Raw genomic sequence first — 144,179 nt, 5'->3', positions numbered from 1 at the left:
ACAGAGGAGCTTTGAGAGGTCTTTATGTGTGCTTTTCTACAAACTTATACCTTTGCAAGACTAAGAGGCTACTGCCATGCTTGTTAAAAATCTGTGATAGCACGCCTGTCACAATTAGAGCTGGGCAATATATCAACATTAAATCAAATTTCCTGTTATGAGACGATTGAGACTATTGATTTTGGATGAGTGATGTCTTCTGCTGGTTTTAAAGGCTGCAATACAGTAAAGTGAAATCATTTTGTGAACTCACCCACTTGTTCTAGCTGTTGCCTTTACCTATTAAATCATTATATTTATTAGGAATGCATGATAATATGAGCATGTCATCAGCCAACATGCTGATTTCTGGTGATATTATAAACAGATTTCTTTTAATTTAATGACTAAGTGAACAGGTCCGAAACATAAACCCTAAGGCGAAGTATTTTTCGTATTTTGCACAATGAATTAATATTATATAAACCGAAAAACATTGTATTTTATCCATCTGCATGCATCTACATGTAAGCACAACAGAAAATATTGAGGTCAGCAACATGATGACGGTCGTGTCCATATATTGTTCACTAAGTCGATAACTTAATTATCCTTAAACGCCTATCCGCCTGTATAAAATTCTAGTTAGCTGACATTTTTGCACACCAAAATTGCACAGTGCAATCCATTCAGTAAAACATCACAGTGCAAGTGATGTCGAAACAAGCCATGAAATTATCAAATAGAGCTGGCAAAGAAAGAAACCAACTGCATCTAACAGATCTCCCATTGTTCTCATTGAAGGAATGGCAGAACATGACAGCGTGTCCCATGAGCTCACCCTGCATCTGCCTCTTTCTCTTACTGTGTCTCCATTTAGTCTGTCCTCATGTCACCTCCGAATGGCTTATTAATGACAGATGACTGTCAGCACCATATCATTTCAGGCCATTATAATCTTGATGAAGGTCATTCCCTTATGGTCTGCAGCTCAACAGATTAAGGTCGCCCCTTCTCACTTTGTCCTGCCCTCTTTTCTTTGCTGTATCTTTTTACGATGACAAAAGCAACAGAAATGGATTCATGGAAAAGGCACTTCCTCTAACTACTGAAATGTGTCCAAAGTAAAGAGAAGCAAAACTGTCTCCCGGCAGCTCCCCTCTCTCTTCCCTCTGGACGTCTAAAATGTGGCCTCCTTCTCCCTGCTTTGATATAGGCTCAGAGTACGGGGGAGGCCCCTCAGGTAACCAGAGCTGGCTCTTTGGACTGCAGGGCCAGGCTCTGAGAGAGAGACAGATGTGTCATTGAAGACAGCCAACCATGACCTGCGGGCAGGCCAGACAGCCTGGGAGGGTCTGACAAACAACTACCAGATCTCTGCATGAGAACTCAAACAGCCACCTGTTTTTATGCTCTTACAATAATCCTGTTGAGAGAAGTTTCATTTTCAGCCTGGGAACTTTGAGGGGGGACTAATTTTCTCTTTTCATTTGCTGATTTCAATCTTCATCCTCCTGAAATGAGGCGTGAAATGTTTTCATGAGAAAAAAAATGATTGGTGTTAAAAAGCACTGAAAACATATTTTCTTTCTCATTCAACTTCAAACTATGAGCTATCGGGTCCTACATGAACACAAGATTTCCAAACGTTTTGCCATAATCAACTGTTATTTTACATGGGAACATGTGTTTTTGTCATGACTGTACAGACTGGACTGCCAATAGAAATGTAGCAACATTTGACTCAAAATCTGCTGAAGATGCAGCGACTGGCTTAGTTGTTGATAGCTTTGGTTCTTGTCTTTACTTTGGTGCTGTAAAACAAATGCCAGTTTCACTTTATGTTAAAGTGGCCATTAATAGTAGCTAAATAGTAGTTGGGCAGACTGAGAGCATGCATGGCTAAACCAAAAGTGCAGACTTCTGATCGTGATGAAAACAAATTGGGTTTAAGGAAAATTATAGTTTCTGGGTAAACTTAACTTCAGTGCACCATTTGGAGGGGCTGATTACAGCACACACTGTTTTAATTTAAACTACTGAACCAAGACAGAAATCAAAGTAGTAATTTGTTATTGAGGAAAATTAAATAATAATGTTATATTTTTTTTCCCACTATCTAACAGCAATTAGTCCTTATGAGAGTAATGAAACCCCCTGCTGCACTACAGAGGATCAGAATGTGAACTACTTTTTCAGTCATTACCATCATCACACTAAAGCTCAATCCCAATACACTTATTGAGCCTACCACTAAGCCATAAGCCCATTTTGCACGTTAACGTCTATGAGAAGATCGTCTCGATTTTTGTTGGGATAGAGCGGTAGAATAAAGGAATAGGGCCCTGACACACCAAGCTGATAGTCAGCCATTGTCAATGTTGGCCCACCTGTGACCGTCTGTCACTTTGTTTTTGCACTGTGACAACCACTGTTTTGCCTAATCAGCCCTTGTCGGGGTTTTTTCGGCAGATTCAGCATGCTGAATCGGCGTCAGAGACTGTCGGTGACTGAAATCCCTGTCACTGGCAGTTCAGCTCGTATGAGAACAGAAACAGAAGTGAAGAAAGTAAACAAACATACAAAGTCAAGGGGGAGTGAGATCGAAACAAACTTGTTCTAGTAGTAAAGCTTATGTTTTATATCCACAGAGCTCTGTATCAGAAATGATTTGTAACTGTTTTATTGTTTGCTAGCACATGGTAGATATGCTTTATTCTTTCAACACCAGCTTGTGTTATTAATGCACTAACTTGCGTCTTGAATCTGTCCCTTTCAGTCTTCTGGTTTCTTTTTTTTGAAAGACAAATACAGACTTCCACTGCCTACTGGTAGGAGTAATATCCTTTCATGCAGGTGCAGAATGTATGTATGAGTTGGCTGTAATTTTTTGGTATGTTCCAGTGCAACCTTCAAACAGGTTTTTTCAGGAGCAGACTCTAAACTGAGTGTCTGGAGAAATAATCGGCAAGATGACTGCAAAAGCAAAAAAGAAACCCAAGAATGTATTTTCTACATAAATTAGGATATAACTATTATGATAACCATCATACTATCTTAGTTTAATGTTTCAATCTATTATGGTCCTTTTCATTATAACAAGCAAAGAAAGCATTGCTAGTAGTGCTGATGCTGATGTCTCGGAAGCTAACTAGCTAGGTCGCTAATGAGACATTATTAGTGCCGAATTGTGCATATCAGTCAAAGATGCCTACTACTGCCTACGTTGCTTGTTTGAACAACTAAGAAACTTAAGTTGTGCACGAATCATGAGCATCCATGCCTCTATCTCCATCAGGTAAATGGCAAATGCCATTGTTGTAATACCATTATTGCCATAGTTGTGTCTACTTGCCTAAACACCATCTATAACTACTGATGAATTTTCAAGGTCTTGAAAGATAGTCCCATTTCATCGAGAAAGATTTTAACCACTTCCCCTTGCAACTCTGTTCCTAGGGGCAAAGGTGTACTCAAAAACCAGGGGTAGGGGTAAAACAAAGAAATGGGATTAGGCCGAGACCTTGGTGTCAGACACAAGCTATTATATTTGCAGGACAGTTTGGCATACTGACTTGTGTGTGGAAGGCTGATTCAATAACTGGGGCTTTACACATTATAGTTAAATGGGGTCATATGGCAGCCTGTGTCTGCTCTCCTGCTGTGCATCTCTGACAGAAATCAATGGGACTCATTCTATTCCATTGACTTTCAATCACGTTTCTCCTAGTTCCCCTGTTCCCCACCAGCCAGCAAGCACTCATTACAGGGCTGGGTAACGGTAACCAGGCCTCTGCAGCCAATGCATTATAAGGGCCGAATGCCCGCGGGCGAAACGATCTCATCCTGTTCATGGTGCTGTAATGACAGGGCGCTGGTGTTTATGCAGTAAATTTGCCTGCCTCACTCTCAGCAGTAACTTTTTCTTGTCAGACAATATTGACTCACTGGAATCATTCAGAGCTCTCTGCTGAGGTCACACTCTGTGGCAACTGGTGAAGTTTCTAAAGCAATTATGTGCTCATAATGGTAATAATTGGCAAAATCCAATAAGAGGGCTCCCTTAAGAGGTAGGAATTCTATTTATGGCTTGTAAATGCCAAATGATCTAATTGCAGAGATGCTGTTCATTAGACTGAGATCAGAATTATTTCAAAAGTTATACATCCGATACAGTGGTGATGATTTACAACAATATCAGGCAGCTGTAGTACATTAGCTCTCGGACATTCCTTCTACCTTAACTAAGTATTTCACAGATATAAAGAGAGTTGTCATATAAACTAAGCCAACTATGCAGTGAAAAGACGCAAATACTTTTGAAATTGGTGCTATGAAAAAGAAAGAAAAAAGAGAAAAAGGACCGTGGCATTGGCTTTTGCTCAAAAGCTTGAAAACCTACATCTACCTGAATGCAACACACTACCGGTGGTGGGTAATGCAACCTATATAGTTTGACACTATGGTGGCCGTCCGTGCCTTGTGTAACAGTTAAACAGCAAGCTAAAACATGTTTCTGAAAGTACTGGAGGCAAGAAATATGCAGTAACAGAATCTTGTAATCAGAATCTCTCTTAGGTTCACCGCTTGGAGTCGATACGTTTTTGAATATATTTTAGGTGAGAGATAGGCAGTGCAGTAACACAAGGTTGAGTCATATTCAATCAGCACTTCTTCATTTTACCGATTAATAGAATTTTGGTGTGAGTTTAATTAACAGAAAGAGGGGCGGGTGTGTCCCTTGATCAGCTGTATACTCGGCAGGGTTGGCTTGCAATACTAAAATGTGCAAGTACAGCCTGTAGTTCCAGTATTAAAGAGTGGGGGGAGGGTTTCGGCGGGGGGGGGGGGTAGAAGGGATATCTTGACACTGGTTAGATGGAAGTAATCTTACCACACTTCTTTTACACATACTACCCACATTATTTTGATGCAAAGCTGGTTGAAAGTCGGCAAAATGTCCTTTTAACTTCAGAAAACAAGAAGTAAAAATCCTGCTGTTTCATCAAACTAGACCACAGAAAGGGGCTGCAGCCCTGTGATGTTGCAGATTCACCCCACAGTGGGTGATTTAAATACATTCTGATGTCTGTACAGTCATTACAAGGAAATCCTTTGGAGCACAGTAAGAGACAAATTGAAACTTAATAGAAAAACACTGAAAAATCTTTCTAACAGCAGTAAGCAAACCTCCCAATAAAGCTGATCTCAACAACAATTGCTGAACTTCAATTAAGACTTTTATCATGTTGTCCTAACAAAGTGCAAGTTTTATTTTCATAGGTTTAACTTCTTTTTTATGAACCCGAGGATACGCTCATAATCGAAAGGCTGTCCACACACCTGTCCCCTCCCATCAGTCCTGCGAGGCCAACTAGCTGATACCACTTTCCAGTAAGGGAGAGGAGAGCAAACCTGCTGTTCAGAGCCAGCAAACAACACACATATCCCATCTGTTCCATTAGTTCAGCAAAAAAAAAGAAAGGGTTTGAGGTCCATCTGAGCAACCGCAAAAAGAAAAACAGATTCATCTCCTTTGGAAAATATTATTAGGCCTTCATAGCGGTGTGTACACAAAGTCTGCCCGCTGCCAAGCACACAAACACAGATGACTTTTTACTGTCTCTTTGGCTTCAAGTGAGAGGTCAGCTGGGACCACTTCCTCCTCCTCCTCCTCCTTCTCCTCCTCCTCCTCGCTTGTTCTCTCACTGTCTGTTGCACTGCAAAAAGTAACCACCTTAATATCATCTCCATCAGAGTAGTTTAATCAAGGTTGAACTAATTTGTTCAAATTCATTTATTCAGTGGACCTCACACAATCCTGAACTGCAAACAGAGTTACCTTAGATGCAGCTTCAACATTTATGTCGTATTTCAAAATGCTTCCACACGTTACCTCTAAAACGGTGCTGTTTTCATGATTATGTGTTCAACATAACCTCAGGATAGTTTCGTGTTGGCAAAGATCACCAATGCAACAGGAAATGCAGTGGATATCCTTTCCAGGATGCAGTAAACTTACCATCAACACATCAGAGGTCACAGTATGTTGTTTCGTTAATAATGTGAAAGATGAATCCATGTTTGACTCAGCGGGAGGAGAGCTAGTTAGCGTTATCTCTAAGCAGCCAGTGGCCAGAGCTAACAGCTCACAGAGGTTGCGCTTAGTTAAAATATGATGCACCCTAGCTCTATTCAGTAAAAATGAGTGCAAGGCGAAGGTAAATTATAATGTTGTCATGATGTGTTCATATGTAAAAAAAAAAAAAAAAAAAAAAAAAGTAATGTAGTTTTTGGTGAGAAACTTAATAAATGCAGTTGTTTGAAGGAGAAATTTGCTGTTGTTTTCACAGCAACATAAAACAGATATCTGAGATGGAATCACAATATATATTATGTATATAAAAGGCTTATAAAGCAGGTTTTTAAGGACGTTTTTCATGTGAAAGTTTATTTTAAAGGTTGTTGAGATTTGTACAATTAAATTTGTGCTCATGCAAAAGCGTAATGATAGAGTGAAGTACTTTAAAACAGTTTAGTTGTTTTTCTGTAGTGTACAGTGTAGTTTATATCAACAAACACAAAATAAACAACAATACAACAACAACAGCATCTGTATAACAGCAAATAACAACACTGGTACTGGCTAACTGCCATATTGTTATTTTAAACATTAGCATCAGCCCAGTATTTGGTACATTTCTAGTGCGGGGAGAATAACAACTAGCTGATCAGCACCACAGGCGGAAGTAATGCCATTCTCAAGCTGTTCACAAGCAGTTTTGTGGAACTATGAAGTGCAACAACAACAGCGGAGGGCGCTGCAGACAACATAGAGGTTGGTATCATGGCTGTTCTGAATGCTTTCTCAATATTGTCAGACATCGTAGTTTGTTCACTTTGCTCGACACCATTCTTAAAACCATCACTAAACAGGTATGTCAGCATGACTACACATCAGAATGGACTTAAAAATTAAATTAAATAAAATGCAGGCGGATTCTTTGGTCTCTGGTGAGAATCTATTAAAAATCAAATCCATTTCAATCAGAAATTGGTTGAAGAGGAGGCAATATGAGACTGAAGATGGTAGCAGAGTTGACTATTCTGTCTAATATCAGTGCATTTAAGTTTGAATTTCAAATGCTAAAAACAAAAATGAGATCATTTTTACTTAATTGTGTCCATTTCCAAGGCTAGGGTTGATCTGAAGGGCTGTCTAAACCATCTTTTCCTTTATCCTGGTGAGAGGGCTTGTTTCAAGGTCCTGGCACTTGGACACAAATTAATTTGTTTTATTTTCATGGGTATCACATTTTTTACTCAATGGCAAATTTAGTATTATTCATTTTCACTGTGTGAGATTTTCCAACGCATTTATTAGTTGCTGAGATTTTTGTACCGAATCTTGACTTGGGTGTTTTTAAAGTACATTTTTGTCAAATAAATGCAGTCTAAACATTATGCACTGGTAATAATGAAGGCCGTTATACTGTCAGCATGTAGCTTTGGAGCATTGGCGGTTATTGCTGACAGAGATCAGACTGTAACGACCAAACTGGACCACATCTGGTAACTGATTTTGGACTAGGCTGTCTCTTGTCTTCCAAATGCACGCAGTTAAAGAAATCTGGAACTTTTTAGAAAATGTAAAAGTTTATTGCCTGATTTAAGTGCTCTGATGCAATGTTGCAACATGTCACTGACTGTTTATTACCCACAGAGACGGATGCCCTTTAACAATTCAAAAAAGATACTGCAAGCTGTTTCCTATTTAAAGTAGATTAGCGCTATGATATGGAAAAACTGATTAAAAAGTCTTCAGTTCTTGCATGTCAAAACTGCCAATATTCATTTAAAAGGGATAAATGTAAATCATGAGCATTTTTTTGCAGTGCTCTCTCTCAGCCCTCTGTCCCAACATTTGTTGTTCTATGACATCTTTCCTTCCACGTTTCTTTTGGAAAGCAGGATGAACAAGGGGAGAGACATTTATTAAGGCGGCCTTGGCATCAAATGATGGTGTGGAACAAAAGTGGACAAGAAGAAAAAGAGAAGGGAGCAGCACGGACGAGCTGAAGAATCAAGGCCAGTTGAGAGGGAGGAGGAAGGAAGAGGGGACGTGGGAATCTCGGCATATGGACGAGACAATAATTGTGAGCGTGCGCGTCTTGGCACACATGCCTGTGCATGTTCTGCTCATGAAGTTGATGGAGATTGAGCCATTAAAGGCATTATCACCGTTCTGCTCAGGGGGACAATTGATGCCGACGCAAACAAAGACAAAAGCATCTCAACCTGTCTCTTTGCCATTTATCATTGTTAGGACGACAGCTGCAGCACTCCCAGTATCCCCACAAAGTCCCCCAAGTGTGTGTGTGTGTGTGTGTGTATTTCTAAGGATCCCTCTGTCTCACACTGTATATTTCACAAAGGAGGCAATTTACGATGATGGGAGGGAGATAAAGCTCAGGGAGAGAGAGGCAAACACGAGACACTGTTGGAAGCAAGCAAATTTTATCTTGGCAGAGAACGGGTGGCCAGAGGGTCGATGGTGTTTTTGTATTCCAGATGCTCGCTGGAAAATGGGCTGTCGTCTGGATTTCTATGTGAACATAAGAGGAGACAGTGGAGGGACCGGGGATGTCCCACTGCTTGGCTGACTCTCTCTGTATATATTTGTGTGCGTGTATATATTCCTCAACATAGAGGAATCTTCAGACATCTATGCAAACAAACTTCCATTGTGCACTTGTTTATGCACGCACACACTCATGTGTCTGCAGACTTGATTTCCTGTGTGTGTTTGTGTGTCTGTGTGTGTGTGTGTGCATGTTTGTATGTGTGTCCAGACCCCTCAAGGGCCTGTCCAGGCCACAGTGTTGAGCACTGAGCGCTGAGTCAGTGCATTACTGTCATGGCAGATGTATCCTCCGGCCTATCCCCTGGCTCTCACTGCTAGCCCATAGAGATGCATTCAGCTGCAGCCAGCGGCACTTTGCGTGATGAGCCTGGGCAATGGCCTCAATAAGGACTGATGGCACCATTTAGAGAAAAAGAGGGAAGGAAGAGGAGGAAGGTAGGACGAGAGGAAAAGCAGGAGGAGGGATTGCAGAAAGGAGGAGATACAGATGTAAGGATGGAGTGATGCTGAGGAGAGATGAGTAAAAGAGGGGTAATACTGGTATAAACTGAGCTGAGCGCGCACTCAAATGGCCAAACTGCTGGCCATTAGAGATAAACAGTCATGTTGTCTGACTACAGCCAGCTCAGACACCTATCATTACCCTGGTGAATTTATTATGAGACACTGAGAAAAAAAAAATGCATCCATTTCACAGTCACATTGAATCAATGACTGGAGCCTCGTTGGCAGCTGAGTCCGCCGCACGTGTCAGCCCATGGCACGCTTTTAAAACCCTCACTAAGGCCTGGCGCTGCTGATGAAGGGAGGGGGGCCAAAGCAGGGGGTGCTATCTCATTAGCACTTCAGATCCATATAGCTGTGACTTATAAATAATTAGCAAAAAGGCACTCTAGGGTGCCGGGCATGCTGCCATCTCAAAAGTTAATCAGCAGAAAAGGTGATTTATTTACATGGAGATCATTGATGTGTCACATGGTTCAGTCAACACGTGTTGGTTGGCCAGATAATGTTTTACTCCAAAGTTGTTCAGATACTGACTCCAGCTAACCCTAACCCACCAATCAGAAGCCTGAAGTCATTACCCAAAAACGCTTAACAATGGTGCATCACAGGGGAGACTGAAGTGAAGTTACGCACACTCTGCCTGTGTGAGCAGCGCTGGTCAGCGGCAGCACATCGAGAGAAACGGAGGCTTGCCGATTTGTTCCTCATGCAACAGTAAAACTGCTGTTTTGATAGACATATTGACTCTATGCCACCTTTTATTAGAGTTGCAATGTCTTTTTCCCTGTCACAGAGATGAGGAAATACAAATACGTCTGCTGCACTCAAACATCCCTGCTTTCATTTCAAAATCAAAGTCCTCTGTGGACAGAATCCAATCAGTTGTAGACACAAGACACATTTATTTTGAAATATTTGCAGGACCGTGTTGTTGACAATGCAGGAGCTGCACGACTTCATAAATGAGTGGAATATGGACATGTAAATGTGAAAATACTGTATGCATAGCAACAGGCAGCCCTGCGGAAGCGTCACAGTAACAACGCTGCAGTTCGGTGAGGTTGTCGTCACAGCTGCTCAGGCATGCAGTGTGTGTCAGGCGAAGATAACGGCACACATTCTGACGTCAAATAAAGGAGGCAAGAAACTCTACACATTCCTGTCTACACATAAACACTGAAAAAGCATTTCTGTATCTTCACCCCTGGAAGGAGTTTCCAGAATGTCCGTTTTCGTTGACCTAAACATATGTTTGTGGAAAAAAGGCCAAAACGTGCAGAAAAAGCTAAGTTATTAGAAAACATAATATCACAGCACTATCATTGTATGGTTTTTTATTTGCACCCCTACTACACTGAAACCCAATGAAAGATCCAACCCTACAATAACCCTAATAAACAATCCACTGCCATCTTTATTTAGCGACTTTTGTCTGTAAATGAGTGTTAACCCATACACGCTTGTGACACAAGTGTTTCCAAAACGCATTTAAGATGGATCATTTCTGATGTTGCAATTTGTTCAAGACTCCTTCTATCAACAAAGAGACTCATTTCTGAATATTACTGAAGTCTGATAATGAGTTCTTCCGCTGAGGGTCGACGTTAAAAAGCCTCCTAATCAGGAGCTGATCGCCCGCCGACCCGCTGCATCCACCTCCATTGAGCTTGATTATGTTGCTGCTGATTTCTGGCAGCGTAGCAACACTGCATGACTTCTCCATAATGCGATATCCCTGCTGACGCCTTTGACTGCTGATTAAGATGGAAAGGAAGCAGAGAGGAATGACTTGCAGAATAACAAAACCCGTGCACTGAAAAAAACTGACCGAATTTACACTAAATTATGACATATGATAACTTGGTGAACATTTTATATGTGATGATGGGTGGTAAAATTTGAAAAAAATCATTAAGAGGTCAGTAAACCAACATTTTACAAACTATCTGAAGTTGGCTACAATGGTTGCGGATGGTTGGACAGTCTCCACCAGTCCTGGGTCGTACATTCATTCCAAACCGGAGCTGAAGAGCGGAGGGTTGTGATGAATCGACCAAAACAGGAGCTCAATCACTGGGTATAGCGATGTTGACATTGGCCACTTATTCCACTATTGGCTTTTAATTACTATTATTAGTTTCCAAACCATCAATATCATATAAGCATTTTAAAATCTGGTTAACCTCTAAAATTATTCAAACTTTTTGGATAGTATCATGATATCTGCATGACACTTCCAGCTCTCAAAAAAAAAAGAATGTGAAGAATTAAATATTTTGAGTTTTAAAAAGTTGCATGGAAAACCTTTTCAGAAAATGACAAAATTGATCAGGTTGTTCATGTGATATGTATTAATAATTATGATTGGTAACCTGATGGAACTGGAGGTAAACAACAATGAAGTATACAAACAAGAACAGTCTAACAGTTCATTTGTTTTGTTGGTTTGTTCTAATAATATAATCAATAAAGTCTAATGAACTATCTCAATAAACTCATGCCACTGGGGGAAACTGTGCCTGCTGTTTGGAGAAAGATGACTTAATGGAGGATTACATGGCTGCCAGCATAAAAGTTTCATTGTATGAAGCCGCACGTTGTATCAGTTGTATAGTAAACTTTCTCTTCTTTTTACAAAGCATCCTCCCAGCAAACAGACCCACCGTCATTATGCCCCCATTAGCTCTTGCCAACGCCGCTGCTCCAAACACTATCACGCCTAGACGCTAATGTTATGACTAAGATTATCATTATGTTTTCTTGGTGCTTACAACACACACACACACACACACACAAAGCTGGAGATCTCATTCCATTTCCTTCCCTGCCGTGAAACAAATCAAAAACTAGTTACGGCGACGTCTCTGAAATGCCATCTCTGCTACCTCACTGCGACATTAATATCAACTATCGATAGGAACCGGCCGGGAAACTGTCGACTGGGGCCCACTTCTACGCTGGAGTCAATTAGTGGAGAGGACGACCTCTTCAGATCTCCGATTATTATCCTCTCACTAAAAACCCTCTGGTTGATGCTAGTCTGTCCTAATAGCATCGTAGCTGCGCTGCTAAGTAGAACTAATTCACATTTATGAAACAGCCTGAATGCGTGCGTGTGAGTGTGTGTGTACACATGTTGTGAAGTTCTTCAGTTGCTCAGCGGGGATTTTATATCACAGTACACACACTGGGATAAAACAGTTTGTTTTCACAGATTGTTTTTCACCTGTTGAAATGTTTTCTTGACAGATTCCGATTTCATAAACCAAAGACAATGTAACCGCACTGCAATCTGCTCCTGCTGCTGTGCTAACAGCACAGCATTAACAAACACGTGTTAATGATTATTCTTATGCCAAACACAATTTTTCATACTTTTTTTCCAGCAGAGACATGAAGAAAAAGAAATCAGAACATCAACAAATGCCAGAGCTTCTTCTGCCGCCCTAATGGACAGATTTGTTTTCTTCTCATAGACCTATAAATACACTGATCAATGTTTATATTTTGTATTTTCTGTAACCTTGGCTTCCATATCACATTACTGTTTACATCTAAGGTCTTGATCCTGCACACTATTGACTGTTTGCTCACCTTTCCAAAACTAAAAATTAAGATATTAAACAATTAGAACCAAGGTTTTGTCTGCCTGTCTGAAATCAAGGACCCATTTAAAAAAATATATGGGTTTAACATGAAATATTGAAATAGGCCAACATTCTGGTGAATGCCACTATCACAAACCTTTTTTTTTATTGACAAAGTGAACATGAATGAAATATCAATCCTAAACTGAAGTATTTTTCTTATTTTACACAATTAATAAATATTACATACACTGACAAGCGTCGTATTTTCTGTCTCCATCTGCTGGTGGGCCATCATGATAAGAGACGGCATCATGATATGCATAATATGATGTTAATTCTACTACAGAGAAGACTTGATGATATGATCACTAAAATCGGGTGGAGAAAAAAAAAAGATATATTGATATTGGCATCGCTTATCGGCCGAATGAGGTGTTACATATTGTCATGAAGGATACTGGCCAAAAAATCCAATATCGTGCATCCCTTAAAAAACCATGAGGACAACTCACTATATAACAGATAAGTAACATTTTTTAGAAAAAAACATTTTTGGAAAATTGTTGAAAATCTTAATAAAATGTGTCTGATTATTATGACAGCATTTTAAATGAGTGAATGCCAGTTGCATAAAATAATAGTTTAAAAATTACATTTACCGACTAGTATTTCTGTTGTCTAGTTTAATCAACCAGCAGAAACTCAATAGGAAGTATCCAGAAGATACTTCAAACTACTGTATAACCACGACCCGTCATTTTTAACTCCCCTCTCAGTATCTCCTCGATCCCTCCATAACCTCACATCTTGTTCTTTTCCCTCTTTAATCTAACACTGATCTGATCCGAGCCCTTATTTTGTTAACAGTAATTGGAGAGGCATGATGTAAGTAAAATGCAGCTGGACCCAATCTGTAATACAAGCTCAAATTTGATTTCCTTAGGTACACGGTGCACCTCCTGCTCTTGGCATCAAATCTGTCTCCTCTTATTCATTTCCAAGCAGTCAATGAATACAAGCTTAACAGCGTGATTTCTTTCAAAAAAGCAAAGCTAGGTCAGTGGGTCAAGGATCACCAGTTCAACCCAATGAACCCTCACGTAAACTTTATCGATGTGTCAAACTTCTACTCTCAGTCAATTTGTTCTCAGATCAGTCCTTCAACTGGAGCCGCTGAAGTGTAGTTTTTATGCCGTTAAAGTTTAAATGTTAAACGGTTGCAGAAAGAGGCTTCACTTTTCCCTGTTTTCTTTCTTCAACTCATTAAATCCTCCCTCAGACTTCAGGCTTTGCAATGAAGCACAAATTGCATGCCGCAGCCCATGAACAACATGGAAAACAAATAATTAAAAAAAAAAAAACATCTCCAAAACCTGCCCCGTCCCTCTCCGCATTCTCAATCTTCTCTTCACCTTCAGCTTTCTAATAACAGTCTTAAGTTGACATTCAGTTTTTCCCGGGGCGAAACACTTCTGCTGCTGCTGTCTGCTTTCTAATTGTAATAATAATTGTGGTTCCGCCTAATCTCAGCCAGGGCTGTGACCCTGGCCCGCTGTGAGCGGATTTCAGATAATGAAATAATTGCCCCAAATGCTTTTTTCCCGAGCAGCCGCTGAAACCTGAACCCTTAGACGAAGAGGCATCAACATTCATTCGCTCTCTATCAGCGGCATTTTCCACTTTAATTGAAATTTAGATTGTTGTTGACCCCCTGGGTGATGTTTGGTGGGCCAAGCCGAGGAGAAGAAGGATAGCATGCAGCTCTAATGGGGTGGGTTGGCCGGAGAATGCAATCTATCTATCATAGTATGTGTGTGCATGTATGTGTGTGAGTGTGTGTTCATGTTTTCATAAAAACAGGAAGTCGGGATCATCTATCTTACCCGCCGCTGCAGCCGTTTTCTGCATATGTATGTGTTTGTGATGATTAGCAGTGAACTTTACACACACGCACACAAAGGACATGTATTCCTTTCGTCTCAGTAGCCGGCTGGATATCACCGTGCATCATTCATCATGCAGGAGGCTGGCCCGGGCTCTGATGCGAGTAAATCTGAAGATAATTCCTGACTCATTTGTAAATGTCCAACATGACAGTGCAGCACGGTGTGTTTAGGACTCTGTGGGTTTATATGTCTGTCAACTCTGGCTTAAGAGAACCGGAGAGATATCAGTGAAGCTGCAGGGACCAGCACCAACTTTTATTCTGCTGTTATATGATTTCCATTTCAGTTCAGCCTCCGCTCTCTGTATCTGCCTCACTAAAAGATGAGCAGCAATAAATGCATAAAATCACTTACAACTCAACATATGTCTCTTTAAGCAGACAGCTTAAGATTTCGAGTTAGCGATCACAGTAGAAATGTATGCTAATGCTTTCATAATTTAAAACGGGTGTTTTAAAGACGTCTACAGTGGGACTGAAATAGACATTCTAGGCTGTTGTATATATCAGCTGTTTGGCACTTTAGAAAACAAGCCTGAACATGTAAACTGAAGAGAGTCAATCCAGGTAAAGGATGACGCTGTGCTATAAACAATAACAAAGTCATATGAGGTGTTTTCAGCCGTTGGAGAAGGTTTGATTCTCTGTAGTAAATTATGCATAAGGATGCAACTAAATCTTGTTAAATCATCCAGCATGGCTGCATGTGTTATCATGTATTGAGTTAATAGGCTCCCTAAAGGCACATAATGGAGGTTTGCCCCCCCTGAAAGAAAGAAACTAAATATTTTACTTAGATTATTTCCATAAGTTATGTGCACTTTCATTTCAGCTCGGTGTGAGTTTTTACTCGGGCTGTATCCGACTAAGTGTCAGCTGAATTGGATTTAGCTGCTCAATATGAATATTTTACCGTTAGTTCTTTTTCCATAAAGAGTTTGAGAGTCTGAATGAAGCTCAGCAGGACATTCGGGGCACCAGTGACTGCGCGTGATATAGTTAATGAGCTGAGTTAGGCCTCTGAGCTAATGCGGGCTAATTACATTTGATGACGGATGGAAATAACATTTTATTATGACACTAGATTTTAAACAAAAGCCAGAGACTCTATTAAATTAGGTTTCTGTGAGCTGTAAATTCACCACTTTATAAGCAAAAGGAAAAAGACAAAGTTATCTCAGAGGCTGACTCGGCAAAGCCTCTCTTCCTCTGGACAGCTGCCTCCGTCTCACACACACGCACCCTGAGTCAACAGCTACTTTCACCAGAGACCAGCTTAAAAGCGATAATGCGAAATATGCATGACTTCAGGCCTTAATAAAACATATAATGGTGAAAAAAAATAAAGTCACCCACCACACAGTTGTTATGAATGTCGAAATTATTAGAGACCAAAACATTTTTTTTGTACTCGGCAATAAACATGTTTATTTCTGCCATAAAATTGGGAATTTTAATAAGGTGGTCTATGAAGATTTACTGTGTCTCAGAACCAGCCTCAAAAGGTCATTCGATGAACTGCAATTTTTGGCATTTCTGCTCCGGCTTAATTTTTCAGCCTAGAAGGTTTCTGTTTCTGGTAATGAATGGGGTCAGAAGCACATGGCTGCAACTGAAGCCTTCACCACTGATGAGTGAAAAAAAACACCATGTTTACATTATGTTTGGTGACACTGCATAAGAAGATCAGATATCGATGATGGGAATCGCTGAAACATGTAGAGGATTCCTCAGAATTTGACCCATTATCAGCGTTTATAATACGGAAACCACCCCAATGGTTGGACTGGGATCAATATTTCTAGAGAAACAAGTAAATGAGATGTATTTCAATTGCTCTTTTTCAGTGGAAAACACAAACACACACACACAGATGCATTCACCGCTCGGCCCATTGTGCCACAATTGTGGTTACAAAAGCCATGATACAACAGCATGAATAGTCACCGTTATGAGTCCACTTCAGGGCCACAGTGAGCCCAACCTCAGGATAAGTGAGTCTGAATTATTCAGGCCATGGAGAGATGAGACTGTGGGACTGAGCATGCTGTTCAGGGATAAGAGGCATACAGGGGGGACATAACCTCAGACTGAAATATTACTGTATAATTGCTGCAAGACAAGTAGATTTTGTTGTCTATATCTTAAGCCCCAAACCAATGAGACGATCTCACAAGGCCTTTCAGGGCTGCTTGTACATTACCGCTTTCACCACGGTGCCTCAGCAGAGTTTTACCAAAGAGCCGTCTGCAGTGTTCGAAATAAAGGACAAAGACAAAGTGTTTTTCTCAAACTGCACAAAACACACTTTGTCCGATGAGTTCTGTGCTGAATGGCGTTTAGATCCTGGTTCTTACACTATTCATCAAACTAATTAAACTGGCTGGGGAACAAAAGAACAACTTAGCCCATCCAGTTTCCTTAATTGCTTTTGACGCAATGCACAGATCGTCAAAGATAAGATCCATAGCCAGTGTTAGAATTAGTACAATTTTTAATTAGCCTCTTTTATTGAAGTCATTTTCATGAAGGCAATAAAGGAGAGACGGGGACTTTTTTATGACCACTGAGAGAAATTTCACTGAGCGAGTGTAGCAATGACCTGATTCTGATAAAGGTAATTTTTTGATTACGATGCTCAACAATATTGCAAAAGCGTAACAGACAATAGTATGGCTAAAGGCATTTACAATGAAGGGGCCGTTTTTGTTTTTCTGCGGTTAATTTGCAAGTCAATATATTTTTATAAATGTTGTTATTGTCATGAATAGGCACATTAACACATTTTATCAGAACAAGGTTGATTTTTCTGAGCTTTGGCACCATGGAAGAAGTCGTCAACCCAAAATGTTGCACTTAACAGACATCCCGCCACAACAGTGATGGACCTCTTGTAACTGTCGCAAATCCACACTGCTGCTAATACGAATAGATGCAGGCAAGTGTTAGCATGGCCTTGTTTTGTAAAGGCCTAAAAACATAAAAAGATGCGAGTGCAATAGTGCAAGCTAAACAACACAATGACCATCGGACCATCAGACGAGCTTTTCTGGAATCTTTTTACAACTTAGATTTACCCTAATCTAATCTAAAGAAGAACATTTATCTCATTTGTGACTATATACAGTTGGACACCTTTCACATTTGAACCCATAACGGTGCCGGTACCTGGAATCCTGCACTGGTCCCAAACAGTACCTTTTTCGGTACGTAACTCATTAGGCTCATAAAATAATGGATTTTTTTTTAACAAGCTGCATTTAACAAAGGGTCAGTGAAAAATCAAGGAGGCCATTCATATCTAACAACAGAGACCATCCAGAGAAACAGGGGTTACCATCTCCTCCCAATATACAACTACCTGTTATCATGTGACCAAATACCACACTTTCCTAGGTCGATATCAGCTAAACCTTCATCTCAGTTGTCAAATCTCCATGACAACTGAGCAACTCCATTCACTGAGGAAGGTCAAAAAACTAATTAAATACCTAGTAAGGGAACCACGGCTATTGTTTCGATCTCAGTTGAGACGAAGAAGGCAGCAATGTAGGGCTTTATGTTTTCACAATTTATATAAGCTAAAATGACTTCAGATATTGATCTTTGTGGCAACTTTTGGTGAAACCAGGTAGTCATGGATAGATAACTCTTTTGAGTTTTTCAAAAGTCAAATAGCGTCTGAAAAGATAAGAGTGGATGTGCACTAGAGAGGCAATGGTTGTCAATTATGCGATAAGTCAATCAACAGAAATAAGTTCGCAATTATTATGATAGTTGAAAGAAATGTTTCAGTCATTATTTCAAAGTTAAAACATTTGATGGCCGCGTGATTCTTTAATGTGAAAATGATATGCTTTGATTTGTCATACATTAAGTAGATGTCACCTTGAGCTGTTTTTTTCACTGTTTTCTTGCAATTTATTGACAAAACGATTCATCAATTAATCAAGAAAATAATGGGCGGATTAAGCAAAAACGATAATCATTAGTAGCAGCCCTGATGTGCAAGTGTTGGAGCTGAAATGATTAGATATCTACATCTTTTTGATAATCAACTAATTGTTGGCGAACAAACAAAAATGCCCCAAATTTACTGGTTCTAGAGTCTCAAATGAGAGGCTTTGTTTTTGTTTGTTTTTTCTCTGTTTGGCATTATTGTAAACTGAATATTTCTGGGTTTTGGACTGTTGGTCGGAAAAAACAAGACATTTTTTATGAGACCACTTTGGGCTTTGGAAAATTATGTTTAGGAATTTTTCTATTTTATCACATGTGCAGACCACATGGGTAATCAAAAACACAAATAGATACCAGATTATATTTTTTAGTTGGACCCTGATTGATTGTTAGATGAGCTGCAGTGCTGTAGTATCATCTGTTGTCAAATTCGTTGCTCCAATTTTGGTTCTTTTTATGTCTGACCGTCTTCTTTTCAAATCTTTTCACAATGCACTGGGTCAATTAAAAAATGAGGTCAAGCTTAAGACATTTAGCATGTCAAAGAAAGGACATTTTTGGGGTTTCATTACAGAATAATCACTTTTATTTCATTGGAAGTCAAGGGCAACCCTTAGTTTATCTACTGATATCCAATATATTATAATAATCCTGTGACAGTAATGTCTCACATACAAACATAAATATCATCTTATCACATTTAAACTGTGTTTGAATACAGTGTTTGTAATCCACTTTCTTGACATCACTGAAGCCTTAATTCCCAAGCTGAGGAGAAATGAGGAAATGAGACGGTTGGATAATCACCTCATAAATTTGGGAGGTCAAAGTGTCTGTGTGCGGCGGGATTAGAAGAGAGATTAAATCAGATCGGGATCCGAGATGCCTTCATTTATCAAACAAGGAGTATAAGGTCTGAGGCTTTAGCTCACAGTCCACGGTGAATTAAGAGTTGAGTGTGTCCACTGACTAACACATCTTACTTATTGACAAGTACACATCTCCGAGTTAAAAATGTAACTGTATAGAGCATTTTAGATTGAGTGAAAATTTATGTTTCATATTTGGAATAAGCTTTGCCCGAGAATTTTAATCCAAACGTTTCAGCCTGCGTTCCTGAGAGGTTTGGAAATGAGATTCTGCTGTCGTGTATAATCCACTTCTATAATGACTTCCCTGTAAAAAGGATAGATAGTCTGAGCCCACAGGGGTTTGCTAAGTAAGTCTGTCAGAGAGCGACGGCCACTCACCGCTAACACAGGCGCTAACTATAAATACACACCTACTGCTGAGCAACTCTTTTTTCCACAGCTCTGGTTTGTACTGTAAATAAACATCTTTTTGTGTCTTCACTGCACAGGTGACAGCTCTGAGCAGCAGCCAGCTTACAGTGGAGGCTCTATGAACGACTGCTTTGTGGCACTTTAACGTGTCCCCCCACAAAGGGCCATCTGCGGCGCTCTGCCACAGTTTTATCATGCCTGCCACTGAATCATTAATAATGAAAATTCCATTATGAAGTCTTAATCGATTCATAAAGTCTTGCCAAGTGGGGCACAAGTTGAGAGTTTGATAGTGCAGAAGGGGTTCATCTATTGAAACTGGTATATTACCACTGATAACGCCACACTGAGTCCATTCCAAAGAGATTTAACAAGTGTAGTTAATGAGCGGCATCAGAGCGAAGATCCTCATTAACTCTCCTCCTGTTCCATATATATTTCATCCAGATCAAAATTTCACCAGGTGGTTTGTCATACATGGTGCAGCCAGTTCTCCAGAATACCAGCTCACACTTGGAATCAGGTACACAGAGAAACAGCCAGGCTGCAAGGTGACATTTAAACATGACAGAAGTGACAATGAATGCAACAAAAGTGCAAACCCAAGAACAAACGCTAAACAGTTCACATAAAATATGTAGAATAGTAGAAGAAGCAAACACAGAAACCCACAGCTTTGAGCTTAAATAGTCCAAAGCTTATCTGAATATAAAGTATGAGGAGAAAATGTTGTTTTGCCAACTAATCTGAATTGGTAAATAAAAAGCCATAGCCTACATGCTTCCCAATTAAGCCACTATAACAGGGAAACTGGGCTATATGTAATGTGTGCAAGACAACATGTTTACATCCTCTCAGTGGCTAAAGCTTAGCCAATATTCCCTCTGTTAGTTTACACTGAGCTACAACAACAACAACAACAACTGTAACTGTACACAGCAATATCACACTGCAATAATCCAACATAAAAGCAGCAACAACAAGCAAAACAACAAGCATTCACAATGTGGCTAATGCAAACATTAAACACTACAAAATACATAGCATATGACGGATGTAGCATACATGCAGAAATTAAGCTAAAGCCATGACAGCGGCCTCAGCAACAACGTGGTACAACAACAGCATCAACAGCCACATTAAGCAAACCAGCAGCTTTTTTTAAAACAAACGAAAATAAGTCAACACAAGCAGCAAATACCTTTGTTGAAGTCCAGCAGCGGGTCCTGGTGTCCCTGTTGAGAGTAATCCCACACTGACAGGTCAGGCGTGCAGAGATTCCCGGTGCCAATAAAGTGTCCTTCAAAAACGAAAAACTCTTTACGCGACGTTATCGCACTTTTAGCGCACAAACCTGGTTACAAAACGCGGTTACGGTGTTGAAAAACAAAAAATGACAGGTGAATCAGCTTCCTTGTGAGCAGTGCTGCTGCGGCCCACAGAGTAAAACGCCGTTTCAATGGGTGCGTTAGATTTACGTCTCCACAGGTCCACCAAGTCACCTGTGAGGGTGGCAGCTCACTTCAGTGACTGGGGCAGCTGGCAGGCTTGCTATGTCTATATTTTCGCCTTTAAATATGTATTACAGTGGCATTTTATTTGGATGTAGCCTATGAAATATATTGATCCTGTATTTTAGTTAGCTTTACATGTAAAAGCATGTTTTATTGGCTTTACTGCATGAAATGTGTAAATGTGTATAAGTAAAAAAGCACATTCACTTGACCCCATTGATCTTATAATATTACTTACAAATTCTGATAAGTAATACAGAATGTAATCCAGTAATAAATCATTATCATTCATTCATTTATTTAAATTTGCCCCAACTTTACCATCTGCGACAATAAAGTGATGTACGCATTAATTCATCAATAATTCTGATCAAATAATATAATATAGGCCTTATTTTTCTGATATGGGACATTCTGCATTAATGTACCTTGTTTTTGGTTCTTTAGGAATACTCTGATGCTAAAACTTTTAGATAAGTATTATGTACTTTAAATTCATCAATTGTATTATTTATTTAGCTATTGTATCTATTTCTAGTTGTTTTGTGTCTCTTTATGGTCTTTTTGTGTCTATTTGTGGTTCCTTTATGCTTCTTTGTGGTCATTTTGAGTCTCCCTCTGGTACATGTTAATATGTGTGAAATTTGGCAGGTGAAAGCTAGGGGGGGTCCTGACACTTTGGGCCCCTGTGCCTGTGCCCAGAAAGCTAATTCATGTCTCACACTACTAGCATATGTATGAGCAAACCTTTGTTGCCTGATCAAAATACTAAAAATAGCATCCAGTTACATAAATCTGTCATAAATCTTCTTTTCCCAGTTTCATACACCATGCAACCCTCAAGTGTTTGCTGGTAAAAACATGGATCGGCTGTCTGTAAGTTGACCTGATGAACTCTATGGTCCATATATCTTAAATATATATACAGCCTAAAGGCCATGAGTAATGAATGTGGGTGACCCAGCAATGGAGGCCAAACACTCATAAACACATACACCAGAACACACGAGTCATACTGAAGCACATCCATGCACAGACTTAACACAGACACACACATGCCACACACACACTGAAACATATTTCAGGCTGTTCAGGCCACTGACCATACATCCTGTAAGTAGGACATCGTGCAGCTATACCCTTCATCACCCGAAGTCAGTTCCTTTGTGATCAGACAGAGCAGCGTACATAACATGCACTTTACGTTACAAGGCCACAGCCCACATTTCCTCCGCAAAGAGCCATTTACATCAGGTTGACTGCTTCATGGAGCTCCCTGTTTTTCCCACAGTCATTTGTCTCATGCAGCCTGCTGTCATCTCACTTTAACCCTTGCTTCCTTGCCCTTACATATTCCTCAGAGACCTTATCCATGTTTACTTATGAGAGAAAGATGTTTATGTTTGATATTAAAGATGTAGATGTGTTTGACTGAGGCTAATAAAGTCCCACAGATCTTATCCTAATTGCCTGAGATTTGAGTGAAATTCTGCTGAGCACAGAAAAAGAAAATTGTCTCTGGAAACCACCAAGGGTCCATCATGGCTATAGTACCAAAATAAAGTCCAGAGCAAGCCCTTCACATTATCTTCACATCGAGGCTTGAGACAAAGCAAAGGGAAAGCAAATATACGGAGTGCCAGCGGGTAGCCACTCAGCCGGCCTCTCTGGACTGTTTGAAATGCGTAACACTTCCTGAGCCCGAATTTCCACTCACTGAAAATAATCACCAAAGAATAAAAAAAAGGGGGGGAAAAATGTCTAGGGTGTGTTGATTTAGCAGATTTGTTGCTGAGGTCCTCAGAAATAGTAGTTCTCAACATGAAGAGATTGTATCCCGTGTCTCCTGCTGATAAAACGTTATCACTGTCACAGGAAGCTGTGAAATCAGCGCAGGAAAAAATAAAGTGATATTTTTTGCTCTTCTGATGTTCTCACGCTCGCGTATCCACTTCTGCAAAGGTCAAAATGCAGACTCTTAGCAGGCAAAGCCACAGTGCAACTTCTGTAAAGGGGGACTCCACCTCGTTCAATCTACTCATTATGACTACAGGGCTAATTAGTCGGAGAAAGCAGTTGTGTGATGTCGTCTGTGGCTCTGGAGGGAGTTTTCTAAAGTCATATCCCAGCTTGGGCTCAAGCATTAAAATTTATAACGAGATGCCTGCGTTACTAACTGGGGCATGGAGTTTTTATAGACATGAACGTTCACCAGGTCAGGCAAGTGTAATGAAAGACCCATCATGGAGGATGTAAGTGCAGAGATGAACATTAACCCTTTCAAACTTGGATCGGCATCAGTTGTCTTGTGCTGCATTTAGACGCCCTTCACAAGTTATTTAACCCTTTGAAACTGAGATGATGGGTTCGATTTTTTTCTAAAATATGAGGAAAAAACAAAAGACCAACTTGGCAAGAAATATCCCACAAATTGCAAGAAATTAGTTGTTAGTTAGTAAGGTGACAAGAAAATGATCTAAAATTAATTTTGAAAAAGAAGGGAGGGGGCGCCCGCTAGCTCCCCTGGTAGAGCGCCAACACATTCTGTCCTTGCTGCAGCAGCCGTGGGTTCGATTTTAACCTTGGGCCCTTTGCTGCATGTCATCTTGTCTTTTTCTCGCCTTTCATGCTGATGCTGTCCTCTGTAGTAAAGGTAAAAAAAAAAAAAAAGCTGAAAAAAAATCTTAAAAATAAATAAATAAATAAAAAAGAGGGGAGGATTATTAGACATTTATTCAAAAAGAGAGAAAATTGTCCAGAAAACTATATATATAATAAAAATTTAAAATGTAAAATTATGTTACAGAAAAAAATGTGTATATATTTTTTCTTTAGTCTATAATTGCACTGTACGTGTTATGTAAAGAAAATATCATAGAGGCAGAAAGAAAATTGTGTTAGTTAAATAAAACAGACCTACAGCTGGGCCATTGTATTTGTGCAGTGAAGAGGCAGCGATCCGTCACAGGTTTGGAAAATAACAATAATGTTTCCTTTAGGTTTGCAGGTGTTTGGCGGTTGATGCATAGTAATGGCCTCACTAACCTCTCCATTGTGAAATCTCATACATCTTTGTGAAAGGTGGATATCAATCAGACAGAAAGCTCTCTCACTCCCGCTCTGGAATCTGGCCTCTAAAAAATGAAAACAGTTCATAATGTCTGGGTCAAGAAGCCGGCAGAAAATCTATCCGAGGGAGGAGGCAGAGAGGACAAAGGTGGTGATGCAGAAAGTGAGATTTAAAAGTTTTCTAGCAAATCGCTGTTGAGTCTCAGTTCTTTGAATGAGCACGGGAAGTTTTCAAGCGCAATTCTTCTTAATCTACAAGAAGACAGGTATCGACTGTTCCACTGAAGACTGAAAAACACAAACAGCGCAAGAAAAGAGCCTCCAGATAAACAAAGACATTTCAAAGAAAGACTATTCCTCCACAGTCAAAACATATTATTTATCGCTGACCATAGACCCAGTCTCGGGAGCTCATAACTGCTTCTTGTGAAAGAGACGGGGACGAGGGCATTGCATTCTGCAGCTGACCAATCAATGCTGTGATTAATGGTGCTAATTTTACCTGGACACTGCGGATCATTACTTCCTGCTCTCCATCTCCTCCTTCCTCCTGTCTATATGGAAGTCAGTGTGGATAATGTGTTTGCTTCACTAATGAGAGTCCCGCAGAGAGACAGAGGACAGTGGAGGGTAAAGCCACGGACGACAAGTCTTCTGGGACTGCAGCCTGGCACGTACAGATGCTATCTGCAGCAGCCGCTGAAAGCAGCGCTGCGGCTCACACAGTTGTGACCTTCTCCACAGTGTCCACCCCTGACAATGTGTTGACTTGAAATGCATACCTGTCTCACACCAATATTTCATTAGAAGATGGAGAGTTTAAGCATCTGAAAATGTCGTTTTGGTGACTTTTTCAGCTTTACAGGAATAAAATTGTAGTAAAAACACTAAATCAAATGTAAACAGTGAACAACTTTACTTCCAGCAATTTGTATTGACCTTAAAATATGAATATAAATGTAAAAGCACATTCATTGAATGGTTACAAAAGTAAGGAAGCATATTTTTGAAACAGTGTGTCCTCGATTTCAGACATTTAGCAAATGGTAATTTTGAAACTAGTTGATTTTAGCAGCTGTAGCTAACATTAGCCCTGTGAGTTTTGCTTCTTTTCAACCTGTAGGCCCACAAAAGTAAGTACACTGAACCAAAACGAAAAAAAAATCTGTGTTCACAGTTCTCCTTTTCTAAGAAACCTCATTCTGAGGTCGTCATATTCTGCCACTTTTGCAGTGATTTCGACGTAAGATCTTGAAGGCAAAAGCCATCTTTCGCGTCTGTATAATAAGTCGCTGGACGGTGTCAGCTGAGCATGTGGCTGGACAGAATCGTGTTATATTACGGCCACACAGTTGAATGGCACGTATCAAGTCTGCATGATACGCCTCTGGACCGCGACAGGTTAAAACACTGCCAGTAACGTAATATTAGGTGCACAAAGGTGCCTATAGGGCTGAGGGGAGAGGTGGTGGATTGACTGAACAAACCTTGAACTTGGTTTCCATGAGCTGATGTTGCCTAAATATAACCACATGCAGAATAATCCCCCCATGTGCTTTTGTTTGACATAATGGTAGCAAACGTAAACAGCAGACACAGAGGGATACCTGAAGCATAATATGTAGATGCAGGAGTCAACTGCAAAGTGGCAACATCTGATGACTTGGGATACAAAAAAACACATTGAATTACTACACAAGTGTGCCTTGGGTTGGTCACAGTGAAAAGCCACTCTTAAATGTGCAATTTTAATACACAACACTTGTGAGGGAGCGTGCCACTGGCATGCTGACTGCAGAAATGTCCACCAGAGCTTTTGCCCAGTAACTGAATTTGGCAGAATATCCAACCAGACACACAACTGCAGACCATCTGTTAGCACACCAGCTCAGGACCTACACATCCACCATCTTCATCGTTCAGATCATCTGAGTCCAGCCAGTTTTTACTATTCTGGGACAGTTTTTGTAATATACCTGAATTGGCCCTACTTCTTTTTTTTGGGCTGGTAAAGCCCTTTTAAAACAAAAAAATGCAATGTAAGGTCAACATAAGGTCGAGGCTGTTTTTTCCTGAGCACTTGCAAAGCTGACATTTTGGACCTTTCCATCCAACAGCAACAATAAGTAAAGCACCTCTTGTTGACCTTAACCTTGAGCTCAGTTTCAGGGTCATACGTGTGATGCCCTTCTCTGTGAATTTAGGTTTCATGGCTGCAAATGCCACCTGAGACTACTGTTTAAAATACGCCTGAAAACAAGGAACCTCCTGGGGCTGCTTTTCTCAGGACGACCCCTACAAAATATGAACTTGTGACCCGTGCAGGAGAAGAGAGAAAAAATAGGCCCAGAGGGGCTCATACAATAGATGTGTGAGGCTGACAACATGAGTCAGCTAAGCTCTGTGACTCCATTAACTGTTGAAATACTGGACTGTCCCTTCCTGAGGAGTAACACTATATTTTGTCCTTCATCTAAATCACTATTTAAAGGGTCAGTACATCAGGTTGGAAGGCATCCATCTTCCAACAAAACTGGCCCAATCTGGGTATGTCATCACCCTTTACCAAAATATATCATTATTGCTACTTGATCATTAACTGCACTGTTTTTGGTAGAAGATATGGGGCCAAGTCAGTGATTTGCAAATGACACTTGAGTTTCAAGTCCTAAACAAGTCAAAACAGTCTCTTCACCAAGTGTAATGCCACTCTAACAGTAATAATAATATTACAAAAATCAGGAATGCTTTTAAAATGTATATTTATTACTTAAAACGAGTTTGCTGGAAGTTGTTGGGTCTCTGTCTATAATTTTCCACTAGCACATTTTGCACACTGTTAGTCCTTTTGTTGTTGTTGTTGTTGTTGTTGTTGTTGTTGTTGTTGTTGTTGTTGTTGTTGTTGTTGTCGTCGTTGTTGTTGTTGTTGTTGTTGTCATTGTTGTTGTTGTTGTTGACCATTACCATTTTTTTTCCAGCTGGTGCTCAGTAGTTTAAATTCACGGTTGTCTCCTACAACACAGCTGGATGCAATCAGATTTGGTTCAAACAGGTGGATCTAGAAATTAATGTAGTTTTTAATCATTGGGCTTGGGGAAAGGTATCAAATATTTTAAAGTTAAAAAGCTCAAATTGAAATGAAGTCATAAGTCATTGGTGTTACAGTCCAAGTCGAGTTGGCAGTAGTTTTTTCATTTTGTAAAGCCAAGTCTAAAATCATCAAATTTGTGACTTGACTCTTAATTGAGTCCAAGTCATATGACTCGAGTCCACACCTCTGGTTTGTAGTCAGACACTTCAGACGTTTGGGGTAATGAAGGGGTGCTTAAAGTTGGTGGAGCTTTTATGAGTGAAATCAGTATCAGTATTTAATGGAGCAGATGGTTCTTGACTCTTAGCCTGAGTCTATATTACCTTAATCTACATAGTGAGATAATGCCTGCAGCTCCAATCTCATCAGCCTAATTATGGTTTGTGCCATATTGTGCCCTCAGTACCATTAAAGCAAGTGTTTAGGGAGGGATAGCAAATGGACGCTACAGGGAGCAAGCGAAAGTACAGGAAAGAACTGTTTCTTTACTTCATTTAGGTCTGTTCTGTATTAAACCTATTTTCCTTTGTGTCTCAGTCCATCGGCCCCATACCATTGAAGTTAATGATGTGAACACAGCACACAGCACAGCAGTGCCGGAGACAGCTGGAGAATCAGAAACTAGAAAGCTCTCAGTCAAAACATGGTGGGAAACCTAAACAAAGTGTCAGCAATTAGAAAAAGAAAAAGAATCTAATATTGTTACAACAGGGCAGAAATACTTTCCACAAAAGCATAATGTGTCTCATTTGAGTGTCTGGAATGTACAATATGCCCTGGGTATGTTTTCATATGCATGTAGGTGTTATTCCAAGCAGATTTCAGGGAGAAGGTGCACGGCCGAAAAACCATTTGGAACCAATGATGGGAATGATAGAAATTGGAAACAGATTACGAGGCCGTCTGGTCCGAGCAGCTCGTTCAAAGCCAGCAGGCACAGAAATGGGTATTTCTTTGTAGATGCAGAGCTTGTTGTATTGCAGCAGAGAGGTGTCATTGATTTGTACATTCAATATCATTCTACATGGTGCTGTGTTAGAGACTTTAGTGTTTCATCCTCCATCGAAATTCTCCTGTCCTTACAGAGGTGGTTTATTGCTGCAGAAATACGAAGATGGTTTATTCTGTGGTATGAGCAGAAAGGCTCTCTGCATCTGAATGGACCTGAGGGAGATTGGAAGATGGCTTTCATCCGTAACACTCCACATAGTGACAGTAGCCATTCTATTTCTCCACCAAAAAAGGAATAAAAAAATCATGGCACGGCTCAGCTCACCTCTTTGAAGGAATGATAGAGCAGATCTGAATGGATGTGGGAGGAATGACATGAAAGGCTGACACATGATCAAACTGTGAATAAAAAAAAACATTGGAAAGTTGACAAAAAATAAATTTTAGATCCCAGGTATTCATATTCAAATAGATAAGTTGAAGTGTGTCACAAAAAAGAAATCCATTTTTTGATCATGTGTAACTTTTTTCACGTCAAACCGTCATGTCACGACTGAGCGAGCTTGAGTGTCTTTCCTGCTGGGAATGGCGGTGGGTCACGACCACGCATGCATGAACACGGGCATGAACAAGACAAAGATGCACGGCGACATCTTTTTAAATCGGTTTATTGATCGACACAGTGGAGCTTCCAAAGACAACAGAAGAATGATGCAGAGAGACATTCAGTGGAAAAATGGTTTAAAAAAAATATGACATTTGTTTGAAATGGGTGTCATCAGAGTGCCTCCCCGAGCATGATGACATGACTGGACAAGTCAATTGACCATTCGCTGAGCCCTGTCTCACAGAGTTGCTGTGCCTGTCAAGCTGTCTGTCCTCGCACAGGGCAGTTTGTAAGGATAATGGTGGCAGGTTTTCCTCCCAAAATTCGTAATTCCTGAAGCAATGGGTCCTTGATGTCAGACAGGAGTTAAGAAAAAAAAAGTCGGTGACTGTTCATTTTGTATTTTGACTTGACAACAGTTGCTAGCAGATCTGAGAAGCTAGCTGATTAAGAAAATGGTAGTGCCATGGATGTATAATAAGATCTGGAACCTGGACCCCAAGATGGCATCACAGAATCTTAAAGTGCTTTTCTTGGTTCGAAGAAAATTTTACAAATTTTTTTGTAATCACTCAAGTTCTGAGCCAATGACAGCAGGGCAAGGAGGAGGAGGAGGAGGAGGAGGAGGAGAAGGAGCAGTAGGAGGGCTGACAAAAATAGCACCATAGAAAAACAGCCCTGGTCAGCGTAGGTCAGTTTAGCACCAATATTTTAGCCTGGCAGTCGCAAAAGAGGCTGCTGGGCCCACAGGAATTGTCCAAGCTCCAGTTGTGAGTTAGGCATGCTTGCAAAAACACACACACACACACACACACACACACACACACACAGTTCAGTAAGCATGCACAGGATCAAGATGCAAAGGGAGAATCACTTATTGTAAGCCAGACAGAGACCGAGACACAGATCCACAGTCTTGAAAAGACAACGTATTACTTCTTTAACACCCACACTGCACTCTGCTCAGAGCATGCTCACACATATACACAAACAGAAATAAAAGAAAGAATGCTGACTGACATTTTAACACTGAACTGCTTGTTTTTACCGCTTCAGAACGGGTAGAACACAAATAGGCACATGGACACACTCAAAGTCTGTATTTACAGGGATGGAGTGAGAATAGACAATGAGTAAAAGCCTCAGGAAAAAGCACCGATCTAAACATAGCTGAGCATATAATGCCTTTGTCTAAAAGCAGAGAGGCAATTTCACCACTGAACAGTCCTGTGATGAGAACCGATGAAGTGTTATCCCTAAGAGTGTAATTTCATCACACGCACACAAACACACACACACACATATACACACAGACTCAGTGACCACAGTCAGTAAACTTGCTTGACCTCACTTTCTTTGTTGTAAGCAACTGTATGTCAAATGTGTCCTAGCGAAGCTAGAATAAACACTAGCGGGCCGTAGACGGCTCCTGTTTCACATTCAATCTGCAATAAATGCCAGCACGGCACCGCTGGGATCGTACATCTAAAGCACTGATTTTTATCATGCCACCCAAAAATACAGCAGCCCACAAAAGGACCGCTGAGCTCTTCGGTCCCAGATCAACACACATACAGTTTTCTCTGAATCAGATGCTACTTTAGTATTTTTCTTTCCTGCTGCTGGCTCAGTTTATCTGTGGAGTTCAGAGGTCACTGTAGTTTGAGCCAATATCTGTACGCACTGTAGGTCGGCCCTCAGGCTGCACTGTCTGCACTACACTGGTTCAAGCCAAGTTTAAAGTTGCTTAAAGTCCAACTAAACACATATTCTTTTTTTTTTGGAGTAAAAAGTGGTGTCAATATTTTTTTTAAGTTTTTCTTGTATTGTTCCATTTTTTTATCAATAGAAGGAAGAAAAAAAAAGTCCTTCTGTGTCTGTTTGACTGATGGCAGCTGGCAGGCGAGACACAAACTTAACAGAATGGCGCTGTAGCCTACCTGTCAGTTTTTAAACAGACCTTTATGATATTTGCAGGCATGCTTACGTGCTGTTTAATGTGCTGCAGCTGGGAGGCTCATTAGCTACAACCTCGCCGTTAAACCGAAGATAGCAGTGCACTCTTCTGTGGTTAATGTTGGTTTTGTGGCCCATTCAACAAACAAAGCAAATGTCAAGAAAATGTGTGTTCATGATTGCCAGTTAGAAAAGAAGAAGACAAGCAGAACTGCTAATATAGTGATGGCAATATAAACATCAGTGGTGGCTATTTGCATTGAAGTGTAGAGCTGTTGCTTGTTAGGCGGTCCATCACTTTCAGACTAAAATATCTCAACAACAAGGATGGAATGCAATGAAACATTTTAAAACTATCCATTGTGCCCAGGTGATAAGAAATGACAACCTTGGTAATCCCCTAACTTAAATTCTGTTGGTCAATTTAATCAAGACTTCAACTTCAGCTCAGGCAAACTTTGTGTTTAGTACCAATTAGCAAAGATTAGCATGATAACGCGATAAACTAAGATGGTAAAATATGGAAAACATAACACTTACCAAACATCAGTGTGTCAGAATTGTCCTTGAGCCACTGCTCTCTGCCTTACTCTGCCTCTGATTGGCTTATCCCTTACCCTAACCTATGTCAGTCCTCTAACCAAAACTGAACCAATCCAACCAACAAAGTCAATGAGTATTCACCAATCACAGTGAAAGTAGGGCGGGCCATCCTGTTGTAAGCTTTTAGATTAGCCATTGTACAGCAGAGCGGCTTGCATGGCTGTACACTATAAAGGATATTTGCATTTTTACATTATTTTGCAGTGTCACTGATGTTCAATAAATACAAATCTTTCTTGGCTTCTTCCAGTAAATCATCATAAGATGAAGTGGCTGGTAGAGTAAGTGCTTGACACTAACATGGGATCATCAAGTGCCCTCTTTTATCAAAGTTTCATGTCAAACCACTGCTGTCAAGTGCACGCCATCCAAGAGTAACAGAAACTCAGGCAAAAATCAAATCAGATGTGATTAACAGATAAACACAGACAACAATGACAGCGCTGAAAACACATACAATTCAAAGATGAGCAGACATTTGGAAGGCAGCTCTTAATCATATATTGATCAATTTATTCATTCTGTCAGGACACGTTTCCCCGTTGTCCTAAAGTCTTACACAAACAAGTCATTGTGAGATGTCCAATTTGTTTTGACCAGAAAACAGGAAAGAAAAAAAGAAACCAGTATGTGATCATGAAAACAGACACATTCAGAGACTGCTTGCCATGACGGCGAGAACACAAACTTTGCTAACAGTTTCTGTTGAAGCCAATTCGATCAGCCAATAACCCATCAGATCTCCCAAAGATTTCCCAAATGTACCACTTGAATCTTTTGAAGTTTTTTTTTCTTAGATTTAATTGTACCTGGAGGTAAGGGGAGAGGGGGGAGTTGGGGTACACTTAAAATGTACAAAAATAAATGCAAACAGTATTTTCAAGAGAAAACTTCCTCCTCAGCTTTTTTTTTGAGGGGTTTCCAAAGCCACGTTGAGCAGAACCGGTTGGATGTACAGTAAATGCTTGCATGCACGTTGACACAGGCACTGATCTTGACTTGGTGTCTCACTTTGTGGGTCCTCAGTCAGGAGACAAGAGCATTCTGGGAACTGTGAGCTCTCTCAAACAAGGCAGTCAACAGGATTCTTAAAAAAAAAAAAAAAAAGGTCTGTCCGTTCACAAATAACCATACAGAATGACCATTTTGGATGCACACTTTAAAATGAGGGGAATATGGGCCAAGGACAAAAAAATAACATCAGCAAATCCAATAACAAGCTCTCAAGCTCACAATAAGCCTGATTTCTGTTGTATGGAAATGATAGAAGTAACAATAACAAATATCTTAACACACAAAAATAGTGGCTTTACTCCAGAACCTTTCGACATCTTTTTTTTTTTTCTTACGATACAATACATTACTCTCAATACAGGCTGAACCTACTGTATATTCTGTCCAGAAAGGCTCAGCAAGCCAGTGCTGAGAATTCTGGGTAACGTAATAAAAAACATAAAATACCAATCACAAGAAGCTCTCAATTCGCTTCTATTACAAACAAATGAACAAAAAGAAAAGCAGTATACAAATAAAAAAAACAACAAAAAAAAACCAAAAACTCCAAGAACAGCAAAATCAAGCACAAGTTGTATGATCTATAATTAAGGCGAGTTAAAATATTGCAGAATAATTTGGCCCCTGTGTCTCAAACAGACTGCCACAACAGTCAGAGCTCCCCGACTCTTAATCGCTGCAAGGATCCAGAGAAGGGAAGAAAGGATGAACTGAAGAAAAAAAAGGAAGAAGAGAAAAAAAGTGATCCTCTTTGGAGAGAAATTGATTTTATTTGGTTTAGTTTGGTCTCTTCCTCAGGAGCGTGTTAAAGGGAACAGTGAGGACCTGCTTTCTCAAAAGAATTTAAGAAAAGAAAGAAATAAAAAAGATAAAACGAAAAAAAAGGGATTGGTAGCAGATTGGTGATGTAATTAACTGGAGTTTATCTGAGACTGTGTATCTTTTGAGCGCAGTATGAAGCAGAGGGGGGCACCAAGATCAGAAAATATAAAACTGTTGTTTCATCAACAACCTGATATGACAGATGACAATGCAGTGCCCTGTGGTAAAAGTGTGTGTCCCCCTGAAAGTCCTCCTTCTGATTAAGAGCAGTCGGGCAGAGAAATGAAAGAGGAATGGGATAGGAAGTCAAGTTTCTGAGATACAAAGTGATACCGACCCTCTTGTTTTTTTACTGGGACTGAATGTCGTATCAGGCGAAGATCCCCCACAGTCCGTCCCTCTGCTCCCCTGTTTGTTAAAAAGGCTGAGGGTTAGCGGAGTCAACTTTAAGTCGTGGGGTCACCTTTTGCGTGAGGGATCGCCGACAGGTTGTTTCTGCGGGTCTGAACGAAGCTATCAGATCACCCAACAGGAGGAAGCGTGGCTGTGTGTTCTCACTAAAGATGTCCAAAGTCCACTGTCCTCCTCTGTGAAAGTGGGGGGTGTTCTCCTGTTTCCACCTGTCTCTCCTGCCGCCCTCGCCCCACCGTCTCACGTCTTTCCGATGTTTCAGACCCATTCCTGCATGGAGCGTTTGCAGTAAAGTATGTGGCGTGGCGTACCCTTCCTCTTGAACTGCACCACAGTGTAGACCAGCACCAGCAGGCACAGCGCGAGCACGCAGGGGATGACGATGGCGATGGCCTTCACCGTGTTCGCCTCGTTGTCAAGCTCGATCACCACGTCCGAGTTGCCGTCATCGGCGGGCGGCCGGGCGGGGTCGATGGGCGTCAGCTCGCAGCCCATGAAGTCCTTGAGGATGGAACGCGGGTAGCCCGGCTCCACTCGAAGGAACTGGTTGTTGAACTTCCAGTACTCCTTCCCCTTGTAGAAGTAGGTGAAACCTGAGGGAAGGAAACACGGAAGAAACAGAAACCTGTGAGTTGATTTAACAACAGGCTGAAAAACAACGTTTCACTGCAGACTCTGATTTGTGCCACCTCTGACCACACCCAGCAGTGATGTTATGGTGTACTACCACAACCTGGAGTGTACTTCTATATCCCTGCAGCAAGTTAGACCTCTGCAGGTCAGCAAAAACAAGAGTTTCAGGGCAGAATACAAAAATATCTTCAGATTCTATTCTTTAGCAAAAGTGCTACTATCACAGGTTAATAATAGTCCATTAGAAATAAACATCCTGCTTACTAAGCCATACTTTAGTATAAGTGTAAGTATAAGTGTATAAGCTGTATTAGCAAAAATGTACTTTCAGTATCAATATAAAAAGTACTTATTGTGGGGCAGATTGGTTCTTTAAAGTAGGGATGCACGATAACATCGGCACATCATCAGCATCGACAGATATTGGTTTTAAAATGAAATATCATAATCAGCCACCACACTGACAAACATGTAGGAAACATCAACTGTAAGTTGAAGTATTTTTTCTCATTTTGCACAGTGAATGTATATAACAAACATTGAAAAGCATTGTATTTTCTACTATTTTCTTTTTTCTGTAAACTGTAAGACACACTTTTTTAAAACTCAAACAAACAAAATCTAACTCACCCAAACTGCCTCAGTAAGTCTTGCTAGTTGTTAGATTGATGATTTGATGTTTTGGACACGATTAAGTCTATCTTTTTCAATAAATTTTGACTTTTAAACTTAACAAAGCTATGGATAATTGGAAATGTTCGTACTGCACAAGTCGGCAACAATCCTACGCAACCACCACTGGAACCAAATTCTACCAATACTATAATACTAAAAATATTAATGTAGTCTAATCTTCACTCCAACTGTGCAGACACACCAGGTTAAAACAAAATGAAAAAACGTTCATACATTACTATCACAAAAAAAGAAAAGAAAAGAAAAAACCTGATTGAACTGAGATCCAATAGACGATAAACTGCCAGGGCGGTAAAACAAGCAAACCTCAAACAACTGTGTCTGCTGCTCTGCTTTTGAGCCATTGTTTCCGTTTCGTCTCTATTGTTCAGCTGAGATGTCTCTGACTGTCCCGCAGGACTAATTATATCTGGTCATAAAAGAGGAAACACACCCAACCAGGAGCCAAACCCCCACAGCTAATATCACACAACAGCACAACAAATGTCATGGAGAGCCAAGCTGCTGCGGAGGACCTTCTCAAATCACAAGAGTGGCAGGTCGTTTTTTTAAGGGGGATGTGGGCGCAATTGTCCCGATGTCACACACATACAGAAGTCTACTTACACAGAGCTCTTTTTTTTTAATGCCCTTCGCAATAGGAAAAAACACTCCCCTCTGTGTTTGGGTCGAGAGCCGTAAAAATGGTGACGGAAGCGAAAAAATATTCTATTCACAAACACTCATTCCAGCAAACATTTTGACTCTGAATAAATTGTAATATAACAATATGAAGGTTAAAAAAAATTGATTTAAATAGATTATTTTTTTCCCCTGCGTCTTAACATTAACGGAATATGAAAATGTAGTGCCTGTCTGGGTTGGTACTAATTTTACTTCCCTCATGCAAGTCATTGTCCCTAAAAGTGTTTGTTTGGAAAATATATTCCATGTAAAACTGAGCATGACAGCTTGGCTGAATTCTCCAGTTCTCCTCTTCCTCGCTGGCGCCCTTAACACGCGATTTATTATTCATGCACACTCTTCTCGGGGAAAATAGGGGAGGAAATGCTCTGAATTTGCAGCCAGATGGCGAGATGGCTATTGTAAAAGCCAGGGCGTCTTATTCCACTTGTTAGGTGAAGATGTTTCTGGTGAGGAAGTGAAGAAGCTCAGTAAGAAGCTTTAAAAGATTCATTTTGAGGGGGAGGACATGATCCACAAAGGAAAAGGAAGAACTCAAAAACTATCTGAATCTGTGTAGTGCCTTTGTATTCTTGTAGGAGTTTGTGAGAGGAAATCTGATGGGAGTGTTTATAGGATGTCGCTGTAATTATAACCAAGTTAATCTCTGATTTTTATCCAATACATTTTCTATAACTGTGAACAAAAAACCTCAAAAACATTAAGTGCTTATTTTTTGGCAAAATCCAGGGTCATCTGATAGCAGCAAACCCAATTAAAATTTCTAACTGTGCAATAAACTTCATTTTTTTGGTGTTTTGATGCCCAGCAGACTGTGTGCCTTTACAACGGACATCTTACAATGAATTTATGAGCAGTGGAAAATGACAGAGGATCATTTTAAGAAAACCCGCTGTCTTGCTGAGATTGAAGAAGTGATTAGCTAAGCCAAATACTTTGTTGAGTATAAAGACTGGAAGCAGAAGGAAATAGCTAGTTTGGCTCTGTCCATCGGAAGCTCACAGTCAACTCAATATATCTCTTACCTTGTGTTTATGGTGAGTTGTGTGATTTAATTATTGAATTATCATATTCAACTATTCAAACAGCCACTCCTTTTCCCTAAAAAAGTCACAATTATTTGCTGTTTTGTTTTTGTACAGATTAAACAAATTAAACAAACAAACAAAACAAGATATTAATTATGAGGAATAAGCCAGGCTCTGTGTTTTCCCCTGCTTCTGGTCTTTACAATTTGCCTCAGTGGGCTTTATAACATTTGACATCCCTCTGTCCTCGGACCCTCACAGCGGATAAGGAAAAAAACCTCCCCTAAAAAAACCCTTAAACGGGAAAAAAAAACAGCAGACACTTTGGAAGAGCAACTTTGGATGGATCCCTCTCTGAGGATGGACAGACATGTAATTGATGTCGTAAGGAGCAATAAAATTACAGTAATATATGACAAAATGATAAAAAAAAAGAGAGAGAGAGGGGAGAGATGCACAACAACAATAGTAACAACAATAACATTTGACAGTAGAAATATTAATATTTATAAATGTAGTTTATGATTGTACGTGTGTACTATTTCGTACTCATTATGGTGTGCTGCTGTATTAATGCTCTGGATACAGAACATTCAAAAAGAAACACACAGGTCTTCCTTTTCATGAAAAGTCACAGCTTGCCTCTCAAAACCAGACCAGTTACAGTCTGAGCAACATGTGGTTGTGTAGCAGGCAATGTAACACGAGCCAAACTACACACAACACCCTTCAAACTCTCATTTAGAGTTCAGCTGAGTATTGTGATTAGCTGAAGAAATGTAACCGCTCTTGGGATTTTTTTTCTTTCCAGTCTGGCAGCAGCTTCTGCCACACTTTTCTCCTACATTTAACACAAATGAATCGAAAAAGAAGTTATTTAGAGACCTAGAGATCTAGATGAAGCAACAGATAGATGGGTTTGGGAGCACAAACACACAGTGAGGGGCATGGTTAGTAAGAGAGGGAGAGAGAGGGGGGGGGGGGGATGAGAGGTGAGACAGCCTGAGCTATTGTGGGTTAGAGCCAGGTCAACATCACCCTGGGGCCCCTGCTCTGAAACGTGTTGCCTCACACACACTATCATCAGCAGCAGCAGCAGCAGACTCAATTATGCCCGGTTATCTGGGTCAATGTTATGAGCGTGCCACTTGACACACTGTCTGCAAACAGCTTCCCTGCCAAATAATCGGAGGCCCACACATATACTGGCGGAATTACATGTGATGCACCTATCGTCCCTTTGGATATCAATCCACCCTTCATGCCTCGATTGATGCCCGCTCCACCTGGCCTCACCAGCAGACACGCCCGGCTACAGATCTGGCAGCAGATCCGTGGGACAGATGGCGGGAGCGTTCGGCACCACCTGCCCTGCTTTTTCCAGCCCCGGAGATGCCAAGACCAGGCCCAAACCCACCTGGCATGATACAGCCAATGGGAAAAGCTTTGCTCTTCTTCAGGCTATTTGAATAGCCTATGAGTAAGCACTTTGAGAATAACAGATCCCGCCTTTCCACCCTTGGCGAGGGCCAACTGGCTTAAACCGGAATGGGCGCCCAGCGGTGGTCTTGTCCTTTCTGCTTTCCACAATCCTGCTCCAACTGGGTCTTATGGCACACTGAGCAGGATGGTCTGATTATGGAACATTCAGCTTGTGAAACAATTCAAAACTGACCTCTTTTCATCTTTCATTTGCTGTGCACAAACACTCTATCAGTCTGTTTCCCCTGATATTGCATGTATGGATGCAAGCCACCCACTAAAACTCAGTATAATAACTGGGGCAAATTTCAATCAATGCTACCCTGGTTTACCTCCCGCGCTGCGTGTGCCAGTGACCAGCTGAAATCAATGCCGCTTGGCACATGAAGCGTGCTGTTATTGCCAAATCAGAGTATCGGGCAGGACAACTCGTACCATTGGCTTTGTCAACGAAGGCCCCCTGTGGCGAATCAGGCACACCTCTCCACACTGTGACGGGCTTGGGATAGCCGGGGTCCATGGTTCTCATTTCCTCATTGTAACGCCAGTACCTAAACAGGAACAAATGATGAGCCACATGAAAACAAAATAGACTGGACAGCTAGGAATGAATGGGTTGATTAACAACAGATGGTTCTTTATCCCTTATCTTGTCTCTTAACACCACATGTCAGCAAATCTTAGTCTCTCACAAGTCCCCTAACTTAATGGAAGTGCAATTCTACATTGTTAGTTATATGCAGTGACCTTCAAGTCACCAGAATTGTTGTTGGACAGAGCTCTCCACTACAAAAAAAATACAGTAAAAACTGCTAGAATTATCGCCTAGCAGTTTTATGCTGCCGGGAACCAGTCAAGCTGCAATTACAGTTTACAATGTATGTGAAAACATACACACGTCACTTCAGCAGCAAGGAAGATCTATACAATCGCTACATTTTCAAGATTTATGTCACCATTTCAGTATCTCACCAAATTTCTCCCCCTCTATTCCAGAGTCATGATGTTGTTTGAAGTCTTTCTTTTTTCTTTCCCAAAGGTTATGATGAAACTGTGAAGTTGAACTTTTGGATAATTAATACTATCATTTTATATTTATTATTTAGTAATTCATGTTAAATTTTGTCATTGTTTGTGTATGATTTCTTGAGTAATGGCCAAAAACATGTTTTGTGAGGTCACAATAACCTTGACCTTTAACCTTTGACCACTAAGTTCTAATCAGTTTATTCTTTTGTGTGAGTAGATGTTTGTGCTACATTGAAGAAATTCCCTCTAGGTCTTTTCGAGATATTGTGTTCAAAAAATTAGATAGATGGAAGTCACAGTAGTCTTGACCTGTGACCAACCAAATCGAATCAGTTCATTATTGAGTCCAACTGGACGTCTGTTCCAAATTTCAAGAAATTCCCTTGAGGTGTTCTTCAGATACTGCCTTCATGATAATAAAAAAGAAGAGGTCACAGTGACCTTGATTTTTCACCTATGCCCACCAAAATCAAATTAATTTATTCTCAAGTCTAAGTGGACATTTGTGCCAAATTTGAGGAAATTCCCTCTAGGTATTCTTGAGATTTGGTCTTGACGAGAATGAAATGTATAGACATACAGATGACCTGAAATCATACTGCCTCCAGCTATGGCTATCAATGGCATAGAGACATAAAAAACAACTGGGGAAATATCTTTTGGAATAATGAGTTTCATCCTTTCACTATAGCTGCAGTTTCTCAGGGCTTGAAGCTGCTTAATTTCTGAATTCTTGGAGTTTTTGATGTTTTGTTTTCTGATGTTCGTGAAAACAGAGTCCTTCTTTCATTTGCACTCACCTGTCCCCTTTAAAGAAGTAGGTCTTGGCCACATCCTCCCACCACACAGCGGTCTCTATGCTCTGGGCCGGCATACCATGGCCGAACTGGGCGATGTCCTTGGGGTATCCAGACTGCAACACCGTGTCCTTAAACACCCAGAACTGCTTCCCTGCACATCAAGAAAAAGAGAGGGAAAAATAAATTAGAAGAAGAAGGACAAGTAACAGCTGGGATTACCCTCCAGGAGCAAGCGCACAAGAAGGGCAGATTTACAAGGACACATACAAGCCTAGTAACAAATGGTGGGCAATAACCTGTTGCCTTGTATTACTGCATTTGATGTTGATGTTTCCCTAATTTAAAATAGGACACAGACATGGTGACAAGTTTGCCCTTGCTTAGAGGTACTCTGGGAACATTTCAGGGCGGCAAACTGAGCCAGTTACTGCTTAGCTGAGATAAAAAGAAACAGCAATGATCCTTGTGGGAAAATTGGCGACCACAGAGTCACATTAAAACATTTTTTCAAAGTTTACGAGCCCCAAGGAGCCAAACAAATACCTGAACTTTAGGATATTTTTTGGGAGGTCTCTAGTAATGATGTTGTAAATAACTAACCTAAAATGTCCTATTATTTGGATCATTTTACAGTTTGCAAGTTTGTTCCTTTGTTCTTTTCTCTTCAACCCACCATTCCTGTGCAGTAATAAGGTTAAACTGCACTTTTCTGACACAGTGTGACCCCAGGAAGTGATTTATGTCGTCACTAGTGGAGGTGAAGGGTGTGCCAGCAGGAAGTTGGGGGGAGGGGGGGTTGAGTGGGAGAGTAGTATGTTGCAAGAGAGACAAAAAGAAGGTGGAAATGACAAAGTTACAAAAAACAGGGGAAAAGGGGGGGGGGGGGGGGGGGGGGGGGGGGGGTATTGAATGTTATCAGTCTTTGCTGACCCATGTCATACACATCATACACATTTTCAGATTTCTAACTTTACATACTGCTTTTATACATTGTGTTGTACCATAAGGCACAAATGTTTTCATTGTTATACACTTGGCACATTACACATATTTATCATTTTAAATATTCTCATTCTGGTGCTAATTGTTGTTATTATTACTGTATTTGTACATGTCCATACTTTGTGATGGTACTTATTTTTCCTTTCTATAATTCTCTGAGCGACTGCAACAAACCAAAGTCAAGTATTTCTGATTTTGATTCTTTCAAAGGAGAAAGAGATAAAATAAGGATGGTGTGTATGTCTCACTTTTGCAGATGGAGGAAACTTGCAGATGATAAATATGTGTAACCAAGTTTTTTAATGAATCAGCTTTAACATGACATTTTACTCTACTTGAATGGTAGATAAAATCTGACAGACTATGAGGGACTTTTGCAAGGTCAGCTTTAAAATGACCTGCACACTTTCCCTTAACAAATACAGGAACAGGGTGTGAAATAAAGCAGAAATGATTGCAGCACTCACTCTCTTGCGTCATAAAGGCCACACATCTGACATTTAGCCTTCGAGAAGTGTTTACACTACATGGCTGAGGTGAAGGAGGGAGATTTATAGATGGAGAGGAGGAACAGCAGGACGGAGCGTTGGCTGAATGTAAGTGGGAAGGAGAAACCTGTAGTGGCCTCTTTTTTGGAAAGGAAATTCCTGTCATTTCACCTTGTTCTCTTACACTGCTCCACACATTCTGGGTCACACTTCCTCTGGCCCTGACGCACGCACGCGCGCGCGCACACACACACACACACACACACACACACACACACACACACACACACAGACACACACAAACACACCACACCCTCAGATTAATAGAGCCTCCCATCTCGAAGAGGAATGAGTTAAACTTGATTCACAAAAACACAAAATGAAAAAAAGCCTTCTCTCTCTATCCTGCATTTAATAGGATTCTCCTTTTTTTAAAAAAAAAAAATTGGAGTCGACTTGCATTGCCTTCCACATAAAAGTCTGGCTTCATCTTCAGAGCTGTGAGGGCTGCTTTGATGTAGTGGCAGCTCCGGCATCTGCTTCAGTGTAACGACTAATCCTCCGCTTGCCCTCAACACTGTATGAGGAGTGTTATATAGGATGAAGATTTGTTCCAAAAGAGACCCCTCCTTCTTACACGGGCCACACGCAAACACATGCTGTACAGCCAAATGAATCACACATGTGCATGTGTTTACTGAAATTATTATGCACAATCATACGCACACATTCCCCAATGTGAAAATCTCTATAAAAAGATTTCTTAATATCGCTGCAGAAATCTGTAGGCAACGGAACAAGATTTTGGTATTGCAAGTATTCTGGTTTCTGTTTGTAGTCTGAGTAATATTGATCAATCACATTTGAGTTGGTCTAACTTGTGGCCCTATAGAGTACATCAGGGATGGGTCCCATAGGCCAAAAAACCTATGGGATTCTTCAATTGGATTTTGGATCACTGCAGAAATGAAGCTCTGTGGTAAACAAACGTTTATACTTACACATCTTGTTCAACAAGATAATCTTAAAAAGTGAACACTGCTTGTAGGATTTTTGAAGCCTAAATGCAATGACCTGAAATAGAAAGCTAATGTAAGGCTACAAACAAACAACACTACTGTTGCACAACTTAATGTCGTGTTTGAAGCGGCTCAGCGTGATGACGTTCTATAGTCTTCTTCAGCCAATTGTTAGCAACAGCCTTTTTTAAGACAGATAAAACCTTCAAAGTTCTCGAGTAAGGTTAATTACTGACATACTTTATGTCGTAGAATAAATTTGAAAGCCTCTTAAGCTTGTGTTAACCACAGACCTTACTTCAGCCATCTAAATCAAAAAACCCATTGACTATGAGACAAGGGAACCGAGAATGCTGAAACTGGTCTGTGGTTGTAGGACTCACTCCTGCTGTCCCCTCTATTTTTTAACCCCTTTCATAATTATCTCTGTACTATTTTATAAAGGCAAAAGAAGCCTTAAAAATAGTTAAGAGGGTGGCTTTGTTGTTTAGGCCTTTACAAAACCACAAACTCAAGAGCCAAAGTGTCTGCTATGGAAGCTGCAAATATTAGCATGTCCAGCTAACAAGCTAACCCTGCTAAGTAATTTTTTTCCAGTGGCAAAGAGCATATCTTTGGCTTTCAACTCCATTTTGTTGGCTTATAGGTTGCAGTACACTTTGTATCTATCTATATAAATATCTTTTCAGAAATGAACAGGAAAGGGAATTTAACAATACTGCAATACTGCACACATTAATAAAATAAGCTACAAACTCAGTTAAAATTAGGAGTTTTAACGTTTGCATTATCTGACACTTGCGGCAGTAGATAAAACTGAAAACGCAGTCTAGCTTCAGTCGTCATTTCAGCTGATAGTATTCACAATCCCTGGCTTGAAATGACAGGTCTGATCTTGTTTGCGTCTGTCCACTGTTTTTTAAAATTACTTCTTATTAGTCAAGTATTTTATGTGGTAAGTTTGCCACGTTATTATTATAAACTGATAAGTCATGGCCAGAATAAAAAAAGCTTGACAGACGTAGCCTACAAGTACGGTCACTGCTCTCTGGAGGATAAACTAAGTAACTGTTTGTGTTAACTGTTGACACTGTTTTCAAATTCTGCATTTTTAGTACTGAAATAATGTACACGTCAATACTTATGTAATAAGCTAATATTGGCAGACATATTGACATGGCTGATTAATGTGTGAACCTTTAATCTCAAATAACACACTCTAAGACATGTCTGCATGAGGTAAATGAAGCAAGCAACTCTGGCTGTCCTCTGACACAAAAGACACCAATCAAGCTCTGATTGGATCCTGCCTCCTGGGAGGAAAATGCATACTGACATATAGATCTTGCTGCATTTGCGTAAGCCTGCTACTGCCATTGAATATTTTACTTGATTAATTGAATTCATAGCCATAATGCAACCTCTTACCTTGTGATTTACGCTAATCAAGTAGTTTGACTTTTACACATACAGCTTTTTAGTGTAAGTCTTCAAAATCTGCCTGCATGCTGTCAACAACATCAAGACACTCTGATTAGCAAAGCTGACAACAGGCTTGATTCTACAGTTTTCACACGATTAGCTGAGTACACATTCTTGATTTGCAGATCCAGTGTCTCAGAAGAATAGAAACAGGCAAACAAGGACTCCAAACTGGCACAAAGCTGCACTGTGGGAATGGAGAACACATGCTGAATCTATTTCAAATGTATACCAGTGGTGTCTGCTTACTGACCTGCTGTGTGTTGCCTTAACAGCACTAAGCTAATCAGTGTCTCTGCCATGACTTCAGTGCAAACTAGACTCTAAAGCCTCCATCTGTGCATTTATTTTCATCAGGAGGATTCATCAGACAAGGCGCTGTTAGTGGATATGCAGAACGGCTGGTTAGAAGAGGGCCTAGAGTGCTGCATTTTGTTTTCTGACCGACTTTTCTTCCTAATGTTTTATTCCAAATGGGGACAGACAGAATAAGGCCTTCTGGGAAATCAGCTGTGCATGTTCAAATGAAAAATAGCATTCTGTTAGTATAAATTTTCTAAATCTGTGTGCCATCCTCATGCTACCCAGCCACGGAAAGAGAGTGGGGTAGAGGAGAAAGCAGCGAAATCAAACTTGCAAAGCTTGTGGTACACACAGGACCAGCGGCCTGCTTTTCCAGGAATTGTTTGGTGTTGAAAAGAGAAACAGGCTGGAGTGAAGATTTGTAGTTTTTATCTCAGCAGACTCTCATTGCTTACCTACGTCTCCTTTCATCAACACACTCCCTTTCTCTCTCTGTCTGTGTCTCTCTGGAGTGTATGCAAATAGGAGTCTTCAGGACTGCTATGCTTGTTTGCTGTTTCTTTTAAGTGGCTTAAGACGTAATTAACTTTGAATCTCTGTATTTTGGGGCTAGCTTAGTCAAGATTTGAATTTATAGACGCATCTCTTCAGAACAGTGAAAAAAATCAAACTTACTGTAACACACATTGAAGCTCTTTGGCACATGACATGAAAGCGATTTCCATGAGTTATACATACTTATTATGTTTAGCTGCAGTGAAGCTTTAAAGGTCCAGTGTGAGGTAATTTTGGGGGTATGTTGGCAGAAATGGAATATAAGTATGTTTTCTTCTGTATTATCACCTGAAAATAAGGTGAAAATAATAATCATTGTGTTTTCATTAGTGTAGAATGAGCCGTTTATATCGCCATGTTTCTACTAAAAAACATTGAGTAATGATGTGAAACTGCTTTTCACCCAGGGTCTCATTTCTTGAAAACAAGGCCTAACAGAAGCCAGTTCCCACGCAGAAGTTGTGATCTACAAAAACATACTTGACGGGAGAATGTGTGTACCTGTACGGAATATCTGACACATGCAAAAAGTTTCAGCTGGTTGCAATCCTCATCGCAAGATGCAGTTAAATTTCCCGCAAATTCACATTACTACCAGCACCACCAAACTCGACAGCATTCTTTTTAAAGGCAAAACTGCTGGATTAAGGTGGATTTGTCAACCAAGTGAGCAAAACAATACTTTAATCTTCCACATATTTGCATTGAACTTACACACATAGATACGATCAAGGCAATTCCTTGAGTGAGCATGATAACATACAGCAGTTCTTACAGACAAGAAAAAAACCTGTTTGTTTAAGAAAACACATGCTGAATGCTGAAAAGACATGTGTGTATAGTTTATACAGAAAGACAATGTGACAGCCATGTATACAGAGCATACCAAGGAAATTCCTGTAGATGAATAACAGTCTTTGGACTGGACTTCCAAACTGCTGGATGAGGATGAATCAAAGCTTTCTGATGTGCCCCTAATGGAAAAGAGCTTCACACAGCAGCAAAGTGACAGCAGTGATGGTGCTGGTGAAGCACGGGAGCTTACCTTTGAAGAAGACAAACTTGCCCTCGCTGTTCTCGTAGACTGCGTCTATTTTGGGCGGAAGGCCTCTCCAGAAAACACTGATAAGCATGGGGTATCCTGGCATTACTGAGTTATCTCTCACCCGCCAAAACCAGTGGTCCTGAAAGAGAAGAAAGGGCAGTGTTAGGGAGAGCGGCATGATCAAGGTCACTTTAAAAGTTTCTTGACGCCAAACAACAAACTGCGCTGAACCAAGAAAAAAAAATATAATGAATTCTGCATATTGTAACACAGTTGGCGGTAAATTAGAACATCTGATGGCGGTGAACTGAGGCCAGCTTCCTTGGTTTCCCCTCTCCTACAACAAAGCCTGCTGGCGATGATCAGCTCAAGCTGCTGCTGTGATAGCCCTGATGGCTTTAAGATCCACATATACTTTCTCAGGTTGCCTGGAAAGCCCATGAGACCGTCGCAAAGCACGCAGAACTTAAAGAACACACTGGGAAAACCATCAAGTAACGGGGGCAAAGTGATAGCCAGGAGCTTTATGAGAAGCCAGGAGTCTCTGATTTCCTTCAGGGTGGGGGGAGAGAACGTGAGCGCGGCCAAGTGGAAGGTGTGTCCTTTTGATGTTGGATGAAACTTGATGACAGAGGGAGCCAAGGGGAGACCCAGCTGTGAAAGCCATTAGGACACAGCGAGATGTCCCACCCTTTGGCGATGAACGGCCAATTGCGTCTCCCCAAACGGGCTGAGCGCTCAGGCCAAAAAGCCTGACCTCATAGCGAGGGACGCAGAGATACAGAGAAGGGAGACAACACATCATCACACCCTGCCTCATTCACAGTGAAAGCTAAATAAACAGCCCATTTATCAAACACTCTCTGCGCTGCTCTCTTTCTCTCTCTCTGTCTAATCCAATTGTTTCTCTGGGACTCTCCTCTCTCCCTGGACTCTTCCACCTCTTTCTTTTCATTTCCCCTTGTCTCTCATTCCAATTCCTCATCTCTTCCTCTCCCCCTCTCGCTCTATACCTACTGCCTCCATAGATTTCAATTGTTCAGCATTTTCTTCTGTACGCGGCCAGGCCCGGTAATTGAAAACAGATCAAACTGTGAAATTCGACCCATTTGAATCCTTTTGACTTCATAAAAGAGAAAATGTTCTTTCTCCCTCCCTACCGTCCCACTCCCACTCTGAAAATAAAGCTCAGGCGAGCAGACTTCGCTTGTAGAAAATTTCAGCGGACACTTTGCAATTACAGGAATGTCTAGAATAATCACAACACGTTTAGCCTCAGCAGACGTTGTTTTATCTGAAATTGTTCATGTTCTATACTTTGAGAGAAAGAGCAGTGCTGGGTATGTCACGCATACTGTCTCATGATAATGCATGCAGAGCAATGAGGTTGAATTACCATACGCTCTCTGTAGGAATATAAATTCTGGACTGCTTGACGGCATTAACAAACTGTACCTACCAATGAGTTTTTGTCAGTGGAAAGTTTGTGAAGTGGAACGCAAACTGCAGAAATTATCCTGCAAGTTCCGTTAAAAGTTAATACTGTACAACTCATCACTGCATGAGGTTTGTGGCCTGCTGAGTTCACTTTTAGCTTCACATAAATGATGGTAACTGCTCTGCCTTTAGTTGATACTTCAATGAACAGGTATTTTGACATAGATCAAGCAATGAGAACATTACTTCATTGGTACTCTGCTGGAAGAGTATTGTAAAAAAAAACTGGCAAAAACCCATTACTGCAAAGAGATACAAAAAAACTACAAAGAGACAACAATGGCCACAAAGTGACACGAATAGACTATAAAGCAAGACTAGTAACTGCAAGAGCAAGGATGTCTTGCTCTTATATGTAGATATTGCAGGTGGAAGCCTTTAACATGTTTGTGGAGTTAACTGACTTGTACTACTGCGCTAATTTCAGCTCCTTTACTGGCGAGATGCAACGACACACTGTGTACACAGTTCTGCTCTACTGGCAATGAGAAAACAGTCTACGCATTTTTAGCAATTTTACCTGTGTTAATAAACCTGCGTGTGCTCACTAATCTTGGTAAAAAAAAGGGGTATGAAATCTACTATAAGTAATACACTGACTATGGATGAATATCTAACACAGCTCTTTTTCATCTGATCTGAATTATCCATTTCATAGGAATAAAATAGGACAAAAACACATATTCTTAACGTTGCTATCCATGATAAATGACAAATAGCAGGAAAAAAAGAATCTAACAATGAGGTTTAAACTAAAACCTAATCCAGCTCAGCCCCGGGTGAGCTTCTGCTGCTGCTGTGTGTGTGTGTCTGTGTGTGAGTGAAGAGGTGAGAATATGACAGACAGTGGTGTTAGGATGACAGTGTTGCTGATCTCTCACTCGGTTAATGTGACACATACACTTTCTTGGCTTGACTGAGAGCAGAATGCAGGTGTAAATAATTCAGAGAGGTAGAGGATTAGGGTTGAAGCTGAGAACACAGTATCTATCAGCAGAAGAGAACTTGTTCTGTTTTTGTGTACTATGTATTTTTCCCTTCTCAAAGAATCGACTGGAACAAAACTTCTCTAAACCACATTAACATAACTGAACAACATAACTTGTAAATAATGAAGTATGACCTTGAAATGCAGTCGCTGTGGTACTAAGAGCTGGTTCAACTTTTCAACCTGCAGTTGTTTTTTTCCATCACTCTTCATTCTCATAAAGCAGTTTTACTGTTTATACATGTGGCAAAATATCAATATAATAGAATAATATAATATTAATAGAATAATTCATTATTTTAAACAATATGCATGTATATATATATCAGATGCCTTTTGCAAGTATTCAAGTATTTAAACCTTTAAACTCTGTGCAAATTGGTGCGTTTTTCTTAAAAAAAAAATGGGAAAAAAGGCATTGCACAACTTATTCCAACATCTAGGGGAAAAGAAATAAGAGAGAGAAAAAATATTTTCTAATTATCATGATTACAAATTAAACATTATATTACAGAATTCTTGTTAATTTTTTATGTCATTCTTGTTAATTTTTTATGTCATTTCCCCTTAAGTAGTTCATTGCCTCCTCCCTATGTTTTTGAGAGAAATCAAGCCAATTTGGTCAGGGAAGGGTTAATCTTTATTAAAAACTAAGCTAACTGTCTCATATTTTATATTTAGCATGAGATGTTTAAGAATCTTACAACATCTGTAAAAGACTATGTATCTAAGTTGATGATATAGTAGTTAGCTATTTCTTAGCATTTCTACCTTACAAACGTGAAAAAAAAAAACTAACTGGTGGCATTGAAAAGTCTTTCACATTTTTGAGAGCACTCAGACACGATTCTAGGTGTCACGGTTCTCCATTTCTTTCCTCCCAGTTACAGAAAGGAGAAAGATACTGATAAGAGTGGACAGCTCACTGCCCACTTGGCCACTGTGTTCTCATTAATGGATGTCGGAATCAAAGCTTGTCTCCAACATCAGCGGCCAAGTGGCCAATCCTGCACTGCAAGGCACCCTCCGGCATCCCAGAATCCCCAGCTCTAAATCTGTCCACATCAAGGAAGGAAGGTCTCTCAGTGACTGGCAAGACCCTTGTGATTACACTTAAGACTAGTGGAGAGGTGGAGGAGGAAGAGCCTGGCAGTTTCCTTTATTATAGGCTGTCTCGGGATGAGAGCTGGACTGATGAGGGAAGTGTTTTTCTCTCTTTTGTACCTGACTGTAGGCAGCGCAAGACGCTCTGATTGCATCTATGCAATGGTCTGCAGTTACAAAGTTTTGAGCTGGCAAATCATGCATTATAATCAGGCGCCGAGCAGAAGTAAACTCAATAAAATGACTTTACCACCATTGCTAAATCATTGCTTTCCAAAATATGTATTCTTTCAGGCTTTTACATAAGGGCTGTCGTGAACTATGGCCCTTTAAATGACTTTAAATGGAAGTCTGTGGAAAAAAAATTCAACTTCTCTCTACAAATAACAAGAAACTCATGTAATGTCATTGTGGTGATCTTAAAATGACCGTCCCGTTATATTAAAGCTTAAAAAGAAGCATGTTCTAGGGGAATACCTGCACTAAAACCTTAAAGCCTGGATTGGATTTCCTGGCTCTCCAAACTGACAAGATGGCAGCGAGCCATAAACTCATATCCAGACTTCTGAAGTCTGCTGGACGATGTCTGAGACTATGTGTCCATATTTTACTACACTCCAAGCCTGAGGGGAAATGCGCGGACTCTTGGTAACTTGCTGTCTGGTCGCTGTCTGACAGTAAAAGTGATGAGGTCACAGTCTAGTACACTTTTGGTACAGCAGGAGAAAAAAGCTGGAGAAAGGCCCTGTCCCTGTGTGCATGCATATACATGAATGAGCGACTCTCTACCATATGGCTTAAGAGTTCATAGAAAGTTGAACCCGAAGTCCCTGCAGTCATAAAAGTAGGTAAAAAAGGTAGCTGTGTAATTTCAGTGAAGCATTTACTGGTGACACTGGATCTACACGGCCACACAGATGACTGTGTGAACCTTAAACAACCCTCTGTTACCCCACCGGAGAGACAAATGATCAACCGTAAAGCTACCACCTTAACAAGCATGACTCCTAACCTGCCTTTGTAGATTAACGCTCCTCAGATATATCAGGCACCTCTAAGCTTTGCTGGGAATGATACTTCTTACATCTAAAGTTCATCTGCAATAGCTGCAAAAGTTCTGTTAATAAAACTTAAGACTGTTTGGCTGTAAAATCTGATCTTGTCACTCTTTTCCTTCATGGTATCCTGTAAAGTGTACAATGGTTTCCCACACATTAATTTATTTGTGGCGGCCCAAATATATATATCATGCCGTTATTCATTGCACCACACTCTTGGAGAGCAGAACATACTCTGGGCACAGATGGAGCAGCAGAACGGCAGGTGCAATGAAAGTGACACTTAATCATTAATTGGGCTGGGTCTAAAGTTTGTATTTCATCTATTGATCTAATCGGACCAGGTATGGATATCAATTATCCATCCCACTAAACACACAAACTACTGCTGAGGAAAAAAAAACAAACAAACTTGCTTTCAGCACCCACGTTGAGCAGCCAGACTGTTCACACTGTTCGCTGCTGATTGGCACAGACAAACCTGCTTCTGATGGGCATGGCCTGGAGACTGCGTGCTGGTTTACAATTAACATATCGGGGCGCTTCCGCATCCATTGTGAACGCAGTCTAAATCAAGTCAAGTCAAATCAAGTCAATTTTATTTATAAAGCCCATATTCACAAAACATGGTTTGCCTCAGAAGGACATCACTCTGTCCTTAGACCCTAAATGCTATGATGATGTCATCAGGGTCATATTTGCTTCGGCTCTAAATTTGGGGGTGTGGTTTTTGGAAAAAGTGGACATTTAGGAGACAGGGGGATCTAATTAAAGATGGATTGCATTATGGGAAGTGTAGGATGCAGCTTTTTCAAAGCATTACTCAAACTGTGGACTAAATATCAGGTTGTCTTATCCTCTGCTTCAGTTTTCTTTTTCCTATTTTTAATTTGTAATAATTATTTCTCTTGTGTGTACGCCAACTTTATATAAGGGCAATAATACATTTATAATTTGTCCCACATTGTATTACCAGACACTGATAACAAACATCTATATCCTGCTGTAATATGGAAATCATTTGCCTTCACGGCTGCATAAAATTGCATATGGAACAGTTTTTCTCAGCAGTTCTTGATGAGCTACACTACTTGCATCTGGAAGTGGAATATTTAAATATTTGGAAAACAATAACCTCTGTCTCTGTGGGGGGAGGTGTTGGTTTCACCATTCTGGTTTGTGAATTTTTTTTTTAAAAAAGGCCTGTGGATGCAGGGCTCTGTCGTAGTACACATCATTAACGTGACTCACTTACTAAGCAAGCAAAGGCTCTGAAAGGCTAGCACATGGGGCAAAAAAACTTTTGTTCAAACTTCCTTGCATCCTGTGTATTGCAAAAGTAGATTGAGAAATTTTTTTTATTTACATGTAAATTATTGTGAAGGTAATCTACAAATCTGTAGACTTCAAATTACTTTCAAAGGCAGAACACAAGCAAGCCGGAATAATCACATACAAAGTTGTGACAGACATATTCTTCAGAGATTTGGTATGAATGAGGTGTTCTTCTGTCATTATCCAACTATAACTGATATTGTTTCCCTTGCCTCTTTTTGGAGACCAACAGGTTCCACTTTGATTTGTGCTGACAATGTGGATCTTAATATTTGGTCCTTGTGTTGCAAAAGCCCAATGTGGATCATTATTTTTCTAAGTGAGAGTAAAGAAACATTTTAATTCATCCTCAACCTCAGTGCCTTTGCTGTATTTCACGATATAAACTCTCGTAAAGTCATCTCTGTCAGCCTCCCTTTTTTTCCATTGCTGGACCACCTGTGGACTTCAGGGGCTGTGAGACTGCTGAGATCTCTGCTATAATGACTTGGCATTGACTCGACTCCGCTCTTCCAAAACAATCAAGTGGGGACGGTGGGTTTAGCCAAGCTGTGTGGACCAAATGGACCTACACCATGAAGTAACCCAGCAAACAATCGTATAATCAAATAAATAAATAAATAAATAAAAAAAGAAGGAAGAAATCACCCTTATAAATGGTAGTAACCAGAGACATAAGTTGAAATAAAAACTGCAACAAACAGTCAGCACAAGCTGTAAATCCTTTCAACTCAGTCAGCCAACATTTTAACTAGTCTTAGTCTAATACGTAAACCTTGGCATGCCCTAAAGGGAATAAATCTAGCTCTGGAGCAACACAAACATCTCCAATTAGGACTCCAGATCAACTGCTTTACAATTGGGCAGCTTTGTCTACCAGGAGGAAAGAAGGCATTAATGTGATACCTCAGTCCTCTTGGAGAAAACTGGCACACCGCTCACTGAGAATCAAGAAATATTAGGACCACCTGCTCCTCCTGTGAAACTCACTTACAGAGTGGATCCAAGTCAAACCAGTCATCCCTTATTGATTTCACTTTACTAAACACATTTGATTCACGGGCTGAGGCGTGGATTACGCAAAAGGGCAACACAAATCATTTATGAGTCATAATGTTACTGGTGGTCCTAATGATGTGAACGCAGTGAATTTACAACTGCACTTACATGTGCGCTGTAACAAATCTTCTCTCTCCGTCAGTCTTTCCCCTCCGCTTCGCTACACCTTTGGAAAAATGTGAGCTGGTGCTACTGCTATAAAAGCCAACAGAGCGAAACATTCATCAAAGCCCTCAAAAAATGATGGAGCCAGGGGCCCTCTTCACATCACTGGTAGTGATGATATTTTTATTTTCATATACATAATTCTTAAACCTGACTTCAAGTTTGGAATCACAGACATGTCTGTTTATATCCTTTACATGTTGGTTGTTTTTTCAGTTCCTCCTCCATATAACACTGCAGTCTTCTGTGCACAAGTGATAATTTAGTTATGACCCGTGGGCCAGACTGGATGCCGCTATTTTTTTTTTATTTAACTTGAAAATTAATTGATTTACACTCTGTTGTGTTTTCTGTACTTTGCAAATAAGATGCAAGAGTGTATAAAAAGCCTCATAGTAGAATTTGTTAACAAAAAAAAGTACCAGTGGAGAATCTCTTGGGCGTAAATTCACATGCCGTCGGATAGCAAAGGTATGACCCGACCTACTCTCTCTTTGATTGGCTAATGCTTGTTACCTTTATTGGTTTGGTTCACACAAGAGGACTAAGATTGGTTAGGGTAAGGGTAAAAATGTCAGGGTACACCAATGAGAGGCAGAGTAAAGCAGAGCAGGGACGGTCATGCCTTTGGCATCCAAGGAAATGCAAATTTGCTCCCCAAAAAACTCTGGGCTGAGCCCTGAATGCCCTCAAATCCTATGAACACCCCTATGCTACTGTGACTAGCTTCTGCTGTGAATGAATTTGCCTCTTAGCAAAGATGAGCAAGGATAGCAAATGTGGAAAGGTTAAAAACAAAAATGCACAGATTAACTTATCTTTACTTTTTAAAATCTATTCATTTTATCTGATAGATATTATTGGTTTTCAAGTGCCCACTTGCCTCCTGTTATAATGCAAAAGTGGGGCAAAACACTATCCCTGACATCCAATATACAGCACTATGATACACACTGCCATACCTCATTACCCCTTTGCTTAGGGGTTAATTATGTACATTTCATTTTCAGCATTAATTGGAAAGCTGGCTGTAATAAGCGGAGAGTTTAAACAAAGAGGGGGAGCCATGCTGTTTATGCTGAACAGCAGTTTGCATGGGTGGCCCCTGTGGATCAGCCTCCACAGTGTGCTTGGAAACTCATTTGGCACACAAGGACTATGTTTTTTTTGTTTTTTTTTACTATGAACTGAGCTAATGCTCATATATAAGGTTTCTAAAAACTTTTAGTAAGGTTAACTCTGCAAGATAAATATAAGCGCAATACAAAAGAAACAACAGCAATTAAATAGATAAATCTAGCAAACTAAAATGCTTGTTGTCACATTTACACTCAGTTGCTAAAAAGCTGCTCGCTGGCAAAAAACATCACATCTCAGCAACTCACCTTATCATTGCAAATATTAATTGTAAGGGAATTCTGGTAGCCTGATGGTTAAAACATATATGAAACTGTAACGTTGCTTGTTTGAGTTCAGCTGCAGACCTTTGTTGAGACTGTCTGTCTCTCTCTGCTGTGAGCTATAAAACATAAAGTCAAAAATGCTATTAAAAAAGCTATTAAAAAGAAAAAGAAAATGTTAATTGAGAAGTCAAATCATCCATTCAAGCAGGAGAACAGACAGTATATGAACTCATATGACACTCAGGTTATTGAAAGTTTTAAACTAGTGTTATTACTACGTAACAAATACATGGAAGCAGGATGAGCAGCAAAATCATTTCAGGTTTGGCTTTTCCTAAAGGACAATCTGTAAGATTGGAAAAGGTACAACAGGAGAAAGGCTCATTTTATGCTCTGGCATGATGAAGAAACAAAGAGATGTTTACCTAATGCACATTTCCAAGGAGCCCGACATTAGGGAAAAGATCAGATTTGAAAAAAAATTGCACGAATTAGCCAAACTTTTTTAAAAAAGAGAAGAGACACCTATCTGTGCATCACGGGCTGATCGTTGTCAAAGCCTTGGTAAAATAATTTGAGAACATGTTAGAGGTAAAAAAAACATCAAACTAATGTTTTGATTAGTTATGACAACATAAAGTACAGGGTATGGCATGTTCAAACTACAGAAATTATTCTCCAAAAAGTTCTACGACAAACTGACAATTTTAAGCCCACAGATACTGTAGAGGTGTTTTTAGAGTGCGGCTGGCCTTATACTTTGGGCTGAAGTGATTGCTTGAGAATCTTGAGTAACTCAATGACAAAAACTTTTAATTCATATAACTATAAACAGCACAGGGTGTTTTGCAAAGATAATTATTACTGTCACGGAACAGGCTTAGCTGTGGACAGGAGACATAATTTAATGGCGCTGATTGCTAATAGAGGAAGAAAGACAAAACAGGTAGGGGCAAAGACAACAGACAGGCCAGGGGAAATGACAGAAATGTCCAAAGTTTCAAGCTTAGCCTAAACTAAAACTCTGTATGGTTCGTCTGTTGTAAAATCGCAGTAGCTTACCACAGTTTCACCAAATCAAAGCTTCCGAATCTCGACAGAAAGCATCCAGTCTACAGAACTGACCCGAAGAAGGAAGAAAAAATCAGTGTGATTTCTAGTTTAGAGTTGCTAAGGAATTGAGAGAATAATCAGTAGAATACTCGATTCCTAAAATAATTGATAGCTGTGGCCTTACTTGTACTCTTCACTTCCTAAACTCAAAAACAAGTTGGCCGATTGCTGAACCTCCTTTTTGTCTCCACAGTATCTCTGAGCTTTGCAGAAATCTCATGATCCTCATCACCCCATTGGACCAGGTGGGAGCAGGGTGACAGCAGACGCAAAACACGTCATGCAAAAGAGAGGGGGTGTATTAAGACTATTGTAGATTGCATCTACAAAAACAAACAAACATAAAAACCAGAGACTGTGAGCTTTGAGTTTAACTTTGGTTAAATATCTTCACAGTTAGCAGCTTTGATTCCAAGCTGGATTTCTTTTTTTGGAGGTAAAAGAACACAGTCAGAGAGGGGGCAGAGAGGACAGAGAGGGTTTTTCCCCTGGCTCCACAAGCCTCTTATTTAACCATTGAGTACTATCTATTTATATCCGCAGAAAAATACAGTCACACTCACATAAAGCATCAGCAGCACTCTTTCTCCTTTCTGCAGACAACACAGGACATCTTTGTGTTGCCCCAAGGTTTTTCTCTGTGTCTTACCGCATGTTGCCAAGGTCTAGTGCTCACAAGCTTAGACCATGGATAAAGATGCATTAAGGGACATGTGTACCTTTTTTCTCATGCAAGGGAATGAAAACCAGGCTCAAGTTTGTTAGAAGAAAGGAAAACTGTGCTGCGCTGCGTGTGGTGTGGTGTTTCTTCTTGGCAAAATATCCAATTTGTCCAAATTCTTGCTCAAACGGCCCCCGAGTAATCTGAATAGTGCTCATTTTAGACATAATAGCTCCTTTAATTATACACTGAAATAAACAGGCACTAATTATAAGATAATTGAGAGTCCACCATATTTCTACATGTAATAACCAGTGTTAAACTTTTTACTCCGAACAATCAAAACCAACTTTTCTAACAACGTGCAGAAAAAACACAACCACGTAATTTGTATTACATCCAAGTGAGCCATTTCCACATTATGCACACTTTGCACAAACTGAACATGTAGCAGATTAGCAGAAAAACTCCCTCCCTCTGTACACGTAGGTAATCCTCGAGGCTCTCTAGCTCTCTCTCTCTCTCTCAGGGTGTCTTCAAACCTGTAGGCCATTTCCAGTGGTCTGAATCAATGGATAAGTTATATCACACGTTACTTGTTATAGGCAGAGATCTCAAGAAAGAAAGGACTCTCTTCAGGCAAATGGAAATATGATATGGAACTACCCTTTCAACGACGTCTCACAAGTTTGTTTGGCCAGTTAAGACTAATTTCTGTGCTCTCACATTGCCAAGAGATCCATGTTTGGGGTAAAATATCCCCAGGGTTCACTCTTCAAAACAAACCAAAAGTGAAAATGCCCTGGGTTTGTTTTGATATCACAGACTCTTGACTTACCTTGAAGACGAACATCTCTCTCCTCAGTATGGCGAGGGTGTTGAAGCCTCCATCGCAGATGTTGGGTTTAGCGTTAGGATGGGACGGCCTGTCTCCTGGGGGAAGCCTCGGAGGTCGTGTCTGCCTGTCTGGCTTACGGGGATCTGATGGAGGATGGGAGCGTGGAGGGGGCGCCGTCGGCAAAGGCTTGGTGGGCTGGGGAAGCTTATCGGGAGGCCCTGGAGGAAGTCAGAGAATATATCTCACTTGTTGTGATACATGTAGCTGTCACATGTAACACTTGCAACCACAAATTCTACCTTTTTTAACCACTTTCTGGAGGCGAGTGGTTTCATTTGAAGCACACTCATACCCTACTGCACAGCAATGATAAATACATAACAATAAATGCAGATCAATGCATGTGAAAGATGTTAAGTTGCTCTCATTCAGCAACTGCAAACTGTAAAGAAATCAAGGAATCGTGTAACATTTTGGGGAAATAGGTTGCCTTGCTTTATTCCTGAGAGTTAGATAATAAGATTGATAAGACTCTCAAAGGCTAAATATGACGCTGCAGCCAGCAGTCGGTTAGCACAGCTTAGCACGAAAGCTGGAAACGGAGTGAAACAGCTAGCCTTGCTCTGTCCGGCGGTTACAAAAACTGCCTACCAGCCTTTCTAAAGATTGGTAATTAACACATGACTTTGTTAGGCAACCAGTGGCGGCTGTTCCTTATCAGAGTGACGACTAGACCAAGGAAGTCACTGCTCTCAGCCAAGAAATAGTCACGACCATAGAGATTAAACAAACAAGATAAAACATGCAGGAAACCATCTTTCATCTCTCCCTTTTGCTCTCTCCTTCCTATCGGCACTGTGAAACATAGTGTGGCGGACATTATAGGCAATGGAAAATCCAGTATACAAATCATTTTCCTATACACTGATTGACTAGGGTGTTTAAGTTGCTGTTTAATCAGTAATATGTTTAGGTGGCTGGAGTATTTTGTTGCTTTTGGACAGAGCTAGGTTCGTTGTTTAGGATAAGATAGCCTTTATTGATCCACACACTGAGGAAATTCACTTGTTACTGCAGCTCAGTGCAACATTTCACAGGGAGATTGCACTCTGAGGTAGGTTTAGGTGGAGGAATAATAACATATTTCTCCTGTTTCAAGTTTGTGCTAAGCTAAGCTAACCAACTGCTCTAGCTTTATATTAACTGTAAGGACAAGACATGACAGGACATTTTTCTTTTCTAACTTTACAATTATATTATGGATGGGCAATTTCAATAACATAAATATTACGATTTGAGACTTGATATATCGTCTTAGAGCATTGTAATATTGAGAGTGTTTTCTTTTCCTGGTTTTAAAGGCTGCATTACACTTAAGTGATGTCATTTTCATTTCCCCTTACCCACTTAGTCCTCATCTCCATAATACTGTTGACAGAGGTATTTGTTAAAAAAGGGTTTGATATTTTTCATCAATAAAGAAAAAGTGTATTGGGAAAAACAGAAAATGAGTTAAAGACAGCTAATGATTGGTGACTGATTCCAGGAAACATTTATTTCAGACTCTTAAAATTGCAGGAGCCTTGAGTCAGGTGGGATAGAACTGGTTTATAAGTGCAGGAATTATTAGATATTTTCAGATGTAAACATAGATGCAAATTAAGTGTGAACAACTTATATTATAACAGTTGCATTTATAGCCAACTCTCCACCTGAGCTTGCAGGAGAGCTAAAGGTTTAAGCCAAGTTACAAGTTTTTCACCTGTAACTGAAACCACAGTGGCAAAGGACAAGGTTAGACGAGAGAGGAAATTTAGCAACAAGGGTGAAAACAAGACAAAAAAACAATCAAAACAAACACGAGTGATAAAAGAAATGATAGAAAAACAAGATAAGGTCATGCAAACATCAGTGTGTAGTGCCTAACACTGCCAAGTTTAGGGATGCAGCTCACCGAAGCATAATATGATAGGTCAAGATGAATAAAACAAAAATAAAAAGCACACCAGGTAAAAATGTATACAATGTAGGGATAAAAATAAAATGTCCTCCCAAATGGAGGCCTGGACATGCCTCGGCATCATTTCACATTCATGATTTACATGGGAGAAAGAGGGCGAGAGACTTACAGAGGAAAAACAGAGCAAAGAGCGAGGTAGAGGGAGGCCAAGCAAGTGGGTTGTGTGTATGAATAATTGAGCACATGACGACGCATGAATAACACACTGTGTAACTGTGAATGCAGGGATATGAGTCGCCATGTGTTGATTGGGGCCAACAGTACAGGAATAGATTACTTCAATATGAAAGATGCAAATGTGACAAGCTACACCTCTCCCCACCCCTAACCCATGGAAAGTATCAGTGAGTAATGGTGGCATGTGTAAATAATGGCCTTGAAAGCTACTGTAAACATTCAGGAGTTATGAATGATTAAATGACTCCACAAATGATTCAAAAGTCAGTGAATGAAAAGCGGATTAGAAAGAACTGAATGAGCAACCAATCATTTATCTGAAGGAGTCGATATAGTGAGCAATTTAACAAAGACAAACTGTCAAGTTGATACACTAGCTGATCATGGGATTAGGAGGGAACGCTACTCTGCTACACATCTGCCAGTCCGCACAACTGATCAGCGGGGCTGCACGAGAGATTCCATTCACTGACTGAATTAAATCCCCTGAAATACATCCCAGATTAGCAGAGCCAGAGCGCTCTGCGGTTATGTAAGCACTGTGAAGACTCGCTGTCAGATGGACATGTAGACAAACATGCAAATGCGTAACAACATTATGGTAAACCCATGACATGGAAAATTAAACACGGCATTGGGCAGATTTGGGGTCATTCAGTTTATAGTAAGCCACTGGGCCACTTCATTATATTCCCAATGATCTGGAGATCTTCGGGTGGTCCTACATGTCAGATCAGAGGTCGCCCATGTGTCATTGAGGCCCAGCCAATCACAGAGGCTCACTCATTTCACTGATTAGTACATTTTAAACCAACGATCAGGGATCTAACCAGTGAGCTCAGGTGGTGCAGTGATTGGGTAGAGTGATATTCTGTATACTCCTGCGCCTGGACAGAACATGAATGGAAACCACTAGCCTAGAATGAAAACAAAGAAGCTTGAAGAGTGTCCTTTCAAGGGTAATCCAGCAATTCACCTCAATAAAATCAGGGTCTTACATGAGTAGCATTAAAAAAAGATCAGACTCAATAGTGGCTGAGATATACTACCTATTAAATCCCAATATGGGTCTACATCCAAAGCAATGGATCCTACAATTATCTTTATGCATACTTATTCCATTTTGATCATTCTTATTCATGATAAGTATGAAGTATTATTGATTTTTATGTTCTCTAACTTCTGAAAAAATATACTCTGACAATTAGTATCATATACTGACTTATTATGTAGTATGGATTTGAGACATGCCAATAAGTATGTGTCACACATACTCAAACAGTTACGAATGTGATGCTGTGTAATATTAGATTCTAATTTACTAAACTATGCAGTCTAAATGCCAAATTAGTAATTTTATTACTTATACCATCTTTTATACAAGTTCTGAGAGGTAGTTCACTGTGATCTAGGGCTGCAACGTACAATTATTGTCATTATCAAATGATCTGCTGTTTAAGTGATGTTTTCAAATTGCTTCTTTTGTCTAACCAACCATGCAGAACCCAAAAGTTTTTCATTTACTATCATGAATCATAAAGAAGAGCAACAACTTCTCACAAATGTAAAAGCTGGAGTCAGTAAATGTTTGACATTTTTGCTTGAAAAATTGCTGAAACAATAAATCCACTATTAAAAGAGTTAACGATTAAGTTTCCTTTCAATTGCTTAATTGATTATTTGACTTATCATTGCAGCTTTAGAATAATGACTATGATCCAGAGTTCATCTTGCATTAAAGTGCGCTTTGGGTGTTCTGTTTGCACGTGGATCCGTACTGCAAGTGTGCCCAAAATGGACGGGGGATGTATTGTGATGCAACTGGCCAAATAGTATGAAATCCAGTTTGTGATGTGTCAAATGCCAATCAATGTTTTTGCCTCTGTTGTATTATAAATTTGGTGAAATTCTGTATAACATATTCAAATATGTATGCACCTACTGTGCAAAAGACTTTCCTCCTTGAGGACAAATACAGTACATTTCTACTTTGACCTCAGCACTAAGGAGAGAAAAAGAAAGCTAAATGTCCAAAAGTTTAAGAATGAATCGATCCTCCACATCAAGCGCATCCTACCGCTGTCAGACCTTTTCTTCCCACAATTCACTGTGTGATCCGGCCTGGCTCCCACTGACTACAAATCAAAGTCCTAAATCCAACATCTCTCTCTCATTTACATTCCTACGCCTCTTTTCAATGTTAATATCTTACTCTTTCATTTCTTCAATTCACACATATTTCTCTTTACATCTCCTTATACCTCTCTTTATAGAAACTCATTTGTACGTTTTCTTCATTCAAACTCATCGCCACCATCTAATTCATTTACATGTTAACTGCCTCTGTATTGCAGTATTGCCTCTGTTTAGTCTCCGCACATCTCTGTTGCCAGGAGAAAGAAAAGGAGGCCAACTGCTGCTGGAAAAGAAACGAGACTGAGAGAGGAGCTGCCATCACTTGTCCTGCCCTTCAACTCTTTGTACAACTGAGACGGGGAGGGAGGGGCAGCAGCGGAGAGGAGTTAAACGCGAGAGGGATGAGGAGAGATTTGATCGCTTGCCCAGGTCTGTCACTCCCAGAGGGACGTGCCCTGACCATGTAAGCAGATGGCAGGTTCTTTTGTGTGTGTGTGTGTGTGTGCAGCCATTCATGTGACAGACCGGAGTCATCTCAGCAGAGTGTGACTGGTTTACAGCCTCAACAGCTGTACGGGACAACGCTGTCACTCCCCAACAAGTTGTTTTTGAACTTGGATGTCAAACTGAGGTTGGGACGATAACATGAAAAATTCACGGCTCTAAAAATTATAGGTTCCTCCACGACATGTCACATAAAAGAGCACGTGTCTACATTGAGGTCTCAGCAACATCCACCCTAATGTTCCACTAATTCAACTCTGGGAGTGTAAAAATGAAGCCTACACTGATGCTTACATAAATCCATTACCGTCAAATTGAATTTCACACTTCTGATACACCCGCCCCAGAGCTACATCAGCTTTATGAGCAGACAAAGCACAGCAATCATCTGACGACTCAAAATGTGTGTCAATGAGGAATGTGTAGGTGCTCTGATGATGAAGTGCTCATCTCCTGTGATCTTAAATCTAGGTCTCAATCTCAGATCTGGGCTTTATCTGGCTAACCAAATAGTCACTGTGCTATAACTGGGTTAGAATAACACAGACACTAGGGCAGGGCAATATGGAGAAAATTAAATATCCTAATACAACACAAAATATCTCCATATTTCACCGATATTGTAGGGTTGACTATTCCTATTTCCACAAAGATATTTTTGATAATTAGTAATGTGGTTATGATATTCAAGTGGGTAAAAGCAAATAATAAAACTGCTACAAAAGTCTGCTAAGTTCAGAAAATTATATTACTTTACTGTTTTTCAGCCTTTAAAACAAGAAAAAGACAACGTTTTTGATATCATATCCAAAATCCAAGATCACGGCTAGTCTCTTATCACACTATCAATATTATATCTATAAATTGCTCAGCCCTAACAAAAAATTCAGTTTCAGTAATGAGGGATCCAGTTATGATGTCTAACTTCGGGCTTGTCCAAACCAGCATTTAAAAGAGTTACATTTTTCAGGGAAATCAATTTAATTAACTGAAATGCAACAATTCATGGACATTCTTGCAGGGCGAGTGTGAATCTTTGGTGAGCTACAAATAACACCAGAACTGGACTGATAGCTAAAGCCTCATTTAAAGTAGTGATGAGTGTTGTTTGACAAACATGATGTAATTCTGACAGAAATAGAGTGTTGCTTGACGTCATATTTTTGCAAAATGTGATTGGTGGTGTTATTATTGTTGTCATGGAGATAGCAGTTTTCAATCCATACCGACTCTGACCTGCATTCAGTGTCTCTGTAAAAAGAAGCAGCTGTCTGTCAGCAGCAGCTCCTGTGGAGCTGCGGGGACAGCGGCCAGTCAAACTGCCTTCAGCAGGCTGACAGGCAGCAGATATTTGCTAAACCAAAAATATTTTTTATGTTGGTACCAAGGTGAAAAAATCAACAATGGTAGTATTTATTGATTCACTCCCAGCCCACCATGGCGAGCAAGGGGAATCTGCAGCTCACAAACAGATTTGGATCTTATCAATCAAACGGTAAATTAGTTAAAGCAAAAATACAGTGGGATATTTGTCTGATTTAAACAGCTGTCTGTGCAGATTATGCTTCACTAAATAGAAAGAAATAAAACTCTGACAGAAAACAAAAACACAAGGAAGGGTCGTAACTACCATGGAGACAACTTGAAACCTTTTGCTGAAGCCTACATTGAGAATTATGGTTTAATTTCTGCCAAGCGATACTTACGAATGGGGTGAGAGCCCTGCCATAACTCAGGCCTAAATATCAATGAAGTCAGGAGGTCTTACCATAGATCTTCTGGATGCCCAGCAGGTCGTCCATGGGCAGTTTAAAGTTGTCCGTGTCCATGTACTGGTAGAAAGGAGCCATGATGGCTGTGGGGTCGTTGGAGTGTTCGAGGCCCAGTGCATGGCCGAGCTCATGGACCGCCACCAAGAACAGATCGTTACCTAGACACAGAGAGAGTGAAGGACGGGTGGGAAAAAAGAGAGAGCCTTCTGTTATTGCTGTGCTCAACGGTAAATGTGTTTGTAGCATTTTATATCTCTCACAAGTTGCACCTGTTCTGGTTGGCAGTGCCAGTGTGGCTCCTTCAAAATAAAGCCAAGTTTTGCACTGGCTGATTTAAATACAAAGCCTTCAAGGGAAAAGTTTTGGGTTAGTTCACGGTTAGACTATAAAACAGCCCATGTACGGTGCTCACTAGAATCTGTATCCAAACACATGTGAATGTGTATGTATGAGCATAGATAATCCAATATTTATGCACCTCATGAGTGGATTATGTTGCGAGCCACAGCCACTGAAGAGATGTATTACACAGGCCTGTACACATGTACACATTCATATACACAGTCCCCCTCATGGAGCACTGAAACCCAGCGCTCTGTAATTAGCCTCGAGCTGTGGTAAGCCGAAGACTACATTGGGCTGACCTTTTGACTTAGAAGCCCTTTGTGGCTGACAACCAAGCCTCAACCCGATCCCAACTGTATTAGGTTTGGATATTTAGGATTTAAAGCCGCCCCCCCACATCCTATTCAAGTTCTTCAATTTACGTCACTGGAAACCAAAACAACAACAACAAAAACCACCCCTCCTCTCTGATGTTTCGCCAACATGTCGAATCCAACCCATAAAGAAACTCATCATCATTGTTGAGAAACTCATGTGTGTACAATTAGGGTTAGACTGCTATGTCTTACGTATAATTTATAATAGCACATTGGTTGTCTGTGGGAAGCTATTTATCTGATTCCAAGGAGACCTAAAAATAAATGCACTTCAAAGAAGACCCTTTTCCACCCTTTCATGAATTAAATGTTATGGCAACTGTGATATCTTGGCATTAACATCACAAATTTAAAGACAATAAATACAGGTTAATCAGGTTTTTTTTTTTCAAAAGGAGTCTTAAATTGGACAGGTCAAATTTTCTGCATGTACAATCCTCTGTTTCAAGGTTGTCCCTCCGATGCTCTCCACCGCTGCCGCTGTCTCTTTTCAGTTTTACCTTTCTCTCTTTTTCTTATCACACAGAGAGACTCGACAGGAATGAAAAAGAGCATAACTTATTCATTGCAATTCCTACTAAAGTGAGGCACTTATCTGCTGCAAATCTGTCACATGAATAACGCATCAGCAGATACAGACGGTGATTCAGATCACTTCTGAGCAGGTACAGTATAATGCTTAGGAATTTACGGACCAGACCACTACAGAGAGGCCTAATTGGAACCTTGTGGAGGATATTTGACTGTATAAATGTCAGTGAATCTTTTTAAGGCTTATGTAAAGGCCTCTATTGCATGGGTGTAAAAGGACACACAGACTGCATTTACACCCAGGGTTTTGCTGAAAAAGCTCCACTCTTCAGCCATTTCTTTCCAATGAAAGTAGATAGCTAGTAAAAATACAGAAACAGAGGGTAAATTTATGCAAGCTTGTAATATTGAACAAGTGTCTAGAGATAAAGTTATAGCAAGTAAAGAGAGGCGCAGAAGAGAAGGGAGATAAAGAGAAGAGAGAAACGGCTCAGTGAATTTGGAATCACTTGTGGAGGAAACAGGGTCAGTCCTCTGCAGCTGACGACCCATCTTTGGGCCATTTCCAATGATGGCTGTGTGAGCAGGAGAGTATCAGTGCTCACTGAAGCAGTTTTAAACAACATAATATCATTGGCTAATTAATTGTGGTACAGAAGCTAGTGCAATTATTGTGCACAAATGAGACAAATAGCAGGTTATTTCTTTTGGTAGATGTGTTGTTGGAGCAAAGAATTGTTAACACATTAAATTACTGTAGCATTTCGGGAAGAACATGTGTGTGTTTGCTGCGTACACTGATGCTGACTGCCATGATTTTTGAATGACCTTTTAAATAAGAAAATGTGTTCACCTTTATATATTGGCGGAGTTATGGTGGTTAACACAGGCTTTAAAAAACTATTCTCCATTAGGCTTCAATGCATTATAGCAGTGGTTCCAAACTGGAGGGTTGCGGTCCAAAAGTGGGTTGCGATTCCAATCTAAATAGACCACAAGTGTCTCGTGAATGTGCCAAATTTGGAAAAAAAACACGCTATTTTTGAAGTACAGTGAATTTTCAGCACAGAGCTTTTATTTTGAAGTGCTGTTTCTGTTTAGTCTTGTCTAGTCTTTTGTGTTCTAAGCCAAAATGTTTACCTTTTGTAAAATAAAATGGAAAGTGAGGCCATATATCTAATGTGTGGACCTTGCACTAATGACTCGGGAGAAATTGGGGTTAGGAACCACTGCATTACAGAATAAACTCATAAACTGAGTAAACAAATTGAGCAGTTTAAGATTTGAATTTAGATCTAAATTTCTACAATATATATGTGCTGAATTACACATACAATTGGATAGGGCTGCACACTACCACACTACATAGTTTTTTTTTTTTTTTTTAAATCTTCATGGCAATGTCAACTTCTGCAATAACCACACTGCAATCAATACTGCACTCAGAGACATTTTGTGTGCTCCTCCATTTGTTAAATAATTGAATGTTGAAAATAATTTTGTGCCATTTTTTAAAATTCAACAAGCAATTTGTTCTTCTTTTTTTGAGCAGTTTCCTGAAAGCAGTAGAAAGGCAGAGCTGAGTGCACTTGAGCTTCTGCACAGTTGGTCAGTGTAATTTTAGGTATGAATGGAGTTTGTATCACTGTCTTATACTGTAATTAAACTGAGATTGAATGTGGCTACAATAGATTTCATCTGATAACAAATCAAAACTGTAAAAACTTACCACAAAGAAAAATCATATACAAACTACAATCACTGCTTCACGATTTTACGCCTCCACCAACCAGTCAAGCTGTGACAACAGACAATGTTTCAAATATGGATGCTTCACACACATTTTCAACTAGTGCGACACAAGATCTATACAATCATCACACTTACAAAAAGGGCACCCAATATTAGTGTCACTAATTCAGAATCTGAACAAATGTCTCCCCTTCTGTTACTGAGTTATGGCATTGAATAAGAAAAGTGTTTTTGCAGTACATTTGATGTCACAGAAAAGTTGACCTTTGATCTTTTGGATATAAAATGTCATCACCATTTTTTCCCATTAGACATTTGAGCGACACTTTGTTTGAGTCGTGGCCAAAAAATGTTTTTTGGAGGCCTCATTGACCTTTGACTCAAAATCTAATAAATTCATTGGGTAGAATTGGATAATGTGCCAAATCTGAGGAAATTCCCTTGAGATATAGCGACGGGCACCCTGAAAACATAAAACCTCTGGTCATGGCTGTCACCGGTGTGGAGGTTATCCTCAATACAGCCTCTCCAGTGGTAAGTTAATAGAAAGATGTGGGTCCATATTTTTGACAGTACTTAAGATCACACCATCAGGATTTCTAAAATCCCTGGTGTACTGTAAGACCGTTATGCAACCCATGCCTGATGGAGGTATAAAAACCCCCTGCCTGATTCAATCTATGAATTGTTCTGTCATTATCAAAACCTCAGAAATAACTCATTATATATGCTAAAGTAGGTACATTATATCAAATAACAACCTGGAGTGGTAGGAATTATGACGCTAAAGCACATGCGATTATGCTTTTTAAGATTTTCTTTCACAGACGAATACGTACAAGCACATGAGAGCTGAACCAGTGCTGATACTACAGATGCTCTGGCCACATCAGCTGTGCAAAAGAGGGAAGGACTGTCTGTCTTTTTCCATCTCTGTCTTGTCTGTCCCTCAATCTTGATTCAGCCTTTCTTCCTCCAGGGGCCATTTGAGGTCAGTGTTGTTGTTGTTGATGTGTCGGTTGCTTATGTAAGTCACGCTGTGGTAGACAGGGACGTCCTGTTGGCCTCTGGGCCACAAAACAAAGCCGAGGAGATTTGCACTGCCTGGCTAATTATCAGCTGGATGGTATATACAGAGCCTACGTAGGGGATGGTTGAGAGTGGAGAGAGACGGGAGAGGGGATGAAGCAGACAGCTAAGGATAAAAGAGACAAAGAGGTAATGTGAGGGGAGAGTGTACACAAGGAAAGAAGAAGCGGAATGAAGGCGAGAAAAAAGTTACAGGACGGAGGGAGAGATGAGTGGGAGACAAAGACTCGACAGTCTAGATAATTACAGAGATAAAAAAGGTGAGGTAAACTGAGGAGAAAGGGCGTCTGGAGTGATAGCTGCGTGAGGAAAAGTGGGGAAAAAACACAAAATGATAAAGAGAGGGGGAAAAACTGAGCTGAGGAAAACGATAAGGCTCAGGACTATTTGTTATCTTGTGAGATGTCCTAATGTTCCCACAACCACAAAAGATGGAGATGATGAATTATACAGCTGTAACCTTTGACCGTGTCATTTGTAACATCACCCTCCTGTCAGTGGCTGTATCTCAGCTCCAAAACGTAAAGCAGAAAACAGAGCGAGAGGGCCTCAACAGCAGGATACAGATGAAGAAAACAATGCCAGGAGATGAAATACATTGCAAAGCTGTGCAGGGCTTGTGAGATAACCCACTGAGGACAACAGTTTCTGTGTTTGTGGAGGCTGCGGGGGATATATATATATATGTATATATATATCGACCCAGTCAATGACGAGGTGGTCAATTATATATATATAATATATATATATATGAATGAAAGTGTATAATATGTATAAAATGATTTTGTGTTTGTTTTATGCTTTGGCATTAACATCATTTTGTTCATGCTTTAAAAGCTATTTGAATTTGAATTTGAAAGAAGAGCAGATGCAGGACATTTTTACTGTACTACAATCTAATATGTGCAATCCACTGGTTTGGGCAATAATTTCGCATAAAAACAACCCACTATTTAAATCATAAAAGCTACATTTGATGTAACAAAACAACATTTCCAGGACTAACTAAATTATTTTAAAGTTTTTTTCCCATGCTAAGTGGGCAGTGATCATGGTGGCAGCAGCAGTCTTGCCGACTCTCTCCTCCGGGTAGGTCAAGGTTGCTGCTAATGAGATAGTGTAGCCAAGAAGAAGAAGAAGAAGAAGAAGAAGAAGAAAAAAAACACCATAAAAATAAAGAAGCGAAGATTTAGTGGAAGAGGTGGAGGAGGAGAGTCACTGGAGATTTATGATCAGTAGTACCTCTCTCTGTCTTTCCCCACAGGGCTGCCGTAAAGTAAACAGGGGTTGTGATTAGAAACCAGAAACCTCTACCTGCTCTTTGGCCATTATTTACCGGCCCCCTGCACATGTCACTGCTGCTACAGCCCATCTGCTAGCTGGGGGCACATATGACATGGGAATACCTGGTTTCAGACATAAACACTCAGAGACAAACACGCACCGGCCCACAAATCAGATATGGGGCCCTGGACACCGCTGTTCAATTGCAATAATAGCTCAGGTTGTCAGCGCCGGCCTCCAGGGGCCTGTAACGCTCTCTGCTTCCCTACTGTTTAACTAAGCACCCGTGGTTCACTCAATACATGACATCTGATGTCAGAAAACAAGCTGACCGGTAGACCGTCCTCTTGTTAGCTTTTCTAATCTTTGAACCCCTTATGCAAGTCTATATTTTGTCTAGTGTGGACAAATTACCAGCTCCATCAAGGGACCAATTTTTTTCTCTCCAGTCAGGAAATCTTTCGAAAAACACAACAGCCCCTGCAACGTTAGCACCATATCATCATCTTGAACCGGCGAAAGCCCACAAACAAAGCTATAACAACCTCCCATTGTACACACGAGGATGCCCAGCAGAGGTTGGCCATTTCTAACTCCTCCTGCCTTTCCTTGGAAAACGCAGCAGCGACTGTTACTGCTGTTATCTCATTGCTGTTGTTGTTCTGTTCAAGTCCAAGCAAGCATAAGCACTCTCTTTGTCCCAGAGGAGCTCAAATGTTTCCCATTGTTCAGCCCCAACGACTCCCTGGGCGGCTGACACTGCACTTTCAGGAATGGTAAAACTTGTGCTGCTCAGTAAAGTTAATGCAAAAAAGGGGTTAAATTTCAGGAACGTTCCTGAAATTGCAATTAAAACCTTTTTGGACAGCAGGCAAGTGGTGCCTAACACGATGTTCCCCCTAAGCCCTGTGAGACGAGTGCACTTTCTTCAACACCACCCACCACGTTCAAAATGTGTTCATTTAAACTGACTTTAAACTGGATGGTAATTTATGCTGTTATTCATATAAAAGAGGATGTTTAAGAACTTTTTCATACAAATAAACCATCAGTGGCCCTTTTTGTACCTGGTATTAATATGCGATTTTTGTTATTGAATCACAAGTAGACAGCGCCTAATACAAATGTAAACTAGGCGTGAAAGGCCAGGTGTCCCCAGCTGTCCACTTGTGTTCAATCACCGCTATACGTCGAATACCTGGTTTAAATAATCTCAATGTCAGGTTTATTTGGTCAAGTTTGTATATGTACTACTACCACTTGGAGTGTCAGAAGCTGGCTGTTTCGACCACTTCCCCATACTCGCTGATGAGGGTTGAAATATCTCATTAGCCTCCTTATTGTACACATTAAGTACATGACTCTGTGTGGTACAGGAAGAAAACAACAATTTTTGTTCAAGTGCTGTTAATGCTGAACTTCAGTGAGTTTGAATAGAAGGGGCCTTACCTGATACAGGACAATCTAAACACATGAAAAGTGCTTGAGCAGCTTTAATAAAAAAATAACATTGGTTTTCAAGATGCTAAAGTGCCAAATAAGCTCTGATGTTTTCTACTGTCCTTGACACTGGCTGTGAGTTCAACAGTGGAGAGCAGCAAAAGGAAGGAAATCAGCTGTTATCCACTAGCCAAGGTGAAGTTCACAGTACTGACACTCTTGTATGTCTGAGCTGCTACGTCCTCAGAAATCAGAACAACCTTCACCCTAAGGAAGCTGGAGATATGTGAAGTGAGAAGGAAAAGAACAGAGACCAGAGGCAGCAGTGGGAGCACCGGCCGTTCAGGAGTGCTGTGCTGTACTGACAGGCTGCCAGAGGATCTCAGCCCAGTGGTTCAGTGCCTGGCTCAGAGGGCCCTGGGCACACTGAGCTCTGCTGGCTGTCAGTGCAAAGCTGTGTGCCTGACTTGACAGAGTGACCATTGTGAAGAATGCAGCCAAAGTACAATGGTTGCATTCTGCTCGCTTCTCTCTCCGCTTCCAACATACTCTCACAGGACAAAACAGAAACACACAGTGTGCCACGAGCAGCATTTCACCAGATCAACTTAACTGTACAGTACCACAAGTATAAACACCAAGGTTTCATGTGTGAAATTTCAGGAACCAAGCTGAAGTGAAAGTGCCATTTCTTCCTGGTTTGTCACAGGCATAATTTGAGTTTAAAATGTTGGGGAGGGAGATAATGTTTTTGTAAAACACCATCTGATGCAGTGATATTCAATGTAGTGAGACCACGAGAGCCACAAGGGGTCATTTCAGTGGTTCCGCAGTAAAATGTGTTTTTTTTGGTGACAAATTGTTCGTTATATTCATGTATACTTAAAATGCAAATAATCTGAAAACTTTAGTTACAAATCCATAGACTGCATATGTATCTCTATATGCATACATGCCAATCAATTAAAATTTAAACAACCTATTGTATAAAATTAATAGTTTAACATTTTGAGAAAAAATGATTATTCTCTTTCTCCTGGTCCAGAGTTTTAATATTTGACTTTAAGTCGTTGAGAATATGAACAAAAATGGGGGCTGCTGGGGAAAATACATTTTTGACACGCCACGTTTCCTGACAGTAAAGCATCATCAAGTCATCATCAGCATGAGTACAGTATCCATCAATGGCACAATCATTATTTACTATTTATTATTATCTACAACACATATATTATCATTACTTTTATTATCTATATTATTATTTCACGTATTATTTATTCAAGTATTGCAAGGGAGCAGAGCTGCAATGATTAGGTGATTCATTGTTTGAAAGAAAACTAATTAGCAACTATTTTGATGAAAAATAATCAGTTTTGTAATTTCTTAGCAAAAAAAAAACAAACAAAAAGACATGCACGACACAATAGTTTTGATTTTTTTTTTCTTACTTTTCTGAATTACACAGGGCATGTTTTACCATTCACTGAAATGTTATTTTTAAAAAACCCAATAATTGACAAAAATGATCTGCAAGTTACTCGATAGTGAAAATAATTGTTAGTTACAGCTCTTCAGTTTAGCATCATCAGGGAAAAAATGAGGTGCGTCACTCAGACAGTGAAGCGTCGTCAGCTCATCATCGATATGAGCGAATATAGCATCTTGTGTCGAAGCAGATGTTGCAAAACCTATAGGAATGTTTAAAGTAGTATCTAACATATTTGTGAATTTAAGACCATTTTATGAGGCACAAATATAAGGGGACCTCAATGCCACTGACACATCCATTGAGCAACACAATCCTATAAAGAACCGTGTGTTGTTCCACTTGCTCGCCTCCCTCCCCTCTTTCTCTCCATTGCTCTGGGCTGTTGATATTGGTTGAGCAACACTTGTGCCGTTGAATCTATTACACTTAATTCTCACAAGCTTGTCAGAGAACAAAACCGCGGCTGATGGGAGCAACATATGTACACTGGAGTAATTATTTATTTACAGAGGCTGCTACAGAGTGAAATTCTGTGTGTGGAACATTGCCAGGGATCCAAATATTGGCCGCTCCTGTGGACTCGAGGTAAATAAACCAACAGAAAGGAGAGAAAAAATGCTGCCAAGGAAAGGACATCCTTTATTCCTGTCATGTTTATCTCTGTGCAGCACCTGCGAGTGAGATGGGGATGTGTGTACATTTTCATTGTGATCATTAATCATTAATAATGCAGTCGCATGCAATGGTTCTCTCTCTCTCTCTCTCTCTCTCTCTCTCACACACACACACACACACACACTTCTGCAGCTGTGTCCATGGACACAGAAAACACTAATGTTACTTCACCACAAACATACTGGAAGAAACTTTCTAAACTCAGCTTACACCGGTGAACTAGACAGAGAGACAACAGAATTTTCAATAAACCCATAAAACCCAAAAGGCCTGAAAAATATAGTACAGAGCTGGTAAACGTCTTCAATAATGCTCCTTTTAATATGATCTGAGTAAACACACTTTGTAGAGCATCACTCTGGACCATCTTCAGGTCATCAGCATTCTCCGTTAAGTTCAACAAACAAGTGATGATCGGCCAAACAATAAATCTTCAACTTTTATAAAACTCTCGGCTTGTTACTTCTTTTTTCCATCTTCTTGGGGAAAATACATAATGTCTACCACTTTTCGCAGATGTCAACTGACATCTCACTTGTCAGTGCTCAACACAAAGTTGAAGTGTTGGTTGTAAAACAAATTTTGAAAAAGGAAAAAAAAAAAGAAAAAAGCAGTTGAAATGGAAGTGCTGAAAGAAGTTTCATTTTGTTTCAACTGTTCAGCGCTTCCACTTCAGCTGAAATTTTAACTACTTTAATCACAGACATGTGGACTGACATTTCAACTGCTTTCATGTCGTACGCTTCGGTTGACAGTTCAACTGCTTTTAGTGGTAAAACATCAACTTCATCAACTCAATTTTAACGACGTTCATCACTTTCTTTTCAACTGTTTTTCCTCTTTTTTCAGTGTTTGCACTTTGACTGACACTTCAAAACCATTTTTGATCTTTTGGGTTTCTTTGAACAAACGCAACAACAAAACAAACTCCCAAAACATTCACTGTTCATGCACAATTTACTCCTTTCAGGGCTCACACTTCAGCTGAAGCCATTATCTTTCAGTTTAACTGGCACCAATTTTCTTCATGACTTCCACTTCCACTGACACTTCCAGCTGAACTTATCACCGACACTTCGACTGACATTTCAACTCCTCACATTGCTTGAACTTGAGCGGAATCTTCAACTCCTTTCAGCACTCTCACCTCAACTCATACATTAACTTCACTCACTGCTCCTTACACTTCAACTTCTGTTAGCACTTTCATTGTGGCTGACATTTCTGCTTCTTGAAGTGTTTTTTTTATAAATGTCACTTCAACAAAAACATCAACTTTTGTCATTTTCAATAGTGAGGCAAATGTTTGAACTGCTAAATTTCAGCAGTGAGCACACAAGTTTTTTTTCAGAAAATGTAGCCATTTCTAGCTTTTGTATGGCGTAAAAGAAAACCTTGACTGCTTTTAAACTGTTGCCAAAACCCCTCCTTGCTTTTACGAGTGGAACAAAAGAAACATTCTTGGGTAAGGCTTTCTTCCAGGATGCAGAGCTACAAATCTGATATTTACAGACAAATGTTGCCTTTGTGGATGTGTCACAGAGTTTCTAGCCCGAGGTCTTAATGTATGTAGGTTAGGAGTGACTGTCTGCGGTTGTAGCAAACACATTTTTCTATAATGATTTGAATAGTAACAAAGGCTGAGATTTTCACTTAAGTATGAGCTGCTCAGTGGGTCACTTGTGTGCCAAAGCATCCTTTAAGATTCTAAAAATGCTCCCTATGTAATTTATCACACCGCTTAAAGCATGGTTTATTCATTCTTTCAATACAGAAACATCACTAAAGACACATTCCTTTAAGAGTGATAAAATATGTGTGTTCTCAGAGCGACGCAGATCTGTTTACACTTCTTGTTTGCTAAGTATTACGAGTGTAAGGTTATGAAAGCATCTGACTGACTAGTGGGAGGGCAAGCCTCCCCAGGTGCACCATTTGTGTTTGTGTGTGTGTGCTTCTGAGAGTGTAAGTGTAAGCGTGTGTGTATTCATGTGTGGGGGCGGAAGAGAGTACGGCCGCCCACGTGGAAGTTGATGCTGCTGTCAGTAGGCGGCTGTCTATTTCTAGTGGCAGCCTGGTGGGCAGGAACGCATGGTGATATCTCAGCTTTCTTTCTCTTCATTTCATTTTCTTTGTTAAAGTGTGAAGGCAATTATTTAAATCCCTTATCGCTCTCAAAAGTGGTATTCAGAGTTGGAAATTAACTTAGTGTGTAACCACCAAAGATATTTTCTCAAACAATAAGAAAAGTTTTAAAGGTGCTATATGTAGCAAATTTAAACACCGGTGCGTGGATGATCAAGACGCCAAGTGGCCATTATCTCACCCCTGTACTATTGTTACAGCAAATATGACCCCAAAACTAAATTCCCCATAAACTCTGTGGCTTTCTGCCATTAAAACAATTTCTGCACCTCACTCCTCCCTGTTACTGGCAGCTTTGGCCAGTGCGGCACAGTCTGAAAACTTAAGCCGCCAATTTGTACCACAACTCAGTTTACATTTATTTATTTATTTGCTGTAAAGCAATCCATTTGACTTTTGGACACAAATACATGGTGCCAGGATTTTCCATGCAGGTCTCTCACATTACTGATGCCTCCAATTGCATATGCTTGGATTCAGAAATGGGGTGGAAAAAAATAATTTAAGGCTCTCCAAACTACATGAGTGCTATTTCCTACACTTGCACACTTTTTTGAATCAGTCTGTCCAGGTTTTGAAATACCATTTGTGTATGCATGGTAGTGTTCATAAAATTTGAGTTGTGCACAGAGTTCTCAGCTCTGCATGCACCTTTGCACATAACTGGATTCAGAAAATATGTTGACACATTGACCAAAAATGTTTTGGAACACATTGAGAACAATAAATGAATAAATAAAGCATCATAAAATCAACGAAATAAATGTTTTCCTCCTGAGCTTTGCCAAAACTTTAAACGAAGTCCTGTTCAGGATGGTTGACTATAACCATATAAAATTTACCCAACAGCTGTTGAAGTGCAAAAAAAGAGAGACAAATACGCCATAGGATGCAGTCAAAAAATCTTTACGTGCAGGGTAAAAAAAAAAAAAAAAAGAAATTTAAAAGTAAAATGAACCAGTACATGTAAGATGGTATTGTGTTTTCATAATTATGCAAGTCTAACACAAAAAAGGGATCTGCAGTATTTTTAAAGCACTAGCCTTATTCAAAAATCACACACATCCCTCCCTTATCTTTGATGGATGTTTGATTGTGGATTTTTACTAATTATAATTTTACTTGACTCCAACAGCATCTACCAATCACTGGTGAGGAGTAAGAACAGCCTGTATGCTGCCTTAGAGGCAGAGCCAGGGGCAAAAAAAAACCCTCTACTTCTTGAACACAAAGGGCTTAATCTATTATCATATCTTACAGACATGCAACATGATGTATACTGTAAAACACACATCTATCTGCTGTGGTATATAATATTGAATTAAACATATTTATCATGTTCCTGGATTGGATAATGTAGTGTCCTGTGCCGATATATTATATTGCGCTGTATCATATCACAGGGTTATATCATGTAATGTCAACTTACACACTGCATCCTTGAGATAAGACTGCCTACAAGGTAGTGAGTTCTTCCAGCACCCTTGAAATGTGTGTGTGTGTGTGTGTGTGTGTGTGTGTGTGTGTGTGTGTGTAGCTTTCAGTGCTGTTTTACTGCCTGTGTCCTCCCACAAATTCCTCTACTTACAGTAACCCAACCATCAATACTGTTCCTACTGCCTGCCCAAATGTAGCCATGCTGGACGTCCTCAGAACTCACACATACACATGCTTCCAGTAAAAGATAAAGATCTGTGCCTGTGGTAGGAAAAGGCATCCGATTCTCCTCATTTATTTTCTCTGAGAGATAGAGAGAGGCAGCAGCAGAGTAGGGGAGATAGAGGGAAAAAGACAGAGACAGAAGGACATCGTGAAGATTGAAGATCTTTATAAAACACACTGCATGATGAAGGAAGGCATTCTGAGAAGCTGAACAACCTTGACAGAATTAACAATCAATGGGTCTGTAACATTTTAAAATCAATGACTAGAGAGGCAAATCCTCCCTTATGCAGATGACACGCTTCTTTTTTACTAAATGGGCCTGGACATTTTCAGTTATTATGGTCAGACTTTAACCTGAATTGCTTTCAAAACAGAAAAGAACTTACATAAGATATCATACAGCTGGAAGTCAAATAGAAAAACTGACTTGTTTTGTTTTGTTTCCCAGCTTTTGATTTTACACCTTTGGGGATTAAATCAAAGTTAATGGGTCTAGTTAATCTAGTTAATGGGTTTCGCATATTACAACTTTAGAGGAATTGACAAAATGCTTTATTCTCCATTTTAGAGCTTCTTCTAACGCCAGTAGAACAATACACTTATACTGCATTGCAAAGTACCTAAATAAAAAAAGGTGTGAATCAATCATATTGGGAATGGACTGTGATAGATTTTTCATTGAATCCAATGATATAATGCGCTGGGATTTACAGAAATAGGTTGCTCCAATATCTTCAACATGTACTATAAAAAAAAATCTAACTAACTCTCAATGCAAAAGATCTAGAAAGGGGCAGTTCGATCAAGACAAAAATCATAATCAGGATTACCTCTGTCATTACTGAGATCACGATTATTTTACTCACTAGACTCATGGAGAAACATCAATCACTTAAAAAAATTTAAAAAAAAACATATTCTAATATTATTCAAATGAAAAGCAGGCCTGACATAAACTGCCACAGCCTGGATAAGAGTGAATTTGGGCCTTCATGGATGGGTGGAAAAGTATCTCTGGAAGGAAAGTGGTGGGCTGGATTTATAACACAAAAGACAAAACAAGAGCACCGTTGCAAAAAGGAAAGCAGCCCAAGAAATGTTTCATGATGATAATCTTGTTGCATCGTTGGAAAACAAGAAATAAAGGAGACGGTCCCTAAAAAATATTACTAAAGAAAAACAGAAATGCACTAGTTGCAGGAATGGAAAAACATGCAGCAGCAGCCTTACTGACCATAATACCTGATAAGAAACCTAAAAAAGACCATGATGATCTACAGACTGAATAACCATAGCAGACAGAAGGACCTCACTCTCCAGACAAACTAAAACTTTGTCCAACCAACATAAACAGACATTCTTTCCAACATTTGGAAAAACATACACTGTAATTTGAATGTCTGGACAACAAGGAGAAATTACTCCTTACTCTGGGGTAGCACTGGCTGTAAAATATATTACTGCCTGCCACAAAAAAAGGAATAGCAAGAAGGAAATATCATCAAGTAAATCCAGCAAATAAAGCTGGTTTCTCCATTTCATTTTTTTCATTTTTTTATACATAAACAGTCACCTGCATTCTGTTTTTTGCCAGTTTCTTTTGTAGTCATAATTATTTTAATAACTTTAACAGCGCTTTGGAAACACATCAAGCAGCATGCCAACCTAGGCCCACTGAACTTACTGCAGACTGTGAGGGAGAGGCAAAAGAAAAAGAGAAACAGGGTGGAAAAAGAGTCCACTGCTTCCTCCTCATCACCCAGTAGGAGTAGCAACCTAAAAATAAACCTGCAAGGACACCATATGCTCCTCTGCTCCTCACCCTCTCCTCTTTTTCCTCTGTTGTACTCTACCTGCTCTAACACCTCTGATTTTCTTCTTTTCCATTCTTCTGTTTTCTCTTTCCTTACAATACCCAGAGTCTGCTCCACAGAACAAAGCCCACATTGTCCACTGCTAAGAAGTGGAAGATTGATCTTCTTTCACTGTCTGCTGGTAAAAACACCCAAAATGACAGTTACTTTGAATGTACAATCAAGTTACAGGATGGGACGTCAATGATAAACGGTTCTGCCAATCGATGTCAAGGAGCCGAGCTTTCCTGCGACCATCAATCAATCAGCTGATCAATGTCGAGCCCGTCCCGACATCCCCTCCCACAGCCAATCATCTCCCTGTTATTGAGTGCCCCGTTATCTAATCCCAATACCTGGAAACATAAATTCTTGGCATATTTCCCATCCTGGTTAGTGTGTTTTTCTAACCTCTTTGGCTCATTTTGAGGGTAAGGGTGAAGAAAACAATAAAGCCCTGGAATCTCTCATTTCCTGTGTGTAGGTCTAGCTTGCATGCTGTGTTATGTTACATAGTTTTCACTGATATTACTGGAGACTGAAGGTCCTTGAAGGCATACCAGGCCTTATAAGTCACCCTTGGGTGAGACTGGGTGTTTGCATACAGTCATGGTATGCAGTGGCAGTGAGGAAACCTTTTTTTCTGGTGCCACAATGTTTTTTTTGTTGTTTTTTTTTTCTCCTGTAAAATTCAATCAGCCTCAGTGTGACTGAAAGTCAAATTGGAATCTGTCTTATCTATTCCTGCATGCATCGCTTTGATTTTCCACAAAGAAAAACACAGCGGCCTCAGCCCACAAAGATGACCTTGTGATAACGTACGGATGAACGTCTGCTTGTTCGCCGTTTTTCCTTTTTTTTTTTCCAGAAATGGAAAACTGTCAAATAAGAATGCCTCCTGCAAATGTGCTCCCTTTCAAAAGCAATCGTGGCACGTTGGGCTCTGATGAAAAGACAATCTAATCATCACTATCTCTAGTTCCAGTATTTTCTCCCTTATCCTGTGTTCACACTAAATCCCTCACAATCCTTTCCTCTCTGCCCTCCAGCACTCTGCATCCCAATTTTACTTTTGTTGAAACATTTTCCATGATCATATTTCATCTTCTTACTCGCTCTACATAATATTTGGATTCTACCTCTTCCCTACACCATTACAACATATTCGTCTTTAGTTTATTCTCCCATGTATCTATCTATCCCTCCATCTACTGAGCCCTCACAGCGATTCATCCATCAGTCTAGGAATGTAGGGTAGCTGCAGGCGCTCCAGGACCACTTCTCTCTATTTTGCACTCTGGGATGTTGCACTCTCCGTGGGGATATTGGCTTATCATCTACCCCTCACACACTCCTTCCCTGTTGTCTCACACTGTGTATCATCCTGGCTAAAATATGTTAGCAGCAATCATAGTGCAATCCTTAACACGATAATGTGTGAATTCTCACAGTGCAAGATAAAATGATACAGATTGAGAGCAAGGGATGTACAAACAAAAGGCGATCCAAGGACAGATCATGTCAGTCAGTCTGTTTCTTCTTAATACTTGACTTTCCGTGTTTGACAGCTCAAAGAGAAAAAGCAAACACTGAGAAAGAAATACGTGGAACTGATCAGTCTACGGTGCCAACAGGTTTGAGATGTGTTGTCATCCACCTCTGGCATGGATACACAAATTAAACAGTTCACAAATCATCCAGGATGTTGCCCAATTTTGTAAACTCAACAACGAATGTTGATCCTCCTTGTGTACAGTATCTTTGCACGTCAGCTATAACTCCACATTTGCCAACTGCCACGTTGAAGATATCCAATTTACTTCTTCCGTCAATTTGAGATGTGTTCCACTTCATTACCAAGACCAATCTGATATGAACAGAGTTCTGATTATGACGGAATAAAACCCACAAACAATTTCCTCAAGCCAAAAGTGTTTCTCTAATCCACTGCTGGGAATGTTTGTTCATTTAAATATTGCTTAAACAAATCCTTTCCCTCGACTGCAAGCTCCATTGTTAAAGCAGCACCAAAGGCTGACGCACACTTTGTGGCGTACAAGGGAAAGGAGGGAGGGTGGAAATGGGTAAATCCGTCAGTTAGTCTTCATAGGAAAGGATTTTTCCAAACCTTTGTGTCAAACACTCTTCACTCTGCTCTGAACTCCTCTCAGGCATGATATGCTGCAAATAAAAAGGTTCTGCTGCTGGGGCTGGGCATGTGCTGAGATCATGGAGTCCACTGTCAACCACAGCATGGGTTAAGTGTGAAATGGAGGCAACAACAAAGGCCTAACAGCAGTTTCTGTAAGTTAAACATTGGTGCCAGTCCACATGTCCTGAAAGATTTCAATGCCGCTGGACAAATGGGAGAAATATTATGTGTTTATTGAACTTAAAAAACATCTATAGTATTATGTCATGTAAACAAACCACATACCTATCAGCTGTACACTCAAGATCAGGCTGGAAAAGTGACTCCTTATAAAACAGGTGCTATCTTTCTACATATTTACTTTTTAAACAGAATACACACGTTTTATATTGTGATATTCACTGGAAACATCATACAATATAGCCATCGACAAGCAGCTCGTTATTATTGATGGTTATTTGCGAGAAACTTTTAGCTCCCTGGCGATTTCCTTCCATCCAGCTTCAATCGTATTTAGCTTTTTATTGTGAAATAAGGAGGTATCACAAAGATAACTCCTCATAAACCAGCCATTCCTCGTTAACTGCGGTGCTCTCAGGGCGAGCCACAGGATTATATAGAAGAGGGCATCTTCAGCTTAAGACGGCAACGCCATTCAGGACGTTCCAACAGAAAACAATGCAATCAAATGGACTGTGCTGCTGATACTCACGTGTGTCGCATTTATTAAAAACACACTATTAGAGAGGAAGTATTTTCACCAGTTGTTATGATTGGAGAAATTTAAGTATGTCGGACTTTGGCAGATTTTCCCAGTCAAAAACCGGTGATTATTGAAAAATGGAAACCCTGTTTATATTGCAGGTGCTACAACTGCATAATCTGACATTCACCACCTACAACACGTCTAGACACAACATGTCATTAGATTAGCAAAGCTGAAACCACTGAATTTGAGATCTTTACTTCAGAAATGACTGAAATAAATATTGAACATAAATAATTATTGAAAAATTGCACAAACTACAACAGAAAGTATATCTGCCGATCGCCGAATTGATCAAAACACTAATGTTTTCATGTCTTTACACATCCAACACTCAGAATCAATACCATTTTGATTGTTGTAGAGCAGAAGCTGATTCATACTAATATCTTGGGTTGTATTTAGAGAGACACAAGATCAAATTAAAAGATCAAACTGAAGATAAAGAAAGACTGAGGATAAATTCAGGTGCTTTAATTGACTGGGATTCTGACTCCTTTGCTAAGATAATAATGTATCTCCAGTCAAATTAATATCTTGATGACGGTGATGTAGCAGGAAGTCACAAGGATGAAGATAAAAACAGCCAAGAGGCACTCAGGCTCTAGCAGACGAACGCCTCTCTATGGTGTAAACAAACAACTGTTATTAAAATGTGCAACACCTTTAAAAAAAAGTGTTTTACTTGTTTCCAGCAAGAATCAGTGTTTTGCTAAATAAATCCTCAAATCAGAACCACTGTCTTGATGTTTGTGCAGTTATCTGCCTTTTACCGTGTCTCTGATTTTGCTGACATCACACCACTTTCTCTTCTCTATGATAAAAGTATCAAATCACACAGACATATAGAAAGCAGCCGCTACATACTTTATATCCAAGTCTCTCTTAAAATGCCATTAGCTAATCCAAATAAGAACCTCATTCTGCTGTGTACGCTAAAAATCTCACTGAATGCAACTTTTGAGTAATCCTCTATCCTCAGATGCCTGAGTTGCAGCGTGAGCGAAGGTGCAGACAAAATAGTGAAGATGAATATGTGTGTATGTGTGTGTGAGAGGGAGTGAGCGTGAAAGAGAGTGTGTATGTGTGAGTGCTTAAACACGTGTATGACTGTTTTTATCACCATGCAGACGGGGATTCATCCTCCAGTGTGCATCAGGGACGTCATCATCAAAAACAACAACAATAACATCTATGGTGCGATGCTGGCAGCGGTCGCCACGACGACTGATCCTTCCCGACAACAGCGTAGGGGGGATTAAATATGACAGGCACGGGCAGCTTACTGGACAGGAGCTCATCTCCAGTGTGTGCCAGTGTGTGTGTGTGTTTGTGTGTAGTTGTCACTTTTAAAACACGATAAAAGGAGGGAGAGGAGACTAAAAGAAAGAGAGATGAGAAAGACAAAAACAAATCCAGCCACGCAGACATCATGTGCGATTCTAGGCTGAAAATGACATCATTCCCAGCTGTTCCCTACAAAGTATGGATATGTGAAGAGAGAAGAGATGGATGATGGATGGATTGCAAATCCTTGAAACTACTTGCATGGGAAATATATAATAATATGAGTATTGGTTAGATGACATCTAAAATTAAAGATGGATTCCCAGAGTTGTAAAATTCTCTTAGGCTTAGACCAATTAGTTATCTGCTAATAAATAAATGGCCAGTTCATTTGATAATCAATGAATCGATTTGTCTTTTTGGAAATGAATCCAAATGCTCTGATTCTGTTTTCCCAAAATATGAATATTTTGTGTTTTCTTTATATCTCTTTGACAGTAAACTGAATATTTTTGGGTTGAAGACAAAACAAAACATTTGAGAATGTCATCTTGGGCTTTGGGAAACAGCAATCAACATTTCTTACTAGTTTTTGAAATTTAATAGACCAACTAATTTTTAGTAGATATAATGTTATTTGCTCAATATTTACGGTATTCTAGAGCTCGTGTCAGGACATGTAAAGCTTATAAACGCTACACTGGTTTTGCATGTCGTTATGATGTGGCTATCTTTAATTATTAGTAGTGATATTAGTAATACTTGCAATACTATAATCTTCTTAGTTGCAAAAATCTACACACTGCCTTAGAGGTTTTGCTGCTGTGCCAGGACAAAAAGACCCCAAAAACAATACCAATAGTGTCTGATATTGATAGTATTTTTTGGCATAAGAATTGTGAAATTTGAAAATATATCTTCAGCAAAAAATACAGTCTATGTGCAGCTTCTAGCTGTGTGAGCTTTCAGAGATTCATCTCAGTGTAACATCAGTCATCGTGCAGGAATAAGAGCACCCACTGCTACAGCGAGCAGTCAGGATTCAGCCAGTGCATGTTCATATTTGGCAAGAAAGCCAGCTGGAGAGTGCGTAATAGAACTGCATGCATTATGGGATGCTTTCACAGAAGTGTGGGCTGCAGCAGGGCTGTATTAATATTGCACTGAGGGGTAGTGCGAGAGTGTGTCTGAATGTGAGTGTTGAAGGGGGTGAATCATAGCCTTCAATGACAGCTGCTTCTCCTTCCTCCGAGGCGCAACAAAAGACATATATATGTGCACGTGCTCAGACTGGATTTTCACCTGCACATGTGCACAGATGTGTGCTTAAATATGTTTAATGAGCTTCTATGTGCAGATCATGTGGGCAATGACACAGCAGGCGCATCAATAGTTCACCTAAGATAATTATTATCACTTCCATTGTGTTATTCAACCTGCGGGAGTGATTTATGTCGGTTTGATCACACTACGCATTCTCAAAAGCCTTAAATATAGCCGTTCACAACATATTATCTAAGTCTACAAAAGCCCCTCCGCTCCTGCTTAAAATTCAGTCTTCGACAGCAAGTTGCTCACTTCTATTTCCGACGCATAGTGCTCAACAGCTCCCACTCATCTCTGCTCTCCTCTCTCCCCTTTCCTCTTCAAATGTTTTTTTTTTTTTACTTCTCAGTCTTTCCCTCGCCGTCCGTCTCTCATGAGCTCTTGAACCTCCAATATTTGTCTAGAGATACTCTGCCATTCTCTCTTATCCTCTTTTTCACTCTCCGTTACCTCTACCGCCTTCCTGCTAGTAGCTCGCCTTTTTTTCCCTCTCATTTGTGTCCTTATTTTTTAGTATCGTCTCCTTGTCCATCTCTCAGTCATCGCTGTCATTGTTTTGACTCATGACTCAGTAATAGTCATGACTCCCCTTGAGCTGAGGACCATGGGGTAGACTTATCCCTCAGATTTAATGAGGAATTCACGAAGAAGGCTGAAAACATCTTTTAGAATCAGAGACAAATTTGAAACATGTAGTCCTGCTGCGACAAGCATCCAGTCAAGAATATTTTAAGTCCCCCTCCAGACACGCTTTAAAGTGTACTACCACTAATATTTTGTTTGACATGGTTTTTGCCAACACATTCTCATCCCAAGTTGCCACATATTTGCACTTTGTAGCCGACTTGAGCGTATACATATCATGCTCTATCCTTCTGCGTCTGCTTTTGACGTGATGATGATGCTGCTACCTGGATATCAACACAAGCACATGGTGGGATTACGCTGCACGTGGTCATGTTTAGGCAAAAAAGCACATGGCAACCTCATGTTTTCTCATGTAATAAATTAAAAAGGGTCTGGAGGTAGATCTAATCTTTCTCCCACATTGATAAATTCTGGATCTAGCCTACCAGCGCTGCCTGCAGTAGGTTTTGCCTTCTGCTCTCTCCAGCACTGCTTGGTGTGGTTGTTAGCTTGTTAGTGGTTTTGCAGCATACAATAATATCTGCTATGATGGGGTTTTGGTAGATAGTAGAAGGAAGCTCCAGGATCCAAAACTGCACACTCTGCAATGTTTGCTCTCAAATCTTTGACTTTGCTGATGCTAACTTTCCCTGTATTGACAAGTCCGCTTTGCACTGGAGGTTTCAGGTCTCTTTACTGCCTTTTCTGTCAAAGTCTGTTCCCCCATTGAAATATGTTTCCCATATTAGACAGCTACTGCCTTTCGTCTTTGTGACGTGTCTAATCTAGCTTGCACAATGTATGTTTAAATCTCAGATTTTAGGAACACAGATGTGAGAAAATTTGTGCAGATACAACTCAGTGTATGTCAGTCATTTTATATCAGAAGGATATAAACTAACTTTCACTTCTTGCCTGGATTTTCTTTGCTCTATTTAACTTTACTTGTATTTACGTCTCTGTTACAGTGTTTTCTTTCTTTAGCAGCTCCATCTGTTTCTCCATCTACTCTCTTACAAAGCGCTGTCATCGCAGCACTGAAGGCTGCACATGGGTCAGAGATCAACCTGGGAGCTTAGTCGACAGGCTGCTTGCTGCCACACACACACCAGCAGAGATCTGTTGGACCCTTACCACAATGCTAAACAGCAACACAGCTGCTCAACATGCAACTCACACAATAGAATGACTTAGGGACCCAGCTAAAGGCTTACATACAGCCTGACAAGCTGTAAAGCTCTGAGGGCAAGTACTCAGCCAGGGCACAAGCTCGAGGTCGCAGAGGAGTGAGAGGTGCTATGATTACTATGGTTCACCAGGGGAGATAGCTGCTAGAAGGCTTGGATGTTTTCAAAGAGCGAGCCTCAACTGATAAGACTTAAATCGCATCAGATCAGAGTGGAAATTTGCGGCACACTGACCAACAAAACCAATATCAAGCTGACATTACAATTCAGTACACAAGACCAGCCAGCAGAGCTTCAAAATCTGTCAGTGAGACTAGCTGGTGGTGTACATAAGCAGCCAGCGCTCGACTAACTCTTTTCTGCCGAGCCTGCTGCCACACCACTCAACCTGGAAGCTATGTTGTCACTTGTGGCTTCTGCTGCTGTTTATATGGTATTTCAAAAGCCCCACTTCCACCTGTGAACTCTGACTCTATGTTTCTCTAGGGGGAAAGTAATGCTCATCACTGCCCACACCCTGCTGTTTCAAAGCTCTGTGTTTCTTAATGGAGAGGGATGATGTCAGAGCCTATGTGCAGAATATCAACCGTGTGCATACTCTACATTAATATGTTAATTCATCCGCAGTGAGTTAGCTGACAGAACTTTTTAGCTGCAAACAGCAGATTTATAGCGCAGCATGTTGCAAAAAGCTATTTTCCAAAAGGCTGAAATTTGGCATGGAGGTGAAGGTGTGTGTTCAAACCGAATGGCGAAAAAGGGGTGTCGCAGTATGAGTGTTGTATAACAAACAAGTGCAAAACTTCTAAATGGATTTATGCAACATGAAAAAACTTTATACACAGACACAGAGCACAAGACAAACATCATTTTGCCATGTTACTTCATGACTCATAATGTGATTTTCATAAACAAATGTGAAAGGCATCATTGGATTAAACAAAGTTCCCTTTCATGACTTTTCATCACATGCTCTGCACAGCGGCAGTGCTTTGAAGAGGAAGCTCCGCAGTCGCCTTCCTGCATTTTTTGAAACAAGTGAACTGCTTTTTTCACCATGACGTCAACCATTTTTGCCTACACTCAAGAAGGAGGCCTTCAGATGATCAGTATTACCTCCCTAAAAGAGGAAATTCATTCTTCAGATCCTGCAGAGACAGAATTTGAGAAGATCTTTTCTTGACCTTATGAATTTCATAATAATAAACACCAAACTTGATCTTGTCCCTTAACAACTCATAATCTGATATTCAGAAACATTTGTGACAGGCAACATTGGATTAAAGAAACAGTTCATTTTTCATTGGTGAAGGTTTGCCCTGCCTCTGAACTTTAGCCATGCCCCTTTAATAGCTCATACACTATTTGTCATACACTCTTGGAGGACGCGTCAAGAGTAGTTTTTAGCTATGACCAGCCCCTCTATCACTCACTCTGTTAGTTGGTCCACAAAGATTTCCCCAACCTTGATGGATGCAGTTCTTGCCCTAAGAGGTTGAAATTTGGTGGCTGCAGCTATTGTGAATTCATGCTTGTTTTTAAAAATGTGTAATGCTGTAATAAAATGTCCCAAAAACATAAATCAAAGCTTACCGTCATGGTTGGGGTTGCCCAGTGTCCACGGTTCATCTGAATCAAAGTGTGTGTCTCCTCCTATTCCTGGCCCTGGAAAGTAGGCGTGGGCCAGGAAGCCACCCTCGCCATCAAAGGGGGAGCTGTCACCGTGGAAACCTGAAGCGAAGATGATGGTGATGTCCACGTCTTTCTTGGTCCTCTCCAGCTCGCTGTAGGGCACAGCCTCAAAGCGCAGCGGCGTCACGTTTTGCCAAACGTCAAAGGCTCGCCGGATGGCGTCATGGGTCTCTTCTGCACCCACTTTGGGTGTCACGTTCTTTATGCTGCAGAGACATGAGATAAGGTGGAGGAAAAGTTAGACCGGCAAAACCCTAGAAGTCTTTGTAAACATTTCACACAACCAGATAATTTTCTCTTATCATCATGCCCCAGTAAGCCTCGAACCGGGATTTCTCCTTCAACTGTCAGGATGAGCAAATCTATTGTAAATTGGTCTGATAAGACTCTTGGGTTCTCCGAGCGTTTGGTAAAACAAACACACCGAAAAGTGGCTTATTCTGCTAGATGTCCACTCAGAGGAAAAATGAAAGATTAGAATCTAATCAGGCAAAGTAAATAGCCTCCACCTCCTCTGAAGCATGAGATGTGGTGGGATAGAAAACAATACAGTCAGTTTAGGATAACGTTACCAAGTCAAGGGCTGAATACAGAGGATACTACTGCATGTCAATCTACATGATCACACTATGCAAAAAAAAAAAAAAACTCCGTCACTATCACTGTTTTCCCTGCATGCAGCCATTTCACGCTCATCGTGTTCACCAACAGAGAGCTAAATGGAGCGATTTGTGAGAGAAAACAGCTGAGTCCTCCCCTGCCGGCTTAGAGTTGCTGCAGGTGTGGGAGAGGACGGGACAATTTCCTGCCACTGGAATTTATTTTCTAATTAAGGATTATCAACAGCCCACTGCCTGCTGAGAGCCCCAGTCTGGTTTGGGCAATCAGGAAAACCTCACTTCACTTTATTCGCTCCAAAAATATCTCAGTGTCACGCTCTATTAAAATTTGGTTTCTCTTTTGGGATTGAAAGATTTAGTTTACATCAACTACCTTAGACGCTTGTAAACACACAATACTCTGTTATCTCACGCTTTTAGCGCAGACTCTGAGTTTAGCGAAAAGTTGGTTGGCTGATGTTCAGTTGATAAGTGAAGTGTGTAAATAAAGTGTGCAACAAAGCAGCACCATGCCAACTTTTCTTTTCTGTTCTCTTTCACGTCTTTTTGCACAGGTGTTTCAAGTAGTTTCAAGAATTCCCTTTTTCTCCTCCCATCCAGCCGGTTTCCTCTGTGTTCTCCCTGTCACCTCATCGCTTTTGTTCCTTTTTTCATTATAGTTCTTCACAGCATCTCTGTTTGGCTGTCAGGCTGTCATTTCCCATAATAGGAGTAAATATTATCAGAACATCTTTTGTCTTTGACTATTGCTCATCTTCAGCATGGTGGGTAGACTGCTGCAAGGCACATTTATATACTGCATATTAATATTGCATGTAAGCTCAGATTAATTATTGAATCAAATTCTGTGAAAAGGGAAGCATAAAGGCTGGGTATGAAATATAAATAGAGTGCCACTGAATAACCGGCAATGTTCATTTAAAATGTTGTAATTGTTTAAGCCAAAAGACAATCTGCTTCTATTTCTCTATCTGCTCTGTCAAGACGGACCTGCTGACAGCCCACTTCAGAAAAGATGCTTTAATTACACTCACAAGATTTGGCAAAACTTTCGGCTAATGATTTTATGTTTTGACAGACACACAGACGCACACACAGGTATCATGAAGAAACTTGAATTATGTTATTCTAAAAGACAGGTCTACAAAAACAGACCATAAGACATATTTTGCTGCAAAAAGGAAGCAGAGTATCTGGTGGCAGAAATGATGGAGTAAGCAGTTATAATAGTCAACAGCAGCACAGCAGATAGATCTGCAAAGAAGAATAGGAACCAGTTAATTAAACTGGTCTTTCTTTGGGTCAGCTGATGACCACATCACATGATTTATAGTGACTAAATATTTGTCTGCAAATTTGAGATCACAGTTTTTACTTTTTTACCATCTGGGGGTAATGCTGTGAAGAAAACTTTGCCATATTATCACCTTATAAAGTTCATGTAGAGGTTTGTACGCCTACACTTCTTAAAGGAAATTTTCAACCAACAATGTGGGCAGTATGTGCAAATGAACTGTAGTAAGCTTCCCTCCAGCTTAGCTGCACTCAGATCTTGCTTATTTCTCAGCTAAAAACACTAGCACTAGGGCTGTTGCTCAAACTAAAGGCTGTACTAAGGCTCTGGTTTTGATCTCCTCCAACTCTTGAGAGACATATCTAGCTCCTAAACTGCAAAATGTTAAACTACGTTTACCAAACAGTTTTCATCTGCCTGCTGTTGGTATTGGCCATTTACCGTACAATGAGTTTCAAGAGCTTTCTTGCTTGTTAAAAAAAGACTTCTGCACACTTACATCTATGCAGTGTTTCACTCTAAAGTAAAACATTGCAAGTATTCGGAAATATTTCTGACAAGTTTGTCTTTCTGATGTTTCCAGCAACTTCCCTAAACTAATCTGGGTTGAGCAGTGGTCGTCCTACAAGAGCTTTCTTGCTAAAAACAGCTGCTTGCTGTGTTAGAAAACAACACTGATGAGAGCAGTGAGAGTGATCTAAAACAATTTAGTTTAAGGCTGTTACACTAAAACAATGAAAGATGCTAAAAGGGCCACAAGCTGAAAGCAACAAAAATCCTGTTCAGATGGCTTGTTGCTCATCATCAGGTTTAGCGCAAGTGATTTCAGTTGTGATGAATACTAGCTTGGAAATGATGCGTGTCCTCAATTGTCCTAAAACAAGTGTGAGTAATAAACACTCCCATCTCCAGATCTGCCAGTACTCTTGAATTACAGAGACAATCTTGAACATCAAATTGAAGTGGTGTTAGTGTGATGGTTGGCTGTTAAGTAAGCAAACAGCGTCTGTCTGATTGGGCCACTTACAGAGGCAATACAAAATGGCCCTTTTGTCTTTTCAAGTGTTTATGCAGAGCAGAGATAGATTTGCAACGTACAAGACAATCCTGCTTTCGAATCAATGTTAGCTGACCCAGAGAGAGTGCAACGACACAAATGTTTTCTCTGAGATTAAAGGAAGAGAAAATGTTGTAGCACCTCAAGGGTTCTCCATGAAAACATGTCCTTGTCTTGCTCAGTCTGGGGTTACAATGAAAGGCCTTAGCAGCAACTGTGGCCTCTTGAGGAATACAAAGCTGGTTTCATTTGATTCTATTACCAACCTCACTGTACGTGTGTCCTTTTTTGAGAGCAAGAGAGAAACACATGCAGGGAGAAGCTATAAAACGACAAATAAAAGAATCCCAACCTGCTCTGAGGACATATAAAATATTAAACTCCATGTTGTGAGGTGATAATGATTCCGGATGCAGCTCATGTGCTATAATAGTACCTGCATGCAGAGAGAACTGTGGGGATGCCAAAGCTAATTAGTGCCTACCCACAGCAAGTACTGTATGTGGCTACATGGAAACTAGCACACACCTAGGGCGGCCATGCATTTGTTATGATTTCCAAATGCCAGAGTTGTTGGGGTTTTTTTTTTTTACAATTATTTTTGGATGATTCAGCTTATAGTTTGAAGGATGAAGAAAGTTATCAAGGAAGAAGGAGACGTTAAGCTGGATTCAAACCCACAACACTGCAGTTTTACCAACATCTACCCAAGCTACTAGGGGAAAATGACAGATTTATTCATGAAAATGAGACACACATGACATTTAAAAGAAGCACTGCTTTTCTCTTCGACTTCCAACATCAATTTAAAGGACCTTAAAAAAGTGAAACAATTGAGTTTATAACCTTTATGTATTGGGCTTATATAAAAAATAAGATTTGTTTAGAATCTAGTTTATTGTCAAGTAAGTTTTCACATACACAGAAATTTGCTTTGGTGGTACATAACATAAACAGTGTGAAAAAAATGCCTATTACATTATTATAGCTGTCAGCGTTAACACGTTAGTTAAGGTCAATTAAGGTCCGTAAATAATGCTTTACTTTTTTAAGTCATGTTAATTGCATGCCAATATTCTTGTCTTTAAGAAACTGCACTGGGCTGAGCTTTAAAGCTAAAGTGATGATACTGGTATCATCTGAAAATAGAAGACATGAGAAATCAAGTGGTACCAATCTTGACCTCTCACCTCAAGTCACTGATAAAAAAGGGTTCCATGGTTACCCACAAGTCTCCCCGTTACAGACATGCCCACTTTAAGCTAGTCTCATGCTGTTTATTGTTGTCATTTGATTCAAAATCAAGGCAATTGGTAATATATGCTTACCTTGTCAATATGGACTTCAAAACTGTTTTGAAATGCATAATAATAAAAAGTAAACGTAATAAATTCAAAGAGCAGTGTACTTTTTAGAGGAGGTAGTTTAGTCTTTTCCTGACATAAAATGTCTAACTACCTCCACTGCACCAATTTGAGCTAAAAGGAGCAGCTGCAGGCACATCTGACTAACGACTGGAGGCCAGGAACACATACATGTACAACACACACAAACATATATATGCATACACACAAGCACACACTCTCAAAATGCTCCTATCCTATTACATAACCCTAATCTGTCAGAGAGCACCCTCTGCTTTCCACTGGGGTTTCCTCCTCTTCTCTCTGCACATCTCTTTCTCTCTGCAGCTGCTTCTCCTCCAGCACTCTGCCTCCACTCCTCAATTCCACCCATCTACTCCTCCACTTTTCATCAAGCAGGCTCATTTTCTTCTTTTCAAATCTCTGCCACGGCAGATGAACCAAGCACTCATGACACTCGCTCTGAAGCCAATCGCGGTGCCATTTGTTTTAGGAGAAAAACGAAAAGGCAGGAATCTGGGCAGTTCTGCCATGGGTGATATACAGTCATACTTTAGCTGTACATCGTTGATCCACTAGATTATATTCAGCATGTAATACTACTTATACATTTATCCTCAGGGCAGAGCAAAAATAGAAAAACAAGTGCACTTCTTGAGGATTATCCCATGAAACACGGGGCTGGGGGCAAGGGATGGTATAGTACATATAAAATATTACAGAAACTGGGCTACTGTCCTCACTAAATCAACAGGGAAATATTATATAACATGTCCTATACATTATTACTCATGTCGCTGAATGCTAGAAAATGTGCTTGTGAATTATGACATTGGAGATAAGATCTTGTATGTACATTTTTTTCCCATTTGTGCTCCATGTTTTCAGGATAAAGCTGGTTCTTAAACAGCGCAAGCTTTGAAGAACATGCTCTGTGTTGTGTTTAATGGCTGTAGTTTGGCTTAAAGCAATGTTGAACTTTGGTTTAACCCCTGGTTTGGTAGTTTTCCATCCATTATATAAAAATTGTGTTCAGTAGTCACTCGTTTGATCCACAAGACAGAACAGGAAAAAGCCTGCAGACAGAGACCTATACAGTCAAAAGTTCCAGCAAAATTTGACAGTTTTTAAAGGGCTGCCACATGAAGGAAAGATGAAAAACTTTTTTTTTTTTCAAAGGCAGATGAGTAGGATGAAAAAGAGCAAGAACTGCGTGAAAAAAAGATAGCCGCCGGTTTCTTTTTCTGTCTCTCTCAAAAGGATGTGTATCTTAATGAAAAGGTCAATGACACCAGTTACATCCTGAAGCGCTGTTTGTGTGCACACGCCGCTGTGTGTGCAGATTCACGTTGTGTCTCCAGCTGTAGGCACATACTGGGTTAATCTTGTTGACTGGATGTCTTCACAACTTGACAAGAGCCCAGCTGATGGGGAAGGTGTGCAGCTGGGATTTTCTGTGCATGTCAGGTGGTTATGGGGCTTGGATGCAAACTGGATTATTATAAAATGCTGTAATGACAGCGCCTCGATTATAAGCTAGCAAACATGACCAACATCATTTTGATGAATTTAAAATCACCCACCTGTATGTGATATGTTTGTGTTGCCACCGTTGTCCTGTGAGGGCGTACCGCCGTTTCCTGACACTGAATTTGGATGCACCTCCTATCTGGTCAGGAACTCCACATCTGGGCTTCTTCATCCACCTATAGGAGACAAGAGGAGGCCACCGATCAACACTGAAGGTACACTGATCATTCTGAGATGGTGTACAATGACGGCATGATGACTAAAAGCAATTCTGATCCAATGCAGCTCTTTGAATTTATGAACAGAGGCAGACTTGCAATGATTCATGTCCTTCTTTGCATTCATTTGTATTAGCAATTCTAACAGGACGGAAAGTTCTCAGGAAGTGCAGGGCATAAATACAAAACACACAATGCATGAGTGCACTACACATAAAGCTATTTCAAAATCTAAACACTGCACATGCAAGTACACATTTACTCATGCATTACATGCAAAAGACGCCTCACCTTATCGTGTCATCGCTGCTTCCACAAAGAGAAGCAGAGGAGGAGGAGAAGAGAGAAACACAGGCATGCTGTTATCACATTTCACTCGGTTTCAGCCAAGAGGTTGGACAGCTGTTAGTCTGCATTCACACCGCTGGCCACCACATTGCCACGTTACAGTTCAGTGGCCAATTTGAGCTCACTGCTGTTTGTAGCACGGATGGCATTTCAGTGTTGGTGGGGACAAATGTCAGTGAACACTGGTTTTAGTTATATGCAGGTAAAAAGGATACTGGTTAAGGCCCAAGGGTTAAGACTGCTACAGTGGGTTTAAAAATACAAATGCATATACTTAATATCAGTTTTTTTTTTGTTTTACTTGTAATATACCTTTGATTCCTAATGCAAGGGGTTTACAATTCAGTACATCCATGTGTACCACAAAAGGCAACATCAGAGTGACTCTTTTTGTCATCGTAGATACAAAAAAAGCAAGTTCTTTCTTAAAACCCACACCAACCTTATGTGCTGTGTTCAGGTCTGACCCACTGTACGAGGACCAACGAAACACTGTCCCTGTTCTTCCCTCTCTTCCACCGAGTATTAATACTTTGGCATTTTGCAGCCTTTGATCTGACAACAGAGGTGTACTCTCTTTAAAAGGCCCCTTTGATCAAATTAAAACGCCCCACTTAATTCATGTTAGGGTTACTCAGTGTCTGGCGAAACGACTCTGGTTGCATACAGAATGCAAAACAGGGGATGAGTAAGCCACTCGTCTACCATTTGTTCCCCATTTCAAAAGATGTCTAGACCACTTCAGTCTTAACAGTCAAAAACAATAAATGACATTAGTCTAGCTTTTACCAGTCCTTGTTACTTTACTGCATGTTTTACCTCCTGGCTGTTGTTCACTCCTCTTGTAAAATATATTTATGCCTGAGTGAATTTACATTTCAGCTAGTGTTGTTGATGAAAACACGGATATCAACACATCATACAACACTGCAACATATTATAAAATATATCTAAGAAGGATTTCTGCCTTTTGGCTATTTTCATGGTTTAATAATGATTCCAACCTAGGATTGCACAGTATGAGGAAATATGTGATAAGGTTGAATATCATGATAATGATAATACTTGCGATAAATAGACATATATTATAGTTTATACAATTCTTAACTTTGACTTACACAATACCTGTTATGTACTGTATATATATTTATTTTTACTTTACCAGAGGTACAAAGGCACAGAATCCTACACTATACATTTACTACCACCTGACAACTTTACTAGTAATTTCTTAGTCACTCTCTCTTTTTATTTCTCTCATCCACACACTCGCTACACATCACGCTATAGCCCTGTAAGAAGTTACTCTTACAACACAAGACATCCTCCTCAGCCCAGTATGATGTTTTTCTCCAAGATACAACAAATATTCATTTGCATTCCAGTTCATATGTTGTTTCAGGATTGATAGTCATTTCTTCTTTGAAGAAAACAAACCAATCTGTGTGTCTGTCTTTGTGCAGCTCTGTCAACTAGAGCGGACATGGGAACATGGCTGACTTTTCTGAGTATAGCCCAATTGGGTGACTGGTTGGCAGAATTAACCACAGAGTTAACAGCATAGTTTATGTCAGACTGAATTACAGAGCAAGTTGTTACTATATTATAGGCCCCCTGGAAGTGCGACAGGCTTTGAAGCCAAATTTCTTAGTGGCCAAACAGTATAATTACTCAGTCACATGATGCCATTAGGTCCAAAAAGTATTTTTCCTATTGACTTACATTGCGAAAAAGATGTCTATAAAAGTAGAAACATTTTTTAGGCATCACAACCCCTGCGAAATGACTCGATTTACTATCAAAATTTGATCCGGTCTGATAACAACTGGAAAGTCTTCAAGAGCTGCATGATTGAATTTTATCCACATTCAAATTAGCACCGCACTAAATTGGACATAACTGGTTTGGCTGGCAGAAGTCTCTATTGCACCTGCTCTATGGGCCACACAGGGCAGAAGCAGCACCCATCATTGAGTAATTTTATTCATGGCAGTTGAACTTTTTTGGCTGTGAGCATCACTGAGCAACTTTCATAGGAATGAATGGGGCCAGGCCTCCAACGCTGTATCCAGTAATCTTTACCAGCCAAAGCATGAAGAGCAATATCCCAGTCTTTCACATTGTGCGCAAGCTGACATCTCAATAAAACATTACGATAAAAAAAGGACTGTGCAGCCTTATTCCGAACTTTGAATCAGTCATCTGTTTGAAATACTCTGAACTAAATTTACAAAGTAGCATGCACACATCAAGCTATTACCAGACATGAACATTTACACTATTAAATTAAACATTGATGCTTCTTTGTACTACAATATATCTCCCAAAATAGGTGACATGTGCATTAAAACGGAGTCATTGAATAACTGGCATTTTTTTCCTTTTTGTTTAAATTTTTATAACTCCCACCCATGTTTCCTTATCTTTGGAAGAAACTCATCATGAACGGAGCTCAGAACTCAAAGTCCCATATTGTGGCATCTTTAGAGGTATTTAAAGGAGCATGACTCACGCTATAGTGTTGCTGTCCAGAGCCCCTGTAACATTGAGGCCGTAGCGACGCTGCATGGCAGCGATAGCGGACTGCATGACTCGAGCAGAACGCAGCACCGACATTCTGGGGTCTGCAGGAGGGAGGTAGCCATACCTCTGGAGCCATGCCTGTGGAAAACACAGCGACAGAAGGATGAGACATTACAGAGAAGGGTTTCCAGGTGAAAGTCTGATGTCAATGCAAAAAAGACAAGGGATGAAAGTGTATTGTGTGTGCAAAGGTTCCAATGTTATCAGCTGTAAATTTGTTGTGTTGTGAGAGGCAATTTGTAACACACTCGGTTAATTTTCTGAATGTTATATTTAATAAAATATTCCCTCTTACACTTGACCTAGATAATCATTTAAATGTCATTACAATTTAACACGAGAGCAACAGATACGAAAGTAGAAAAAGATCAGCTAATAACACATCTAAAGGCACCTTTTTTGAAATACTCTAGTGAGGAAAAGGGCACCAGTAAAAAGAAGGAAATCTCTATACAAGTTTATAGAGCAGAGTGTCATCTGTTATCATGTCATTTGGCTTGTCAGGAAAAGGCTTTGGTGTAATAGAGCTTTCAGTGTCCCTATAAAATCCCACCAGAGGGAATCACAGCTCAGATCTTTGGACCAGGGAGAAGATGGGGGATCGGCCGGGCTTTCCCACACAAGAGGCTTTAGGGATTTGGATAGTCCCAGCCTCTCTGTATTCTCTCACTCTTCATCATAAAAATGCTAAACAGATTCCCCAACTGCTGCATAGAGCAACACAAAGCCAACCAACCAATAAAAAAAATGGTATTGTTTGAAGAAGAGAGAAACACTAAAACACTGGCCTAGAATCTCAAAGAGCTGCGAGGCTGCGTATTTGCCTCAAACTTTTTTTTTTATTCTTTATTCTGCAACACTGTGCAGTGAAACCTGAGCCCCTTTTCTCGTACACAATGTTGTCGAGTAGCTTCAGTCATTTCGGAGGCCTGCTGCACAGGAAAGCATACACACTGAGAATGAAATTCACTAAACAGGGAGGGATGCATGGTGTGAGAGCGGGTGAGGAGAATGTAATAAAAAGGCAAAACATTATTCAACAATGGAACAAATGTGAGTCTACAGCTTCTGTTACAGTGAGCGAACCTCATGTCAGGCTCCAAGCAGCAACAATGAGCTCTTTAGAAACTCATTGGATGGGCTGTTTGCAGATATTCATGAAGTGCTACACTGTGAGGGAAAAAAGACGCCTGTGACAACAGTAAGAGATGGAAATATTTGTGCTTTTGGTTGTTGTTGTTGTTGCCTCAAAGTTAAATTAAGCTTTGAGACTCACCTATCATACGCATGGGAGAAAGTTAATTAGTAACATTTTGTTTCTGGCAGTGAACATTGTGTGTATGTGCAGTGGCAAATGGTTGAGTACTGACTGTACAGAGCAGATCCTAGTTGTAAATATAACTGACTTTAAATATAGAGAACAATAGCTGTTTCCAGCATAAGTGAAATGCTTGTTTGTGTTTCAGTTCATAAACAGAGGATCCGATCTGTATTTGCGCTCGTGGAATTCTTAACAGAGATGAGAGGGAAACAAGATGGCTTATTCCTTAGCTACTTTCATCATCAGTTCCAGAAAATAATGTTTTATTGTTTTTGAGCACTAGCTCGATGCTAGTTTACTAGCCCAGCATGGTATTTTACTTGCCCCGGGGCCGTCCTTGAAGGCTTTAACATCGCTGCACAATAATTCGCTGCCTCAAGTCATTTCAGTGAGGGGAAGGCGGCAAAGGGGAAGCGATTTTGAACGAGGCAGTTGGGATTTGAAGTGGTTGCTACCCGTGTGCATGCGCGCAGTTCTTTCTCTGCTGCGTCGAGTTCACCATTGAACTTTTTTAAGTTTCCGCCTGGGTTTGGCTGGTCAAATGGGCTAGCTTGTACCTGCCTGGAATCAGAGCCACGGACCGCTTTTAAAACTGCTTTACCTTATTGGGGGGACGCTCTAGCAGGTAGGCAGTTGTCTGGGCAGTTACTGTGCAGCAGTGTCAAAGCCCTTCTATTCTTGAGCCCAGCTGTGTCTCATATCACTACAACAGAACGAAACCAAGATGCACTAATAAATTAATCAAAAGTCTTTCATGCTTTCATTAAACGAGATCAACACTCTACAGCATCTAAGCCTGACTGCATCTATGTAGTGCATCTGTGCTGTGATTGGCACGCTGACAAATCCCTGATGCTACTTCGCGTCCCCTGAGGACTGTCGGTAGGCACATGCACACATTTACACTCCGCAGCAATGATATCATGCACAATTCTTGTCAATGTGGCACATGTTATGCATGTGTCATAGTTCACATTTCTTTTCACCTTTTTTATGTTATTTTTTCTTCCACTTTTTCAATGTTTTTATTTTTGTGTTGGGTGCTTGGGTCTATTTCATGCATTTCCCACTGCTGCTCTTTACCTATCCACGCTCTCTCCTCCTCCCCCTGTTGCACTCAGTGAGTGGGTGATAACATTATGATGTGTGTCATGTTCTCTTACACTCTGAATACACCTCTGGGGGAGAGAAGTGCTTGGGTGAGATTTCCATGTGGCTGCTCAGGTACTGAAACTGCAGCTTCATAATCTGACACACACGGGCACACACATATGTGCAAGCTTAGACAAAAACGCAGATACACTTTGATGATTTCATTTCAAACATGCTCTTATAAGAGCACTGACATACATGCTCAAGCCTGACAACAGCTATTAAAAAACGCACAATAGCACGCGGTGGGTCACAACGATACCTCAGGCCCACATGGTGCACACACTTACAAACAAGTAAATCTCTCGCCAAATCACTCATGTTCAGTCTTAATCTGGCAAGGTGTATTAAGAGCCACAGTTTAAGAGGTAAAAATCATAAAACAGAAAGCAAGTTTTTGAAAGCATAAACTATGATTCAGGTTTGAAGAGCACAAATAATTTATCGACCCTCCGTAACACTCTGCCAAGTCTGGTTTGTTTTGAGCTGCCTTTTCTCCCTGAGTGTCAGATCTTTCCCCTGTTAAAATAGTATCACAGATACCAGCAGGCGAGGCTCAAAGGGCATGCTTTAATCTCAGAAGAAGAAGTGAGTTGGATCCCGGAAAGGCATGCACACAAACTTAAATTAAATCTCTGTAACACAGCAAACATTACAAGTACGGAGCAGTTATTGCAGGCAATCAAATCTTACTTTTAATCCTTCGAGTCTTATTTTTAACTTTCCAAATCAGAGCTGAAAGTTTCAGAACTTGTGTGTTGTGTTGTGTTTATCCTTTCAATCTTCAGTTTTATGATTGTGAATCTAAAAATACCTCAAGCAACATTTGAATTTCATGTTCACACTCAATTACAAGCATGCTTAACAAGCATCTTTACAGCCCCATAATAAAGTTTAATTCATTCAATTCCCTTAAAGCAGATGGTATCACACACACTCTAAGATCTCGACTTGTTCTCTCTTGCTTCAGTGCATCTTGTCTCAGTCATGTCACTGTCTACTGCCATGCCTTTGCCTCCTAATGTCTACTTTCCCTTCTCTTGTCCTGTAATCATCTCTGTCCCTCCCTCACATCTCTTCTTTGACATTAGAGGGTTTTTCCATTGTAACCACGTTTGGCTCTGTCCTGTAACTACTGTACCCGTGAATTCTCTTTTGGGGCGAAAAAAAGATGCTGATAAATAAAGTATACTGCACAGACGTGGCACTGCATATTTAGCTTAACAAAATCCAAACACTATGAGGCTGCTTTTTCCCCTGCAGTCTGAGAGTACTTTACAACTGGTAGACTGGGTTTTGAAAATGCTGGCGCACTTTTTCTGTGGGGGCGAAAACTTGTATTGCCATGAACAGTTTTATGCAAACACAAATGTCATGTATGTGCACAGAAACAACTTTTTAGATGCACTGAAGTCCAACTCGGAACAAAAGAAAAGCGTGTATGAAATGCATGTGCACCATGAGCTATACGACTATTATGGAAATGAGAAGCTGCAACGAAAACAAGACGGAGAGTTTTTTCAGGAGGTGTTGGCAGTATGTATTAAGTGAGGCGGTATGATGTGTTTGGGCTTTCAGACAATGCAGCCATTATCAGATACAGAGATGTATTAGAAAAGAGGCGACAGAGAAAGAAGCTGCTGTTAGATATGTCTGTCACTCACACATTGACAGGATATTGGATGGTGTGTGTGTGTCTGCGTGGAGGAGGTGGGGTGAGGGATGAGGGGTGTTCAGAGAATGAGATGGAGAGACAGAGGCAGGACATGGAGGGTGTAGCTGTCACACTGGTTCTTTTTATACAACACTGCAGGGAAACAGCAAGACAGCACAATAAATGAATACAGCAGACAAGAGCAGAGACGGATATAGAATTACAGAAAAGTGTCAAACATACTGAGGCCCCTTGATTGTGCACGATTATATGCTTAAAGGAGCCCTCCGTCTTTTCAGTACTGCATTTAATTAAAGTTGGGGGACATTTTTTAACTGAACTATGAGTTTGTCATACAGATCAGGCTCCAATAACTCTACAGCTTACATTTTCTACAGTACAACAAATGTCATGTATTTGTTACACCTCTCACCTTCAGTTTGCAACGCTGGCTTTCTGTTTTTGTAGTCTCCCAGCCAAAGCTCAGATAACCCAAACAACAACACTATGCCAACATCCAGGATGTTCTCATGCACTGATTGCACGTATGCCAACTAAAATTAATGCACCGCAATTCATTTATAAACCAAATTATCATAAGCCAGTAATTCATGTTTAACATTTTAATTAGGAAGGTCTGGATCACATGTGCCGATGGGCATAGGCACACTGGGGTGGTAGATGGGTCAAACAAACACAGGATTTTTCCCCAGGAGACCCGCGTACGTGCCCCCCTGTGAAAGCAAGTGAACTTCGAATTATTTTAAGGTATTTCTTCACTATATTTCTTTGGCTAAATGTCATTTGCATTAACTTTACTTGCCTGAGCCTCACCTACGTAACTTCACATCAAGAACATCCCTTTACATTAAGTAAGTAATATGACAACACTCAACCTTTTTCCATTTCACATCTTAACATATGTAAGTCCATTTGCCTAAACCTAGCCTTTGTAACTTTACATAATGTAATGTACCATGTTTCTTTTCCTCAACATAGCTTACATAACTTTCCTTGCCTTAATATAACCTACATAACTTTACTTTTCTAAGCCTAACCTATGTAACTTCACTTTAAGTATGTAACTTCATTTAAGTTCATCTCTTTACTTTAAGTATGTAACTAGACACAGCAAAAATCTCTTTCCACAACTTAACCTGTTACTTTACTTGCCTAAGCCTAGCCTAGTGTGACATTAATTTGTTAGATATCATATGAACAATTGCGTGTGCATTTCTGTAAGATAACATACAAACTGTTGTATCAAGATACACTACACCATTAGGGACTATTTTCTAAGACTTGACAAATCCCCTCCGTGGCTTTGTATAAGTTGCACTTTTAGTTTAAAAGCTGCTTTATACCTTACTTTAAGCAGCAACTCTTGTTCAGTCAAATATTCCATATATCTGCAACACTGCTTGGATCACTTTAAAGCCTGAAGCTATTAACTTTGCTATTTGCATTTCCTTACAAACTTGTCTTTCCTCAGTTCATCAGTCACATAGAAAGCCTAAAAGTTTCATGGTCAAACTGACACGAACACTGCCACAACTACACTTTAAGAATCAAACTACACACCCTCAAGGCTCAAAGAGAAGCAGAAGTTCAAGGCTCAAATGTATTAATACTGCATACACTTTCAAAGATTGAATCCACGTCTTTGATCTTTGATTCCATCATCATGCTGGAGTTTATAGATTATCTCTTGACTCAAACGTTATTAGTATTTCATGACTTCTTTTGGAAAGGGGCAAAATATAGAAGGACCTTAAATTATTATGCTTTGGATCTCTAGAAAATATGGGGACATAGCTGATAGAACCAAACAGTAGATATTTACTGTGTGCAATGCAGCAAACAGCTGGTGGCAATGGCATGTCTTTCCATGTTTTGCTCCTCCCAGGAAAGTGACCCATCTTATAAACCAAGAGGTAGAAGAGTAGATCCTAAAAGTGTGCTTTGCTTCTCTTTCTCATTGATTCACTCTTTCTCTTTACTATCTATGGCTCCTTGTGTCCTGCCAATGTAAGGGTTCCTGAGAGCAGGAGGCTCTAGCTCGACAGCCCTCCTTATTCAATAAGACAGAAATTTCTCCACCTCCAAATGGATAAAGAGGGACTTTGTACGAGCAGACGGTACAGTTTAATAGAGTTACAATTAAGACTGCTTGTTGTTGTTGTAATGATAATGATTTAGAGTGGTAATCACACTTTATCTAGTGCTGCCTACATTCCTCCCCAATCGACACACTGTCCTAAACCAAACCCCAAAATGTGAACATTACACACTGGCTGATTACAAACTCAACTGTCAACCAATGAGATCTATTTCCCTGCATCTAAGAAAGGAATTATTTGATAACAGAGGTTTAAACCTGAGTCACATGTCATGGAGTAGAGTCAGACTTCAGTCACAGATTTGATGTCTTTATTCTACACAAAATAAAAAAAAAGACTTGCAACTCAACTTGGACTTGGCATCAGTGACTTGTGACTTCACTTGGACTTTAGGCCTTTTGACTTAAAAATACTTCTTACCTTAAGTACGTTATTTAAATAGTATGCCACATATTAAATCGTCTCCATTTTTTTCCTGAATCAACTATCATTACTGCTATTCATTCCCAGCAAATAGGAACTTAATTTTCCCGAATCAAGTTAATTTAAACCAATCTTGCAGCCTCCAATCAAGTTGCAGAGAGAACCATGAAGAACTAATGTTAGGTTACTGAGTTCCAGCTGGAAAAAATGGTACCAAAGATAACTTCGTTGGTGCACAAAAACTACTGTACATACGGATGTACAGATGGGGAAAGAACAATTTTCAATCGTTTTAAAATTTAAAAGATATTTCTCTGTTGGTAAAATGGCATTACATTTAATGCAGAGCATATTATGATTTGTTCAGGACTCAAAACTCAAAGTTTGTAACTTAAGATGTGACTTGGGACTATCTAGACACTAGATGACATATGAGAGGAAATACTTGTAGCTATCTTGATATCAGATAAAAATGTTTGAGGTTAAACAAACCAGCAATCATTTTTGGCGTGTTTGTTTGATCCATTCACCCCTTCTTTCACCCACATCATGATGCAACTGAATCAAACCAGCCAAGTGTGAAAACATCATGAAACAAAAATAAGTTTCTCATGCGTAATCGAATAATTATGCTGTTAGAAAAATAGCAAGTCTCTTCCGGAAAGAGTGGCATGTTAAAATGAGGTTAAACTTCTCCAGAAATCAAGGCACTCTTGAAGTGGAAAGATAAGGAGTCCACCAGCATGCCCAGATGAAGGCTAAAATGTCTTAAATGCTTCAGTGCCTATATTTGGGTTCTCCACACTTGATTTCACTACACTTTGAAGTTGATTTCTCTCATGCTTCTGATGGGAGAGGCGCCTGACCTCACCTTACTCCTCAACACAGTGCGTTTCATTTTCACCTTTGTCACACTATAGGAAAAAAACAGCTTGTGGTTTAAAATCTTGGCCCTCGTAGCTACCCTAAAAGGACACTTCACTGCATTTATACAACCGTAACCATAGCAAATGCAATAAGCTGGTTCTCTTAGGCTATTTTCCAGCTACATTTGTCCTTTGGGGTAAAGAATAGTCTCCAACAGAGAAACTAAACCCACAATCAGACTTAGCAAAGTCATCTCAGGTAAACTCCCTATGCTACCAATACACAGACGCCACACATCAGGAAAAAGAGAGCAGAGTGACTCAGAGGCCTTGTCCTCATCCACATGCCTCGCACAGGCACTGAACTGAGTTGAACCCGAAGTATTCATGTCCCCGGACCACCTTTCAACCAGCCGGCTTGGCCCGCTAACTGGCGAGCAGAAGGAGGGCCAATTAGCCAATAGGTGCAATCAGAGGGCCAACCTGTAAGGCGATGGAATTAATCTATTATGGATGAGACGTGCCACTGGAAGCTTGGTTGGCATGGCAACATGCTGGTGGCATGCGGTGGCTGCTGATGTTGACGTTTGAGACTGATCAGCTGGTAGGAGCTCGGTCCCCTCAGGTTACAGGCACAGCATGCCACTTGTGCCAGAGATCACATGTGCATGAATTGTTTATGATGAGGTGTGGATACGGCAGCTCAGCTTTAGACTTCTGACATTGACATGACTTTAAAGGGGCCCAATAATGGGTTTTTTTTCTTACTTTCTGCAACATATACTGTATAATGTTACAATGTGTGATGTTCATATTCAGTGTGACCCATTTTTTAAAATAATGGGGTAAGTGTGAAAAAGTAATCCTTGTGAGCAAAAACCTCAGGCTTTAAACTGCTCTGAATACTGTTTACATTTACAAGCTCAAGTCTGCTCAGACAGATTTCTTGACATGTCATCTACTCCAGCACACTAGTAAAAGTGTTTACATTACAAAGCTGCTACATGTAGCTACATGCTAATGTCATGGAAACATGTAATCTTGGTTGCCAATTTTGTTAATTTGTAAGTATATTCGTGCTTGTGCTTGTATGACTGTGAAGACTATAATTGGGTTTCCATTCAAAATCCATCAAGAAAATCAGATAAAGTTATGTGAATTATGTGAACTGTTTTATCAAAACAAGCAGAAATAGCTGCTATTATACCACTGCAGAAGAAGAGCGCCAGTGAAGCCACAAGCGGAGGAATACAATGGATGTATAGCCTAATGAGGGACAGCACACTGAACAATGGAAAAACAGAGTTGAGTTTTGAACAACTAATGATACAGCTACATGATCTTGGTAGCAGCTCTGAATGCATAACACAATATGAATAAAAACATTGTTAAAAGCCATCTTAAAGAGAACTTAAGTGGTCTTGGCAGTGACAATACATCATGACTTTGCTAATCTGTTTCCTTCCACTCAGTCACATTTAGCTTTGATGGATCTACCAACTTTTCCACCCTCCCCCACTTTTTTGTGATATTTTGAGATTTTATTTATTTATTTATTTTGGTGTTACCACATTGTTTTTTTAATGCACAAATTGAAAAAAAATGCGCATACAGAGAGGAGGATGGAAATGCAACTTCTGGTTCAGAAGTTTTTATTGTTGATTTCGACAGTAGCATGTGCCGCTATCTTACTTCTTTACAGTCATACCCCGGCTGCAATGACAGGCACAGATATTGCGATACAAAAGGCCCATAATGGCTATATTCAGGTAGAGCATGTAAGAAAAATATATTTTTTTTCTTTTTACATTAAAGCATGTTAAAATATTTAGCAAAAACCAAAAATACAAGTACAAACTGAACACAGGTTCCCCTTTAAAAATGTCAAAAAATCTAATGAGAAGCCATATTCAGTATAAAAAAGTAGGGATCAGGTGATTGCTGTTTTAAAAATCACCGTTTTAATTGTTAAGTATGAGGCTTTTCTTTGGTTAACAACTTAAGATCTAAAAATATCTAATATGAATTGGACTTTGGGAACTGGAAGCCCTGCACATCCTTTAATTCACTGAAGGTGAAGTTCATACATCAGTTTTTGTGACGGTACTGCGAATCACACATTATTTCACAAGTGTTCCCACAGTCCTGTGACACACGCTGCAATATTGGAGGTAATTAGACTCACACTGCTGTATAAATTTTAAAACTATGTTTGTGATCAGAGCAGGTTTGTAACAGACTGTCAGCAAACTGCTCAGGGAGTAGAGTGTGTTTACAAGTCTGAGCTACTCAGGGAAGGTTTATAGGTAAAATGGGACAGAGGACATAAACTGAACCGTATATTTAACAGTAGAACTCACTGTGAGTACACACACTGTTCCTACGTGTTTATAAGAGTTTAAATACATGTACAGTATATGCATATACAGTATCCATCATGCATCTGGCTTATAGTTTAGCTGTTTCAGCCTCTTCTGTCTCAGAATCTGTCAAACATATTGTTCATTAGTTTGTACAATTATCTTCAGATACCTTATATGGTATAATCAGACAACCAAAACCTGCATGCTATTTTTCATGCTATCTTGTCTCTCTAAATGCAATATTTTATAATTCAGAAGATCCATCTGCCAAACCAGAGAACGGTAACTCCACACTCCAGCATAATGTTTCACATTTATTTAGCAGATATGGTGCTCAAATTATGAGCCATACGCCACTCAGTGCAATTTTACAAACTTTAAGTGACACGAGTGTGTCACTTTGTGTGACCGGTAAAGTGCTGGCAGGATAGAAATCCTGCCTTAGAATTGCCTGTAGGCTGCAAAATGTCAATAAGTTCCTCCGCTATGGCCGAGTTCCTGTCAGTGCTTCAGAGCCCTCCTGGTTTTCAGTCTACTCATCTAATCAGTGAATGATTTACATCCAGGGATGCTGAGTGAATACAATTAGCTCCCTGCTAGGACAGAAAATTCAGCAGTAGAGGACCTTGCCCCAAGTCCTCTTTTATACTGCAAATATCAGGTCTACCAATTACTAAAAAGTTAAAAAAGTTGAAAAAGAAAGCACACTTTGGAATCATTCCAGCCATGATATTTAAGGGATAATTTAGAAAAAAAAAGTCTAACTGTGCAACAAGCAGATCCATTTTCAGGAGCTACAGTGGGCAAAAAAAAAATCAGACAATGAAGATGAATCATGCCGCAACTAACACACATCAGAAATGTCACTTTTTAACATTTTTACTTCACTTTTTCTTAAAATGAAATTCCAACTGCTACAGCTACATTTAAGTATTCAACAAAGCAGAATTGCAACTTGGCACTGATCTGCCTGATGGTACAACAAAATATTCAGGTGATGGTGGATCTTTCTGTCCAGTGACAGAGTCAGGACAGAGCAGCTGGGAGTGACTTGAGCTCTGGTCACAGGTGACTCGTGGGAACACGATCCCGGCCTCCTGGGAAAGCCTGAGCCTATGACCACCCTGAATTATTCATCGGTTACACGCAGAACCACTGGCAAGTGTGCCAGGGTCGTCAAGGCAACCACAGCCTTCCTGCCCACACCAGTAACCACAAACCCACACACACACATGATTTTACTGCTGCACTTGAATTCATACTGTAAAATTTGCATTTGCAAAATACGCCGCATGACTTTTAAGATACCGAAACTATCATCTGCACCTAGTGACCCCGATGCAACGTGATTACTGCAGAGGTTGAACAGGGGAATTGCTTCATATTTATCCCTTAGCACTTACACACGTACACACACAAAAAAAAAACCAAAACTTAATGCAGACCATGTTCACTATCTCCGTGGCCCCATTAGGACAAAATGTCACAAAAATGTCACCCTAAAATGTCACAGTCTGATCATACATACTGATCAGAACAGTGGCTTTTCTAGTGGATAATCTTTTGGGGGTTTTCCAAAGCATCTTGATCACTTAAAAAAATGAGAAAAAGACATGTCTGGATTATGACATCTGACACCAGCTGATGTCTTAAAAAACTCAAAAAAGATCTTAATCCTGAATGACTTAGCCTCAACAGGGTTGATTCATTTATACTTCTGCTAAATTTGGGATGAACTGTTCTCACAAACTTAAACCCTCTGGTAGGAGATTGTATCACTGCACATAAAAACAGATTGTAACAGTTGTCATGACTCACAAAATAAACAAATAATAATAATAATAAAAAATAAATCACACACACATTCACGCACACACAATTTTCCCTGAGCGTTTCTGTCAACAGCTTAATTGACAGCCTTACATGTGATGCCCCATTGGCATCATCTAATGTTGCAGTTGTCAGCCACATTAAAGATTTAACGGCTCAGTAAGCTGTGACCAAAGATACAACTCAGAAAGTGTTGACACACAGGGAGAAAGCCTGGGAACAACACATAACAATAACAAGTGACTGCTGAGGAAAATCAGCCGTGTGTGTGTGTGTATGTCTGCGTCTGTGTGTGCGATTATGAATCATTTAGGTCAGTGCAGGTGTTGTGTATTCTCTAGGATTGGGTGAACAGACTGACACAGACACCCTGGTGGCTCAGAAATCTGCTCTCTTACCAAAGCCAAATGACGTCAAGAATGCTGCGTGTATGTGTATGTTTGTGTACTTGCATCTTTGTGATTGCTCAGGGAGAAACGAGGGCGAAGCACACAAGTATAAATACACTCATAAGCATCCCTGCGTGCACTCAGACACAGAGGGTAAGCCCATACATACAAAGTGTACTGTATGTAGGAGGGAAATATGGCTGCATAGAAACAGAAAGATGAGGATGAAAACTGAAGAAAATAAAGGAGAAATTGGCTATATTTTAATGTAAATTAAAGCGGAAAGACTAGAACCTTTTATCAAAGAGTATCAAAGTCATACATTTTCAATTTCAGGCTTTTGGACAATATCAAGTTGTTCATTGTTCACCATCATGACACAGGAAATTGAAGGAACATTCAAACTTCCTAATTTCAAGTAAAAGCACAATAATGTACCTTGTATCCTGTTTGACTGCCAAGTGATTTCTGAGAAATTTAGTGCAACATCACCATGCCAGTCAACGCTCATTATCAAAGATAGCAGATAAGATCTTTCAGACTGTTTTAACACTGTTTTTGGTTGTATTCAGTTATATTTAAGCATCAGTTAAGTCACTTTGGTCTGGTCATCAACAGAACTGTGAGGGCAAGGCAGCCATTGTCCCATTTAAATGTGGCTAGGAAGACAAGACACACTCAAACACACACACACACACACACACACGGCTAAAAATGAACACTTGCACAAACAGTGACAAGTGAAAACAAAAATCCATGGAAGTGTGAAACCACAACTGTTGCCACACACATTTACATTCACACCAGTTGCTTCCCATTATTGAGATGCCACTCAGAGGCTGGACATGCTGACTGGTAACATCAGCTGTGACAGGAATGAAGCTCCATCATTCCCGACATAGTGACAACAGCACTAAGTAGTTGGCATTGGGCTGGACTGGACTTGGTGTGAAAACTGCTACCAGCAATGTCAATGGCATGTGACTTAGAATTTTACAGTAGGGCTGGGGGGCATGGGTGAAATCAACGTCATATTATTAATAAGAATAGTTTATTATGTCGGTATACACTGTATCGTGACATGGGAGAAGACATTCTTGGAGCACCATTGGAATATACAATATATATGCCATTCAGTTATTTATAACACACTTGGGGCAGAGACGGTGCAGCAGTACTTTAGGTACATTAAAAGTGAAGCTTAACCGTAACCATTCAGCCTGTTTTATATGAGATTACATCCTTTATTAGCATGTCATCTGCTTATACATAACGTTATTTCTTTTACTCTTAATTTTTATCTGCTAAATGAGCTTAATTCTCCTATCTACATTTTATTTACTTGTTTATGAAATTGTATTTTTGAACTTGCACCCTCTGGGAAGCACTTTATGCTTGAAAAGTGCTATATAAATAAAGATAATTATTATTATTTACCGTTCATTCATCTGAGTCTAAAAGTTTGCTTTCACTTACACAGTGCTGCCCTTCTATTCAATTAATATGATCTGACCAGCTGTGAACGGTTTGTCAGATTAATTAACCAATCTGAGAGTGACAAACTGCTGTAGAGGAAAAAACGAAGTCATGGAGAGCTCCGCCTGTTCTGCTTTCACTGACTTCCAAAAACCTCGGACTTTAGAGAGGGGACAGAAACACTGTATTATCTGAATTACACCCGCACACATTCCCATTCCTATATTCAGTGTTACATGGATTTTGGCATCTTTCACATTTTATAATCATAACTCTATGTCTGTATCTGTTTCGTGATTATGGCTTAAAGTCAATAACTGAGTAATGTTTAATCATGACCAAAATCAAAACAATTTGTTTTTCACATGCAGCCTGTCCACCACATTTCCTAGAAATCCGATCATAGATCTTTGAGATACCTCACTGACAGAAAGACGAATAGAGAGAACAGATAAAATACTCGGTGAAGTTAATTATTACAGCTGACAGTCAGCAGAGTCTAGCCAAACCAGCTTTTATTAATTCATTCATCCATCTGAGACAGGATGTGTTAACAGATGGGAGTACACCGGAGCAACTTTGTGCTTTCTTTGTTGTACAGCAGATTATCTCTGACTAAGCAACTTCGCTTTGTCTCTGGTGAGCATAGTGGCATGATTCAAACACTTAATGTGACTCAGAGCGAAGCGCTGCACCTGATGCCTCTCTGTGAAATACTGAGTTAAACCAAAGCAATGCGATGCTCATGAGGCTTTGGCGCTTCCACATTGTTGTTGTTGTTGTTGTTGTTATGTTCCTAGAGAAAGCTACTGTGGTGAGAAAAAATCATCCATGAGTCAAAAAAACACAAATCCCAGCAGAATGAAAAGAAGGTAGGCTACAGAGCACAGAAATAGCTGTGAGTGCTACAATGATGATTTTATGTAACCAGACTATTTTTTGACACAGATGTGAACAAAAGCATTTAAGATGAATATTCTCCAGTTTCGCTGTAATGTTAGCAAATTCTTAAAATTACCATATTGGTCAGATGCATTCAAAGCTTTAAGATAGTAATCCAATGCAAAAGCAGCACAGGGGTAAGAGTTTTAGCAGTGCACTTGGCCTTTAAACCTGCTAAATATGATGTTGTATCTTGAACTGAAAGCCTTAAAGCATCAGAAAGAGTTCAGAGCCACCACTATGTTTAACTCTCCTCCAAAACTGGAGAAGATTTAAACATAGTTCAGGATTGCTGTGTGTTTGTGGCACTGAGTAGAGACAAATCCTATGCAATATTAAGTGAAATTTCATCCAAACTGTGAGACAGTGTCAAACACAGACAGGAAAAAGAGATTAAAATCCATTATCTCCCTTTTAATTACTCTGTATTACGTAAATGCTAATGATAAAAATAACCCATGATAGCTCTACTGCCTGCACAGCCCACCTACAGTACAGTATGTGGCCTTGCAGAGGAAGCATTACAAAGTGACTCCAGTGGCGTTAGTTTTCATATAAAATCAATATGAATTGAAAGAGAAAACAAAACTCACAAGGAGATAAATGAAATTAACTCCTGGCTGTGCTGTTGTTCATGACATTGTCTAATTTGCAGAGAAAATTACTTCTTGAGGAAAGACAATCGGATAAACAAAAGCTGAGGAGCTTTTGGAATTATTTCAGCAATAAGCGCAGACTGGCAGATCTGTAGTGTTAGACTGAAGTGAGGTGTTACAACTTAGTATTAATTAGTGTTTTATCATCCGGTGACAGGCTGTACTTTCTGTAAAATGTAATCCAAAGAAAACTGTAAGGAAGGGGAAAATTGGCAATACAGTAATTCAGCCATGAAGTCTAATCCAGGAAGTCAGCACTAAAGCTGCCATCCAAAAAGTTTTCTAAGAGACCTGCAATCTGACCGGCAATTACAGGGGACGCTTTAGGTGACCTCCCACCTCAAACCACACCTGTGATTTAGAGGAAATACTCTCTCTTCATTATTACCCTCCATAACCTGCAGTGAAAGCGCGTGCACGCAGTCATAACAAGTCCAGTAAATGGCTACAATGAAGCCAGTCCAACACTGTCCACAGAGGGACATCAGTCGTCCTGCTACTGGCTGCATGATGCTGTCCAACTGCAGCATAATACTGCTCGATTGAGCTTCTGAAGCTGGACGTGGCAACACTGTTTAGAAAGCACTTACAATGGGACACATTTGGCTTTGGCCTGATTTAGCTACTTCTTAGGGTCAAATAATACATTAACCCTTTAAAACCTGGATCAGCATCAGTTTATTGTGCTTCGTTCAGATTTTTACAAGCATTTTAACCTCGGATAACATGGCTAAAAAGGCCACAAGCAACTTAGCAAGGGATGTCCCGCAATTTTGCAGGAAATAAGGGAAAGCTGACAGAAAATGTACTGAAAATACGATTAAAAAAATTAAAAGAGCTCGATAGAGAAAATTATTGGATTTTTTCAACCCTCATGTTGTCCTTGGGGTCAATCTGACCCCAAATTAAATCTCTTGCCATCAAAATATGTTTTTTATACTTATGTAAACAAGGTCTATTGGCCCTTAATTCCCAAACAAAGGGAAAATGTGTGGTAATGGGTTGGACTGAAGTAAGACTAAAGGTGTAACACAGAATTGATTGACAATTGACAAAACAGGGTGGGGTCAGAATGACCCCAGAGGACAAAAGGTGTATGGCAATCGGGAGGATTCCTAATGTCATAATTGATAGTTTTTTGAAATTATTTACATTAACATCTATAACACTTTTTTCAGGTCATGTCCTTGTTTTTGGTTTGTTTTTTTTAAACCATTTTTCTTTTTTTACTTTTGTGCTAATTTTCTTGTGACTTTTTACCTAATTTCTAATTAATTTTGGGCAACATCTTGTTAATTGGCCTTTTGCCTTTCTGTCATGTTCTCAAAGATGTTAAGCTAATTTGCTCAAGTCTCTGGGGATTAAGTATGCATTCTTCTTTACCAAATTTATTTAACTGTTATCTCCACTACTGGACATCCACAGGCACACGTGTATACACCGAAGAGCTGCCCAGTTCAGTCTCACTGAGGAACCTTTGATGCTGATGCCTTATTCTCTCACATCTTGGATACCTAAGACGGTGATGCTGGTTTAAGTAGGGGCCATAAATGGCTCACATTGCACTGAAAAGCCCACTTTATACTACCATGGAAGCTTTGAAATCCTGCAACACATGCTAAAAACACAGTGATCACAGATACAAACTACTGTAACCACATTTGTTTAATACCTCATTCTCTTGGCAGGACACATGACAGGCGTAGCAGGAGGCTGTCATCAATATCTATCACAACTTATCTTATCATGCTTACAGTGCTATAGAACTACAGAAATTTACTGACTTGTTCTTAATTTTTTTCCGATGAAAGCTTATTCTTAGAGCAAAGGTTTTGTGTTTCCTGTGTTTTTAGCCTGGACTTTTTCTACGCTACAAGCAGCCTATAAAAAACTAAAGATCGGAGCGCCTTGACTACAATACATTCACATGATGACAAAGAGAAGCTTGGAAAAGAAAGGGCAAGATGCAAGGGCTGGGGGTGGATAATAACATGCAAGTCAAGGCAGAGGATGTGGGAGAAGGGAGTGCGAAGCCAACTTAGGAATTTGAAATACATTATAAAATATGATAATGATAATAATACCAGCTGGAATCACTGATTGCTCATATTTACATTGTTGATTATGTCTTGCAACAAAGAACAAGGTTAAGTCTTGCAGAAAACATGGGTTTTGACATCTGGTTGGCACAGATTTAGGTTAATTTGGCCATTTTAGGGGACAATTATCAACTAATCAGCCTAGAATATACAAGTGGGTGCAAAGAACTCTCTAACTTCCTTCCTCTGTCTGTCATGGGCTTGGACATTTTAACTGAATAACCTGTAGCATCTGGACTAAATCTGCTCCCTGCCTCTCCAAAGGGAACAGTGTGGCATGCCAAGCCTGCAAATCATGTGGATATGTGGATGTAGGACTTGAATGGCTGTCAGTAGACATGCCAGGATGTTCCTGTGTGGTGTCTCTGTGTTTGTGTGTGTGCAGCCAAGTGTGAGAAACAGCGAGGGGCTGCGGCGTAACACTTTATGATAGCCGTATGCATTCAACTTTGGCTAAACAAGAGCTGATTTGCCCTGGAAATAAAAGATGTCTAGCAGACAGATGTGCCCTTGATAAAAACCCAAATTTCTCACTTTCCCCGAGGTAGGAAAGCTTGTGTTAGTCGTGCAGGATCTTGAAAGAAAGAAAGACAAAAGGAATAAACATTGATTCTTTTTAAAAGCTGATTGAGTGTTAAAGTTTATTGGCGTAACACTTGTAGCCTGGAGGCTTTTAACAATCCATTAAGTCGGGATATCAGATCAGAATAAAAGCTCCCTTTGAAAAGAAACCTCTCTTTCTCGGTTAAAATCTCCTCTAGCTGCCCACATTGTTGCCTGTGAACCCATAAGATCTCTTTCAGCAGAAATAAGCCTCAGAGCATGTCCTGCTTTTGATACAGTGGCACTATATGAATACTCTACGGTATATGAGAATACTCTTGTGTTTTGGCTTAACATTTCTTAGTCACGGACCCCTATTAACACAAAAATAGAGCCACCTTGAATGTTCGACTACTTTGGGAAAATATCATTTTTGACTAAGCACTGAATTACATGGGTATGTTGACTTTATATTGGGAAATAACAGTATTAAAGTTAACTTAATTTAAACTAGTCTTGTGACCAATAATGTCAACTAAGGACATCTTCAATCAAATTATACATCAGGAGGAAGCCGCTTCTTTTTTTTGTTTGGTGACACTACTTCTCAGCCCAGTTTGAGAATATGAACAAGCCTCGATAGGGAAACAAATTAGGTTATTATATTGTGATAATTAAATTACATATATTAAAAAAAAACCTTCAAAGAAAATTCAAAAGTGGAGAAGGGGACAGGATGGGACTACAAACCCAGCTGGGCACCTCACAAAGACCCTGTTGTTACCGAAACATCAACGCAGACTCAACATTAATCTAAACAATGTGCCTCAGATGCATTACTCTTTGGGAATAAGGCAAAAATAATGCAAAGTAATGGTGAGGAGAGCATCTTGTTCCTATGTTGACATGTCATGTCAACAAATAAGGTTTCTTACCTCTACACTGAACGGCTGCTCCTCTCCGTTCACGGCACATAAAATCCACAGCAACAACTGCAAGCATAACGTCCCCATACAGCAGCTATTAAGACATCTCCTATTGCGGACCGCCAATAAAACCATAGTGAACCCCGCTGTTGTCGCTTACTGTCTCTGTTCAGCTTTATTTACAGTCGATACAAAGAAACGGACAACGGGGGGTAAATCCTACACGTTTAGCAGCAACATTGCTGATGCCTCGGTGTGTCTCTCTTGCGGTGCCGAAAGCAGAGGAGAGGAGAGGGAAAGGGGGGAGACGGAGCCGTTTCGTCGACCGCTCGCACCGCTGCTTTCACAGGAGGAGGTTATCCCCGGGGAAAAGTGTCGCTGTTAACGCCTGTCAGCAGCCTCCCGGTCCCGCAGTCCCCGGGTCAGTCCTCCGTTACACCGGCCGTTGTTCCAAGCGGACGCGTCCAGCCCGTTTTCTGCACCGCGCGGCATAGCTGCCCGTTTTCAATCGTGTTTCCCACCGAATGCGCATGTGCGTGCTGGCACGAGCGCCCCCATCGCACTCTTCAGCCAAATTCTGCTGAAAACTGACAGTCCGCACACAGTCCTGACGGTTTGGGTTTGAAATGTTTCTCAAAAGTTCAAGTATCTCTGTTTCTTCTCTTCTTTATGTAAATAGACACTAAGTTAAATTTCCAAATTTGTAGTTTTTTCATGACAACAGCTATGAATTTACCTTTGTACACCAGGATAGGGATGTCACTTCACCAGAATACAGACGTTTGGTCATAACTTTCATAATAAAAGCTGAATGTAGCTAATGCTTATATTGTTTTCCTTTCCAAACATATTTTAACATTAGGCTACAGGTAAATGGTTAAGTGTTGAAACTGGCTTTTTTGGGGTATATTTATTCATTTATTATGAGGAACTACAAAAAAATAGTCTAAATGAGTTTCTATTTTAAAGCAAAGTTACAATCATGACTTACACTACTGTGAAAAAGTCTTAACATGCCCTAAATGTTGTCATTTTAGCAAAGTTAAAATGATCATACATATTATTTCTCAGTAGACCCTTGACTAAAATAAAACCAGAACACCCAGAAAATATAAAAGCATAAAAACGCAAAAATTTCAGAATAAAACAACTTCAACAGCTGAAGTTGTAAATATTTAGTGTGACCTTTTCACTTAGCATGTCTTGAACTCTCTTGTACTGACAATATGACATTTACTATACTAATCTTCTGGTGTATTTACACCAGGTTGCAGTCGAGACGTCCAAAGCTCGGTATTGTTTGTTTGAGCTACCTTTTGTTATTGTTGTACGATTCCATGTTTCACACTAAATATTGACTTCAGTCTGAACAAGCCATTTTGTTCTGACTTTTGGGGTGTTTTAATGCATTATACATGTTCTCTGTATTCTTTGTATGTTGATGATGAGACTGAAAAATAAATGTATATACATATCCTCATAACAACTCTGCAAAACAACATGGTGATTTAAGATTTTTGCCTAGTATAAGGGCAAATGTTATAACAGTATCACTTAAATTTAGCTTAGATTTCTTTTCATAAATGTGTCAATAAAAACATCATCAGAAAAACAGCCTTATTTCTATTTAAATATAATAAAGAAAGTAAATTGGTACATGTTTACAGTGCTTTTTAACATCAGTGTTTTTTTTGCCTTCTCATTATTGATATAGACATACTGATTGTTAGTTTTAGTTTTTTTAGTTATTATTTATACTTCCCACCTTCCAGTACAAAGCTGCACGTTGTATCGTTGTATTTCTGTCTGTGTGTTGGTTTTATATACTGTATTTATTTTATAAATCCCTCAAGCCCACTAGAGGGCGATGATAGGCTCAGTGCTGATGTCAAATAACCAGAACCCTGAGTGTAAGTAAGTCTTTCATTGTACCCAGAAGTCTCCTCTGTGTCTCAGCACTGTTTCCAGTTATGATGATGCCATCGACTGTCATTGCAGTTAGTGTAAAATAAGTGATTTCTTCAGTGTTTCAAGATCCTTCTTTTACAGGCAATCCTTTCATCAAGGTCTGATATCATCTTTACATCCATAAAGTATATGATTTTATGTTAATAAAAATATGTTAATTACATTGATATTGCCTGGTAAAAGAACTATACATCAGCCTGTGCTTCTCTCATAATACACAAACAAAACTGAATCTAATGAAAAAGCCTCTCTCTAATCTCCTCGGATAATATAGAGAAGGGTCAGATCTAATGAGCCAGATCAATGATTTTCCACTTAGACTAACACCAGGGGATGAGGAACAAGTCAGTGAGTGTGTGCGTGTGAGTGTGTGTGTGTGTGTGTGTGTGCGCCACAGAAAAGTTAGGTGAGCCGCACCATTAGCCCATTGATGAGGTTTCAATTTGCGCTCTCACACACACACGCACGCACGCACGCACACACACACACACACATACACACACACACACCCCACTCATCTCTGAGGGATTCTCACTGATCAGACAAAATGGAAAACTCCATTTAAAGTTTGGAAAAAAACATCAGCAACATTACAGTCGGGGACACAACTGTTTATCACAGTGATCTGTTTGACCCCTGTGTGACCCATGACTCTTGAGTTTCTACGGCATGCACTGTAACACTACAAAAGGTAAAAACAAATGTTATCGGGCTAAATGCAAGTCATGATGGGACTACTTATAACACAGTTTACACATGCAAATCAAATGTACATCTAGATACATAAGACGATGAGACGTCAGGGCTGACATGTGACAGCTCATCACGGGTTGGAAAAAGGATAAAGGATGCATTGTGCTCTGAGGTCTGCTGACTCACACAACCATTAGTTCACATGGTGTGTAACAAGGCGGATTGCAGACTCATGAATTGTTAATTTACCTTTTCCACTGCTGAGCCACCGTTTAGAATTATAGACGTATGAAGGACACAAACACAAATGATTTATCACATAGGTGATGAGGATACAGACACTAAAATCACCCTGGGAATCCTCAGTAGATCAGTGATTTGACTGAACCTGACAAGTCCACATTTCTTCTCACTGTTGAGATCATGCTTAGGTCTCCCTCTCGCTCAAAATAGTGTGTTTGAAAGAAGACAGGTTGCTGGAAATCAAGAACATTTCTGTGTAGCGGTTAAATTAATTGTGGCACTCCCTACTGAATATCCAAAGCTTCTTTACTCCACACGTCACTTCATAAAATGGTGCAGTAGCGCAAGTAGAATCCAGTAGTAGTTCCAGTTCCTTCATCCAAAAGTCAAAGGATATTTGAATGGGCTTTGGTTAGATGCCTGAAATAGGGTTTGTGGTTAACACGAGCTTAGGAGATCTTCACAGTGTGTTCTGTGCATAAAATACATCAGTAAATACCTTATTCGTCAATTTTGAAGCTTTTTTGTGTCTTAAAAAAGCCCTTGTTAACAAGAAGCTAAAGGAGACTACAAGCTGAGCACAGCTTACAGCCTTGTTGTGATGGCAACATTACAGTCATGGCGATTGGACTGAGGCTTCAAAAATCATAAAAGTTTTGTTCACTTCTGAAGATTATTTTGCTGAACAAAACATTTAAGTATCATAAACTGTTTGACACAGAGCTTATTTTCTGAAATAACCCTAAATCCAAAAAAACCCTGTCTGGCCTTCCCTGCATTCTTGCAGTATCCGAGTAATCAGAAAATTTAGTGCCTGACACGCAAAATTCACAATATAGAACAGAATAACTATAATTTTTTATAATACTTTTCAGGTCATTTTCCTGTTTGCCTTTTAACTTTCTTGTTGTTTTTTTTCTTATTCTCAGGTACATTCCTTGTACTTTTAACTAATTTCTTCCGAATTTCTAATTTGTTCTTGAGTTGCTCATTGTCTGCAGAAATAAGGCCAATTTGCCCAGGTTTCAAAGGGTTAAGAGCACATACAATAAGTCCCTTTGTTTCGGATATTATACTATTAGAAAGAAACTATGTAAAACAGCATTAATATTATTTAGTAGTCACAGGGGTTATAGAAGAAATCTTCACATCTATGTTATGTGTTGTTTTGTTTCTGAAAAATTATCAGTGTAACAACGTGATGCATTTTCCATCCAAAGCCATCAGTCAGCCTCCTCTATGGTTTACCGAGTCACAGAGCAAACCCCTGAATACACAAACTGGTCACCGGAATATTAATCACAGAGCCCGATAAACATTTAACAGCCAAAGTAACAGTGTCAGCTGTCTCTTCCTCACCAGTATATCCGTGCAAAACTATCCACCCCCTTACTAAAATCCAGGGCTCTGATTGCTGAAAATGATGCACCCATCTGAAACATACTGTAGTTCCACGCATTACTACTGCAATTTGTAGCACAAAAACTGCAAATCTCCCAATAAACTCTCAGTTGCTCTTGTTTGTTTTCCACCCCCTGCACGCACTGACATCTTGTGATGATGTTGCACGAAACTGGTCTGTTAGCACCGAGCTAAAGAGTAAGCAATTTTACTCTCAAGATGACACAGAGCTTTTGTCTTTACTGTCATATGCTGGAACATTTGCTCCATGTCTAAAAGCATCTGTGAGCTCCTTTAACATTAGTGAAAATGATCTGAATTTGGCTGAATACTCAAACTGCACAAACACAGCTGGAGGGAAGTGACACAGAAGTTGTGTTCCTTCTCTTCATCCCTTGGCTTTGATTAATTTCACTGCACTTAGCCGCAATGAAAGTTTACAATAATCTTCCCAGTGTGAAAGTTTGACTTCCTTTCTTTGTTCCACTTGTTCTCATTTAGAAGTTTGTTGGCTGGTTAAATCATTTTCTCATCCTGACTTCCTCCCTCCTTTCCTAATTCTCTCGCTCTCACCGTCTCTCTTCCTCTCCTCTACTTAATGATTTCCTCTCTCACTCGATAATCCTGAATACCCTTTCTGAAAGGTTCTGGCCCTTTCCAACTGGCCCTCCCACCAGCGCAGAGCTTTGCCAGGATCCTCAAAGCCTCCCTTTCCAAACATGTCTCTGTCTCATAACTGCTGCATCTGCTCCCAGTCAGACCTCCTGGATCTCCTGGCAGCATGAATCCAAAGCCTCCCGTCTGTCTCCCTTTCTCTCCGAGCAGAGGAATTAAAAAGAGTATAAGGGGAAGATAAAGAGACGCAAGCGATCTGCAACGAAGCACTGAGTTCCCCCCCAAGTGGTTGTATTATTCAAGGTGTTGTAAAACCTATTAATAGTACATTTGTTCTGGGAATAACAAATTCTTTTGTACTTCTGCTTTGCTCATGCAATAAAACTTCAAATCTACCTCCATGTAACAACAAAAGGCTACTGGGAGCAGACATTTCCCTCATTTATTCAGGAGTAAAACTTGTCTTCAACTGGGACTTAACACGTGTTCAACTCCGAATGTGCTTCCTGAGTTTGGGTGGGATCAAGATCAGATCACGTTCTCTCTCCAGATGAAGCTGCGGAGCCAGTTTGGAAGCACAGAGAGAAGCCGCCCTCTCAACAAGGTCTCGGATTGATTGCTGTGTTATCGTATGGCCAGCTGAAGCCAACTGGAAGGAAAAAAACACTCCAGTAAGAAATAACCACTCTCTTCCAACAAGAGCCTTTTTCACAGTTGGACCATTTTACTTGGGTCTGAACCCAAAAATCATTCCGGGGTGCTTTTCACCCTGACAGTGTTGCTTTCTTTCACAATTCTTCTGAACCACGAATACTTTGTGGTTAAAGGCATGACTTTTTCTATATTTCGTGCCACTATTTTTAATTTTAAAAGTACTCACAATATTGAAGACATTTTTTTTATTAAAGTTTCTTGCTTCTCGTCTTTTGAAAGAAATACACTTAAAACCCGTTTTTGATTCTTTTAATTCATGTCAAGTTATAGTTTCTGCTATCTCGCGTGTTTCATTAGTTCTCTAATATTCTCATTTTTAGTTTATTTCTAGTAGTTTGGTTTTCTGCCAATGTTTAGTCATTCAGTTCAGTTTATTTTTAAAAGGAAGGTTTTGGGTCATTCTTTCTCAACTTTTATCATTTTTTTCACATTTCAAAGACAGAGTTTATGGAAAGCCAGTGCCAGACCAAGCACAAGCTTTTCCTGGAGCTCCTACAGTTTCGCCAATAGAGCTGCTATTATAAATTGGTTACTTGTCAACTTTAAATTAATCCCAACTAATTTGACAAGCATTCAATCATTTCTTGAAAAAAGTCAAATTTGTCTGATTTTTATAGGTGAAATTGTCCTTGTGCACATACTGTCTTTTGGGAACAAGTTAATTTGGTTCTGGGAACAAGATAATTATATTGCGCCCACAAGTTATTATCTTGCGGTTTCAAGTTAATTACTTTGTGAATACAATTTATTATCTTGTGTGAGCAAGTTCATTATCTTGTTGGAACCAGTTAATTATTTTGTGCACATAAGTTATCTTGTGTGCACAACTTTTTTTGTTTTTATTTAACCTTTGTTGTTACAGATGATATCATTGAGATAAGGGTTCTCATTCCCAGGAGAGACCTGTTAGTTGAATAACTTTTGGGACCAAGTTAATTATTTTGTGTGCACAAGTTATTGTCTTGTTGGAGCAAGTTAATTCCGCTGCAGGAACAAGTTAATTATCTTGTGGGAACAGGTTAATTATTTTGTACACACAAGTTATTATACTCAGGGAACAAATAAATTATCTTTTGAGAAGAAGTGACTTATCTAAAACCTATGGGACTCTAGGGGCTCCACAGATTCCTGCTTCTTAAGTGTTTATATTTTCATTTGAGGATGTCATGGGCTTTGAGAAACACTGATCAAAACTTTTATTAAACTATTTTCTGACATTTTACAGACCAAAAAAATAATATGTTCGGGAAATAATTGCTAGATTAATTGACAATTAAAATAATCATTATTACCTATTATACCTATTGCGCATGCATTCTTACATACAGTGTAAGGTCATTAAACCAACCAGAATGTGGCAGTGCATGTGCACCTATAAAAAACACAAAAACAAAAACGGTACTAGTTGCCATTTTGAATCACAGCTTGGCTGGCCACCCCAGGCAAAATGACACGGGAAATCAGCACATCTGGTTCTCTGGCTCTGATCACAGCCCATCGCAGTGATGTGATTGCACTTCCTTCTAGGAAGTTTTAACATAAGGCTGAGAGCTGATCTCTATTAACCCAGCCATGGGGCCAGAGTCCCTGCCATGTGGCTCCATCCGAGCCGGGCGCTGGACACAGAGACATACAGACAAACAGCAGAAATGGGTCGGCTCGGTGAAAAAATAACGTGATTACAGCCCACACGTTGTCATCGCTGAGAACAGATTGGATATTTACATAATAAGCTTAGTCGTGCAGTCAGTTTCACACCAGCAAGAAACCAGATTCACTCTGCAGAAGCAACAACGCCCCAGTTATCTGTACTGCGAGAGAAAAATGTGGTAACAAATGTGTGGCGTGCCTCACACACTCATACGGACTGAAAAACCACAACTTGATGTAGTTTGGGTTGGTTTAAAGAGATCAGATGGAAGATGTATGAATGAGATGAAGCTGTAGAGATCCGAAGCGTTGTCAGCTGATTTGGCAGTAGATTAGTTAAAGACGCGCGGGGAAGTCTGTGGATTTTTTGGCTTTGAGTCCTGGCGGTTTCTTTGCTGATGAAAGCACAAACCTCAACAAGAGGAATCTGCATAGAAAGAGAGAAAGATAAACAGGCAGAGTGAGGAGGTTTGGAGGAGTTCTGTGAAAAGCAAAGAGTGGAGTAGGTACTGTAAGTGTACGATGTGTGATATGTACCATTAGTGGCTGGCAGGAGTAAGCTTGGTGCGATCAAGTGAAATTCTTCTAGTAGAAGTTGTCTCAAAGGTGATATTTATGTGTTGTACTAATGTATCATTTTTTTTTTTACAATATTATCAGATCATTGCCTTATGTTAGGGCAACCCTTGCACTTTTACACTACCCAAATTTCTAGGGAATATGATAAAAGATTTCCAGATTTCCTCAAAACACATTTTTTCTATTTTTCATTATAACATAAAGCAATAATAGGTGAAACTCCTCACCTGTTGTATACTATTTTTACTCTAAATACCCTTTTTTGGATTGCCATGCTAAAGACAGCTTGTTAGCTGAAACACATTTGTGTCCACGATTGCCCTAAATACCTAAATAAGTGAAGTCTTATGAGTGCTGGTGGTATGTCTCATTTCTGATTTTCGCCTCAACCGTGCTCCTTTTTGATACTGTTTATTTTGGAGTGGTGCACACTGTTATTTTTTTTACATTTCAATATCATCATTGTCAGGCACAAACCTCATATCTCCATATTTCACTATTTTTTTTTTCTTTCATAAATTAATTCTAATAGTCCCCCTCTACATTTATCAGTGGGTTTCACCATTTCTAAACCAATGAAATGTATGTTAAAAATCTTGTGACTAAATCTCCCATCTCCACTGGATCCTTTTAAAAACACAGTGTTTTTTCTAATTCCTGAAAAATAGCATTTTGGAGATAGGAGGTTTACACCATACAGCAGCGACATGCAAGTAATCTCCTCTAACACCATTCATCATAGCATTTTGTTATTCTGTTCCTTAATACTTGGCCTATTCGGTTTCTTCCAGTAAAGAGCAATATGCAGTTTAGCTTGAAAAATAAACACATGGTAGTGTATGGTTGTGCCTTTTCAAAAATCCATAATTTTACTGAATATTCATAAATAACGTACATTCAGAATTCATTAAACTTTGTCCAATTGTTGGGTATATTGTTGTCAAAACTGTCTAATTTCACTGGTGTAACATAATACATATGAGCCAATTATGTTGCAATACTATTAGATGAGTATTTATAGCTCACTTCTGTGCATCTTCACAATCCATGTTCCAAACCTCCTCCATTATTTCCTAATTTAAATCCCTCCTTCATGCTTCTAATTTTCCCTCTAAGGACACTTTGGAACTAGACATTGAGAAATAGAAAGAAGAAAGCAAGCTGTCATTACCACAGTTTCTTTGTGACCTGTTGCTCCAGTGAGGAGAGGGATGGGATGTCATATTTTTGATTTTGACTTGCACAGATAAACTGTGTAACTGCAGACATTTATAGAAGTGTTTTCTTGGTGGGTTATCACCTGAAATGACATTAGCTTCCTTTCTTTATATAGAGCATCAGTTATCCTCAGTTGCCTCTTTGTCTATATACACAGACCCCATCTGCTCTTCCAGATTTAAACTCAGTATTGCCACATGCCAACTAAAAAATGAGATAAAAGGCTGACACATTAAATGTTTTTGGATGTGATACTCCACATTTGTCATAGTCAGTACAAGGATTATTTGTTACTTCCTTCAAAGCTTTCTTTTTTGAAAAAGTACATGTCTCTGAATCTACCCAGATGGATTGTTTAAGATAAAACTTCTTTTCCAAGGTGGGCCACACTGGAAACGGAAGCACCTCGATATCTTAATTGTCGTGCAGGCACCCTTCAGCAGTTGCCTGGCCGTTCACACGTGGATTCTTTCTGGTAGTACATCTGTGAGTCCGTGAGGGTGTGTGTGTGTGTGTGTCGCTGTGTGTCTGTCTGTCTCTGTGTGTCTGCACATCAATCTCTGTGTTTAGACAGAATTCACAAGCATTGTAGAAGCACTAAAACACTGTCCATCTCCATCTAAGCAGTAAATGAACATCATTCAAAATTTAGTTGGTACTGAGTTTGAGAGATAACGAACAAGTAAGAGATGAAAAGAAGTAACCACCGTAACATTTTCACTGGCCTCCATGCTGCTTTCCACTCTTTACTAACCTGTTTTCAGGCATGTCGATGACAACAAAACGTGAAACATAAGAAAAACAAAAACAAAAAGAACTCCAACAATAACAGAAAGCCCAACTTGTCCGCTCTGCTTTACTGTCAATGGGAAATAAGTCTATCAAACATTTCTCAAGGTGCTTTTCTGCATTTACAAAACCTGCATACACATTCTGATTTTGGTAAAGGGAATATATAAACAAACATAAGTTCTACATGAATACTTTTAAATACTTCTCTTTGAATGTGACGGTAAATAAAGAAAATGTGACAGCTGCTGTAACTATAAAGACCGGGGCTTGATCTGGGCTTGGGGCTTGCTACAGAAGTAGCATTTAGTCTTCTAATGAAATTCAAGGAAACCAAGTGCAATGGTTAATAATGGTGGTGGTGGTGGTGGTGGTAATAGTCGACTATTATAAGGGTGAGTGTGAGTCATTTCACTTTCATGGCCGACCATAATTATTCAAACTGGAGTGTACAGTCGAGAAATTAAACCAAATGGAGGAAGAAATACAAAGAATGGAGGCACAAGAAGAAAGGCAGCAGGACCAATGTGCCGTCTACTCTGATATGATTTCAAGCATTTCCTGATTCTATAAAAAAATGACCAACAGTCACAATGACCTCAATTACAAAAAACACAGGTTGAAAAATACTGTAATCTGGCAAATTAGAGAAGAAGAATGGTTATGGTTGAAGAAAAGAGAAAGCCAGCTGAAATTGTTGGTCTGTAACAGGCCACAAAGTTCATGTTGCTATAAATGGGACAAACTACTCCCTACACTGGCACTGAACACAGGCATTGACGTAAAATGGATCATTTAGATATTTGAACTTGGAAGCTTGTTGACGACTTGGATTCACACAATGTGGAGGGTAAACGCAGAACATGCTTACACATAGTTTATACATCTTTTTTTAGTACGTTATAAGGGAATCACCATTGTCAACCAATGTATGCTATAGTTTTGCTACTAGTGCATTTGAATATCCAGCCAATCTAGTAACATATATTGATAGTATCAGCCTATATACAGTATTATACTGACTTTACCTTTTCCCAGGAAGGCCTGCAATGTCAAAAGTAGTTGTGCAGTACCTCCACGTAGATCTGATAAGACTAGAAACTGTAAGCTTCAAAGTCAGGGCAATGGAAACTAATTCCATACACACACACGCAGAAATGGCTTTGGGGAGATTTTCCCCAGTGATTGGTTGTGGTTACAGCGGCTCTGAAACCCAGAGTCTGCTCTGCACCAAAAAATGTTTCCACCCTTCCTGTACGGGGTAAACATTCGTACCATGCAGCCACCCATTGGCCAAAAACCTGAAACTGATCCGCACCGCAAAATCGGAAGTAGGTCGATTGGCGCTGTTGGCAAACTCTCTCTCTCTAATTCACTCCCTCTCCCTCTCCCTCTCTCCCTCACTCTCTCTCTCTGGCTCACTGTGGCCAACAGTTTCTTTTTCAAACTTGTGCTTTTGGGAATAAGGCAGACTGATGCCATAACAGAGCTGTTAATAACTTCAGTGGGAGAAACTTGGAGGAAGTGCAAGACTAAAGAAGGCAATGGCACTTCCCATCTCCTGCATTTAAGTGGGAAATATGTGTTTTTCCAGTGAAGAAATAGTAATCATTGCATTTTGTCATAACATTTCAAATTAAACTCAAGTGGAGCCCAGTCGCCAGAATAAAATGTTGGCATTGTACCTTTCTGCAAACCACTGATATTATATTTGTACGTTTTATTCATACATTACGGGGTGCTGGCATAACACCCAAGTGAGACAACTGAAAAACAGCAGACAACAGCAGACCAACAAAAAGTGGGTGTTTTTTTTTATAAATGATACAATTCAGGACATGTCCAGTGGTTTTTGTGGTGATAAAAGCAGGACATGTCCCAGGGTTTTTGTGTGATGAAAGCGCATTTTAACAACAGTTGAGACATGTCCAGCTGCGTTTGTAGCCACAAAATTAGGTGTTTTTTTAACAAAGGCTATGGACATGTCCACTGGTGTCTGTAGCGACAAAAGCAACAGCTCAGGACATGTCCAACAGTGATTGTGATACAAAAAAAGGGGGCATTTTTTAACGACATTTCAAGATATGTCCACTGGTGTTTGTAGCCACAAAAGTGGGTGTTTTTAAAGAAAATCTGGGACATGTCCAGTCATGTTTGTAGCCACAGAAGCTGGTGTATTTCTTTAATGTCAGCTAAGGACATGTAGCAACAGAAGTAATTTTTTGCTCTTTTTTTCTTTTGAGTGAAAGCTAGGGACATTTCCAGCCATGGTTGGAGCAACAAAAGTAGTTTTTTTTTTTAATGACAACTGGGGATGTGTCCAGTGACATTTGTAGCAAAATAAATAAATAAATAAATACAAAATAATAAGACATTTTTAAAAAGCATTTTTTGACAAAAGCTCTGTACTTGTATAGAGCTTTTGTCTGTAGTAGCAAAAGCCTTTTTTTCCAATCACAGTTCAACACATGTCCAGCTATGTTTGTAGCTGCAAAAGCGTGTGTTTGTGTGTGTGTTTGTAGTAATAAAGGTGGATGTTTTTGAACAACAGTTTGGCTCATGTCCAACCATGTTAGTAGCAGAAAATGGATGCTTCTTAACAAGCGCTGGACATGTCCAGTGTTGTTTGTAGCAATAAAAGCATTTTTGTGTGTGTGTGTGTGTGTGTTTGTTTTAACAGCAATTTGGAACATGTCTAACCTTGTGTGTAGTTATAAAAGGGGCTGTTCTTCAACAACAGTTCGGGTCATCTCCAGCAATGTTTGTGGCAGCCATACTGGGTTTTTAAGACCACGAATTTTTTTCCTAAACCTGACCAAGTGGTTTTTGTGCCTAAAACCCAACCACATGTTAACCACAGCAATGTCATAAACATAAAACATTCAACTAAAAATTGACGTATAAAGAGATGTAACATTTCAACATATTTGCCACGTTACATTCAAATGTAACACATCTGTGGTTTGCAGAAATGGAAAAGCCAACATTTGCACTAGCAATTGGGTTAAAAAGTCAGGGAAGGAATGGCATAAAAAACAATACAAATGACGAATAGTATATAGTGCGCCTGCAGTTTGCACTGCGGGCAGCCTAAAAAACATATGAAATGTGCAAAATATGCCTTTTAATCTTTTTTTTTAATCCTGACATAGTAATAATTACTGTTTCTACAACTTTAAATGATTCAGTGATATTAGAAGCAGCATCAGTGCATGCGTTTTGCACAAACAGTAATAAAAGACTTTGAATTACTGCCATCAATACATTATTCATAGTTAGTGTATTTTTTTCCCGAAATGTTGTGGTGAAGAAGCACAAAATGCTCTTACACAGTGAGAGAGAGTGCTGCTTTTGCCAACTGATCTATAATTTACCAGTCAGGGTCTAATGATATCTGCAGCATCTTCTCCAAATGTCTGTGTGTGTTTGTGAGTGTGAGATAAAGAGATAAGGAGTTGGCTGTGACCTGAGGAAACACACAGGCTCTCTGAAAGAAATATGACAGAAGACTTTGGCCAATATGCTTTAATGCAGCTGATGTTAGGTGGGAATACTCTCACTGATGGATCAAGTACCTCAAAGCATCGTGGCTGCCGCTCACCGCCTGTCGTCCACCTCGACATACTGCTGAATAAAAGCTGAATGGTGCAAGTTCAGCAGTGAGGGGAGCGCCACAGCAGAAAGATGAGCAATGCACTTACCACCCTACTTTGAGAAATTATGATTGATTATAGCTCGCTGAAGCGTTTCTCATACTGGTCCTCGTGCACTGAATTGGCTCTTGGCTCTGGGCGAAGAACCATTTCACACAGGAACATTTTAAAGCAGACTGTAGCCTGCAGAAGTGGGTTAGCCTAGACCTGTCACAGTTAGCATATGAATTAATGCTGCGTTACGCTAGATGAGTTTTATTCTTATTCCGAGCGTGACTGCAGTAGCCCAGCTGTCAGCACAGATTAGCCCGTAGTCTGAATGGGTTGAGGAGTGAATACCCAGACCCTCCTGACTGCAGAGCAGGCTTCAGGCCGTGGTCGCGGCCCCATATGATTTTTAAAATGTGTCTGAATTGTTGGCCCAGACTGGCCAGGTTCATGTAGTGTGAAGCAGTGCAAGACTTAGCAGACAGAAAGTTTTTGTCAGTTTAGCTCAAGGGAGGGAAAAGAAAATGTACAGGAACTACAGGCACTTCCGACAACAATGCTCACTTACACTGACAGTTTGCATCGTGTCATATCGCCAGCTGCTCCACTTCTGATAAGCTGCATTTGACAAATGTTAAAATCTTCCAAACTGAAAAGAATTTAAAATGACATTAAATAAAGATTATATTACATACTTAGGCCATTTCATATTACTTACTGTGATGGAGCTCTCATAAAGCACCTTTACTTAACATCTACCTTTTCTATTTGTGGCAGTTTTTCTCAGGTTCAATACTAGACTGAAATACCTAAGTTTATGAATAACAATCACACTTCTTATAAGCATACAGTCTATTCCTTACAATTACAATATCATAATACAATGCATTTACTGCTGGTACTGTTGGCAGCCTTAAAATGGAAGCCTACCTCGCTTCTAACTGTAAGCAGCTCAAGATACAAGTGTTATCAACACATTTAGAATGTAAATGTAAAAACCGTAATGGGCTTAATCAGCCCTGGGCCAAGAATAATCGTGAGCTGAGAATATGCCATGGCAAAACCAATATCCTGCAGATGCTCCCCAGATGAATGATCACATTAAAACAAAGGTGTTATGACATGAGAGGCCTTTAAACATGTTAATTATAAGCAAAAGGCCCTCGGCTTTTTAAAGACAAAATTGCTCCAACAGTTAAGAAACACTTTATGAGGAGATGGTACAGATGTGCAGCTGATAATAAGAGAAAGCCTTGAGACTGTGATCATTAAGGGAAATGTGCCATGTAAATGAGCTGGGTGAATTGGTAACACTGGTGAGGAGTCTGAGGGAGTACAGAGGGTTTGGTGTTGTGGCTCACTGTGACAAAGAGACAAGAACATACTCCTGACTGAAATCACTGCCAACTTTCAGGTGGATGAAAGCGGAGAAGTGGAAGCACTACTGGGAGCTATGAGAGGAGAGAGGTAGGGGCTCGCTGCGCTTGTTAACACCACCATAATGCAATCCTGAAAATATTTCGTTTTTACTGTGCACCTGCAACTCTGACATTAAACTGACATAAGACTGCCAAAGGAGCAAAAAGTGACAGTCCATTACAGCTTGTCCACACAGAGTCATGTCGACTGAGACACGTTTTTGAAATAATGATAACTAAAGTTGTTTTTAGCCACGAGCAGATTGGCCACTTTGGTCATTTCAGAGATACAGATTGCTATAAAATGCCTTACAAACATTCATTGTGGAAAATAAACCCTTATGACTCTCATGAATTAACCTCAAGCACCATCAAAAGGACCTAATCTAAATTTGTCCAGTACTTTGGTTTATGACCAAGTACCTGCAGAACCAATGACATTCCCATCAGCCTCAGCGGTACTTTGTGCTAATGCTTATTAGCAAATGTTATGTGCTAAACTGAGCTGGCAAATATGGCAACTGAAAAAAATCAGTATGTTAGCATTGTCATGTTGCTGTGCTGACATGAACCCTTTTTGGAAGAAGTTCATCAAGGATTGTTGAAAGTATGGGTGTTAAAAGATGCTCACCCTCAACTATTCAAATGTTTATGAATGTTTCCATTTTTTAAATGTAGATGGAATCCCCTTAATTAACTCATTTTACTTGTGTTTTGCCACCGTTAATGTCTTTTCCATCAATCCATGCCATACAATACCACATTTTTTGTGGCCACCTAGTAAATCGCATTTTGTAGTCTGTTCAAATTTTTAACCAAGATCTATGGGTAATGTAGTCAATTGCTGTTTTTAGAGCCCCCTTGGATGGGTTCTAGATGAAACCCATAAAATATGAAAGGGTTCTCAGTAGAACCTTCTCGTTGGGTTCTTTAAGCCTCACTCCCACTACACTAAAAAACCTGCTTACACTCACTTGCATCTAGCTTTTTAATGAAAGTGTACTTTCACACCTGGGTGAAATGACTTGGAAGTTGTCAAGGGTATTTATCGCCTCTGGTTTAGATTGGCATTGATAGGAACACAACATCAGGGTGTTCACGCTAATTTAAGCTCCTTAAATGGTGAGATGCAATGAGGCGCCACCACTAATTACCCTCCGTCTCCACCTAAGCAGCACTTAAACACTGATCCAAATTAGACTGCACCAAGTTTGAAATACAGACTCAATAAGTAATGTACAAAGACAAGTAACCACTGTTAAGTTTTCACAGTCCATTTTGCTTCCTGTTCTCTGCTCTATCCGTGACAGAAAGGCATGGCCTACTAGTCTGCTGTCGTGCCATGTACACAGCTCTGCTCTATTAGCAACTGGAAAGCAGCCTATAGCCTATTTTAAGTGTTTGAAAAACCCATGTGCATGCTCTAATTTTGGCCGGGAAAGGGGTATTAGAAGCTGGAAAGGTTCTGGATAGAACCCCCAGAGGGTAAACTGGGGGGAACCAATACATCATAGAAGGGTTCTTCTCTGTAGTTCCTCTCAAAGGGAGTTCTGGGTAGAACCTTTCACAGATGCTTGTACGTATAACCCTTTATGATGGGTTCAAGGTAGAGCCGTCAGTTAGGGTTCAAGGTCGAACCTTAAAAAATGTTTTTTCTAAGGATGTGACATTGTCTAACGCTTGATTGCTACTTATTAAATCATAAATATTTAATGTTTCAGAAAAATTCTGAAGCTATATATTTTCAGTACACCACATTGCCTTTTTTACCCCAATTTTTCAAATGCCCAACCAGGGGAATGAAATCGTGCAGCACCACTGACATCCAAAACAACACCCTGCATATACCATCAGTAGCCACCTGAGATTATGTGGTCCATATGGAGAGGACATAAATAAAATAAAATTCAGCATCATGTCCTTAGTGATAGAGATTGTACAACATATGGGAGCCTTACAGATAGATGCACAGACAAATGGAACAAAGTGTTGTCAGAGAACAACCTGGCAGCATTGCCTCCTAGACAATGTGTCATTTCCTGGCAGCCCCCCCTCTGCACACATGTGACGGCATCACAGGAAGTTCACCTGCTGCTTCTGACCCTGACTCATAAACCAAACTGCCAAGTGGGATGAGTATGATGTACAACGTGTTTATGTGTGTCTTGCATGAGCTCGGATCTCTGCACAGACGATGTAATAGGTCACATCCTTTGATATTTACTGTATGTTGGCCTTTAAATAAAAGTCACATCCAGTTGTTGTGATCTTCCTGTGGTACATAAACTACTACACAGGTTGACTCATTATGTACTGCAGAATTAGAGCAGAATTGAGTACAGAAATGATAAAAAAAAAAGTGTGACAACACTATGGCACACTTTTAAGATGAATTGTCTTAAAAATTCTCTAATTTATCCATTGATCAACATATCTTCATACAACGTTTCACACAACGGCCGAAATGCCGAACTCAGGTTTCAAAACATCAGTCCCAAAACCAATGGAAGACTTAATGGAGGCTACATCCATTGCTTATACAGTCTATGTTGTGGAGGTCCCCAGTCCAATCAAGACTTTCACCCTGTCCATGTACAGGTCTAAATAGAGTTTGAAGACACTTCAGCAGAACAGAAGGAAGCCTCAAACACACCAAAGATAGCATCATAATTAGCAGTTTGACAGACTATTGGTCCATATCTATGTTTACATGGAGAGCTCCAGGGATACTATACATGTTGAATTTGTACTATTGGCAGTTTGAGACTGTTACATCTATCTAACATAAGTGGGATGTTGGTAGATGCCCAGTCTTGGGTATATAAAAGAGGTGAGCACCATGGCAGCAGCTGATAGTGTTAGACTGAGACATGTGTTTACACACACACACACACACACACACACACACACACACACACACACACACACACACAGAGACTGTAAATTTCACTGTAGATTTTCCATGACTCCAGGCAGGTTTGTGGATCAGTTGAGGATTGTTGACCCTCACATGGGGGTGCAGATTTCTATCCTCCGTTTGGGTCATCTACAGTGTGCCAGGGGGTCAGCGATCTCTTCTCCCAAAGGATGATGAGCTGGCCCTGATCAATAGTTCGCGACACAACCAAATGCCACAGTAAATAAAAGCAGCCCGGGGGAGTGCTGTTGTTTGTATGCAGCGTGGCAGCGGCACAGGTTCAAACAAATCTATCAAAACTGTATTCATGATAAGAAGATATATTCATTTCAAAGGTCGGCCTTGTCTGTAACAAACAGCTGAAGATATTTGCAAATATTACATTAGCTATGTATAGAATATTTTGAGGCTAGAGGCATCAGATCAACCGATCAAGAAAAAAGGTGTCTGTATGCAGATGAAGGCTCAAAGTTTGCACCGTGATGTTATTTTCTTACAGAAAGCATAAGAGGGATGAGAGATGATGTCATATTCTGATTTTCATCAATATGCAGCCGCTATCAATTTGTTGTGCTGGTGTGTGATTTTCTCTGTGCTCACTTGATGGATTTACGAGGTCGGTAGAGTTCCTCATCATCATTAATCCCCATTATGAAAGCAAACAGTGATATTTGACAGTAATAATGCTCAATTGCTCTCATTCTGTTGTGTAATGAATCCAGTGTGTTGTCCTCCACTGGTGGCCTGCTGCTGAGCCCAACAGCTGCAGCTGCTATCTTACTATGAGTGCTGCACATTACTATCTGCATTATTATCCATTTGACCCAGTATGGGCATGCAGCACATGGGTGCACGGAGATTTATCTAAAGCTATGATAGGCAATCTCTGAGTGCTGTAATCAATGGCTAATAACCATCCAGGCAGCTCAGCCGCTCGTTTGGACAGCCAGGTGGAACGGGATTATCTGATTGGGTCGTTTACGATCTGTCTGGGTGGGTATTGAGCGCTGTGGCCAGCTGCAGGGTGGATGTTCCAAGTGGGAACAGAATAATCACTCTGCTGGCACATGGGAGCCAGTGTGGTGGGTTACTGGGAGGTGAGAGAGGTTCAAAACATGCAAGTATAAGACCTGATCTGGAGACAGCTGTTGAGATTTTGGATTGCAACTGACTACTATTCTTTAAACTGTGATTATATCCATATTAAGCATTCTGTACTTTAAGCACTGAGGATACAGAAGGTATCTGCTGCCAACCTTAAGACCTCAAAAAAGGGAGGATTTTGAAACCAAAGAGGTGGTTTGGAGTGCTCACAGAGAAATTTGAATTTCAGGCTTTGTATCCTGCAATCTGGTGACTTTTGAAGAATTAAAATAACAAAATACAAAGTGCATTGCATCAGCAGTTTTATGTTTCATACAGTTAATTTGGTTCAGTTTTTGGTTTATGACCCTTGTACTACCTGATGGAGGAAGGAAAGCCAGGCTGTAGGTTTGGCCAACATCAGGGACCAACAGGTGGGTGTCCTCCCTGGCCCACACACCCCTGGGTCCTCAGTGTCCAATTCAGGCAAAACAGGAGGCTCACTGTAACTGAAAGGCAGCTAAGTACACTGCTGTGGAGAGGGAGGGCAAGTCGGGTCCTCCATGACTCCAAGGAAACCCAAAAAACACAGCTAGACTGTCCTGTGTTACGCTCAAGTAACAAGTTCAGAATGAAGATAAGGTATCCATTTTCCTGTCCAACGGGCAGGAAACAGAGCACTTCTAGAGTCATGGGGCTTATGGCCCAGACACTCTGGGCTGACATCAAAGAACTAGTGGCAACAAAAGCCGACTGTTTCACCACTTCTCATCACCTGTGCCTCAGCCTAAACATTGCACATGAACAGAATGCAAATACTACAACCAAAAGCCAACCAGCACATATATTCTGCACCTGAGTTAGAGGGAGAGCCCCTCCATACCAGCAGACAGTGGCTGTCTGCAGACATCATTCAAAATGGGAAAACAGAAAACCGCCATGATGCTAGTTAGCCTGTTAGCACATTAACAGCACAATCTAATGTTGAAGGAACAAATCATATTTACCATGTTCAGTGAACAACAACACAAACCATCAAGAATTGTTTCTGCTGAACGGGCAGAGAAAAATAATTTTACCTTGTCAAAACAGTTACAACAAGTTTGTTTCAATTTCACTCTCTCGACTTTAGCTCTTTACTTTCATCACTTCAGTTTTTCTTCTAGTGCGCTTAGCTAAACTGCAAACATTGACCACCAGCTGTCTCTGAGGGCCTTTATAAAGGCTGCACAGTGCCAGAAACAGGTTGTGATAGTAAAAAAGAAAGGAACTGTGGACAAATAGTAATGAATCCAGAAAAATAAAGAAAATTTTGACCCAAGAGGAACACAGGAGAGGGCAATGAAAAATTGCATTAAGTAGGGCTTAAGTAGAAACTCTAAAAGATTTTATCAAATCTTTAATCCACAGAACTCTGCAGTGCTTTCTTTCGCCTGCCACAGACAGTAAAGTTCCTTATAAAATGTTTTCATTATTTCCGTCTGCTGCAAGATGTTACACACATAAACTAAAAGTGGGATTGTTGCATCAGTGAATTGTGCAACAGGCGGGTGTTAAATCTTTTGTGGAGTTTCAGTCAGCACCATTTGACTTTAGCAAGTCACAACTGCTAGCCACAGTCGCAAGGACGCCTTCATCTCATAATGGGTGGGCACTTAAACAAATGAATTAAATGTACAGTCTGTGATTCTACTCCAACACACTTTAAAATTCATCTCCTAACAGTCTGCTAGCTGTGGCTCTTGGCTGGAGCCACTTTGTTTGTTACCCATTTACAGAGCAAGGGCTGTGTAGAAACACCAGATTTCTTTTTCCAGCGGACACAGAAAGGATAAATAGAGACTGTAAAGAGATATTCACAAGAGAGTTTGACAAAAAGTGTTTTGTATTAGAACCGCTGACTGCACCGTTAAGATTTTATTGGACAGAGCAGAGCAGTTAATTTGAGAAGCAGTTGTCAAATAAACTTAATTCCAACAAATAGTCTCACATTTGGTTTGCCCTACTTAAAAAAAACCTTCTTGTTTTGTGTGTGTGCAGTGTTACATCAAACTCTTTGGCTCTGTGTCTCTGTCTCTCTCTGTCCATCCCTCCGTCCCTGACAGCCTCTTTGATTGAGATCATGCTGTCATCTGCTTTCAGTGCTAATCACACTCAGAAATGGGACATGTCCCTCCCACTGCAATCTGTCTCTGTTACAGAGCTGACTTTGGGGAGGGACTCCGGTCACTTTGCACACTTCTTTTTCCCTCTCTCTCTTTCTCTCTCTTTTCTCCACCCACTCGTCATTTGGTGCCCAGATGGAGTCGTTGCAGGCGAAGGAAGCTTTAGCTGTGCACCCTACTTTTTGCAGAAAAAAATGCTGCAGGGCAGAGGGAGGAAAAAATATCAATGAACCCCTTCTGCTGTAATCGGTGTCCAGTAGAGTAAGCAGAACTCAGAGCACTGAACCGTGGTAGATTGCTTTAAAGAGACACTTTGATGATTTTAAACCAGCTTGTATCATAACAATGTGGGTTGTTCGTGTAAATGAACTGTGGGAAACTTCCCTACATCTCAGCACTGTTGCCCAACCTGCAGGTTGTACCTTTGTATTTTCATATGCACACCAGCCTGCACACAAAACTGTAGAGGCAGATCAAGAGACAAACCCACCTCTCACTCAAACCGTAAAACTAGGTAGAGCTGATCAAAGAATGTCCAAGTTAATGTTACTGCACTATCTGTTTCTTGCGTGAAGTGATTTCAGAAACATATTTTAGTGCACAAATCACAAGTTAGCATTTAGCTCTCACAGAGCCACTAGCATGGCTGTGCCAGTGGTGTCAGACTCATTTTACTGTATTCTGGTAAGGGTTGAAAAGTCTCTAAAACAGTTTTCTACATGAAGATGGTTACTCACTGTTTAACTTGCTCTGGAAACCTTGCATCTCTAAGCCTTCACAGATGCATCAAAATTAGGTGTGCAAAGTCATCCAGTGGGCCACACTGGACTGCTGGGCAGGCCGGTTGTGGATCCCAGGCCATAGGTTTGACAGCCCTGGTTTAATTAAAAAGAAAAAGAAAACAAAAACATAGAGAGGAAAAATAATTAATTGTAAGTCATTATTAATTCAATTTTATGCTTTTGAAGGCACAATTTCATTGCCAATGAATATCAGGTTAAAAAAATAAAACATTTGCCTGATTTAATTTGGCTTCTGGTGTAAACCACACCAACTGCCAGACTTCAATTCAATATACAGATACAGATAATGAGGAATCAGTACACACCTTCCTGTTATTCAGTGCAAATCAAGATGTGTGCGTCACCATAAAATCAGAAATCTTGGGGGAAAAAAATGTTGGGGGACAAATTACTATATGCCTAAAACAAACCTAAACTGGCCTAGACATTTTGTGTATACTCCACAGTCTCCATGCTGGGCTTTGACCCAGAATGTCAACTGAAAGACGGTCCACAAGCAACTAGCTGAAAGGGGGTATGATCATTGCCTACCACGCCAGAGTGAGACATACTTCCATCAAAAAAATCAATTCTCCCCCGATGCATGTATACTGGGACAAGGACAGTAGTCCAATTAAATGGCCTCCATCCAGCTATAACCGTAGCTCGACTTAACTGTGCATGTAAATGTAGTGATTGCTTTTTTAATTTGCTATTGCTCCTTTTTCACTCCATGTCACTGCACTGTATACTCAATATACTGCATAGTCTGTTTTTCAGGTAGCCTTCACTGCTCACTTCACGGGGGAGTGAATGTTACCGTTATGTCTTTGTACTGCGTGATTCAATTGTCTAAAAAGTAGATCTGATGACTAAATGTTTCACTGCTTGTTAAAACACGCCTCTAGGTAAATTGTTGAAAGTGTGAATGCATGACTGTAATATTTGCAATTCATATTGAGCTTTCCCAGAATATGAACACTGTGAATTCTGATCACTAGAGGAGAACATTTAGAGCTCAGAGAATGCATTACAATTTCTCATTCATAACCTTATTAAATTAGTTTTGTATTTCCGATTACTTATGATTTGGAATGAAAGTCTAATCACAGTGATGCAGCATAGTATCAGAGTAGCCAGCTATGAGCACTCTGTTCATGTGCAGCTCAGTTGGTACAGCTTGTTATTGTAAAAGCCTGTGGTTTGCTCACCACAGGAGACAACCATGCTGAAATGCATGTTCTCCTTTGAACGAGGGCACCTGGCTCAGCAACACCAGCGTAACATGTACTGGATGATCCTGTAAAGGAGGTCGCTCTCTGCGGAGATGAAATGTGCTTCAGCATGTTGTCAAAAATGAAAACAACAGAGGCTGGCGAGGGAGTCCCATCAGGGAGGAAGTGGGGAGCTTGGATTGGATTACAGGTCATTTTCAAAACATATCCTCCCTCACATTCTGTTCAGGCTACGCTTCTCAGGTTCTCCGAGAAAACTGGTGTTGTGCTGCACAGTACAGATTTCTCTTCTCACTCGACAACATGCAAGCTTAAACCGAGGCCAAACATCTGGCTGTGGAAGAACAGTGCTCTCTCAACTCTTGGGTGGATAAAAATGTACCTCGGGACTTCCTTAGTATTTATCCTGTAATATGTTTTTCTTCAAGAAAAAAACATTGATTAAGAGTTTCTTTTGAGACATACTCACTATATGCACAATATGAGAATTATAAAAAATATTTTGATATTCAACGTATCCTCCTACAGTGATTGCTACCAAATAAGTGCCCCACGGATGATGTCATGTACTGACTGTTAAGTTACAAACTCAACGTAAATGTACATAGACTAGGTTTAGGAAAAGAGTTTTTAAAATATAACACTATCTCGGATAACACATTTGGCTGGGATGCTGGAGTCAATACATAAGAAGAGCACGGCTCTCACACAGTAAGTGTGTGCAAACGGAGCTTTTAAAAATGTAACCAGTAACCTGCAAAATAATGTAGAATGAAATGCCTGAAACAGACCAGAATAAAACGTCTGAGAACAATTATTAGGCAACGCTCCCCTGGTCATTAATGGCCCATTTCCTGATTTTAATAAATCCCTCTTCACCTCTAAGTGAAGTAAAGGCTCAAAATAAGATTTATGACATACTTGGAAGACAAGCTGCCAGCCTGCTGTGTCAGAATATGAACACCAGTTCTTCCAAATGTTCATTTTACCAAAGAGGATATTCTGGGTGGCCATTCTGTTAATGCCCTCTGGCAAAGCACCTGGTTTAAACAGGTTCTCATTAACATTTTCTAAGAGTCTTGGCCTGGATTATTCCCTGGTTTAATGCCTGTAATCAAGAGTCTTCTGGGGAAGACAACGCAGAGATTGTGGATAATGTCTCCAATACAACCCCACATGACCGATATGACTGGCCATTTAATATACTGTATGTAATACTGACAGACAGTTGGCAAAACACTAAGACACTATTAATGCAGTAAATATTACTTGACAAGATAGTTAATTTTAAAGAAATAACAGCTGTCACTGGATTTCTTTCTACAGCTGCAGTGGGACATTGGATCGACACTCAGCAACAAAACAAGGAGGAATCCTTCTCACTATCTCGAAAACTTGACCACATAAATATAAGAGTAAATAAAAGCAAGTTCTCCAGAAAATGTCCAGGCATTGTAAAAAAAAATTGAAGTAGAGGCCATATTGAGGAAAAGTGAGAAGTCCGAAAATTGGCCCAGCATTTTTAAACAGGCATTTCATTGCGACTGGGGGTCTCATTCTCATGTTTTTAAGGTCCAGTGTGTATGAATAATTTGAGATCTTTGGATATACATGGGGATCTGGAGGAGAAATAAAAATACTGTCATGTCTGTAATAATTAAGCTACAACCAAGAGCCAGCTACAATTAAGATGTGAAACAGCTCACCTGACTCTGAAAGGCCACAAAATTCGACTGCCATCACTACTAAATCTCTACAGCTCACCATTTAATATGCTTGCCATATGCTCCAGGAAACAATGCAAATAAATAACTGTTTTCCAAAACTTTCATTGATTTGTTGAGAAAGCTTTTAGCAGAATAATCAATATTGAAAATATTTTTGTTGTCGTAGGCCTAGTGCCAGAAAAAATCATATGATGTAGGTCTATATGATAAATCCTTATAATTAGGGCTATTAGCCCTATGTTAGTAGCTCAATCAGTCCAGCTTCATTCAGTCAAGAAAATCTTGTGGAAGATTCGTGTTGTTCATCTTTTGAGATCTACTTTCATACAAGCTGCGAAAGGAATGACTTTTACCAGCTTTCTTGTCCTGATAAAAATATGCACAGCCATACTGTACCTGAATGAGACGTTACGGTGAATTTTGAAAAAGCAGAAAAAAACGAGAGGTTTATTTTATTTCTTTCAGTTTGAGCCCATACTTTCATTTTTATTTTTTAGCACGACATTACCCAACTTCTCAGAATGCATTTTCAATAGGATGATTGCAAATTAGCTTTATAGTTTTTCAAGATGTCAGAGGAGCTCTTCTTACAGAACCACGAGTCAGACATTAGATTCACTGAACCAGCAAACTGCTTGCCAGTAGCCAAGATTTTGTATTAGTAAGAGCTGAAAGTCTTCCAAAGTTTCTTTTCTGTCAAATATGAAGAGGATCATAAAACAACAGGTTGCTCTTCAATTATTTTTTATCTCTCCTTCAGGCAGTGGTTGAGGTACGCTCTGAACTTGCTGAAACCCAGCATTGTGGCCATCACTGCTGCTTGTGCATGATTGAATTGGGGAAACTTTTACGATGACAGTGCACCTATGAGAGCAATAATAATAAACCTAATCTTAATACGCAGAAAGGAGTTATGAAGGCACCACTAAAAAAAGACATTAACCCCCTATTGTTTGTGTCGCATGCTGCAGACAGGAACCATGAAAGTGGCCAAAGGAGAAGAAAAACACCTAATCATGATCAATAAAAACCTAATACACTTCTACTTGTGTAGCAGTGCCAGTTATGAGGACATGATTTTATGGAGATAGAGTATACTGTGGCATAAAAATCAAGCTAGTATGATTGCCTTGGGAGTGTGTTTTTATGTCCGAACCCTGTGAAACCTTGAAAAATTGGACACACTGGGGGGTTATGAGTGTTATCAACCCCTGACACTCTGCTGGAGATAGTCAGAATGAGTCCCATCTCCGTCCACTTCTGAGAACCCTGCAGTACTGTATATTTTCACCTGGGTTGTGATGCACTTATAGGAGAAAGTAATTGGGTAGAATTTGATTCAACTTCATAGCACTCACCGGGCAGGAAATGCTACACCATGCCTGTCTCTGAGGGAGGTCAACTGAGACAGTTTACAATTTAGCTCAATGTGTGCAGTTAACCGCCTTGGCTGAAAGTCGAAATCTCAGAATTTCTTTTGTTGAAGAGAGGTCTTGTTCGTTCTAGCTGCATCGATGTTCCAGTACAAACTCTGCTCCTAAAAATCCTCTGTGTTTCAAGGCTGGTTTGTCAAGGGCAAGTAAGTTGTAAATCTGAGTGGGAGGGTTGGACAGCAGTGAATGGCACTCAGTCCTGTCAACAGCCATGTCCTGCCTTTGACTTATAACTGACATACCCCTGATGAAGTTTCCATTGACCTGTCGTCACCATCTTGTCTTACTCTCCTAACCACCTTTTCTCTTCTGCCTGCCTCTGTTTCACATTAACTTTGTTGAAAGCAGCATTTCAGATGTCCAGCAATGACATAACATCCAACTCTAACTCATCGGAAACACAATCTGAATCTCCGTATGTGTCCATCATCATGATAGACTACGGTGATCAATGACGACTTCACCAAGCGACAGTCTCATTAGGCCAACCAAAGGTTTGGTGCTCCCATATACGTATCCTTGCTTATATCCTTGCCTGTAACTGCAGACTCACTGGGTTAATTGTGCCCCTCAAGGGTATCACTACCTTCCAACAGCTTATTCGTCATATGAGTGATTGGCTCAATGAGCAACTGAAGAATGCCATCTACTCAGAGGCCCCTTGGGGTGAACAGGAGGGCACGCTGAGAATATTACGCTATAGATCCATTTAAAAGTCATAGATAAGAGCTGTATCCGCAGCAACATTGCGATAGCTCTTTGCAGGACTAGTCTTGGATAAAACTGGAACTGCATGTTTGTCAGGTGTACCAAGGTTGTATGATGGTGTTTACTAGTTTAGTAGCAGTTTAGGCACCTAATTTTAATATAGTTCTAGTAACATTTTAGTCAACTGATCAGTGTTTACAAGTTCAATCAACTCTTGGACATAGTAAATGTCAGAAATCATAGTCTAACTTGTGTTGTTTTCTTTAGAATACTCCTCTGCATTTAGCTTGAGACAAGTCCCATTTGTAATATATGTTACTTTGTAATTTGGTCACATTGAGTTCCTGGGGCAAACCTAACCTTGCAAACAGAAGACAACTGTGAGATTGTGAAAATACCTCTTAAGATACAACCTGCTGCCAGATATAAAAAGTTTAGACTTTCCCCCCCGAGGTTTGCATTGGGAACTTCATGTGACAGAATTGCAGATTCAAGTATGGACTGCTGAGGTCACAGAGGGTGCTAGCTTAAAGTGAGCAACTAGCTATAAAACATTGGATAACCTTGGACAAATTCCTGTCAAAATTCGATATGGAAGATCACCAATTGAAAGTACTTTTAATGTATGTTTTTTGTGCGTCCCACCTTTTATAGGAACAGCAAACTTTCTTTACTGCAGTCTCTCATCCTGGTGAACTGCCAGTTAAATATCTGCTTGGTTAGCATGAGCTAACATCCAACAAACGTAAAATGGTCCAAACAAATTCACACCGACACTGAAATGGCTCATAAACCTGTTGATAACTATTAGGTGAAGTTTGCATGTGATATTAACAGTTAGCCCTGTTAATGCAAGTGTACAGCTTGCCAGACTCTAACAACTGCTCACAATCCTGCAGCCACAGTCACAACCCATACAATATGTAGTTTGCTAAATTTATGCACAGTGTGTCTATTTGACAGATTTGGCAGTTCAGCCAAGTTGCCACCAAAACATTCAAAAATATGACTATATTACATACCACTCCATTCATGTTATGGGTATCAAAGGAAGTACTTGTATCCGTATCCCTTTGAGAGTATGCAAATTTGCATTTCCTAAGATAAGTAAGGCATGACCTGCCCTACTCTCTCTCCTTTTAGCTAGTACTCATTGCTTTCATTTGTTTGATTGGTTGGGTTAGGTAAGAAGAGTGAGATTGGTTAGAGTTAAGGTAAGAATGTCAAAGAAAGCTAATCAGAAGCAGAGCAAGGCAGACAAGGGTAAGTCATGTGTTCGTTATCCTTGGAAATGCAAATTCACTAAGGGTACTGGTATTGGTATTGTGATTTTTTAAATGACACCCAGCCGGATGCAACTTTACAATGAGCAATTTTGCTCATAAGACATTTTATGACAAAACACATATCCAATAATTTGCTAATAAGAGGCTCATTGCAAACTATATGTGAGATAGATAATATCGCTGTTAACGTTCTTATTCATCTCCCTAATAAGCATCTCAGACTTTTGTGATAATGCTTTTAATATTGCAGCTTAAATTCTGCTTTCTAAGGTCACTGCGCACATGCATTGTGATAAACTCATTGTATTATTCAATAAATAACTCAGAGCATTATAATATACCTCCTTCCCTTGAAAAGAGTCACAAACTGACCTTGCCCCTTGAGGTACATCTTTGACTAATATTGTGGAAAAATGAATCTTTTATAATAAATTAG

At 40.0% G+C, this 144,179-nt stretch overlaps 1 protein-coding gene across 2 annotated transcripts; it reads right to left on the bottom strand.

Moving 5' to 3' along the window:
* Positions 1 to 32,176: 32,176 nt before the first annotated feature.
* Positions 32,177 to 115,980, bottom strand: LOC121960736 (matrix metalloproteinase-16-like). 2 transcript variants are annotated; one of them, XM_042510582.1, is made up of 11 exons: positions 115,488 to 115,980; positions 96,648 to 96,796; positions 94,079 to 94,093; positions 93,623 to 93,745; positions 87,606 to 87,910; positions 64,019 to 64,180; positions 57,414 to 57,631; positions 46,193 to 46,331; positions 40,299 to 40,449; positions 38,905 to 39,020; positions 32,177 to 34,539 (listed from the first exon to the last, which is right to left on the bottom strand). In XM_042510582.1, the coding sequence occupies exons 1-11, from the start codon at positions 115,611 to 115,613 to the stop codon at positions 34,205 to 34,207; spliced, it is 1,839 nt and encodes a 612-aa protein (XP_042366516.1). In that variant the 5' UTR covers positions 115,614 to 115,980; the 3' UTR covers positions 32,177 to 34,204. The 2 variants fall into 2 exon arrangements, with proteins under 2 accessions (XP_042366516.1, XP_042366517.1); XM_042510583.1 differs by lacking the exon at positions 94,079 to 94,093.
* Positions 115,981 to 144,179: the final 28,199 nt, after the last annotated feature.

Source organism: Plectropomus leopardus, chromosome 21 (genome assembly GCF_008729295.1).
Source record: "Plectropomus leopardus isolate mb chromosome 21, YSFRI_Pleo_2.0, whole genome shotgun sequence".
Lineage (NCBI taxonomy): Eukaryota > Metazoa > Chordata > Actinopteri > Perciformes > Serranidae > Plectropomus > Plectropomus leopardus.
The sequence above is the reverse complement of the archived record's forward strand: the minus strand, read 5'-3'. Positions and strand labels throughout refer to the sequence as shown.

Excerpts from the sequence above, each read along its gene's own strand:
- LOC121960736 (XM_042510582.1), bottom strand. The coding sequence starts at position 115,613 with ATGGTTTTATTGGCGGTCCGCAATAGGAGATGTCTTAATAGCTGCTGT. Across the intron at positions 96,797-115,487 it reads AGCAGCCGTTCAGTGTAGAG|GCATGGCTCCAGAGGTATGG; the intron begins GTAAGAAACCTT and ends TGTTTTCCACAG. Across the intron at positions 39,021-40,298 it reads TACTTCTTTAAAGGGGACAG|GTACTGGCGTTACAATGAGG; the intron begins GTGAGTGCAAAT and ends GTTCCTGTTTAG.